Raw genomic sequence first — 131,036 nt, 5'->3', positions numbered from 1 at the left:
TGTGTGTATACATGTGTTTGTATAAATGTGTGTGTATTTGTGTTTATACCTACAGTATGTCTGTCTCATTGACAGGAAGTTTGTGCGACTCGCTTAAGGTTTTTGAAGGTGTTTGAAACAGGAAGTGAGTCGCACTCGTCTCCCTGTGACGCCATCATCAGGACGTTGACCTGGTTTGACTTCCTGTCAATATGGATGATGTCGTGGTGCGTTCAGGAGCGTCAGGAGCGTCAGGAGCTGCTGCTGAGACACCAACAACTTTGTTCACCATTCAGAGGAAAATGTTTTTCCCAGAAGAAGAACCGGAGCCAAGAGTCCGGATCAGAACCGTCTTGATGTTCAGGTCAGTGAAGTCTGAAGGTTCTACAAAGAGTTCTCTCCCCGTCGGACCAGAGACATGATCCAGATCACATGATCCAGGTCACATGGTCCAGATCACATGATCCAGGTCACATGGTCCAGACCACATGATCCAGGTCACGTGATCCAGGTCACATGATCCAGATCACATGATCCAGATCACATGATCCATGTCACATGATCCAGGTCACATGATCAAGATCATATGATCCATGTCACATGATCCAGGTCACGTGATCCAGATCACATGATCCAGATCACGTGATCCAGGTCACATGATCCAGATCACATGATCCATGTCACATGATTCAGGTCACATGATCCAGGTCACGTGATCCAAGTCAAGTGATCCATGTCACATGATCCAAGTCACATGATCCAAGTCACATGATCCCAGTCACATGATCCAGGTCACATGATCCAGATCACATGATTCAGGTCACATGATCCAAGTCACATGATCCAAGTCACATGATCCCAGTCACATGATCCAAGTCACATGATCCAAGTCACATGATCCAGATCACATGATTCAGGTCACATGATCCAAGTCACATGATCCCAGTCACATGATCCAAGTCACATGATCCAGATCACATGATTCAGGTCACATGATCCATGTCACATGATTCAGGTCACATGATCCAGATCACATGATCCATGTCACATGATTCAGGTCACATGACCAACATGACCTGGTTCTGACGGACCAAACGTTCTCGTGTTGTTGTTTAAAAGTTTTTAACAAACACATGTTTTGAGCGAAAAATAAAAAATATAATGAAAAACATGATGAAAAATAACTTAAATCCAACAATAGTGTGTGCGACTCGACACTGTTGTGTTGTTTCTAGATGTCGGTCACGACTTGTGACCTCGTTAAGATTCTTTGTAGCTGCAAATAGAAGTACAGTCCTTTGATGAACACGTGCTAATTAGCTTAGCGCATAAAAAGTAAGTCAAGCAGGGAGAAGCTAATGTGTTAGCGCAGTGACCCGCCGCGGCTCCAGTGCGCCGCGAGCTCCGGCTAATTACGTTCTACGGGTGACACGGCGCCTCATCTGCATATGTAAATGCAGCAGCAGAAGATAAACAAACACAAGAAACAGACGAGAAGGAGGAGAAGCTTCGAGTCCATCAGTGGAACCAGATCCTGGTCATGTGACACGTGTGACAACACTGAGCCGCCAGGTGATCACACCTGAACACACCTGATCACACCTGAACACACCTGATCACACCTGAACACACCTGAGCACACCTGATCACACCTGAACACACCTGATCACACCTGATCACACCTGAACACACCTGATCACACCTGAACACACCTGATCACACCTGAACACACCTGATCACACCTGAACACACCTGAACACATCTGATCACACCTGATCACACCTGAACACACCTGATCACACCTGAAAACACCTGAACACACCTGATCACACCTGAACACACCTGATCACACCTGAAAACACCTGAACACACCTGAGTGAGAAACAACACGACCCTGGTCCTAAAGATCTACACTAGGTTTGATAGTTGTGTTAGCTATGCTAGCTGTGATAGCTCTGTTAGCTACGCTAGCTTTGATAACTCTGTTAGCTATGGTAGCTTTGAAAGCTCCGTTATCTAAACTAGCTTTGATAGCTTGGTAGCTAGGTTAGCTTTGATAGCTTGGTAGCTAGGTTAGCTTTGACAGCTTGGTAGCTAGGTTAGCTTTGATAGCTTGGTAGCTAGGTTAGCTTTTATAGCTTGGTAGCTAGGTTGGCTTTGATAGATGGGTAGCTAGGTTAGCTTTGACAGCTTTGTAGCTAGGTTGGCTTTGATAGATGGGTAGCTAGGTTAGCTTTTACAGCTTTGTAGCTAGGTTGGCTTTGATAGATGGGTAGCTAGGTTAGCTTTTACAGCCTGGTAGCTAGGTTAGCTTTGATAGCTTGGTAGCTAGGTTAGCTTTGATAGCTTGGTAGCTAGGTTAGCTTTTACAGCCTGGTAGCTAGGTTAGCTTTGATAGCTTGGTAGCTAGGTTAGCTTTGATAGCTGGCTAGCTAGGTTAGCTTTGACAGCTTGATAGCTAGGTAAGCTTTGATAGTTGTATTAGCTAAGCTTAGGGTTAGCTGGTGCAATAATGAATTCACATATTTGCTGTGGATTCATACAAAGACTGCAAACACAACACACCTACACACACACAAACACACACTTGTGTTGACAGACTCCTTGTGTTGATCTTCACTCGTCCTCATTCATATCCTCCTGAGAAACATCAAAGTCTCACCTACTGTATCTGTGTGTCTGTGTGTTGATCTGAGTCATGCGTGAACGTGTGTGTTTGGGTGTGTGTGTGCGCAAACATCTTTATCTGTGTGTGCGTGTGTGTGTGCGCGTATGTGTGTAAGCAGGCTTCTTCATCTTGTTTACTTTTTCTGTGCATTGTGCGTGTATATAAAATGTGTGTATATGAACATATGTGTGTATATGAACATATGTGTGTGCATATAAAATATGTGTGTGTATATAAAATATGTGTGTATATGTACATGTGTGTGTATATAAAATATGTGTGTATATGAACATGTGTGTGTATATAAAATATGTGCTTATATGAACATGTGTTTGTGTATTTACACACATGTGTGAGCAGGAGTTGTTCCTCCTCACAGTAGGGGGCAGTGTTTCTCTCTCCTCGACTAGAGAGATGAAGAAGTTAGTATCATCAGGATAGTGTACATACTAACTAGTAACTAATCCTCCACAGATAGTATGTCTCAAATCACACACCTGAAAATACACCTGTAAGTATATATATATACTTACAGGTGTATTTTCAGCAGCCGTAGGAAGATAAACACGTTTTCGCTGCTAATACCGTCGTAAATATCTCCCCAATATTTTCTTTCTCATATTTTTTATTTATTTCTTCTTCCAAACTTGCAAAACTACTGCCAGCAGGTGTCGCTAGTGTTCCTACAGCTGGTTGAAATCATCGTTAAATAGTAGTAGAAGAAGAAGCCGTCGCTATGATTGAGACGTACTATCTGTGGAGGATTAGTTACTAGTTAGTACGTACACTATCCTGATGCATACTTACTTCTAGTATACTAAGAGAAGTGTGTGATTTGAGACATACTATCTGTGGAGGATTAGTTACTAGTTAGTACGTACACTATCCTGATGCATACTTACTTCTAGTATACTAAGAGAAGTGTGTGATTTGAGACATACTATCTGTGGAGGATTAGTTACTAGTTAGTACGTACACTATACTGATGCACACTTACTTCTAGTATACTAAGAGAAGTGTGTGATTTGAGACAAACTATCTGTGGAGGATTAGTTACTAGTTAGTACGTACACTATCCTGATGCATACTTACTTCTAGTATACTAAGGGAAGTGTGTGATTTGAGACACAGGTGGTCATAATAATACGGTCAAAGGTGTGTCTTTGAATCCAGGTGTTGTTTGATTCGTTCACCTGCAGCAGTCGAAGAGAAACATGAAAGTTGTTCATCTTCAAGAGTCAAAGAAGAAGAAGTTGTGACTTAAACAAAGTAGTTTGTGTTTAAACTTAATATTCTGCACGAGTGTGTAGTTATTAATGCTCTGGAGATCAGTGTGTGTGTGTGTGTGTGTGTGTGTGTGTGTGTGTGTGTGTGTGTGTGTGTCAGGATGACTGTTCAGCTACACTGAGCTGGAAGACTTTGTGAGTCCTTGAAGGTTTTCAAAACAGTGTGTGTCGATCAATAGCTCGATGTGTTCAGTCAGTGATACACACGATCAGACGCACACGTGTAGATCCACTTCCTGCCAGAGGCTGTCAATCACTCCAGAGACTGTCAATCACTCCAGATGTTTGTGATTTGTTGTGTATATGTTGTGCTTGTGTATATGGTGTGTGTGTTGTTTATATGTTTTTGTATATGTTGTGTTTTTTTATATGGTGTGTGTGTGTTGTGTATGTTGTAAGTGTCGTGTATATGGTGTTTGAGTTGTATCTATGGTGTGTGTGTGTATATGTTGTAAATTTTGCGTATTTGCGTGTATGTGTTTGTGTATATGTGTGTTGTGTATATCTTGTGTGTGTTGTACAGCGTATGTTGTAAGTGTTGTGTATATGGTGTGTGTGTTGTGTATATGTTGTGTGTGTTGTGTATATGGTGTAGGTTTTGTGTATATGGTGTGTGTGTTGTGCATATGGTGTAGGTTTTGTGTATATGGTGTGTGTGTTGTGTATATGTTGTATGTGTTGTACAGTATATGTTGTAACTGTTGTGTATATGTTGTGTGTGTTGTGTATATGTTGTGTGTGTTGTGTATATGGTGTAGGTTTTGTGTATATGGTGTGGGTGTGTGTTGTGTATATGGTGTGTGTGTGTTGTGTATATGGTGTGTGTGTGTTGTGTATAAGGTGTGTATGTGTTGTGTATATGGTGTAGGTGTAGTGTATATGGTGTGTGTGTGTTGTGTATATGGTGTGTGTGTGTTGTGTATAAGGTGTGTATGTGTTGTGTATAAGGTGTGTAGGTGTAGTGTATGTGGTGTGTGTGTGTCGTGTATATGGTGTGGGTGTTGTGTATAAGGTGTGTTTGTGTTGTGTATATGGTGTGTGTGTGTCGTGTATATGGTGTGGGTGTTGTGTATAAGGTGTGTTTGTGTTGTGTATATGGTGTGTGTGTGTCGTGTATATGGTGTGGGTGTTGTGTATATAGTGTAGGTGTTGTGTATATGGTGTGGGTGTGTTGTTTATAAGGTGGTGTATGTGTTGTGTATATGGTGTGTGTGTTGTTTATATGTGTGTGTGTTTTGCATATAATGTGTGTATATGGTGTGTGTGTTGTGTATAAGGTGTGCGTGTGTTGTTTATAAGGTGTGTGTGTTGTGTATATGATGTATGTGTCTGATTCTTCATCTCTGGTGATGTGTGTGTCTGCGGGATGTTGCGCTCCAGAGTGTGTGTAAGTGTAGCATGTGTCGAGACGTTGTGCGTTCGCACCTTCAACTGTTTCCAGCTCATTTCCCTTCCTGTGAGCGGCGGCGTCACGTACGGTTGCGCGAGCGCCGCGGTCAAAGACGTGTGATTGATCGGGGAAGTGTGCGCCGTTTCCAACTTGTAATTGCAGTTTGTGTTATTTATGAGCTCCTGGCGTCCCACGTCCACATCTCTGTACATGGAGGCGCTTCATTAGGTCTCATGACTCCAACACCGAGTCCTGCGGCGAGTGTGTGGACGGCGTTCATTAGCGCTAATGGCGGCGGACGGATGAAGCTAATACACAAAACAAATCAGTGATGTTTCTGCTCGTGATCAACCCTCGGAACACGACGTCCTCGCGGCCGCCTTCTCTGAGAACATTTGATCTGATCTATGCTACTATGCTAGCCTGTTAGCGCGGGTGAGCGCGTGTGAGCGCATGTTAGCGCGTGTGAGCGCCTGTGAGCGCGTGTGAGCGCGTGTGAGCGCCTGTGAGCGTGTGTTAGCGCGTGTTAGCGCATGTTAGCGCATGTTAGCGCATGTTAGCGCATGTTAGCTCCAGACATCAACAATCGTCTGCAGAGATCAAACTCGTTTATGTAATTCATGTATTTTAAGATTCAGCTGCTCGTCAACCAACACATTAACCTTTGACCTCTTTATACAAATCTTTTAGTCACTGCAAGTTTGTTTTTCAAAATAAAACGTCTTTCAGACTTGACTAATCAATTTATGGAAAAAACATCACATCTTCCAATGTACTCGAAACAGTATGTGTTGTTTATGTTGTGTATGTGTTGTTTATGTGTTGTTTATGGTGTGTATGATGTCTATATATGTGTTGTTTATGTTTTGCATATGTGTTGTTTATGTTGTGTATGATGTCTATGTATGTGATGTTTATGTTTTGTATGTGTCGTTTTTGTTGTGTATGTATTGTTTATGTTGTATAATGTCTATATATATATGTTGTTTATATTTTGTGTATGTGTTGTTTATGTTGTGTATGATGTCTATATATGTGTTTTGTATGTGTTGTTTATGCTTTATGTATGTGTTGTTTTTGTTGTGTATGTGTCGTTTATGTTTTGTGTATGTGTTGTTTTTGTTGTGTACGTGTTGTTTATGTTGTGTATGTGTTGTTTTTGTTGTGCATGTGTTTGTTTCGTATACGTGTAGTACATGTTGTGTATGTGTTGATTATGGTGTGTATAATGTCTATATACAGTATATATGTTGTTTATATTTTGTGTATGTGTTGTGTATGTTGTGTATGATGTCTATATATGTGTTTTGTATGTGTTGTTTATGCTTTATGTATGTGTTGTTTTTGTTGTGTATGTGTCGTTTATGTTTTGTGTATGTGTTGTTTTTGTTGTGTACGTGTTGTTTATGTTGTGTATGTGTTGTTTTTGTTGTGCATGTGTTTGTTTTTTATACGTGTAGTACATGTTGTGTATGTGTTGTTTATGGTGTGTATGATGTCTATATATATGTGTTGTTTATGTTTTGCATATGTGTTGTTTATGGTGTGTATGATGTCTATATATATGTGTTGTTTATGTTTTGCATATGTGTTGTTTATGTTGTGTATGATGTCTATGTATGTGATGTTTATGTTTTGTATGTGTTGTTTTTGTTGTGTATGTGTTGTTTATGTTGTGTATAATGTCTATATATACAGTATATATATATGTTGTTTATGCTTTATGTATGTGTTGTTTTTGTTGTGTATGTGTTTGTTTTGTATACGTGTAGTACATGTTGTGTATGTGTTGTTTATGGTGTGTATGATGTCTATATATATGTGTTGTTTATGTTTTGCATATGTGTTGTTTATGTTGTGTATGATGTCTATGTATGTGATGTTTATGTTTTGTATGTGTTGTTTTTGTTGTGTATGTGTTGTTTATGTTGTGTATAATGTCTATATACAGTATACAGTATATATATATATGTTGTTTATGCTTTATGTATGTGTTGTTTTTGTTGTGTACGTGTTGTTTTTGTTGTGTATGTGTTGTTTTTGTTGTGGATGTGTTGTTTTTGTGTATGTGTTGTTTTTGTTGTGTATGTTTTATGTATGTGTTGTTTATGTTATGTATGCTGTGCTTGATGTGTATTTGTTGTATATATGTTGTATGTAATGTGTACTTTGTGCCTGATGTGTATTGTTGTGTCATTTACATAATTAGGGGCGTGGCTTTACCGACCAATCATAATTCAGATTTGATTGATGTGTTGTTTATGTTGTGATTGTGTTTATGTTTTGTATGTTTTGTATGCATGTCAATTTTCTTTAAAAACTCTACAAAAACTACCAAGATGGCGACAAAAGATGACATCACACATCTTATAGTGTGTAATAATCAACCCGCGAGTCACAAGTCTTGACTCACACGTGTGTATTTATGCTTGTGTGTGTATTTAAACTTTAAGAATATTATTTTTAACTGTTCATTTGTATTTTGTTGTTCATTGGTTAATTCATGTTGTGTTGAGTTTGTGTGAAAACATCAGAAAAGTTTCTCCTTCCCATCGAGCCAGTCTGGAGGTGTGACTCATGGGTTAATAAGTGAGTCGTGGATATTGATGTGGGCGCCACATGAGAGGTCAAAGGTCGTGAGTGCAGCTGACCTCGGAGGCTCATCACTGGACCACGTGTGTGTGTGTGTGCGAGTGCATGTGTGTGTGTCCGGGGCGGGCGGACGACTCATTAGATCCGATAAGAAGCGACTCCTGCTGAGCCTCCACGAAGCTAATGATGTCGTTAAAGATCTTCAAACACGTCGAGGATCAGACGAGCGCCGTCACAAGAACTGTCAATCAAGCTCATAAGCTCCTCCCCCTCCTCCCAGCATGCACTGCTCCCACAGGAGTCTTTATTTGTTACGTTCATAGAAGAAAATAATCTCCAGACACGTTGATGTTTAACTTAAACGCTGCCTCACTCCAGCCTGACTGCAAAGCATCATGGGAGCTCAGAGACGACTACTACTCTAGTACTCACATTGATAGTAGAGACTGTTGTGTTTATGTGTCTAGATTTGGTGTTATTGTGTGTTTGTTGTGTCTAGACTGAGAGTGTTATTGTGTTCTTGTGTCAGGTTGTGTTTGTGCGTGTGTGTGTCAGGTTGTGTGCGTGTGTGTGTGTGTGTGTTGATGTGAGTCAGGTTGTGTGTGTGTTGATGTGAGTCAGGTTGTGTGCGTGTGTTGATGTGAGTCAGGTTGTGTGTGTGTTTTGATGTGAGTCATGTTATGTGTGTGTGTTGATGTGAGTCAGGTTGTGTGTGTGTTTTGATGTGAGTCATGTTGTGTGTGTGTGTTGATGTGAGTCATGTTATGTGTGTGTGTTGATGCGAGTCAGGTTATGTGTGTGTGTTGATGTGAGTCAGGTTGTGTGTGTGTTGATGTGAGTCAGGTTGTGTGTGTGTGTCGATGTGAGTCAGGTTGTGTGTGTGTGTCGATGTGAGTCAGGTTGTGTGTGTTGATGCGAGTCATGTTGTGTGTGTGTCGATGTGAGTCAGGTTGTGTGTGTGTTGATGTGAGTCAGGTTGTGTGTGTGTTGATGCGAGTCATGTTGTGTGTGTGTTGATGCGAGTCATGTTGTGTGTGTGTGTTGATGTGAGTCATGTTGTGTGTGTTTTGATGTGAGTCAGGTTGTGTGCGTGTGTTGATGTGAGTCAGGTTGTGTGTGTGTTGATGCGAGTCATGTTGTGTGTGTGTTGATGTGAGTCAGGTTGTGTGCGTGTGTTGATGTGAGTCAGGTTGTGTGTGTTGATGCGAGTCATGTTGTGTGTGTGTTGATGTGAGTCAGGTTGTGTGCGTGTGTTGATGTGAGTCAGGTTGTGTGTGTTGATGCGAGTCATGTTGTGTGTGTGTTGATGTGAGTCAGGTTGTGTGCGTGTGTTGATGTGAGTCAGGTTGTGTGTGTTGATGTGAGTCAGGCTGTGTGTGTGTTGATGTGAGTCAGGCTGTGTGTGTGTTGATGTGAGTCAGGTTATGTGTGTGTGTTGATGTGAGTCATGTTATGTGTGTGTGTTGATGTGAGTCATGTTATGTGTGTGTGTTGATGTGAGTCAGGTTGTGTGTGTGTTGATGTGAGTCATGTTGTGTGTTTTTCTTGATGTAAAATTGATTCTAAACTTTATTTATTTACACCGTCAAGTGCACGCAGAGTCTTGTTGGCGCCAGAGTGTGTGTGTGTGTGTGTGTGTGTGTCGACGTGTGTGTCGACGTGTGTGTTGACGTGTGTTGTGTCTAATCAGCTGTTGGCACCCGGACGAGAGGGTGGTCTCTCCCGTGGCGCCCCCGGGGCCGGGCCCGGTTTGAAGTCTAATGATGCCAGCTGCCAACCCTGCCAGCCTGCCCAGCTAACGAGCTGGCAGCCGGGCCGGGCCGGGCCGCGGCGGCACCTGGAAGTGGAGCGCGAGGTTCCGAGGGGGCGTGGCTCCGGCGCCTCTTTGAACGTCGGCCCCGTTTTTCCATCCCTCATCCCGTCTCGCTGAGCGACGGCGCCAGATGTTCTATTCCCAGCCATTTAAATCCTGACCCGCAATCCCGGGCGAGAGTAACGACGCCTTGCTCAAGGACGCCGGCGGATGACGGAGCGTCAAACCGGGGACCTTGTTTTTTTACGAGCTCCCGCCGCTAGATGGGCTGCTAAGTGAGTGATGCGTGTTGAACACGGAGCGTGAAGCTCGACCCTGAGATCCCGCCGTGATTCATGCGCGCCGCACTCGGCGTGCTGGTTCAATTCCTCACGCAAACACGGCAACAACCGTGACCTTTTGTGTCGCCGCTAATAAATGACGCTCGAGGCTCCGGGAGAGAAAACTTGACGAACTCGTGATGAAGGAGAAGAAGACGTCGCTGCGGAAACTTATAAACGTGTCTCAGGATTCAAATATAATTGATTCTAATCACAGGAACTTTATTAACTCTATACACGTGTAAATACTCCACCAAGACATTAAATATGATTAATTGTGTTTGATTTATTCACTCAAGGTTGAACACAAGTAGAACTAACGAGCTAATGGTTACATTAAACGGTGTTATGAATATTTCAAGTGTCGATTGAAAAGAATAAATCACTTTAAATCGAACAAAGGTTTGAAGGACTATTGTCGAGCGTGAACGACTGAGCGAGGAGACGTTGACTCGCAGATTAAAGGATGAAGCGTCTCGAGCGTCGCCAGCAGTTTCGAGGCGACGCCTCGCGGTCATGTGACCCAGCGTTTGTGAACGTGTGTCGAGGAGAGACCGGGTTACCTCCTCTTGCTGGTTCCGGCTCTCCGGACCTCTGGAGGGAAGAACCGATGCATCATCATCATCTGCCCTGACCTTTCAGCGGCGAGGTCAAAGGTCAGGGGTGTCCCAGAGGACCCGGCCTGCGGTTTGGACCCGACCGGATCGTTCAAGACGGCACAGAAGCGCCCCGGAACCCCTGGAGACCGGCTCGCGCTCATCCCGGAAGCATCTTCTTCGGCTTCTGTCCCCGGGAACACTTGGACCGCGTCCTGGTTCTGGCTGGCCCGCCTCCCCCGCGGGACAGACGGATCCCCGTGGAGGACCACGAGTCTGGCTCGGAGCTGCAGACACAGAACATCTTTGATCTCCACTGAAGCTACACGTGTCGTCTCCTCTCTGGAGATCGTTCGTCGGCGCCAATCGGACCGCAGACAGGAAGTGAGCGAGGACTCGTCACGCCGGCGAGGGTCGAGATCCAGTCGCGAGCTTCTCTTCAAACAAACGTCTGCTTGACATTTCCCACTCGTTCCAAGCGCCGACGGAACGACGCTGTTGACATTTACCGACTTATCAGGCTTAGAGCAGCTCGCCGGTCTTCCTCCGGTCGTCGCCGCGGTGACCAGCAGAGGGCGCCACCCACGAGTCTTAGGCAAACACTCTCCGTAGACGAGACTCCTGGACTTTATTGACAAACACACCGGTTTTAAATCACACGGATGAGACGGAGGAGGAAAGTCACTTGTGCGGGTTCAGCTTCTCCCAAGTCTTGACCTGCTGAGGTTTAGAACTCTGGGCCGTTCTTCTTCAGCTGGCTGTAGTCGGCGTTGACCGCAAAGAACTGAGGAACAAAGAGCAGATTAATGAGAGGAACAACTTTAAAAAGGTATCAAAATTGAATAATACTTCGCCCAAAATAAACACAGGAGCAAGAAATTGGACCAAGAATTAATAATAATCTCCATTTATATATTAAGTGCTTTATTCTCATTTAACGTGAACTAATGTTTATTGTCGACATATTTATTTTGATTTATTGTATTAAAATAATTGTGTTCAACTGTTGTGAGAAGTCAATGTTGGAAGAATAAAAGCTACATTTTATCCTAAATCTAGTTGAAATGAATAAATGAAAGCAGATCATACTTTGAACGCAAGAAACTTCAAATAGTGAATTTTAAATATAAACATTAATTTAAAAATCAAACTGACAAGAGGTTCGGGTTCACGTCCAAACATCGACCGAAACGCAAGATGTTTTAGTTTTAATTCCATGTTTGTAACGACTCTTAAGTGTTAACCGTGAGACTTGAATGTCATTCTGGATCAACGTGTGACGCGTCCGGCTCGCCCGCACAACAGACACTCGCTGAACGTGACCTACAGTGGCTCGGTGAGTCCAGCGCGAGGCGGCGTCTGGTGACGTGGAGTCGGTTCTGGTTCTTTTGTGCAGAGCTGGACGCAGAGAGAGCGAGTATTGGCCGACGGCCTCGATTGTGTGCGTCTTTGTGTGCGTGTGCGTCTGTGTGTGTGTGCCTGTGTCTGTGTGTGTCCTGCTGCTCCACATCATCATCCGTTCGGTCTGATCAGTGGACGTCCAAGACGTGTCGTGTACAAACACGGATGCTCTCCTGGCAGCTCGACGGCGAGAACACACGAGCCAAACTTGATCAGTAGATTTGTCAGTGGTGTGTGTGTGTGTGTGTGTGTGTGTGTGTGTGTGTGTGTGTCTGCAGTGACGCCGACGGTCCATTGTTCTGGTGGTTCCAACAGTTCCTCAAAAGTTGAGCTCCCTAATGATCATCGGTCCAAGAACGTTGTTTGTATTGTCCCGGCGCACGCAGAAGGTAAACACGAGACTTTGTCAACATTTGCTCGCAGCTGCTCGTCACGACTGCGAAAATGCGCCGTTTGTGAAACGATGAGTTTCTTGGCGTCGACGAGACGACGGCGAGCTTTTAGACGTCTTCAGCGCGACGGCAAACAAGCAGACTCTTCGTTTGATGTTTTTTAAAAACAGGACCAACCTTGTAACGGTCGGTGGGAGCCCTCCTGGTCCAGGGCTCGGGGTTGTTGTGGTGGTCCCAGCTGTCACACACACACACAGTAGAAGAATTATCTTAAAAATGGTGAGAAAAGAACAAACTCTTGACAAAGAGCAACAATAAATAATGATCGATATAAAGCAGAATGTTCTGTTCAGGCTCAGAAATAAAACAGTAATGATTCCACAGAAGTTTTAGTAAACGTGGCAGAAACAAAGAAGCTGGTTCCACACGAGGTGAAGCGAGAAAACATTGATTTGAAGAAAGAAAAATCTTCATTATTTAAAACACTCGACTCTCCAGGCTCTGTTTACTTGAAAGATAATGATAGTAATGTTTCATTTCTACACAAATCTAATAGGATTAAAGTACGAACATGTGTGCAGACAAAAACGTGGTCTGGTCAGAACCGAGTGTCCAGAGACTGAAGCTGAGAATATGTTCAATGACATTAAGACGTTTAAAAACTTCTGAATAAAAATCATTTATTACTGAACTCATGTTGTGCAAACGCGAAAGATACTTTTAAGTGAAGCCGTAAAATCATTAGAGATAATAAGTTTAGTTGTTCAACCAATCGTTGACAGGTGTGACGGCGTCGAATCAGTCGAGGGTCGTCGTTAATTAGTTAGTTAGTTAGTTAAACCTGGTTAAACTGTGTTTGGTGATCGGTTCGAATAAAAACCTGCACCACGACCCTTGAACCGTAGATTTAAATACAATTTAGGATAAAATGGATGTTTGATGAACTAATAATGGTCTCTCTGAACATTTATAGTGAGGGTCTTAGACTGTTGGGGGTCACCAGAGGTCAAATCTTCTCTTTATGTTGCGTTGCTTAATGTTTTTGTGCGTTTTTAAGAATCTTCATCGTCAAAGCTTTACAAATGTTATTTTTCTTATTCCTTCAACAACAAAAAAAACTATGTTTCCCCTGCTAGAAAAAGAATAAAAGGAGGAGCACAGAGTATTAACAATACTGTGGATTCCAAAGGCGACCCCAGAGGAAGGGCCAGGACCTACCTCACATCCGGGTTCTTGAGGGCCAGGCGAGCCAGGTACACCGAGGACATGACGGCGCCCCCGATGGTGAACACGAACAGAGGGATGAGCTGCAAGTTTCAACGAGCGTCACTTTCTCCCAACAACACTTTTATATGAAAGCAAGTCATTTGTATTTTTAGTTATATAGAGCTTTTCCAGACCAGGGTCACAAAGCGCTTAAACAATCAAAACAATACTCAATAAAGTATATATTTTAAAGATCAAGATAAAACTGATAACACAACAGGAGTTCCAGAAAATCGAGGAAAAGCCTGAACAAATAAAAACGTCTTAAGATGGAGTTTTCAGTTTTTTTTAAGTTAAGATGCAAACACTTCTAGAACTTTTGACTCAAAACTCAACGCTCGCGCAGTGAAGTTTGTTCAACCTGTTGCTAAAGCTACATGCTAGGTTAGCATCTATTTTTAGCTCGACTCTCCTCTGACCCACTGAGATACCACAGTATCATCCACAGCATCATCAGCATCACCACAGACATGGAAACACACTTTAAACATTAACCACCAACTTTTTCTTTACTTTTTTTTCCCCAACTTTCTGCGCCTTCAAACCAAAAGCTAACTTTGCTAACTTTGTTAGCTTTGCTAGCTAGCTCGACTAACTCCAGCTCCAGGAGTGAACTTCAGCTCCAGGATGTTCTCCAAGAGTTTCTACTCACGGACGGATGGTGTCTGAGCTGCTTCCTGATCGTGGCCAACATCTCCAAACCTGTGGAAGTCTAGAAGAGTCGCTGAGAAGAGAAGAGACGCGGATTATGTGGAACTGGATCCACTTAATCTGCGGCGGAAGAAGAGGCAGATATAGGTGTCGAGGCAGCGCCTGATCAATTATCCCGCCGGGAATATATCGATTATTGAGATTATTAGATCCACAATAAACTCTTCATGTCTCACACAAACTTCAGTTCAATTGTTTCATCCACGAGGCTCGTCACAGATCAAGAGCTCGCATCAAAAACCGTATTTAAAAATATAGTTTATGTAAATAAAGAAAAAAGTAAACAAAAGCTCTAATATCACAATTTGCTCTTTATTGTCAACTTGTAAAAATAAAAAAATCACAAAATAATTAATAAAGTGGACGCAAGATGTCGAACCGTCAGGACAAAAAAAACAATCATTTGTCCGAGAGAAAATAAAACATTCACTTAAAACATTTTAACAGCACGTTAAATATTTAACAGAACATTTTCACGAGCGAACGGTTCCTTCAGTGTTTCGGCGTCTTCTGGGTTTTGCCAAATTTGGCGTCGAGTCCGAGGCCTGAGGAGAGATAAGAAAACCAGATGATTAACGGTCGCGGACACGAGGAAAGAAACAGTGTCTTCGTCACAACCGTTCGCTCTCATCATATTCAAGTTAATATTCATGATAAATAATCTTAAAGCATCTTAAACACCGGAGGAAACATGTTGTATTAAAGATCATGTTTTTAATGTAAATACATTTAGTGAAACAAATTAATTTTATTTGTTTCTACTTTATGACCAGAGTTGAACTTTTAATTTAAATGAAAATAAATGGATAAATGTTAAAACACTATAAAGATGTTTTCAAAACATTACATTCGTAAACAATTCAATAGAGAAATGTTCAATAAATACTTGATTTAAACATGAATTCAAATAATAAACATGAAAAAATGACAATTATCATAAATAATCATGTTTATTCTAAGTTAATATTATGATATATTTTGTATATTTACTCGCTTCAGTGTGTTTTTAATGAAATAATCCTTCTAAGATCTTGTCGCCGACATTTTGTTTCTTTCCCTTCAATTAGATCTACAGACAGATCTGGTCGGTTACCATGGCGACCGTGTCTACTGGTACAGGACCGGAGACGTCTTACCGAGGAAGACCAGGACGGTCCCGGTCCACTGCATGTTGCTCATGACGTTGCCGAACAGGAGGACCGAGCCCAGGATGGTGAAGAACTTGCGGGTGGTGGTGACGATGGAGCAGGTCAGGGGTCCGAAGTAGACCACGGTCATGAAGATGAAGGTCTGTCACACAGAGTCGCGGTCAACACACCACCGGGACACACAAACACACACACCTGTCTCACCTGGCCCAGGGCGCTGGTCAGGCCGAACAGCAGGATGTCGTAGAAGATGCTCGGGTGACGCTCCGTGAAGCTCAGGAACTCCCAGATCTCTCCGGTCCACAGCACGGCTGCGGCACAGACCATAATACTCTTGACTCACAGTCAAGCACGTTCGACTCGACACACATCTGTACATTAGATCGAACATCAACATCTTTTCTGGACCAAACCAAGAATATCTCATCGAGACAGAATTAATCGACTGACTAACATTAGAAAGTACAGTGAGAAGAATGTTTAATGGGTATGTAGCGCCTCCCAGTGGTGATGAGCAGACACTACATCTTATACACTCGGCGACTATATGATACTATATAATAATATATAATAATAATAATAAATAATAATGAAACATAATATATAATAATAATAATAATAATAATAATAATAATAATAATAATAGTCATAATAATAAATAATAGTAAAACATAATATTAATAATAATATATAATTATAACAATATATAATAATAATAACAATAATAATGATCTTTATTTTATTTGATGATATTTAAGATTTGTTTTATCACCAACTACAGAAGATGTATTATTTAAAAAGTCATCAATCAAGTTGGATTTGATGTATTTAATATAAGTTGATAATAATGAGAAGTTAAAGCGTGTGATTCAGACACAACAACAGTAGAATCTCCTTCAGTTTCTAGTGTTTTATTGACATATTATAGTATAAAGTATAGTATTATATTTATTCTTTACCACACGAGAGAGAAAACACCTCTTTTTTCTCTGAAATCCTTCGACGAATGAGGTTATTATTGTATTTGACTTATACTAGTGTTTATAGGATTGTTAGAATGTTGTGTTGATACGACTTTTATAAATAAACTTTTCACGGCTCAATATTTTAAAGTAAGAAAAAAAAATCAAATATGTTGAAGATTCATCTGAATATTTGACAGAATATATAAATCTTTTCCTAAAATATTGCAACAAAAACATATTTTACAAAGTCTGAAGGAAACAAAATTGGAGAAAATGGAACATTTTTAATAAAAACTTTAACCTATTTTCCATGTTGGAGTTTAAAAGAAGAAAAACCTCATCAATATTATAAATTAGTTGAATATTTACTTATTTATCTTCTTTTTTAATACATTTATTTTATCATTATTTTAACTGTTGTCGTTTATGAGCCGAACTTAAAGTGAAAACAAAGTTTAAAAGAAGAAGAAATGATGCATTTAAACGTTATTATAATGTCGTGTCCATCCAGACTCACCCACGCTCAGCACCAGCGTGGACCACAGGTTGATGTTCAGCATCATGTGGTTGGCGCTGGTCTGGAAGCGAGACCTCATGTGGTCCTGGGCCACGCCGGTCAGACCGTCCAGCGTCAGCGAGGCCAGCTGCGGGAACCAAGCACCAGAGTCACGCGCACGTCTCAGCCGTCAAAACCAAAAAGAGCCAGGGTCACCAGCAGCATCTCGCCGAAGCCGAACACGTGGCCGTCGCTCACGCCCGAGCTCTTGTTGGGCTTGTAGAGGAAGAGCGCCACGCCGCCCACGATCAGCAGCACGCACAGGTACTTGGCCAGAGGGTAGCGCTTCCTCAGGATGGTCACGCCCAGGAGCATGACTGGAGCACGGGTACACAACAGTTACACAACATCACAGGGGTTTAACAACACTTACACAATATCACAGGGGTTTAACAACAGTTACACAACATGTCGTCACACACGTGTATTAATGATCTTTAAATGGATGCTATTCTTACAGAAACAAACATAGACGAATGTTAAACACTAAACACTATCATCAGTTATGATCAGAGTATTATGGTAAATAAAGGTGATACATTAAAAGTATTATGGTAAATAAGGGGTGATACATTAAAAGTATTATGGTAAATAAAGGTGATACATTAAAAGTATTATGGTAAATAAAGGTGATACATTAAAAGTATTATGGTAAATAAAGGTGATACATTAAAAGTATTATGGTAAATAAGGGGTGACAGATTAAAAGTATTATGGTAAATAAAGGTGATACATTAAAAGTATTATGGTAAATAAAGGTGATACATTAAAAGTATTATGGTAAATAAAGGTGATACATTAAAAGTATTATGGTAAATAAAGGTGATACATTAAAAGTATTATGGTAAATAAAGGTGATACATTAAAAGTATTATGGTAAATAAAGGTGATACATTAAAAGTATTATGGTAAATAAAGGTGATACATTAAAAGCATTATGGTAAATAAAGGTGATACATTAAAAGTATTATGGTAAATAAGGGGTGACAGATTAAAAGTATTATGGTAAATAAGGGGTGACAGATTAAAAGTATTATGGTAAATAAAGGTGATACATTAAAAGTATTATGGTAAATAAAGGTGATACATTAAAAGTATTATGGTAAATAAAGGTGATACATTAAAAGTATTATGGTAAATAAAGGTGATACATTAAAAGTATTATGGTAAATAAAGGTGATACATTAAAAGTATTATGGTAAATAAAGGTGATACATTAAAAGTATTATGGTAAATAAAGGTGATACATTAAAAGTATTATGGTAAATAAGGGGTGACAGATTAAAAGTATTATGGTAAATAAGGGGTGACAGATTAAAAGTATTATGGTAAATAAAGGTGATACATTAAAAGTATTATGGTAAATAAAGGTGATACATTAAAAGTATTATGGTAAATAAAGGTGATACATTAAAAGTATTATGGTAAATAAAGGTGATACATTAAAAGCATTATGGTAAATAAAGGTGATACATTAAAAGTATTATGGTAAATAAAGGTGATACATTAAAAGTATTATGGTAAATAAAAGTGATACATTAAAAGCATTATGGTAAATAAAGGTGATACATTAAAAGTATTATGGTAAATAAGGGGTGATAGATTAAAAGTATTATGGTAAATAAAGGTGATACATTAAAAGTATTATGGTAAATAAGGGGTGATACATTAAAAGTATTATGGTAAATAAAGGTGATACATTAAAAGTATTATGGTAAATAAAGGTGATACATTAAAAGTATTATGGTAAATAAGGGGTGATACATTAAAAGCATTATGGTAAATAAAGGTGATACATTAAAAGTATTATGGTAAATAAAGGTGATACATTAAAAGCATTATGGTAAATAAAGGTGATACATTAAAAGTATTATGGTAAATAAAGGTGATACATTAAAAGTATTATGGTAAATAAAGGTGATACATTAAAAGTATTATGGTAAATAAAGGTGATACATTAAAAGTATTATGGTAAATAAGGGGTGATACATTAAAAGTATTATGGTAAATAAAGGTGATACATTAAAAGTATTATGGTAAATAAAGGTGATACATTAAAAGTATTATGGTAAATAAAGGTGATACATTAAAAGTATTATGGTAAATAAAGGTGATACATTAAAAGTATTATGGTAAATAAAGGTGATACATTAAAAGTATTATGGTAAATAAAGGTGATACATTAAAAGCATTATGGTAAATAAAGGTGATACATTAAAAGTATTATGGTAAATAAAGGTGATACATTAAAAGTATTATGGTAAATAAAAGTGATACATTAAAAGCATTATGGTAAATAAAGGTGATACATTAAAAGAATTATGGTAAATAAGGGGTGATAGATTAAAAGTATTATGGTAAATAAAGGTGATACATTAAAAGTATTATGGTAAATAAAGGTGATACATTAAAAGTATTATGGTAAATAAAGGTGATACATTAAAAGTATTATGGTAAATAAGGGGTGATAGATTAAAAGTATTATGGTAAATAAAGGTGATACATTAAAAGCATTATGGTAAATAAAGGTGATACATTAAAAGTATTATGGTAAATAAAGGTGATACATTAAAAGTATTATGGTAAATAAAGGTGATACATTAAAAGTATTATGGTAAATAAAGGTGATACATTAAAAGCATTATGGTAAATAAAGGTGATACATTAAAAGTATTATGGTAAATAAAGGTGATACATTAAAAGCATTATGGTAAATAAAGGTGATACATTAAAAGTATTATGGTAAATAAGGGGTGATACATTAAAAGTATTATGGTAAATAAAGGTGATACATTAAAAGTATAATGGTAAATAAAGGTGATACATTAAAAGTATTATGGTAAATAAAGGTGATACATTAAAAGTATTATGGTAAATAAGGGGTGATAGATTAAAAGTATTATGGTAAATAAAGGTGATACATTAAAAGTATTATGGTAAATAAAGGTGATACATTAAAAGTATTATGGTAAATAAAGGTGATACATTAAAAGCATTATGGTAAATAAAGGTGATACATTAAAAGAATTATGGTAAATAAAGGTGATACATTAAACGTATTATGGTAAATAAAGGTGATACATTAAAAGTATTATGGTAAATAAAGGTGATACATTAAAAGTATTATGGTAAATAAAGGTGATACATTAAAAGTATTATGGTAAATAAAGGTGATACATTAAAAGTATTATGGTAAATAAAGGTGATACATTAAAAGCATTATGGTAAATAAAGGTGATACATTAAAAGTATTATGGTAAATAAAGGTGATACATTAAAAGTATTATGGTAAATAAAGGTGATACATTAAAAGTATTATGGTAAATAAAGGTGATACATTAAAAGTATTATGGTAAATAAAGGTGATACATTAAAAGTATTATGGTAAATAAAGGTGATACATTAAAAGTATTATGGTAAATAAAGGTGATACATTAAACGTATTATGGTAAATAAAGGTGATACATTAAAAGTATTATGGTAAATAAAGGTGATACATTAAAAGTATTATGGTAAATAAAGGTGATACATTAAAAGTATTATGGTAAATAAAGGTGATACATTAAAAGTATTATGGTAAATAAAGGTGATACATTAAAAGTATTATGGTAAATAAAGGTGATACATTAAAAGTATTATGGTAAATAAAGGTGATACATTAAAAGTATTATGGTAAATAAAGGTGATACATTAAAAGTATTATGGTAAATAAAGGTGATACATTAAAAGTATTATGGTAAATAAAGGTGATACATTAAAAGTATTATGGTAAATAAAGGTGATACATTAAAAGTATTATGGTAAATAAAGGTGATACATTAAAAGCATTATGGTAAATAAAGGTGACACATTAAAAGCATTATGGTAAATCAAGGTGATACATTAAAAGTATTATGGTAAATAAAGGTGATACATTAAAATGTGTGATTCACTTGTTATAGTGTACGAACAAAAAACACGTTCAATAATATTGATGATGTTTAAGTTGTGACGAGGATCTGAACCTGTAGGTGATTTGTGTGATTATTTTACCTGGGATGGGTTTACACGACTTTCCGAGCACCTGTGAGGAGAAACAACCTGTTAGAGTCTGTGTAGAGATAATAATAATAATAATAATAATAACAATAATAATAATACCAAATAATATTAATAATAATATATAATAGTAATAGTAATAATACAAATAATAATAATAATGATAATAGTAATAGTAATAATACAAATAATAATAATAATAATGATAATAATAATGATAATGGTAATAATACAAATAATAATAATAATAGTAATGATGATAATAATAATAATATATAATAATAGTGATAATAGTAACAATAATAATACAAATAATAAAAATAATAATATAAATAATAGTAAAAGTAATGATAAAAATAAAAACAATATATAATAAAATAATATTAATAATAACATATAATAATAATAATAATAATATTAACAATAATAATATATAATTATAATAACAATAATAATATATAATTAATATAACAATAATAATGATAGTAATAATAACAATAATTATATATAATAATAATAACAATACTACTAATAATAATAATGATAGTAATAATAACAATAATTATATAATAATATTAACAATAATAATATATAATAATAATAACAATAATAACAATAATAATATATAATTAATATAACAATAATAATGATAGTAATAATAACAATAAGTATATATAATAATACTAACAATAATTATATATAATAATAACGATAATAATATATAATAATAATAACAATAATAATATTAACAATAATAATAATAACAATAATAATAATACTAACAATAATAATGATAATAATACTAACAATAATATTATATGTTCATATTAACAATAATAATATATGATAATATTAACAATAATAATATATAATAATATATATGATAATATTAACAATAATAATATATGATAATATTAACAATAATAATATATAATAATATATATGATAATATTAACAATAATAATATATAATAATATATATGATAATATTAACAATAATAATATATGATAATATTAACAATAATAATATATAATAATATATATGATAATATTAACAATAATAATATAGGTGGTTGGCTGCAGGGACACACCTGTGTAGGGTAGTTGACGTACTGGAGGGCGGAGTTACTGGACACCATGGCGCCGAGGTAGGAGAGCGAGCACAGGCCGTAGAGCCAGTTCTTGGTGTGGTCCGGTTTGGAGCCTTCGAAGAACTGGATCACTGCGGGGACAAGAGTCTGCGAGTCAGACCTGAGGAGCTGGTGAGTCGTGACTCGGTCGACCTGGTACTCACGGATCTTGGCGAAGACACAGTTGAAGATGCACTGGATGAAAACCAACGTTCTGGCGAATCGAAACTTCTCCTTCTGGTCTCCCTCGCCATAGTCGCCGCGAGTGCTGCACCAACAACCGTGTTAATAATTACATGTAAAGCCACATGTAACGACGCATGTAACGACACATGTAACCACGCATGTAAAGACGCATGTAAAGACGCATGTAAAGCCACATGTAACGACGCATGTAACGACACATGTAACCACGCATGTAAAGACGCATGTAAAGACGCATGTAAAGACACATGTAATGACGCATGTAAAGACGCATGTAATGACGCATGTAAAGACGCATGTAAAGACGCATGTAATGACACATGTAATGACGCATGTAAAGACGCATGTAAAGACACATGTAAAGACACATGTAAAGACACATGTAAAGACACATGTAAAGACACATGTAAAGACGCATGTAAAGACACATGTAATGACACATGTAATGACGCATGTAAAGACGCATGTAAAGACACATGTAAAGACACATGTAAAGACACATGTAAAGACACATGTAAAGCCACATGTAACGACGCATGTAACGACACATGTAACCACGCATGTAAAGACGCATGTAAAGACACATGTAATGACGCATGTAAAGACGCATGTAAAGACGCATGTAAAGACACATGTAATGACACATGTAAAGACACATGTAAAGACACATGTAAAGACACATGTAATGACGCATGTAATGACGCATGTAATGACACATGTAAAGACACATGTAAAGACACATGTAAAGACACATGTAAAGACGCATGTAAAGACGCATGTAAAGACGCATGTAAAGACACATGTAAAGACACATGTAATGACACATGTAAAGACACATGTAAAGACACATGTAAAGACACATGTAATGACGCATGTAACGACGCATGTAAAGACACATGTAATGACACATGTAAAGACACATGTAAAGACACATGTAAAGACACATGTAAAGACACATGTAAAGACGCATGTAAAGACGCATGTAAAGACGCATGTAAAGACACATGTAAAGACACATGTAATGACACATGTAAAGACACATGTAATGACACATGTAAAGACACATGTAATGACGCATGTAAAGACACATGTAAAGACACATGTAAGGACGCATGTAAAGACGCATGTAAAGACGCATGTAAAGACGCATGTAATGACACATGTAATGACACATGTAATGACACATGTAATGACACATGTAATGACACATGTAAAGACACATGTAAGGACGCATGTAAAGACGCATGTAAAGACGCATGTAAAGACGCATGTAAAGACGCATGTAATGACACATGTAATGACACATGTAAAGACACATGTAAGGACGCATGTAAAGACGCATGTAAAGACGCATGTAAAGACGCATGTAAAGACGCATGTAAAGACGCATGTAATGACGCATGTAAAGACACATGTAAGGACGCATGTAAAGACGCATGTAAAGACGCATGTAAAGACACATGTAATGACACATGTAAAGACACATGTAAAGACACGTAATGACACATGTAAAGACACATGTAATGACACATGTAAAGACACGTAATGACACATGTAAAGACACATGTAATGACACATGTAAAGACACGTAATGACACATGTAATGACACATGTAAAGACACATGTAAAGACACACGAACGTCAACTGTCATTAAATCCAAACTCTTGTTATTGTGATGTTGAATATGTTCAATGATTTAAACATTGAATAAGTTGAAGTGAACAAGAATGAGACGCGATAAGAAGATTCTTAAAGACCAAGTTAAGACAAACTGACGATAATAAAGATCCATGACCTTTGAAATATGTCCAGGATGTGTAGAAACTGTGTTTAAGGAACATGAAACATCAGTTAATGATCATCAGTAAGTTAGTAATATTTGTAGACATCCTTGAAAATATCATAAACTCTCTTATCTGGAGAACTTTCATGTGAACAGAGATTGTTGCTCCGGTCAAGATAACAATCCGAGATAAAAGTAATTTTGAAAGAAAGTGTTGAAATCTGTGTTTTCAGAGACTCAACAACAAAGTATTTAGATGAACGAAAACACATTTGGATCAAAGTAACACAAAATGACGGAGAAAGTTACTGAATAAAGAAGATTAAAGAGGAAACAAGTGAATAACAATGACTTATGTTGTGTTTTACTTTTCTATGTTTTGTGTTTATACTTCTGTCTGTGCGGAGGTTTATGTGCAGCAGGTGTGTGTGTGTGTGTGTGTGTGTGTGTGTGTGTGTGTGTGTGTGTGTGTGTGTGTGTGTGTGTGTGTGTGTGTGTGTGTGAGTGAGTGGACAAGGATTATAAATATTGGTTATTGTTTGATAATTATTTCAATGATTAATTTATATTTCATGATTAAACTCAACTAGTTTCTTGAAGTATTTCATGTTTAAACTCACATAGTTTCCTGAAGTATTTCATATTTAAACTCACATAGTTTCCTGAAGTATTTCATATTTAAACTCACATAGTTTCCTGAAGTATTTCATGTTTAAACTCACATAGTTTTCTGAATTATTTCATGTTTAAACTCACATAGTTTTCTGAATTATTTCATGTTTAAAGTCACATAGTTTTCTGAATTATTTCATGTTTAAACTCACATAGTTTTCTGAATTATTTCATGTTTAAACTCACATAGTTTCCTGAAGTATTTCATGTTTAAACTCACAGTTTTCTGAAGTATTTCATGTTTAAACTCACATAGTTTCTTGAAGTATTTACTGTTTAAACTCACATAGTTTCCTGAAGTATTTCATGATTAAACTCACATAGTTTCCTGAAGTATTTCATTTTTAAACTCACATAGTTTCCTGAAGTATTTCATGTTTAAACTCACATAGTTTCTTGAAGTATTTACTGTTTAAACTCACATAGTTTCCTTAAGTATTTCATGTTTAAACTCACATGGTTTCCTGAAGTATCTCATGTTTAAACTCAACTAGTTTCCTGAAGTATTTCATGTTTAAACTCACATAGTTTCCTGAAGTATTTCATGTTTAAACTCAACTAGTTTCCTGAAGTATTTAATGTTTAAACTCACATAGTTTCCTGAAGTATTTCATGTTTAAACTCAACTAGTTTCCTGAAGTATTTCATGTTTAAACTCACATAGTTTTCTGAAGTATTTCATGTTTAAACTCACATAGTTTCCTGAAGTATTTCATGTTTAAACTCACATAGTTTCCTGAAGTATTTCATGTTTAAACTCACATAGTTTCCTGAAGTATTTCATGTTTAAACTCACATAGTTTCCTGAAGTATTTCATGTTTAAACTCACATAGTTTCCTGAAGTATTTCATGTTTAAACTCACATAGTTTCCTGAAGTATTTCATGTTTAAACTCACATAGTTTCCTGAAGTATTTCATGTGTAAACTCACATAGTTTCTTGAAGTATTCCGTAGTAGAAGTAACAGACGAAGACACCGAGGAAACACACGATGAATCGGGTCCTCGGATGGTTCCATCTGGACGAGACTTTCGCGGATCCTTTCCCCGCAGCCATGCTGTCGTCCTCGGAGGCAGGAACACTGACCGACACCGACACCGTCCCGGCTCCTCTCACGCCGACGTCTCGCTCCACTATCGCCGCGTGCGGAGCCTGAAGGTGGCGCTGAAGGTTGACGAGCAGGAGAACCTGGAGCTAAGACTCACTTATGACGCCATCGTCGCCGCTTTCTGATCAAAGGGTGACGTGTAGCGAGTCGCGCTTGATCTACGTCACATTAAAGTTGTTGTTAAACAACAGTTTTTTTTTATGTTTTAGCGCAAAAAAACCATCGAGCCGCAGAATTCCAGGTTTTCAGATTTGGCGTCAGGAGTGTTCGTCGTGACGCCTGACTCCCCCGCTGAAGAGAACGTCTCGGTTTATTCTGAAACCTGTTTTTAAATTCTTCTCAAGCGTCCACCGTTATATTGTTGAAATATTCCACCGACATATCGCTGTTAATCTGCGTTTATTTTAAAACTACACACGTGTTTTTGTTAAGGCATATCAACGGGCAGCTAATAAACAGACGCGGACCTCGCGACCATGAGAGCCGCGCTTGGATTTTTCGTCTTAGATGTGGAGTGATCTGATTGGCCGCCTTCATGCCTCTGACACAACCGGTAGCCAATCACGTAACGGGGATGAGGAACGAGGCGGGTTTTGTTGTCAAAAACCGCAAAACCACGTGTCGTGTGGAAACGTCATCAAAACATGACGTTAAAATTGAATGAATGGCTTTAATTTTCACTTCATCGAGTCGATGTTGCGAGTTAATAATATTTAATGTTATATTTAATAATGTGCAGATGATTGTCTTACTAAACACTGAATAAAACACATCTTTGTAATATGTTTTTATTCACCATGTACAAAAAAAAAAACACGCGTCAAACTCTCGTGTTTCCGGTGAACAAACTCATTCAACCTTTTAACTCTATTTGGCGAAAACGTGATGAAAGGAAATGACGTGAGAAACTGATTTCTTGCGTTGATAGAAAAATATAACGTCACTCGAGCTACAAAAATAAACATCTTCCAAATAAAAAAAAACACGTAGAAACACGTTCAAGAAACAAAGAGTTCAGTCCCGAAGATTCTAAAGTTCCGTTTCTTTGATGTTTCAAAATAAAAGCATCTCTCAGACCCAGTTGAAAATAAGAACCAGGGACCCCGTGTGCGTAGACCTACGTGGATTTCCTACTAAAAAACATGCACCTGCACAACAACACACATGTATTTGTATTTCATTTCTAGAATAAAAGTGTTTTCTGTTTAAAACATCACGTGTTGCTGCTTTTAAAGAAATAGTTTCAGTTAAAACACGTTTGATTTAGAATAACGACGTGAGGTGATTCCATCTGTGACTCTTGTAGACTCGCACATAATATTGTTCGATACGTTTTAAAAACAATATTCGACACGTCTTGATCTGAATTGTGTGAAAAACTAAAATAAAAACTATTTGTTTTAAAACGATCATGTCATAACAAACATGTGAATTATTTAATATCCACTCGTGTCACGAACACGTGTGTCTGTGTCAAATACTGATCCATATTGAAGTTAGTGTGTCCGATACACAACTGTGTGACGACACTTGTTCACATGAGGCCCCTGTCCATCAAAACAAAGTCACTTCAGCTGCGTGTGACGTCATGATCCGCTGCCAGCGCCCCCTGGCGTTCAGTCAGTGCAGCAGAAGATTTTCTAAATCGCGTCTCAAGAGTTTTTCCTCTTCTCCTGGTGGAAGCTACTGCAGGTGTCGAGGTGGAGAGGCTGGACCTCCGGTGACCGGGGAGACGGTCAGGCCCCGGAACAGAAGGTCCATGGAGGGCAGGAGGGGCTTCAGGAGGCTGACGGGGCAGAAGGCGGATCCTCCGTGTGGAGTGAAGTTGACCTTGTTCAAGTCGGGACAGGACGACGGGAGGAAGATCTCGTCCGGACCACAAGACCTGCAGGACGGAGACGAACGTTTATGTGAGAAAACGCGTCACAATATTGAAGAAGTAAACATTTATGTCGGTGAAATTGTGAATTTTTCAATTAAAAGGTACATTTATATCGTGTAATTCAACTGTTTTTGAACTATTTAAACATTCAAGTATTAGCATCAAATCATTGGTTTCAACATTTGTGAAATACTTACATCGTCTCCTCGCTCACGCGCACTCGCTCGCAGCCCTCGGGCGGCTGTCGCTGGAAGGTCTTGTTGGGTTCTGGTGACCCAGGTCGCCGTGGCAACAGAATCAGAGGAGGCGACAGAGGAGTCGAGCTGAGAACCTCTGAACACAAACATGATAAATAAGAACCTCTGAACACAAACATGATAGATAAGAACCTCTGAACACAGACATGATGAGTAAGAACCTCTGAACACAAACATGATAGATAAGAACCTCTGAACACAGACATGATGAGTAAGAACCTCTGAACACAAACATGATAGATAAGAACCTCTGAACACAGACATGATGAGTAAGAACCTCTGAACACAAACATGATAGATAAGAACCTCTGAACACAGACATGATAGATAAGAACCTCTGAACACAAACATGATAGATAAGAACCTCTGAACACAAACATGATAGATAAGAACCTCTGAACACAAACATGATAGATAAGAACCTCTGAACACAAACATGATAGATAAGAACCTCTGAACACAAACATGATAGATAAGAACCTCTGAACACAAACATGATAAATAAGAACCTCTGAATACAAACATGATGAGTAAGAACCTCTGAACACAAACATGATAGATAAGAACCTCTGAACACAAACATGATAGATAAGAACCTCTGAACACAAACATGATAGATAAGAACCTCTGAATACAAACATGATAAATAAGAACCTCTGAATACAAACATGATAGATAAGAACCTCTGAACACAAACATGATAGATAAGAACCTCTGAACACAAACATGATAAATAAGAACCTCTGAATACAAACATGATGAGTAAGAACCTCTGAACACAAACATGATAGATAAGAACCTCTGAACACAAACATGATAGATAAGAACCTCTGAACACAAACATGATAGATAAGAACCTCTGAACACAAACATGATAGATAAGAACCTCTGAACACAGACATGATGAGTAAGAACCTCTGAACACAAACATGATAGATAAGAACCTCTGAACACAGACATGATAGATAAGAACCTCTGAACACAGACATGATAGATAAGAACCTCTGAACACAAACATGATAGATAAGAACCTCTGAACACAAACATGATAGATAAGAACCTCTGAACACAAACATGATAAATAAGAACCTCTGAATACAAACATGATGAGTAAGAACCTCTGAACACAAACATGATAGATAAGAACCTCTGAACACAGACATGATAGATAAGAACCTCTGAACACAGACATGATAGATAAGAACCTCTGAACACAGACATGATAGATAAGAACCTCTGAACACAAACATGATAGATAAGAACCTCTGAACACAAACATGATAAATAAGAACCTCTGAATACAAACATGATGAGTAAGAACCTCTGAACACAAACATGATAGATAAGAACCTCTGAACACAAACATGATAGATAAGAACCTCTGAACACAAACATGATAGATAAGAACCTCTGAACACAAACATGATGAGTAAGAACCTCTGAACACAAACATGATGAGTAAGAACCTCTGAACACAAACATGATAGATAAGAACCTCTGAACACAAGCATGATAGATAAGGACCTCTGAACACAAACATGATAGATAAGAACCTCTGAACACAAACATGATAAGTAAGAACCTCTGAACACAAACATGATAGATAAGAACCTCTGAACACAAACATGATAGATAAGAACCTCTGAACACAAACATGATAAATAAGAACCTCTGAATACAAACATGATGAGTAAGAACCTCTGAACACAAACATGATAGATAAGAACCTCTGAACACAGACATGATAGATAAGAACCTCTGAACACAGACATGATAGATAAGAACCTCTGAACACAGACATGATAGATAAGAACCTCTGAACACAAACATGATAGATAAGAACCTCTGAACACAAACATGATAGATAAGAACCTCTGAACACAAACATGATAAATAAGAACCTCTGAATACAAACATGATGAGTAAGAACCTCTGAACACAAACATGATAGATAAGAACCTCTGAACACAAACATGATAAATAAGAACCTCTGAATACAAACATGATGAGTAAGAACCTCTGAACACAAACATGATAGATAAGAACCTCTGAACACAAACATGATAGATAAGAACCTCTGAACACAAACATGATGAGTAAGAACCTCTGAACACAAACATGATGAGTAAGAACCTCTGAACACAAACATGATAGATAAGAACCTCTGAACACAAGCATGATAGATAAGGACCTCTGAACACAAACATGATAGATAAGAACCTCTGAACACAAACATGATAAGTAAGAACCTCTGAACACAAACATGATAGATAAGAACCTCTGAACACAAACATGATAGATAAGAACCTCTGAACACAAACATGATGAGTAAGAACCTCTGAACACAAACATGATAGATAAGAACCTCTGAACACAAACATGATAGATAAGAACCTCTGAACACAGACATGATGAGTAAGAACCTCTGAACACAAACATGATAGATAAGAACCTCTGAACACAAACATGATAGATAAGAACCTCTGAACACAAACATGATAGATAAGAACCTCTGAACACAGACATGATGAGTAAGAACCTCTGAACACAAACATGATAGATAAGAACCTCTGAACACAGACATGATAGATAAGAACCTCTGAACACAAACATGATAGATAAGAACCTCTGAACACAAACATGATAGATAAGAACCTCTGAACACAGACATGATGAGTAAGAACCTCTGAACACAAACATGATAGATAAGAACCTCTGAACACAAACATGATGAGTAAGAACCTCTGAACACAAACATGATAGATAAGAACCTCTGAACACAGACATGATAGATAAGAACCTCTGAACACAGACATGATGAGTAAGAACCTCTGAACACAAACATGATAGATAAGAACCTCTGAACACAAACATGATAGATAAGAACCTCTGAACACAAACATGATAGATAAGAACCTCTGAACACAAACATAAGTAAAGATAAACTCACCAGGCTCCAGCATGCGACAGGGAGACTGAGGGGGCGAGGCTGAGTTCACAGGAGAGTCTGGAGGCGACGGGTCAAGAGGACCCGGTGACGGAGGCGGAGAGAGGAGGGCTGGATCCGGAGTACCTGGAGAAGACTCGCTCTGAGAACCACTGCTGCATCTCTGGACCGGAACTGGAGCTCGGTGTCCGTCTGGGACGTCCAAGATCTGAGAAGGCGTCAACGAGAGTCAGGGTCAGAGTTCAGAGTTCAGAGTCGAGGTCTCAGCTTCTCTCACCTCCAGCTGGTCGTCATGTTTCTCGCACACAAACACTTCCTCCAGCTCCAGGTTCAGACCCTCCACACTGCGCCGCAGTCGTGGAGCGAGTCTGTTCAGAGGGATCCTGGTCTGAGGAGAGACTGGTGTCAGGACGGAGGTCACAGGGGGGTCACAGGGGGGTCACAGGGAGCAGGTCTACCTGAGTGGATCCTGCTGCGTGTCCTGAGGCATGAGGAGCATCAAATCCTGACGGCGGCGCAGTGTGTCGCGACCGCTTCTGCAGCTGCTGCCTCAGTCTGGCCACCTGGGGGCAGTGTTGTCACCGTCAGGAACAAGCTAACGGCTGACATTTAGCCAGCATCATCTCGCTAATGGCTACAGTTGAACTGGTGATTCAAGTCATTAGCAGCCTCTGAGCTTAACACGTATTACAAATGTTTGAACACTGAGAAGCAAGGTCAAAGGTCAAAGGTCACCTCTCTCAGGTGCTCCGCGCTGCCCCACGATGCCGAGCGCTTGTGACCCCCGAGACTTCTTCTTCCTGGACTCTCCTCCGCCCACGAGCTCGGAGTCTGAAAGAAGAAAGTTCATCAAGTTCATCAGAGACTAAACATCCTCGAGAAGAAGCCACGACTCTACACAGAGTCTCAGATGACCGAGCTCAAGGTCGCCACCTATCAGTCGACCTCAGGTACTAATACTGCAAATTATACTATAGATACACACAATACAAGTATATAAGGTGATAGTGTAGTAACAAGTATATATGTGTAGTATTGTCCAGTACTTGACTCTGGTGTTGTGATGGTGTAGTACAAGTATATATGTGTAGTATTGTCCAGTACTTGACTCTGGTGTTGTGATACTGTAGTAACAAATATATATGTGTAGTATTGTCCAGTACTTGACTCTGGTGTTGTGATGGTGTAGTACAAGTATATATGTGTAGTATTGTCCAGTACTTCACTCTGGTGTTGTGATAGTGTAGTAACAAGTATATATGTGTAGTATTGTCCAGTACTTGACTCTGGTGTTGTGATAGTGTAGTAACAAGTATATATGTGTAGTATTGTCCAGTACTTGACTCTGGTGTTGTGATAGTGTAGTAACAAGTATATATGTGTAGTATTGTCCAGTACTTGACTCTGGTGTTGTGATAGTGTAGTACAAGTATATATGTGTAGTATTGTCCAGTACTTGACTCTGGTGTTGTAGTATTTACAGACCACATGACTCTTGACGAAGTCGTAACTACTTTCATTTGTTTTCAAACCAAAATATGTCCAAACATCAGCTTTAAAAGCTCCTGGACTCACTGTATCCTCTCGTTCTCAGTCATCATTCTTACTGTAGCTGCGGAGCACGTAACGACTGCTGCCATCTAGAGGCCGGAGGCTTAATTGCAACACAAACATGAACAAAAATAATAATAATAATAATAAACAGTTAGGTGGAGACCTCGGGTCAAACCCAGACCCACACGGAGGGTCCTGTCTCCACTCTGGCCCGGGAACATCTCAGATCCAACAGAGCCGACGAGCTGTTAAAAGGGAAGTTTGGCAACAGATGCTGAACCTGAAGGTTCCGGCGGTTGCTCGTGGGTCGGGGCGGCACATCTGTCAGAACATCTGCAGAAGCGACGCCCCAGATAACACGAGGAAGCTCACGACCACATCTATAAATGAACACACACTTCCTGACGACGTACCGCTCGCCTCACTCTGGACCTCCTCTGGACACAAGGTTGTGGGTTCATCGCCGCGAGACCGTCCTGCTCATGTCCTGCTCATGACTGTCTCCGGGCGACTTCACGCCAAACCACTTGTGTGAGTCCACGGCAGCTAAATGTGTCTCGACCCAGAGAGTGTAGAGTTACACCAGAGACGACCTCACACACCCCCCCACACACACAGAGGGCATCATGGGAAACTATAAAAAGATCTTTGACTCTGTGAAGTTAATATAAACAAGTCTTCATGAAGTTATTATACAACCCAACTGCTATGATGACAAAGTACTACACACAGAGATGACTGCAAGTGTATCAGTGTCATTGTATTACATTGTTATATAGATTGATATAATAATATAACGTTTTCAATGTTTAAACTTTGTTTATTTTGAATAAAATAATTTAATCTTATCAATATTATTATTTTACACAGCGTTTTTTAATCCAAATAATTCAAAAATACATGTATGACGTTCGATATTTGTTTGAATCTTAGTATTTTTAATGTAATATAAATGTTGGTATAATAGAGTCTCCAGACTAGACCAACAGAGCTCAGAGCTACTGATCAAACTTTCAGCCAATCATGAGACAGAAAGACGGTCATGTGACTCACAGACGATCACGAGACTCACAGACAAAACTATCTTTGAAATGATATTTTATGGTTTATCGTTCAATGAAGTGTGTAGAAAACATGTTTTTAGTAACAATTAAATATTGTAATATTTGTTCATGTTTGTGTTGCAATTAAACCTCCGGCCTCTAGATGGCAGCAGTTACATCCTCCACAGCTACAGTAAGAATGATGACTGAGGACGAGAGGATACAGTGAGTCCAGCAGCTTTTAAAGCTGATGTTTGGACATATTTTGGTTTGAAAACAAATGAAAGTAGTTACGACTTCGTCAAGAGTCATGTGGTCTGTAAATACTACAACACCAGAGTCAAGTACTGGACAATACTACACATATATACTTGTTACTACACTATCACAACACCAGAGTCAAGTACTGGACAATACTACACATATATACTTGTTACTACACTATCACAACACCAGAGTCAAGTACTGGACAATACTACACATATATACTAGTTACTACACTATCACAACACCAGAGTCAAGTACTGGACAATACTACACATATATACTTGTTACTACACTATCACAACACCAGAGTCAAGTACTGGACAATACTACACATATATACTAGTTACTACACTATCACAACACCAGAGTCAAGTACTGGACAATACTACACATATATACTTGTTACTACACTATCACAACACCAGAGTCAAGTACTGGACAATACTACACATATATACTTGTTACTACACTATCACAACACCAGAGTCAAGTACTGGACAATACTACACATATATACTAGTTACTACACTATCACAACACCAGAGTCAAGTACTGGACAATACTACACAATTATACTAGTTACTACACTATCACAACACCAGAGCCAAGTACTGGACAATACTACACAATTATACTAGTTACTACACTATCACAACACCAGAGCCAAGTACTGGACAATACTACACATATATACTAGTTACTACACTATCACAACACCAGAGTCAAGTACTGGACAATACTACACAATTATACTAGTAACTACACTATCACAACACCAGAGTCAAGTACTGGACAATACTACACAATTATACTACTTACTACACCATCACAACACCAGAGTCAAGTACTGGACAATACTACACATATATACTAGTTACTACACTATCACAACACCAGAGTCAAGTACTGGACAATACTACACAATTATACTAGTTACTACACTATCACAACACCTGAGTCAAGTACTGGACAATACTACACATATATACTTGTTACTACACTATCACAACACCAAAGTCAAGTACTGGACAATACTACACATATCTACTTGTTACTTCACTATCACAACACCAGAGTCAAGTACTGGACAATACTACACATATATACTTGTTACTACACTATCACAACACCAGAGCCAAGTACTGGACAATACTACACATATATACTAGTTACTACACTATCACAACACCAGAGTCAAGTACTGGACAATACTACACATATATACTTGTTACTACACTATCACAACACCAGAGTCAAGTACTGGACAATACTACACATATATACTTGTTACTACACTATCACAACACCAGAGTCAAGTACTGGACAATACTACACATATATACTAGTTACTACACTATCACAACACCAGAGTCAAGTACTGGACAATACTACACAATTATACTAGTTACTACACTATCACAACACCAGAGCCAAGTACTGGACAATACTACACAATTATACTAGTTACTACACTATCACAACACCAGAGCCAAGTACTGGACAATACTACACATATATACTAGTTACTACACTATCACAACACCAGAGTCAAGTACTGGACAATACTACACAATTATACTAGTAACTACACTATCACAACACCAGAGTCAAGTACTGGACAATACTACACAATTATACTACTTACTACACTATCACAACACCAGAGTCAAGTACTGGACAATACTACACATATATACTAGTTACTACACTATCACAACACCAGAGTCAAGTACTGGACAATACTACACAATTATACTAGTTACTACACTATCACAACACCTGAGTCAAGTACTGGACAATACTTCACATATATACTTGTTACTACACTATCACAACACCAAAGTCAAGTACTGGACAATACTACACATATCTACTTGTTACTTCACTATCACAACACCAGAGTCAAGTACTGGACAATACTACACATATATACTTGTTACTACACTATCACAACACCAGAGCCAAGTACTGGACAATACTACACATATATACTTGTTACTACACTATCACAACACCACAGTCAAGTACTTGACAATACTACACATATATACTTGTTACTACACTATCACAACACCAGAGTCAAGTACTGGACAATACTACACATATATACTTGTTACTACACTATCACAACACCACAGTCAAGTACTTGACAATACTACACATATATACTTGTTACTACACTATCACAACACCAAAGTCAAGTACTGGACAATACTACACATATATACTTGTTACTACACTATCACAACACCACAGTCAAGTACTTGACAATACTACACATATATACTTGTTACTACACTATCACTAAACATCACTATATATCTTTGTATCATGATACCATCAACACACTTTGCTCCTGGAGTAACATGTTTAGTGTGAGTCGAACAGAAGAATCAGGAGCGAGGTGTGGGGTGAGGGGTGAGGGGTGAGGGGGATGGGGTGTCGTGGTAATGAGGTCAGAGGGTCTGCGCCTCACAATGGAGGAAGAAGGGGGTTCTGGTTCTGTGTCAGCAGCTGCTCCACATCCACTCACACCTGCACACGGTTACCTGCGTGGCCTTGTCGTTGACGCACGTCACACCCGACGCTTCTGCTTCTCGGGGCCACTGACCCTGCAGGTAGGGGCCCACGATGGCGTCCAGGGAGAGGGTCCGGCGGATGGTGGGCTTGGGCGGGCGAGCGGCGCTCCAGGCTACTGCACATGGAACGAATACAACTATTATATCGTTTGTTTCCAGAGAAACTCTCAATAAAACCTTTAATTCAATATATCATTAAAGTTCGATGAAGTTGTTAAAAGTGTTTTAAGTGAATCAATTAAATTAAGAAAACTTTAGTCATTTTTATTGAATAAAATGTATTTTTTTTTTACTTCTGATCTCTTCAATTTTCTGGGGAAGATTTAATAATTAAATAATGAATGAACACTGAAGCATCCTTGTGCTAATGCCTACAGACTATAAACAACTTTGAAAATGATGGTTAAACGATCACTTTGTAGTTCCAGCAGTAAAACTTAATTAATATTAACGTTAATATTTCATTATAATCATGTTATTATTTATATAATTATATTGTAATTATTGCAATCTGACATTTGTTTAACATTTAAATCATTTATCAACGACACAAATGTCCCAATTGTAAACAAATAATAGAACATGTATAAAAATGAAGATTATTGAATAAAATCATACCCTTTTTATTGTGTTGTTTTATTTTTAAACATCTTTTGTTTCTTTTGAACGACTCTCGGTGAAGGTTTAAGTTTTATCAGATTTGTAATTATACGAAAGTGTATATTAGTAAATGTTTTCAAACGTAAGAGTTGACTATTATTAAAGTGATAAATAAATAAATAAGATCCAAGTGATGATCAAATGTTTACAACTTCAGTTGCGTTGAAGCAGGTCTGCGCATGCGTCAGTCCTATGGTGGTCTTGGGCAGAAGTCGTGGTTGAACTAAAACCAGAACCGTGTTCGATACTCGATAATCCGCCTGAAGACTCAACGAATCACCTCCGCGTGGAGACGGTTTATCGCGTTAAATCGTTTGTTGCTCTTGAGTTTGTTGTTGATTCGAAACTACAACTTCTGAAAACGAACTCCATTGCAAAACGGGCCGTTTTAACTTTTAAACTTCATTTTAAAAGTGGTTTGAGACTAAAGTGATGAATGAAAGGTACTGGTGTGTTCGTGTCGATGTCTGCTGTGGTTCGGCGTGTGTTTTACCCGTCCTGAGCTCCCTGCTGAGCAGAACCGAGCCTCTCTGGAGCAGGTAGGGCACGGTGGCTCTGAGGGGCAGCAGGCTGGTGCTGCTCCCCCGGAGAGACGCTCCAGTCCGGGCGGACATGCTTCACTGCTGCGCTCTCGCCTCCATGTTCGTGTCAAGAGTTCCTTCAGTTGACAACAGGTCTTCTTCTGCTCGCCATGATGATGTTTCTCTCCGAGTCACAGAAAAGTGACACTAACTGCTGAGACTTGGGAACAGAAGCCGAGGCTGAAACTCGCCTTTTGATTGGTGGCGCCGGGATACTACTGCGCGCTGATTGGCCGACACGTCTGTCAAACGCGAGGGGAGCGCACCGTGACCCCGCCCACCTTCTTTCCTCGACTTTTGTAAGTAAGTAAGTAAGTAATTTGTGGCTCTTTTCTTACTCCTCCTCCTCGTCCTCTTCCTCCATCCTCACCCTCTCCTCTCCTCTTCCTCCTCCCCCTCTCCCTCCCCCTCTCCCTCCTCCTCCTCCTCTCCCTCTACCCATTCCTCCTCCTCTTCCTCTTTCTCCTCTCCCTCCTTCTCCTCTTCCTCCTCCTCGACCTCCTTCTCGTCTTCCTCTCCCTCCTCCTCCTCCTCTTCCTCCTTCTCCTCCTCCTCCTCCTCCTCCTCTTCCTCCTCCTCCTCCTCCTTTCCCTCTTCCTCCTCCTCCTCCTTCTCCTCTTCCTCCTCTTCCTCTTCTTCCTCCTCCTCCCTCTCCCTCCTCGTCCTCGTCCTCTCCCTCCTTCTCCTCTTCCTCCTCCTCCTCTTCCTCCTCCTCACCCTCCCTCCTCTTCCTCCTCCTCCTCCTCACCCTCCTCTTCCTCCTCCTCCTCTTCCTTTCCCTCTTCCTCCTCCTCCTTCTCCTCTTCTTCCTTCTCCTCTTCCTCCTCTTCCTACTCTTCCTCTTCTTCCTCCTCCTCACCCTCCCTCCTCTTCCTCCTCCTCCTCTTCCTCCTCCTCCTCACCCTCCTCTTCCTCCTCCTCCTCCTCCTTTCCCTCTTCCTCCTCCTTCTCCTCTTCTTCCTTCTCCTCTTCCTCCTCTTCCTCTTCTTCCTCCTCCTCCCTCTCCCTCCTCGTCCTCCTCCTCCTCTTCCTCCTCCTCACCCTCCCTCCTCTTCCTCCTCCTCCTCCTCCTCCTCCTCCTCCTCCTCCTCCTCTCAGTGTGTGTGGCCCTCATATGTGGGTCAAAGACCTCCTGAGGTCACCGTGAGTTTAGGGAGCAGCTCTGACTCTATTATGAGGATCAATGATGATTGACAGATTCATGCTCGATTGTTCTGGTCTGTCACACACTGTTATTGAAATGAGTTCACATGGTGACGTCATCAGCATTTCAACAAGTACTTCAGTACACAGTATTAGTACATGTATTTGTTTAGAGTCACTTTTGTGTGTTCATTGCTGTTGTTAAGTGTTTAATTAAATAATATCATTAAATAATTATTAAAGAATATTTACTTTTATAATTGTACAGCACGACTCATGCTACAGTACTAGTAGTACTGATAGTACTAGTACTACTAGTACTATCAGAAACTAGTACTATCAGTACTAGTAGTACCAGTACTATCTGATAGTACTAGTTCTATCAGTAGTGATACACTCTGTGCTTAATGTGTAATTAATTAAAGTACATTAAGTCATAGTTTGATTAAATTATGGGTCTTTTATACTTGTACTGAATTTTATTTTGAATAACTTACTTTTGTACTGTTTTCAATGTATTGTCATATTTATTGAATCATGTTTTAATTAAAGTTATATGTTTATTATGTATTTATATAAATACTGTTATCATTGTAATCATTAAATACACTGGACTTCAGAAGTAAATAAACTTTGTGTTGAGATAAATAAATATTTACATCACATTATAAAAACTTCCAGTAAAACAAATATTGTTATTTAGTTAATTATAAATGTTTATTTGGAAACATTACTCATGATATCTCTGAATTAAAATGTAATATTATTATCTATTGTTTAAACCTACTACAGGTGACGTCATCAGCATTGTAGTACACACGCTGACCACCAGATGGAGGCAAAGGTTAGTTCAGGAAAACAACAAAGAAGTGCTTCATGGAAAAAAGCTCTTTATCAACAAAACAACAAAAATAAGTTTGTGGTTGAAGACGATGACAAGAGTCTCTCATGGAGGTTGTGTGTCCGTGTGTAGCACATGTGTAGCATGTGTGTAGCACGTGTGTAGCACGTGTGTGTCAGCACTGGAGAGACTCGGGTGGAGGCCCAGGGCGGACGCAGCAGGTGGACCATCTAGCCGGGGGAGAGGGCGGGGCTGATGCTGACCAGAGACATGGACGGAGTCGTGTCTGGACACACAACACATGCTGGGACATGACAGACACACACAGGAAGTGATGTCATGGATACATGATAATAGTCATGATGTCATCAACGTGCACCTGCTGTTGTCCAAACGTGTCCGTTGTATCTCTGGCCCGTCGTCTGAGGCTCAGAGTTGAAACTGTCAGCGGAGAGTTGATCCAAACTGAAGCTCCTCCTGCAGGACATCATCATCATCATCATCATCATCTTCATCATCATCATCTTCATCTTCATCTTCATTTTCATCATCATCATCATCATCATCTTCATCATCTTCATTTTCATCATCATCATCCTCCTCATCCTCATCCTCATCATCTTCATCTTCATCTTCATCATCATCCTCATCCTCATCATCTTCATCATCTTCATTTTCATCCTCATCCTCATCATCTTCATCATCTTCATCTTCATCTTCATCTTCATCATCATCATCATCATCTTTATCATCATCATCTTCATCTTCATTTTCATCCTCATCATCTTCATCATCTTCATCATCATTTTCATCTTCATCCTCATCCTCATCATCTTCATCTTCATTTTCATCCTCATCATCTTCATCATCATTTTCATCATCATCTTCATCATCATCTTTATCATCATCATCTTCATCTTCATTTTCATCCTCATCATCTTCATCATCATTTTCATCATCATCTTCATCATCATCTTTATCATCATCATCTTCATCTTCATTTTCATCCTCATCCTCATCATCTTCATCATCTTCATCTTCATCATCTTCATCTTCATCCTCATTTTCATCTTCATCCTCATCATCTTCATCATCTTCATCATCATTTTCATCTTCATCTTTATCATCATCATCACCATCATCATCTTCATCATCATTGTCATCTTCATCATCATCATCATCATCTTTATCATCATCATCATCATCATCTTCATTTTCATCCTCATCCTCATCATCTTCATCATCTTCATCTTCATCATCATTTTCATCTTCATCCTCATCATCTTCATCATCTTCATCTTCATCATTTTCATCTTCATCTTCATCTTTATCATCTTCATCATCATCATCATCATCATGATCTTCATCATCTTCATCATCTTCATCTTCATCATCACCTGCGGAGCAGCTTCACGTCCCTCTGGTTGTTGCTGAGCGTCCACTGGTTGACCAGAGGGATGGACAGGTGTTTGGACAGGTGGGAGGAGTCAGGTGGCAGGAGGGAGGACCTGAGGACGAATCAAAGGTGTGACGAGGATCAGGAACACCTGGTCTCAGGTGAGGCCTCACAGCTGAGCCTGCAGCTCCAGCACCACGTCCTCCAGCTCCTTCTTCTCCTGCAGGCCCTGCAGCGTCAGCTCCTCCGCCCTCAGCCTCAGACGCTTGTTCTCCACCTCCACGCTCTTCAGCTGAGACTCCCGCAGACGCACCAGCTCCTCCAGGTAACCCTGCGGCGCACAGGTGAGGCCGGGCCACGCCCACACACCTGTCACTCACCTTCTGGGCGTAGACGATCTTGAACCTCTGCTCCATCTTACGACACCTGCTGCTCCAGCTCTCCTCGTCCGTCACCAGAGGAACGTAGGGATGGTCAGGAGGACTCTCATCGCTGGTGCTGCTGTCCAGGCTGTGAGCGTCGTCCTCGTCGCTCTGGTACTCATAGCTGCACATCAGTATACACACAAGTATTTATATACACTTATATACACACTTATATATACACACTTATATGAGGCTTTTCCTTGATTTTCTGGAACTCCTGTTGTGTTATCAGTGTTATCTTGATCTTTAAAGTATATACTGTACTTTATTGAATATTGTTTTGATTGTTTAAGCGCTTTGTGACCCTGGTCTGGAAAAGCTCTATATAAATAAACAATACTTACTTACTTATATACACTTATATACAAACACTAATATACACATATATACACACATTTATACACACTTATATACACACATTTATACACACACTTATATACACATATATACACTTATATACACTTATATATACACACATGTGTACACATTTATACACACACTTGTATACACTTATATATACTTATATATACACACTTATATACACTTATATATACTTATATATACACACTTATATATATATATATACACACATATACACACACACGCACACAAACACATACACATGCACACATGAACAAACTCACTCACACACAGATGAACACACACACATACACACAAACACACACTCACACACACAAACACACATACATACACACGAACACACACACTCACACACACATGAACACACACACACAAACACATACACATACACACACATGAACAAACTCACTCACACACAGATGAACACACACACATACACACAAACACACACACACACACACACACATACATACACATGAACACACTCACTCACACACACATGAACACACACACACAAACACATACACATACACACACATGAACACACACACACACATGAACAAACTCACTCACACACAGATGAACACACACATACACACAAACACACACACACACACACACACATGAACACACACACACACATGAACAAACTCACTCACACACAGATGAACACACACATACACACAAACACACACTCACACACACACACACACACACACACATGAACACACACATACACACCTCTGAGTGAACTTGAGATATGGTGTGTAGTCGATCACCGACGGCGTCTTCCCGTCCAGAACTTCTCCCTTTAGACAGAAACTAAAGAGAAAATGTTGTTGATCCTCGAACATCAAACACTGCCATGATTGACAGGTGTCACCTGAAGTCGATGGCGCTGAGTCCGATCAGCATCCCGGTCAGAACCGTGGCCTCCTCTCGCAGCATGATGGCGCCGTCGTCATAGAACCTCCTTCCTCAGTGAACACAACATGAATGTAAAGACACAACATGAACGTAAAGACACAACATGAACGTAAAGACACAACATGAATGTAAAGACACAACATGAATGTAAAGACACAACATGAACGTAAAGACACAACATGAACGTAAAGACACAACATGAACGTAAAGACACAACATGAACGTAAAGACACAACATGAACGTAAAGACACAACATGAACGTAAAGACACAACATGAACGTAAAGACACAACATGAACGTAAAGACACAACATGAATGTAAAGACACAACATGAACGTAAAGACACAACATGAACGTAAAGACACAACATGAACGTAAAGACACAACATGAACGTAAAGACACAACATGAACGTAAAGACACAACATGAACGTAAAGACACAACATGAACGCGGAGACACAACATGAACGTGGAGACACAACATGAACAAGGAGACACAACATGAACGTGGAGACACAACATGAACAAGGAGACACAACATGAACGTGGAGACACAACATGAACGAGGACACACAACATGAACGTGGAGACACAACAGACGCACAAACCTCACCTGGTCGTCCTGGAGTCTCTCAGAGCCGTCGACACATATTCAGACAAACGCTTCTCCATCAGAGCCACTCGGATCCAGGCCCGACCCTGACCCGGAGCAGAAGAACACATGGTCAGAAGAACACATGGTCAGAAGAACACATGGTCAATAGAACACATTGTCAGAAGAACACATGGTCACTAGAACACATTGTCAGAAGAACACATGGTCAGAAGAACGCATGTTCAGAAGAACACATGGTCAGAAGAACACATGGTCAATTGAACACATTGTCAGAAGAACACATGGTCAATAGAACACATTGTCAGAAGAACACATGGTCACTAGAAAACATGGTCAGAAGAACACATGGTCAGAAGAACACATGTTCAGAAGAACACATGGTCAGAAGAACACATGTTCAGAAGAACACATCGTCAGAAGAACACATGGTCAATAGAACATATGGTCAGAAGAACACATGGTTACTAGAACACATGGTCAGAAGAACACATGTTCAGAAGAACACATGGTCAGAAGAACACATGTTCAGAAGAACACATGGTCAGAAGAACACATGTTCAGAAGAACACATGGTCAGAAGAACACATCGTCAGAAGAACACATGTTCAGAAGAACACATGGTGAGAAGAACACATGTTCAGAAGAACACATTGTGAGAAGAACACATGTTCAGAAGAACACATGTTCAGAAGAACACATGGTCAGAAGAACACATCGTCAGAACAACACACGTTCAGAAGAACACATGTTCAGAAGAACACATGGTCAGAAGAACGCATGTTCAGAAGAACGCATGGTCAGAAGAACACATGTTCAGAAGAACACATGTTCAGAAGAACACATGGTCAGAAGAACACATGGTCAGAAGAACACATGTTCAGAAGAACACATGGTCAGAAGAACACATGTTCAGAAGAACACATGGTCAGAAGAACGCATGTTCAGAAGAACGCATGGTCAGAAGAACACATGTTCAGAAGAACACATGTTCAGAAGAACACATGGTCAGAAGAACACATGGTCAGAAGAACACATGTTCAGAAGAACACATGTTCAGAAGAACACATGTTCAGAAGAACACATGGTCAGAAGAACACATGGTCAGAAGAACACATGTTCAGAAGAACACATGGTCAGAAGAACACATGTTCAGAAGAACACATGTTCAGAAGAACACATGGTCAGAAGAACACATGGTCAGAAGAACACATGGTCAGAAGAACACATGTTCAGAAGAACACATGTTCAGAAGAACACATGGTCAGAAGAACACACTCTTTGCCAGCCTGCAACAAAGGACCAGGACCGGACCCAAGAAGACCCGCCATCGCTGTATCAAGGGCCTTCATTGGTGCTCCTCCTGCTCCTCCTGCTCCTCCTGCTCCTCCTGCTCCTCCTCATCCTTCTCACATCAACCTCCTCCTCATCATCACTCCTTCCTCTCGACGGCGTAAGAAACTGTAACATTGTCACTCTTGCATTGATTGATGTGTTGGGATTTTTCAAATCGATCCGAGGTCGAAAGATTAGCTTAAGATAAATCTTCAAAGCCTTCAAGTCTGTTTCTTCCTGAGTAATTAATATTGTTCCTTCCATTAAATCAAAGCATCATCATCGTTCCATTACTTTGTTCTTAACTGTTCTTCCTTTTCTCTTTGTTTCTTTCAATAAATCCTAGAAAAAGTTACTTTGCAGCTGCTTTTACAATGTTTCATATTTTGTATAATCATTTTAAGAGCCTCTTACTCAGTAAAGAACATTAATCACGACGAGTAGTGACTTCAGTTGATGAGTTTGATTCAAACTAGTGTTTCATAATTAATTAAAAAGGCCAATTAATTCATTATTATCCACATAAATGTAACAGTTTCCTTTGTAAGTAAGTAAGTAAGTAAGTAATTTTTATTTATATAGCGCTTTTCTAGACCAGGGTCACAAAGCGCTTAAACAATCAAAACAATACTCAATAAAGTATATACTTTAAAGGTCAAGATAAAACTGATAACACAACAGGAGTTCCAGAAAATCAAGGAAAAGCCTGAACAAATAAAAACATCTTAAGATGTTTCTTAAAGGAGTCAGTAGATCATCAAGAGCAAAGAGAGAGAAGATCGTTCCAAAGCTTAGGAGCAACAGACTGGAAGGATTTCACTAGAAATCAAAGGTGGTCCTTCCTTCAGGTCATTAACCTCGAGGCAATTTTAAAGTTAAATCTACCAGAACTTAGATGTTCTGAAAGTAAACCTTTTATCGACTACACACACACACACACACACACACACACACACACACACACACGCATACATACACACACACACGCATACATACACACACACACGCATACATACACACACACACGCATACATACACACACACACGCATACATACACACACACACGCATACATACACACACACATACATACACACACACACACATACATACACACACACACGCATACATACACACACACGCACACATACACACACACACGCATACATACACACACACACGCACACATACACACACACACGCATACATACACACACACACCCACACATACACACACACACGCATACATACACACACACACGCATACATACACACACACACGCATACATACACACACACACGCATACATACACACACACACGCATACATACACACACACACGCATACATACACACACACACACATACATACACACACACACGCACACATACACACACACACGCATACATACACACACACACGCACACATACACACACACACGCATACATACACACACACGCACACATACACACACACACGCATACATACACACACACACCCACACATACACACACACACGCATACATACACACACACACGCATACATACACACACACACGCATACATACACACACACGCATACATACACACACACGCATACATACACACACACACACATACATACACACACACACACATACATACACACACACACGCATACATACACACACACACACATACATACACACACACACACATACATACACACACACACACACGCATACATACACACACACACGCATACATACACACACACACACATACATACACACACACACACACACATACATACACACACACACACATACATACACACACACACGCATACATACACACACACACGCATACATACACACACACACACATACATACACACACACACACATACATACACACACACACGCATACATACACACACACACGCATACATACACACACACACACACGCATACATACACACACACGCATACATACACACACACACACATACATACACACACACACACACGCATACATACACACACACACACATACATACACACACACACACATACATACACACACACACGCATACATACACACACACACGCATACATACACACACACACACATACATACACACACACACACACGCATACATACACACACACACACATACATACACACACACACGCATACATACACACACACACACATACATACACACACACACGCATACATACACACACACACGCATACATACACACACACACATACATACACACACACACGCATACATACACACACACACGCATACATACACACACACACGCATACATACACACACACACGCATACATACACACACACACACATACATACACACACACACGCATACATACACACACACACGCATACATACACACACACACGCATACATACACACACACACGCATACATACACACACACACGCATACATACACACACACACGCATACATACACACACACACACATACATACACACACACACGCATACATACACACACACACGCATACATACACACACACGCATACATACACACACACACACACGCATACATACACACACACACACATACATACACACACACACGCATACATACACACACACGCATACATACACACACACACACATACACATACACACTAACACTCATACACACCACACCCACACACATACACACACTAACACTCATAAACACAGACACACATACACATACACACAAACACACATACACACTAACACTAACACTCATAAACACACACACACATACACATACACACTAACACTCATGCACACACACACACACACACTAACACTAATAAACACACACACACATACACACTAACACTCATGCACACACACACACACACACACACTAACACTCATAAACACACACGTACACATACACATACACACTAACACTCATACACACCACACCCACACACATACACACACTCACTCACCTTGGCTCGTGAAGTGCTGATGTTCTCGATGTTCTCGATGCTTGAGATGCAGTTGTTGTGTACTTTGCTGCAGGCCAGTCTGATGTATTCCCAGAAGCTGCGCTGACCATCTGAGCTGAACCAGCTGCCAGAACCTGCACATAGATACCAGGAGCTGACAACAAGTTCACAAGAAAACTAGCACTCAGAGAGCGCATATCTCCACCAAGGAGTAGCTTCTGCTTTAACTTTCTAAGAACATGAATCAAGAATTCAAGAAGTGGGTTTGAACACAGTAAAACTAGTACAGACACACATGGAGTAATACTACATAGACACGTGCAGTAATACTACAGAGACACGTGCAGTAATACTACAGAGACACGTGCACTAATACCACAGAGACACGTGCAGTAATACTACAGAGACATGTGCAGTAATACTTCAGAGACATGTGGAGTAATACTACAGAGACACGTGCAGTAATACTTCAGAGACACGTGCAGTAATACTTCAGAGACACGTGCAGTAATACTACAGAGAAACATGCAGTAATACTTCAGATAAATGTGGAGTAATACTTCAGAGACATGTGGAGTAATACTACAGAGACACGTGCAGTAACATTTCAGACACACGTGGAGTAATACTACAGAGACACGTGCAGTAATACTTCAGACACACGTGGAGTAATTCTGCAGAGAAACGTGCAGTAATATTTCAGAGATATGTGGAGTAATACTACATAAACACGTGCAGTAATACTTCAGAGACACGTGCAGTAATACTTCAGAGACATGTGGAGTAATACTACATAGACACGTGCAGTAATACTACAGACACGTGGAGTAATACTACAGAGACACGTGCAGTAATACTTCAGAGACTCTGGAGTAATACTACAGAGACACGTGCAGTAATACTTCAGAGACATGTGGAGTAATACTACAGGGACACGTGCAGTAATACTTCAGAGACATTTGGAGTAATACTACAGGGACACATGCAGTAATACTTCAGACACACGTGGAGTAATACTATAGAGACACATGCAGTAATACTACAGAGACACGTGCAGTTATACTTCAGAGACATGTGGAGTAATACTACAGAGACACGTGCAGTAATATTGCAGAGACATGTGGAGTAATACAACAGAGACATGTGCAGTAATACTACAGAGACACATGCACTAATACTACAGAGACATGTGGAGTAATATTACAGAGACATGTCCAGTAATACTACAGAGACATGTGCACTAATACTACAGAGACATGTGGAGTAATACTACAGAGATATGTACATAATACTACAGAGACACGTGCACTAATACTACATGTAGAGTAGAGACAGGTGCAGTAATAATGCAGAGCCATGTGGAGTAATACTACAGACACGTGCAGTAATACTGCAGAGACACATGCACTTATACTACAGAGACATGTGGATTAATACTACAGAGACATGTGGAGTAATACTACAGACACGTGCAGTAATACTGCAGAGACACATGCACTTATACTACAGAGACATGTGGAGTAACACTACAGAGACACGTGCACTAATACTACAGAGACATGTGCAGTAATACTGCAGAGACACATGCACTTATACTACAGAGACATGTGGAGTAACACTACAGAGACACGTGCACTAATACTACAGAGACATGTGCAGTAATACTGCAGAGACATGTTTATTTGTCTTTCCTCTGAAATGTTACCTTTGAAGCGATGACTCAGGATGTGCTCGAGAATGGCAGCAAAGTTAATAAACTCCTCGGCCGAGTCATCGATGGGCTCGGCTGTGTACTTCTCCAGGAGCGTCTTCACCGAGAATCTGTGAAAGTACACAAAGACAACACAACGTTCTCACACTGTACTGGAACAGACGCACGACTGTACTTGAACTCTGCCACGATAAAGCATGAAGGAGGTTTTCTTTGTGTTTGGCTCGGCACCATCTCTTATCTCACCTCAATTGTCTTGTGTACAGAACAACGTCGTCCTTTCACGCTTCCTGCAATGCTATCATGGAAACACAATTAACCTCCTGTCCTCGGCGCTGCTGCCAGGCTTCCAGGTCCTTTGTGGCTCTGAGGGACCAGCGGCCATCAAAGGATGATCAAATAATTCCCTCCCACTCGTCCTCTCACGGTGGCCTGATCTATTTAGCTCGGTGATAGATTTGCACCTCACTCTGAGGACCCTGCAGATGCACAGCGATGCAGCCTGGATCTTAAGGGACAGCGTTCTGGCTCCAGGAGACCGACGCCGCCGCTCCGATGGGCAACACTAGCATCACAGAGGGCAAGACTGCCGTGGCAGTGGGGAAGACCTCCATAGCCAGGGGCAAGACCACCGTTTCCATGGGGAACTCCTCCATCTTCAGGGGAGTGACCACCACCTCCATGGGCGACTCCACCATCGAGAGGCAAAAGACCACGCTCTCTCTGGGACGGGCCAGCTTCAGCCGGGGAACCACAACCACCTCCTTCGGCAAAGCCTTGATGTCCAAGCGCAGGAACACCTAGATGGACAGGAGCACTGGCGCTGAAGCAAAGACACACAAAAGCGGCAAGAACAAAGACTCTGACAGTGAGTGGACATCCACATACTTGTCCAGCAAGACCTCCTTCTCCAGAGGCTCGGCTTCATTCTTGAGGACTAAGTACGCCCTCTCCTGGGGTAAATCTGCGATCTCATGGAGCAGAACCACGACGGCTTTGGGAAAAACCAGCGTGGCAGTGGGACAAACATCGGTCACGAGAGGAGAGACTACAAGCTCTCTGACCACCATGACCTTCACCCACGGGACCAAGTCTGTGTCTGTGGTGAAGACCACCCTCACCAGAGGCACAAAGACCCACAGCAACATCTACTGGGATTTTCACACTTGAAAACTGCACACGTTATTAAACCGCCCGAGGAAATGTAAATAAATGTTCACAGGTCAGTGGTAGTCATAGCAACAAGCGTGGCGAGGAGGCACGGTGTGCGCTGGAGAAAAGGGTGTTCAGTAAGTTGTGTAGCTGGAGTAAAGGAGGGCGGAGTGCTACTAGACCGGGATATGTTCGGGGAAGTGCATCAGACGTGTGAAGCATGTAGAGAGTTTGTCTAAGTCATACACTGTCGTCACGGGACGTCACCTGTATTTACGCTGCTTGCAATTCCACTAACTCTGCATCAGTAAACCCAACGTCATTGTAAATGTTGTTGTAACTGCTCATAAAAGTGTCAAAATGCTGCTTTGGCTTCATTTATTTACAAAACACAAAACACTGGTAACACAATCACTGAAGCAAAGAATCGCAATCTCACTGACACAGATGCCGGAAAGGGAGACAGGAAGTGGAACCAAAGTTTCTTTCTATACTTAAGCCTTTGCTTCCCTACGTCCAGCACGTTCGACAGATTGTTCAAACAATTGTAGACAGTCCTCCAGTCAGACGTGCTGAGGAACAATAGCGGAGAAGAAAGTGATGTCACCGCAGATTGTAACCCTCAAAACAATGTGTCCTTCAACCAGCCGGTGGCGTCGTGACGGAGGGACAATCGCCCGACTGTCTCCGTCCGCCCTGATCGGCTGAGGCCACCTACGGCAGCCTCTGTCCATTCACTGGAACACATGGGTGGTATGTGGCCTTCCAGAGCCCACGTCCAGCAGCTCAACGAAGGCATTATGTCACTCGCACTCGGGTTATCCACGCTCAGCATTCTGGTCTCGGAACACAGCAGATGTTACTATCAAGCCGGAGGGTTTGCAGAGACGAGCGTGCATGAGTGTGCGATGCCCGTCGGCGACTGAGCTCCAGAGCCTGCCAGCAGTTGTGGATCAGGGAGCCGTGCTACTCCAAGATGGGCAACACCAGCTTCACCGAAGGGAAGACGGCCATGACGGTGGGCAACACCAGCATCCAGAGAGGCAAGAGCAAGCTCGCCTTGGGGAACTCCACCATCTCCAGGGGCAGGAAGGTCACGTCGCTGGGCAACTCCACCATCACCAGCGGCAAGACCAAGATCTCCCTGGGTGGGGCGTCTTACAGTCGGGGAACTACCACCACCTCCTTTCGAAAAGCCCTCTTACCCAAACGCAAGACCCTCTAGGTGAGGTGGGACCTCGGCTCGAGGACAGGGGACTGGCAAATACTACCACAGGGAAGCGACGGCGAGGCGATGGACTGGACACGAGAACACCTGCAACGGGACTTAAACTAATGACTGGACTGAACTTACTTTGAAAGACTGAGGCCATGTGGGAATTATCAGGGAATCAGGTCAGTCAAGTCACACCTTCAAGACAATGTATCAAATTTGTTCGGTAGATCTAAATACCTGGCGTTAGAGTTAGAACTCTGAGGACAACACACATGTTCTTTGATGGACAGATGTTCACAGATGTTCACAGATGTTCAGACTAAATGTACTACGGATCTATGGATCGCTAACCGATCAGACCTGAGAGAGTTAACCAAGTGCTGACAGATGTTGAGATGCCAAACCGTAGAAATGTTGTGGTGAAACATCAAAGGAGGAAGACCCCGGGGTCCGTAACGGTCTGATCTCATGGGACGCGAGCGCAGCAGCTCATGATCGTACGGATCAGTCGTTTGATCAGCAGAGAACCTCTCATGCTAATGAACGCTACACGCTCTTGGTACAATTTGACACTGAAAAACAAGCCTTTGAAACGATCCTTTTGTGACGCCTCTCACTCCGACTGGACCGGCTCCAAACCCACTCCGGAGTCCTGGTCAAAGACCCTCTTGTTCTGGAGAACATGAGTCCACATTCACTCCTTAAAAACTGCTTTTTCTTGTTGTTCTTTCCAGTCTTGCCATAGCGGGCAGGACCAGAGGAGGTGGAGTGAGGCATGATGGGAGAACTGGACTGATGGAAACAAGACAACAAGACTTTGAAGATGGCGAGAGCCTCGTCATGACTTAGTGTTCGCGGGTCACAGGAAGTGTTTGTTCTTGAAGAACGTTGACGTGAAGTGAAGGGAACCGAGAGTTGATTGACAGTCCTTTGATTAATGTGATAAAAAAAGTTGTAGTTTCTACTTCCTGTCGACACACGAGCAGCTGGAAGTGAAGCAGGCGTGCGAGTCGACAGCAAAACTTTAACGTCTTCCAAACATTCTTCCTTGTTTACAGGAAGCCTCACGCGTCCGACCCGTGTCCTCCTCAGGTGTCCACACTGACAGACTAACTTTGAGGAGCAGCTTCCAAGAGGAAAACCCGTCGCTAACGGCAACGACCCTCAGTGACTTTGTCAACAAATAACACGTTTGTCAACAATAACATGTTCACTGGTCGAGAACAGACCAGCAAAGTATTGATCCATTGATTTATGTTTTGATCGATCATCCATCCTGTTAGTTTAACTCTTTACGACTCATTGATCACAACAGAATCAACAACAAAACCAGAGTTTCTTCTTAAGTCAAGAAAATGACTTTAATCCCCTAAAAATATACAAATATATCAATTATAATGTGTTTTAAATACGCAGCGTCATTTATTTTGTGTTGTTTAAACACTTCGTTTAAAGTTAGACACTCGTTCTTTTACATCCTGGGACACAGCGCCACCTAACGGAACTTAACCAACAATGGATTTGATTTTATTCCTCAATTAAAAAAAGACATTTGTTAATAAAGGTCATTAGTTCCAGTGAGTCCAACACAAACACGACTAGTCAAGTGTTAACCAAGTGATTTAACAGTATCTGTGAAGAAATACTGCAGTTTTGACTCAAACATGTTGTGTGTCACGAAGCAAACACACAACAACGTTTGTGTGTTAACACAGTCTGTTTGTGTCCTTCGTGTCGGTCGATAAAACGCGTGTCGATGTTGTGTAAAGTCTCGTGAAGTTGTGTGTTTTTAAATGTATCACTAAAGATGGAATGTTACGCAATAAAACCTCTTGATCGTGTGTGTTTTTATTTTCAGCTTCACTTTGAAGTTTTAACACAAACGAGTCACGTTTTATCAGAATGAAATGATAATAATAAGAAATAAACTTATTGTCTATTGTTGTCGTTACATTTTTTCTTGTTTGTGTTATTTCTTTAAATATGTGTTTGTTTTGTCAACTTTCTACTGAGATATTTGAAGGAAGGATAAAAGAGTTTAAACATATAATTACAATAATTCAAATAAATTGACGTGAACATGTTGTTTTATATCTTTGTTTTATTCGATTGGAAATGTTTGTAAAGTGTGTGTGTTTAAATCTTCTCTCGTCACAACATCGTGACAAACAAACACGTCACGACACAAACACATTGACATCAAACACGTGACTCTGACCGGATGTCCATCATCTTCAGACACATGTCATGTTGTGTGTTTATGATCGAGATCATGGTTGAGAAGATCTTCAGGCCCAGAGGTGGAGGTGGTGATGGAGGTGGTGATGGAGGTGGTGATGGAGGTGGTGATGGAGGTGGTGATGGAGGTGGTGATGGAGGTGGTGATGGAGGTGGTGATGGAGGTGGTGATGGAGGTGGTGATGGAGGTACCTGCAGACGGTGATCAGGTTCTTCCGCTCCACGCCGACGCTGCGGACTGACGCCCTCTTGGGGGTCACGACCATCGCCATCGCGGTCTGACCGCAGCCGGACTCCGTCAGCCCCGCGGCCTCTGCCGGCTCCGTGCCCAGGATCCACCCGAGAAGGGCTCGGAATCCAACCAGCAGCCGCTGCCCTTCGCAGGACCAGGGATGCTGCGGGCGGAAGTGACGCGAGGAAGCTGGAGGAGGTTTGATCAAGCACTTCCGGTCGAGACCTTGGAAATAAAACCACCCAGAAATAAGGAAATACCGTAGTTATCAGACTATAAAGTGCAATTAAAATCATTCAATGCTCATAAAAAAAACAACATATTTCTAATTATTGTTCAATTTTTGGTTATGTTTTTTTTCATGTTAAACCTCTTGTGAATTTTTGTTTGAAAAGTGCTTCATAAATACAATGATTATTAAAAATTCATTTTCCTAATTTATAGTCTTTTAAATTAAATATATATGCTGAGCTACTTGATCATGTGATTCTACCTCGTCACATGACCCTATGTGTGTCACGTGATTAGCTGAAAGTTACTGACCTCAAACAAATGTTATTTGATAAACAGCTCGAAAATCTGTCGACATGTTTAGGTTCAACTTTGTTAAACTATGAAGCTCCATGGTATTACTCCACATCTGTAGTATTACTCACAGGGCTATTATTCCATGAATCTCCGTAGTAATACTCTGCGAGGGCTTCGTATTATTGCTTCGCAAGTCTTCATTGTATTACGCCTCAAAGCCTCATGGAGTAATACTACAGAGACTCGTGGAGTAATAGTAGAGAGACTCGTGGAGTAATAGTACAGAGACTTGTGGAGTAATTTTACAGAGACTTGTGGAGAAATAGTACAGAGACTCGTGGAGTAATAGTACAGAGACTCATGGAGTAATAGTACAGAGACTCATGGAGTAATAGTACAGAGACTCGTGGAGTAATAGTACAGAGACTCATGGAGTAATAGTACAGAGACTCGTGGAGTAATAGTACAGAGACTCGTGGAGTAATAGTACAGAGACTCATGGAGTAATAGTACAGAGACTCATGGAGTAATAGTACAGAGACTCGTGGAGTAATAGTACAGAGACTCATGGAGTAATAGTACAGAGACTCGTGGAGTAATAGTACAGAGACTCATGGAGTAATAGTACAGAGACTCGTTAAGTAATAGTACACAGACTCGTGGAGTAATAGTACAGAGACTCGTGGAGTAATACTAATAGTACAGAGACTCGTGGAGTAATAGTACAGAGACTCGTGGAGTAATAGTACAGAGACTCATGGAGTAATAGTACAGAGACTAATGGAGTAATAGTACAGAGACTCGTGGAGTAATAGTACAGAGATTCGTGGAGTAATAGTACACAGACTCGTGGAGTAATAGTACAGAGACTCGTGGAGTAATAGTACAGAGACTCGTGGAGTAATAGTACACAGACTCGTGGAGTAATAGTACAGAGACTCGTGGAGTAATAGTACAGAGACTCGTGGAGTAATAGTACAGAGACTCGTGGAGTAATAGTACACAGACTCGTGGAGTAATAGTACAGAGACTCGTGGAGTAATACTAATAGTACAGAGACTCGTGGAGTAATAGTACAGAGACTCGTGGAGTAATAGTACAGAGACTCATGGAGTAATAGTACACAGACTCGTGGAGTAATAGTACAGAGACTCGTGGAGTAATACTAATAGTACAGAGACTCGTGGAGTAATAGTACAGAGACTCATGGAGTAATAGTACACAGACTCGTGGAGTAATAGTACACAGACTCGTGGAGTAATAGTACAGAGACTCGTGGAGTAATACTAATAGTACAGAGACTCGTGGAGTAATAGTACAGAGACTCATGGAGTAATAGTACAGAGACTCGTGGAGTAATAGTACAGAGACTCATGGAGTAATAGTACAGAGATTCGTGGAGTAATAGTACACAGACTCGTGGAGTAATAGTACAGAGACTCGTTGAGTAATAGTACAGAGACTCGTGGAGTAATAGTACACAGACTCGTGGAGTAATAGTACAGAGACTCGTGGAGTAATAGTACAGAGACTCATGGAGTAATAGTACAGAGACTCGTGGAGTAATAGTACAGAGACTCATGGAGTAATAGTACAGAGACTCGTGGAGTAATAGTACAGAGACTCGTGGAGTAATAGTACAGAGACTCATGGAGTAATAGTACAGAGACTCATGGAGTAATAGTACAGAGACTCGTGGAGTAATAGTACAGAGACTCATGGAGTAATAGTACAGAGACTCGTGGAGTAATAGTACAGAGACTCATGGAGTAATAGTACAGAGACTCGTTAAGTAATAGTACACAGACTCGTGGAGTAATAGTACAGAGACTCGTGGAGTAATACTAATAGTACAGAGACTCGTGGAGTAATAGTACAGAGACTCGTGGAGTAATAGTACAGAGACTCATGGAGTAATAGTACAGAGACTAATGGAGTAATAGTACAGAGACTCGTGGAGTAATAGTACAGAGATTCGTGGAGTAATAGTACACAGACTCGTGGAGTAATAGTACAGAGACTCGTGGAGTAATAGTACAGAGACTCGTGGAGTAATAGTACACAGACTCGTGGAGTAATAGTACAGAGACTCGTGGAGTAATAGTACAGAGACTCGTGGAGTAATAGTACAGAGACTCGTGGAGTAATAGTACACAGACTCGTGGAGTAATAGTACAGAGACTCGTGGAGTAATACTAATAGTACAGAGACTCGTGGAGTAATAGTACAGAGACTCGTGGAGTAATAGTACAGAGACTCATGGAGTAATAGTACACAGACTCGTGGAGTAATAGTACAGAGACTCGTGGAGTAATACTAATAGTACAGAGACTCGTGGAGTAATAGTACAGAGACTCATGGAGTAATAGTACACAGACTCGTGGAGTAATAGTACACAGACTCGTGGAGTAATAGTACAGAGACTCGTGGAGTAATACTAATAGTACAGAGACTCGTGGAGTAATAGTACAGAGACTCATGGAGTAATAGTACAGAGACTCGTGGAGTAATAGTACAGAGACTCATGGAGTAATAGTACAGAGATTCGTGGAGTAATAGTACACAGACTCGTGGAGTAATAGTACAGAGACTCGTTGAGTAATAGTACAGAGACTCGTGGAGTAATAGTACACAGACTCGTGGAGTAATAGTACAGAGACTCGTGGAGTAATACTAATAGTACAGAGACTCGTGGAGTAATAGTACACAGACTCGTGGAGTAATAATAATAATAATAATAATAATAATAATGTATATTTATATAGCGCCTTTCTAGATAGTACAGAGACTTGTGGAGTAATAGCACAGATACTTGTTTTTTAATGATTTGTTTTTATATTCGGTTGTTACTTTCATATCATTTGTTACATTTATATAAACTATAATAAAAGTAAAACAACGCCTCACAGGGATTAAAGCGCAGTAACTCTCCGGGACGACAGGCGTCGCTGCGTCTCGACGCGTTATTGTTTATCCTGAGGTTCAAGATGGCGTCAGAAGAAGCGAAACCTTCTTGTACGTTTTTGTTCAAAAAAACCACCAGAAAGTTCGCGGGACGGAAGCGCAAAGTCACGGAGAGCGACAAAGGTACGAGTTCGCGGCTGAACGTGTCGTAGATGGATGTGACGTCACGCGTTAGCATTAGCGGCTAACAGTGACAACAGAGATGTTTGAAGTAAACATTGAATCTTCAGATGAAAGCAGCGACTCAGAAGATCTCAGCTCGGTGGTCCGGAAGGAGAGGAAGGAGACGCGAGTCAACCCCATGATCCAGAAGGTAGAAGGTTAAAGGTTAAAGGTCGAAGGTTCTGATGTTGATGTTGTGTCTCAGTCCAAGAAGGTCGAGCGTAAGGACGCGTCGAGCGACGACGACGACGAGACCAACAAGAACAAGATCACCGTGTCCTACAAGTCCTCTCGCTGTGCGGTGAGACGCCGTCGCTGACCCTCATCCGCACGACCCCTGACCCTCATCCGCACGACCCCTGACCTCTCGTCCTCAGAAACCCACGGGCCCCGACGACATGGGCGCCACCGCCACCTACGAGATGGACACGGAGCGAGACAAGGACGCGCAGGCCATCTTCGAGAAGAGCCAGAAGATCCAGGAGGTGGAGGAACCGTCGGGTCACGTGATGGTGACGTTATGACATCATAACGTCGTAACCTGTTGTCTCTGCTCAGGAGTTGACGGGCAAAGAAGACGACAAGATCTACAGAGGCATCAACAACTACCAGAAGTTCATCAAACCCAAGGACACCACCATGGGGAACGCCTCGTCCGGCATGGTCAGGTGATCAACACACTGAAGGACACACACTGAAGGACACACGCCTAAGGACGCACACTCACCTCACACTGAAGGACGCACACTCGTCGCACACTGTAGGACACACACTCGTCGCATACTGACGGACACACACTCGTCGCATACTGACGGACACACACTTATCACACACTGAAGGATACACACTCGTCGCACACTGTAGGACACACACTCGTCGCATACTGACGGACACACACTTATCACACACTGAAGGATACACACTCGTCGCACACTGTAGGACAGACACTCGTCGCATACTGACGGACACACACTTATCACACACTGAAGGATACACACTCGTCGCACACTGATGGACACACTGAAGGATACACACTCGTCGCACACTGTAGGACAGACACTCGTCGCATACTGACGGACACACACTTATCACACACTGAAGGATACACACTCGTCGCACACTGATGGACACACACTGAAGGATACACACTCGTCGCACACTGTAGGACACACACTCGTCGCATACTGACGGACACACACTTATCACACACTGAAGGATACACACTCATCACACACTGAAGGATACACACTCATCACACACTGAAGGACACAGACTCGTCGCACACTGAAGGACACACACTCATCACACACTGAAGGACACACACTCGTCGCACACTGAAGGACACACACTCGTCGCACACTGACATACACACACTCGTCACACACTGAAGGACACACACTCATCACACACTGAAGGACACACACTCGTCGCACACTGAAGGACACACACTCATCACACACTGAAGGACACACACTCGTCGCATACTGACGGACACACACTCGTCGCATACTGACGGACACGCACTCGTCGCACACTGAAGGACACACACTCATCACACACTGAAGGACACACACTCGTCGCACACTGAAGGACACACACTCATCACACACTGAAGGACACACACTCGTCGCATACTGACGGACACACACTCGTCGCATACTGACGGACACGCACTAATCACACACTGAAGGACACACACTCGTCGCACACTGAAGGACACACACTCATCACACACTGACGGACACACACCCGTCGCATACTGACGGACACACACTAATCACACACTGTAGGTCACACACTCATCACACACTGACGGACACACACTCGTCGCACACTGAAGGACACACACTCATCACACACTGACATACACACACTCGTCACACACTGAAGGACACACACTCATCGCACACTGAAGGACACACACTCATCGCACACTGACGGACACACACCCGTCGCATACTGACGGACACACACTAATCACACACTGTAGGTCACACACTCATCACACACTGACGGACACACACTCGTCGCACACTGAAGGACACACACTCATCACACACTGACATACACAAACTCGTCACACACTGAAGGACACACACTCATCGCACACTGAAGGACACACACTCATCGCACACTGAAGGACACACACTTATCGCACACTCGTCCCTCGAGTGTACTTGATACTAACACTGGTTCTGGTCCAGGAAGGGTCCGATCCGAGCGCCCGAGCACTTGAGGGCCACAGTGAGGTGGGACTATCAGCCCGACATCTGTAAGGACTACAAGGAGACGGGATCCTGTGGCTTCGGAGGTAAAACTGAATACTTATGGTTTTTCAAGTAGTTTAAATAAATGTTATATTAAATAAATACAATTGAATTATTTTTATTCCGATGTCGCCTTTTTTACTCTAAACTACAATAGTTGATGTTTTTAATTTTTTCTTTAATATTTAGTTTTATTATGAAAATAGTTTTATCTTTTTTTATTGTTTTACTTTTGTTGTGTTTTTTAATGTAAAACCTCTTTGTGTGAAAAGTGCTTCATAAATACAATAATTATTTCATTCAAAAATGGATCATGTGATTCTACGTCGTCACATGATCGTCACATGATCGTCTGCTCGTCTCATGATTGGCTGACAGTTTGATCAGCAGCTCTGAGCTCTGTTGGTCGAGTCTGAGACTATTAAAGCAACATGTTTGTAAAAAAGTAAACCAAACGAGTCATAAACGTAAAATCTTTGCTGGAAACTTTAAAAAAAAAGTCTCAAATGTTCAAGAAAATATGAAAATGCTTCACATTTAAACTCTTTGAGTCCAAGTGTATCCTCTTGTCCTCAGACAGCTGCAAGTTCCTCCACGACCGGTCCGACTACAAGCACGGATGGCAGATCGAGAGAGAGATGGAAGAAGGACGCTACGGAGTCGACGGTGAGTTTGACCTTTGAACCTGTTTGTGACGGGTTTTCACCTGAAAACAAGTTTATTTACTTTTTGAATATTATTGAATAATATCTTGAAATATTGAACATCAATTAAAACAAGATTCTCTACCAGTGTCTTATTAAAGTGTTTCATAAAGGGTCAAAGGTCATAGTGTCTTATTAAAGTGGTTTATAAAGGGTCCAAGGTCATAGTGTCTTATTGAAGTGGTTTATAAAGGGTCCAAGGTCATAGTGTCTTATTGAAGTGGTTTATAAAGGGTCCAAGGTCATAGTGTCTTATTGAAGTGGTTTATAAAGGGTCAAAGGTCATAGTTGTATCTTTTGTCTCGTCAGAGGAAGAGAACTTCGAGGTCAGCAGCGACGACGAGGAAATTCCTTTCAAGTGTTTCATCTGCAGAGACTCGTACAAGAATCCCATCATCACCAAGTGAGTCTGAGCGTTACTTCCTGTGTCGCGTCTCAGCTTCCTTTGTCGCGTCTCAACTTCCTGTGTCTCGTCTCGACTTTCTGCGATGCGTCTCGACTTCCTTTGTCGCGTCTCGACTTTCTGTGTCTGGTCTAATCTTCATGCGACGCGTCTCATCTTCCTGTGTCTTGACTTCCTGTGACGAGTCCCGACTTCCTGCGAAGAGTCTCAACTTCCTGCGGCGCGTCTTAACTTCCTCTCTCATTACTACTTTGTCTTGTCTCGACTTCCTGTGACGCGTCTCGACCTCTTGTCTCGTTACAACTTGGTCTTGTCTCAACTTCCTGTGACGCATCTCAACTTCCTGCCTCGTTACAACTTTGTCTTGTCTCGACTTCCTGTGGTGCGTCTCTACTTCCTGTCTCGTTACAACTTTGTCTTGTCTCAATTTCCTTTGACGTGTCTGAACTTCCTGTCTCGTTACAACTTGGTCTTGTCTCAACTTCCTGTGACGCGTCTCTACTTCCTGTCTCGTTACAACTTTGTCTTGTCTCAATTTCCTTTGACGCGTCTCAACTTCCTGTCTCGTTACAACTTGGTCTTGTCTCAACTTCCTGTGACGCGTCTCTACTTCCTGCCTCGTTACAACTTTGTCTTGTCTCGACTTCCTGTGGTGCGTCTCTACTTCCTGTCTCGTTACAACTTTGTCTTGTCTCAATTTCCTTTGACGCGTCTCAACTTCCTGTCTCGTTACAACTTGGTCTTGTCTCAACTTCCTGTGACCCATCTCGACTTCCTCTCTCGTTACAATTTTGTCTCGTCTCGACTTCCTGCGACGCGTCTCGACTTCCTGCGACGCGTCTCGACTTCCTGCGACGCGTCTCGACTTCCTGTGACGCGTCTCAACTTCCTGTCTCGTTACAACTTTGTCTTGTCTCAACTTCCTGTGACCCATCTCGACTTCCTCTCTCGTTAAAATCTCGTCTCGACTTCCTGTGACGCGTCTCGACTTCCTGTCCCACTCAGGTGCCGTCACTACTTCTGCGAGGCGTGTGCGCTGCAGCATTACCGTAAGTCTCAGCGCTGCTACGTGTGCAACACTCAGACCAACGGCGTGTTCAATCCGGCTAAAGGTGAGTCGAGTCTGTCGTTACCTGAACGATCACGTGACGCGTGTTTCTTCTAGAACTGATGGCCAAGATCGAGAAACGTAAAGCAGAAGAAGAAGAAAAAGAAAAATGTTCGTCAGATGAAGATTAGTTTGTCTTGAATAAAGTTTTTTTTAAATAAAGTGAAATAAAGTTTCCTGAGTTTATTCACAAATGTTGACAACAAAGTACTTTTTATTTTTCAAGAGAAACTGAAGTATATTAGAAACTACATTTTTAACGTAAGATAAAATATCAAGTAGAGAAAAACAGTTTTAATGGAGTCTATAATGAAACAATATTTAAACAAGAGTTAACGTCAATAAAACGTTAATAAAGTCACAATAAACAAAATACTTTTGGATCAGAAACTATCAATGATTTTGACTTTTAAGTTTAACAAAACCAGCTTTTCTTGGTCAACATTAAATCAAATTAACTATTTAACGACAGACTTTGATCAATAATTGAAACTTTTAACAAATGAAGCAGGAAATATAATAATAAAACGTTGGCGTTTCTTAATATATTTTCAAGCATTTGCTGTTTTACACAAACTCATGTTTTTAACTAACATTCGTTAATTAAACATTTTAATTCCATCAATAAATTAATAAAGAATATATTTAATTCAATATTTATGATGTTCTTTCTAATGTCATTAAAACAACTCTTGACAATATCAAGTTTTCCACTTGAACAGGATTGATTCTAATGATATTGATTATATTGACGACACGATGATTGACAGGTTTATTTATTAGAAGCAGATTAACGACAGAACCGTCAGTAGACGTCGCAGCAGCAGCAGAGACGACGAGACGAGAGTCTCCGTCTCTAGAAAGTCTTCAACGATGGCGTCAGAAGTCCCAGTCGTCCACGTCCAGCTGAGCCAGACCCGACTCCAGACCCGCCAGAGCCGAGGACGCGTCGTGGGACTTCCTGAAGTGAGTCATGGGAGACACGGGTCTGAGCAGGTCAGGGAGAGCCTCGGACGGACGCCACTTGATCTGAGAAGCAGTTGAACGTTGAATCCTGAACACAGACTAGGACGCGGTGACGACAGTCGTACCTGCTTGAAGAAGGGGTGACTGCTGAGACTGGCGGCCGACGGCCTGTAAGACAAGAGTCATGAGCTGGTTCTGGTCTCGCTGGTCCAGAGTCTCACCTCTTCTCCGGCTCCCTCTGCAGACACAGCTCCACGAAGGCGTGGAAGTGCGAGGAGAAGGTTCGGTTGTACGGGTGACCCGAGGTCGACGCCGCCTCTCCGTTCGAAGGTCGCGCTCCTCCCTCGCAGTCGGCGGCGGAGCGCGGCGCTGACAGTTCCTCCGGAGGGATGGTGGTCGTGTCCAGCAGACATGGAACTGTTCCGTTGAGCTTCTCCAGCAGCATCTGTTCAAACACTCGCTGCTGTTGTTTTTGTTGTCGTCAAGTAACGTTTATCGTGTGATGCTACAGTGTTGTGCGTCTACGACTGTATCGTCTACAACAGTAACATCCACGACTGTATCGTCTACAACAGTAACATCCACGACTGTATCGTCTACAACAGTATCATCCACGACTGTATCGTCTACAACAGTAACATCCACGACTGTATCGTCTACAACAGTAACATCCACGACTGTATCGTCTACAACAGTAACATCCACGACTGTATCGTCTACAACAGTAACATCCACGACTGTATCGTCTACAACAGTAACATCCACGACTGTATCGTCTACAACAGTAACATCCACGACTGTATCGTCTACAACAGTAACATCCACGACTGTATCGTCCACAACAGTAACATCCACGACTGTATCGTCCACAACAGTAACATCCACGACTGTATCGTCCACAACAGTAACATCCACGACTGTATCGTCTACAACAGTAACATCCACGACTGTATCGTCTACAACAGTAACATCCACGACTGTATCGTCTACAACAGTATCATCCACGACTGTATCGTCTACAACAGTATCATCCACGACTGTATCGTCTACAACAGTATCATCCACGACAGTATCGTCTACAACAGTAACATCCACGACTGTATCGTCTACAACAGTATCGTCCACGACTGTATCGTCTACAACAGTAACATCCACGACTGTATCGTCTACAACAGTATCATCCACGACTGTATCGTCTACAACAGTATCATCCACGACAGTATCGTCTACAACAGTAACATCCACGACTGTATCGTCTACAACAGTAACATCCACGACTGTATCGTCTACAACAGTAACATCCACGACTGTATCGTCTACAACAGTAACATCCACGACTGTATCGTCTACAACAGTATCGTCCACGACTGTATCGTCTACAACAGTATCGTCCACGACTGTATCGTCTACAACAGTATCGTCCACGACTGTATCGTCTACAACAGTATCGTCCACGACTGTATCGTCTACAACAGTAACATCCACGACTGTATCGTCTACAACAGTAACATCCACGACTGTATCGTCTACAACAGTAACATCCACGACTGTATCGTCTACAACAGTAACATCCACGACTGTATCGTCTACAACAGTATCATCCACGACTGTATCGTCTACAACAGTAACATCCACGACTGTATCGTCTACAACAGTAACATCCACGACTGTATCGTCTACAACAGTAACATCCACGACTGTATCGTCTACAACAGTAACATCCACGACTGTATCGTCTACAACAGTAACATCCACGACTGTATCGTCTACAACAGTAACATCCACGACTGTATCGTCCACAACAGTAACATCCACGACTGTATCGTCCACAACAGTAACATCCACGACTGTATCGTCCACAACAGTAACATCCACGACTGTATCGTCTACAACAGTAACATCCACGACTGTATCGTCTACAACAGTAACATCCACGACTGTATCGTCTACAACAGTATCATCCACGACTGTATCGTCTACAACAGTATCATCCACGACTGTATCGTCTACAACAGTATCATCCACGACAGTATCGTCTACAACAGTAACATCCACGACTGTATCGTCTACAACAGTATCGTCCACGACTGTATCGTCTACAACAGTAACATCCACGACTGTATCGTCTACAACAGTATCATCCACGACTGTATCGTCTACAACAGTATCATCCACGACAGTATCGTCTACAACAGTAACATCCACGACTGTATCGTCTACAACAGTAACATCCACGACTGTATCGTCTACAACAGTAACATCCACGACTGTATCGTCTACAACAGTAACATCCACGACTGTATCGTCTACAACAGTATCGTCCACGACTGTATCGTCTACAACAGTATCGTCCACGACTGTATCGTCTACAACAGTATCGTCCACGACTGTATCGTCTACAACAGTATCGTCCACGACTGTATCGTCTACAACAGTAACATCCACGACTGTATCGTCTACAACAGTAACATCCACGACTGTATCGTCTACAACAGTAACATCCACGACTGTATCGTCTACAACAGTAACATCCACGACTGTATCGTCTACAACAGTATCATCCACGACTGTATCGTCTACAACAGTATCATCCACGACTGTATCGTCTACAACAGTAACATCCACGACTGTATCGTCTACAACAGTATCATCCACGACTGTATCGTCTACAACAGTAACATCCACGACTGTATCTTCTACAACAGTAACATCCACGACTGTATCGTCTACAACAGTATCATCCACGACTGTATCGTCTACAACAGTATCATCCACGACTGTATCGTCTACAACAGTATCATCCACGACTGTATCGTCTACAACAGTAACATCCACGACTGTATCGTCTACAACAGTATCATCCACGACTATCGTCCACAACAGTATCATCCACGACTGTATCGTCTACAACAGTAACATCCACGACTGTATCGTCTACAACAGTATCATCCACGACTGTATCGTCTACAACAGTATCATCCACGACTGTATCGTCCACGACTGTATCGTCTACAACAGTATCGTCCACGACTGTATCGTCTACAACAGTAACATCCACGACTGTATCGTCTACAACAGTATCATCCACAACTGTATCGTCTACAACAGTATCGTCCACGACTGTATCGTCCACGACTGTATCGTCCACGACTGTATCGTCCACGACTGTATCGTCCACGACTGTATCGTACACGACTGTATCGTCTACAACAGTATCATCCACGACTGTATCTTCCACGACTGTATCGTACACGACTGTATCGTCCACGACAGTATCTTCCACGACTGTATCGTACACGACTGTATCGTCCACGACTGTATCGTCCACAACAGTATCATCCACGACTGTATCGTCCACAACAGTATCATCCACGACTGTATCGTACACGACTGTATCGTCCACGACTGTATCGTACACGACTGTATCGTCCACGATACCGTATCGTCCAAGATACGGTATCGTCCAAGATACGGTATCGTCCACGATACTGTATCGTCCAAGATACTGTATCGTCCAAGATACTGTATCATCTACAACAGTATCGTCTACGACTGTATCATCCACGACAGTTTCCGTGACAACAGTTTTTTACTGAGCATAAATCAGTCTAAAGCAAAGATGCTCACCTGAGTCGCTGGCATGTCTTTGAAGGGAACGTGTCCATTGGCGAGTTCACAGGCGGTGATTCCAAGACTGTAGATGTCTGAGCGAGAATCGTAGCCTTGAAGGTTCTGAGGGAAATAAACACGATATTGTAGTTCCAGACGAGTCATGTGACCATGTTGAGTCGTACCTGCTGCAGCACCTCTGGACTCAGCCAGGGCAGGACCTTGACGGCGTACTGAGGGAAGTCGTGGACCACCCTGGCTCGCTGGCCGTGTCGGATCAGGCTGAAGATGCTGCGGAGGCCGGACATGCAGACCTGCCCGTCGGCCGAGATCAGCACGTGGCTCGCCTTGACGCTCCTGCGCCAGAGGGCGTCAGTGACATCACGAGCACACCTGAGGCGCAGACTCACCTGTGCACGTAGCCCATGTGGTGGATGTACTCCAGCGCCCGCAGCATGCCCAGCAGGATGTAGGCGATGGTCAGCTCGTTCATGCCGTCGGGGAAGTGCGAGCAGATGAGGTCTCTGGCGGAGCCTGCAGGACACACACGGTACTGACCACTGCGCTCCCCTGGTGTCGGCGCGCTCACCGTAAGCCATGAAGGGCGTGACGACCCACAGCTCGTTCTGGGCGATGAAGACCGTCTTGTAGGGCAGGATGCTGTGATGGTAGAACAGCTTGGACGCCTGGAGCTCGGCCTGCGAGGACGAGCGGTGGTGACGCGTGTGACGAGAAGACGCTCAGGTGAGCTCACCTGCAGGTACGACACCATGTCGTTGGTGCACGACTCCAGGTCGATGCGTCTGATGGCCACGTGTTCCCCCGTCAGAGTGTACTGGGCCAGGTTGACCGTCATCAGCCCGTCCAGACCTCGACCTGCAACCATGGACAGAGTCAGAGTCACAAGAGTCACAAGAGTCAGAGTCACAAGAGTCAGTTAGAGTCAGAGTCACAAGAGTCAGAGTCACAAGAGTCAGTCAGAGTCACAAGAGTCAGTCAGAGTCACAAGAGTCAGTTAGAGTCACAAGAGTCAGTTAGAGTCACAAGAGTCAGTTAGAGTCACAAGAGTCAGTTAGAGTCACAAGAGTCAGTTAGAGTCACGAGAGTCAGTCAGAGTCACAAGAGTCAGTTAGAGTCAGAGTCACAAGAGTCAGAGTCACAAGAGTCAGTCAGAGTCACAAGAGTCAGTTAGAGTCACAAGAGTCAGAGTCACAAGAGTCAGTCAGAGTCACAAGAGTCAGTTAGAGTCACAAGAGTCAGTTAGAGTCACAAGAGTCAGTTAGAGTCACAAGAGTCAGTTAGAGTCACAAGAGTCAGTTAGAGTCACGAGAGTCAGTCAGAGTCACAAGAGTCAGTTAGAGTCAGAGTCACAAGAGTCAGTCAGAGTCACAAGAGTCAGTCAGAGTCACAAGAGTCAGTCAGAGTCACAAGAGTCAGTCAGAGTCACAAGAGTCAGTTAGAGTCAGAGTCACAAGAGTCAGTCAGAGTCACAAGAGTCAGTCAGAGTCACAAGAGTCAGTTAGAGTCAGAGTCACAAGAGTCAGTCAGAGTCACAAGAGTCAGTTAGAGTCACAAGAGTCAGTCAGAGTCACAAGAGTCAGTCAGAGTCACAAGAGTCAGTTAGAGTCACAAGAGTCAGTCAGAGTCACAAGAGTCAGTCAGAGTCACAAGAGTCAGTTAGAGTCACAAGAGTCAGTCAGAGTCACAAGAGTCAGTCAGAGTCACAAGAGTCAGTCAGAGTCACAAGAGTCAGTCAGAGTCACAAGAGTCAGTCAGAGTCACAAGAGTCAGTCAGAGTCACAAGAGTCAGTCAGAGTCACAAGAGTCAGTCAGAGTCACAAGAGTCAGTCAGAGTCACAAGAGTCAGTCAGAGTCACAAGAGTCAGTCAGAGTCACAAGAGTCAGTTAGAGTCACAAGAGTCAGAGTCACAAGAGTCAGAGTCACAAGAGTCACAAGAGTCAGAGTCACAAGAGTCAGAGTCACAAGAGTCAGAGTCACAAGAGTCAGAGTCACAAGAGTCAGAGTCACAAGAGTCAGAGTCACAAGAGTCAGAGTCACAAGAGTCAGAGTCACAAGAGTCAGAGTCAAGAATAAACTCACCAATAACGGTGAGCAGCTCATAGACGCTGCTGTCGGGGGAGAAGCTCATGGTGTCTGAACGAGTCAGTGAAGTCAGACTCTCACGACTCTCCTCGTGGACCTGAGGAGGACAAGACCTGGAGATGTGAGACTCTGCGGTTGCTACGGCGACCAAACATCAGGAGCTCAGACATCTTTGTTGGACGAGAATGTGACGAGAATGACGCTGTGAAGAGCCTCAGACGTCGAGAGGAGTGAGAGGAGTAAGAGGAGTGAGAGGAGTGAGGAGAGTGAGGAGAGTGAGAGGAGTGTGAGGAGAGTGAGAGGAGTGAGGAGAGTGAGGAGAGTGAGAGGAGTGAGGAGAGTGAGAGGAGTGAGAGGAGTGAGGAGAGTGAGAGGAGTGAGGAGAGTGAGGAGAGTGAGAGGAGTGAGGAGAGTGAGAGGAGTGAGGAGAGTGAGGAGAGTGAGAGGAGTGAGGAGAGTGAGGAGAGTGAGAGGAGTGTGAGGAGAGTGAGAGGAGTGAGGAGAGTGAGAGGAGTGAGGAGAGTGAGAGGAGTGAGGAGAGTGAGGAGAGTGAGGAGAGTGAGGGGAGTGAGGGGAGTGAGGAGAGTGAGGAGAGTGAGAGGAGTGAGGAGAGTGAGGAGAGTGAGAGGAGTGAGGAGAGTGAGGAGAGTGAGAGGAGTGTGAGGAGAGTGAGAGGAGTGAGGAGAGTGAGAGGAGTGAGGAGAGTGAGAGGAGTGAGGAGAGTGAGGAGAGTGAGAGGAGTGAGGAGAGTGAGGAGAGTGAGAGGAGTGAGGAGAGTGAGGAGAGTGAGAGGAGTGAGGAGAGTGAGAGGAGTGAGAGGAGTGAGAGGAGTGAGGAGAGTGAGGGGAGTGAGGGGAGTGAGGGGAGTGAGAGGAGTGAGGAGAGTGAGGAGAGTGAGGAGAGTGAGGAGAGTGAGAGGAGTGTGAGGAGAGTGAGAGGAGTGAGAGGAGTGAGGAGAGTGAGAGGAGTGAGAGGAGTGAGGAGAGTGAGAGGAGTGAGAGGAGTGAGGAGAGTGAGAGGAGTGAGGAGAACCAGTCCAGAACCGACCAGAACCAGTCCAGCCACGACCGGACCAGAGTCACCACAGGAGTGAGGAGAACCAGTCCAGAGTCACCACAGGAGTGAGGAGAACCGGACCAGAGTCACCACAGGAGTGAGGAGAACCGGACCAGAGTCACCACAGGAGTGAGGAGAACCAGTCCAGAGTCACCACAGGAGTGAGGAGAACCGGACCAGAGTCACCACAGGAGTGAGGAGAACCAGTCCAGAGTCACCACAGGAGTGAGGAGAACCAGTCCAGTCACCACGGACCACGACTCGCTCATGATTGACAACAAAACAAAGTTTCTGAATCCTTTGATTTCTCAACAGTTTCAAACACATGTTATTTTAATACATGTTTTTATAGAAACTATTGTGTTCGTTTGATTCTTTGCTGCAGTTTATGAAGCAGAAAATACTTTTACTCTTTCATCGTCATCGATCTTCTGTTGAAGAAAACATGTTTTTACCTTAAAACTCCAACAATTCAATATAAGAATCATCAGTTAAACAAACAATAAGATGAAAACCTTCATTCACAGCGATTATAAATAACTAACAATACTATTATTTATTGACATTTGACATCATTTTCAAAGATCAATTTTAAACAATCGACTCAACAAAGATAAACGTCACAAACATCTCAGCTTCCTGGCGACACACGTCGGTGACTCATGCGGCAGAACTCACTGCATCGGCTGCGACGACACACACACCTGGCGTCGACACACACACCTGGCGTCGACACACACACCTGGCGTCGACACACAACAGTCTCGGGGGCGAGTTTATGACCTTCGAGCGTCTCCGCGGCGACAGAAGCTGGTGTGCGGACGCTCATGCACACACACATGTGCACAGCCTTGAGGTGTGTGTGTGTGTGTGATACAAACTAGTGCACAGCCCTGAGGTGTGTGTGATACAAACTAGTGCACACACACATGTGCACAGCCCTGAGGTGTGTGTGTGTGTGTGTGTGATACAAACTAGTGCACACACACATGTGCACAGCCCTGAGGTGTGTATGTGTGTGTGTGATACAAACTAGTGCACACACACATGTGCACAGCCCTGAGGTGTGTGTGTGTGTGATACAAACTAGTGCACACACACATGTGCACAGCCCTGAGGTGTGTGTGTGTGTGTGTGTGTGTGTGTGTGTGTGTGTGTGTGTGTGTGTGTGTGTGTGTGTGACACAAACTCGCGCACACGCACATGCATGGTTGCAGCGACAGGTGAGATGAGAGCGACTGGACTTACGTTCGCGGGAGAAAATCCCTGAGCTGGTTCTGGAGCAGAGAGACTCGTCAGTCACATGATCACCAGCTGGTTCGTCAATATTGACTCAAATTTAATTATTTTAATCATTTGTTTCAACCATTTCTTTATTGTTTTTATAATTGTATTTTAAATGTTTCATGTGTTGGATTAACTCATTATTTTTCACACATTTTAATTCTACTCATTAAAAAATATTGAATTTAGAAAATGTATTTTTAATTTTTTGTATTTAAAATATCAAACTCTACGTTAAAAAAATATTCATTATGAAAATAGACTTAAATTTCAATATATAAAAAATATAAAAGGAAAATACAACCTTTTAATAAAGAACATATTTAACTGAATTAAAAAACAATAGATTAATAAAGAAACACTTATTAAATCAATATTCTGGTGACACTGATGTATTTAAACTTCTGCTTCGAAATCTTTGTGTTTGAGAAGAAAGTCAAGAGAAAACTTTAAGTGAAACAAAAGAAAGTAAAAGAGTTTCACGTGGAACACGGAGCAGATGAAGCTGTTTTTCATCAGTTTTGAAATGATTTGCTTTGATGGCAACAGAGACGCAACGATCGACACCTTCAACGACGACGACACTCGCGTCACACAAACAAACAACAAAACCCACAAAGTCGTTCTGCGTCACAAGATAAACTCACGGACACGAGATGGAAACAGTGAGATGTTGACACGAACACGCGACACGAACATGTGACATGTGACACGAACACGTGACACGAACACGTGTCAAATTAAATCAAATTAAATCCAAATCACCTCCAAATAAGTCCAGATCTCGAAGACTCTCCACACTCAGTTTCTCTGAGACCCAGCGCTGGAAGAAAGAAGACAGTTGTTGTATTTAAAATAAATAAAAGATATAAAACATATCAATGTTGAAAAAACTCAATACATAAACAAAAAAAGTATAAATAAAAAAATGTAAATCTAATCTACTCAGATGCGATACATTTTATATTTATTTACACATATATTTATTGATACAGTCTGTTATGATACATGTATTTATTAACTTATAATTATGACGTTTATCTTCCTTCAAATGATCCACAAACAACAAGTCATTGATTTAATTGATAGTTTAAGTTAAAAGACTTACGAGAAAAGACATGGATCCTCGAGATACAAACACTGTCTAATGTATCTGTGGAGAAGGTTTTAACACAATTATTTCCTTTTTAATTCAAAACACAAACAGTATCTTCATGTATTTAAACACAAACACGTTATAAACACGTGAGACAATTAAAGACACTTTTTCATTCACTTATTCTGCGTCGAACACGTTTAATGTCAAGACATTTAAAGGAAGGTTTTCGTGAAATGTTTGAGCATCTTTAAGTAAATATAGTTCATTTTATTTCCATTATTGTCGTTTGTTAACTGAGCGCCATTGTGGAGCATGATGCTAACTCGATTAGCTTCTCCGCTAACACGCCTTCATTTACCTCAATAACGACGGAAAACATCCATTAATAGAAGGTTCAAGTCTCACCTGAGTCTGTGCGGTTCAAACTATTCTCTAACGCGTCGTTAAACTTTGAATTTTCCTCTTTTTAGCGACGCATCATCCGTTTGTTGACAGGTCGCTGCAGCGCATCGCGTCGCATCTGAATGACGTCACGCCGAGTGGCATGTTGATGACGTAGTCGCCAGAAGCGGCGATAAAACGTTTCACTCGCGTCATTCTTATAGATTAAGTTTTAATATTTTTTGTTTTACTAAATAGAAATTACCCATTAAACCAACTTTAAACCTTTATTTTGAAAGTTTAACATTTTATTTTGAAGCTCTGGCTTGTGTTACGATCCTGAGACTCTTTTACACAATGAAGTATATTTAACACAAATGTTATTATTTGTGTTACTCATAAATATGAATAATGTTAATAATAATAATGTAATAACATGAATAAATACACGGAAATATAAATACACGAAACTTTAAAAACACAAATCTACACGAGGACTTAAGTTGACTTTATTCATTTGTTTGTAAATAAGGAAGTTGACGTTTTCAAAATAAACTTTATTGTCAACAGCAGGTTTAATCATCAACATTAAAGGAAATATCATGAGATTCTATCGCGTACCTTCACAATAAGAGTCGTTTTTAAACGCTTTAGAAAGAGTTTGTGATGATTTGCTTGAGTTTAAAACAGTAGAATCCACGGTGAGGAGCTTTATTGTGAAAGGAGGAGAATCTCATGAAACACTCGTTCACATGTTCATCAACAACACAAGTGAAAGTGACGACACAGTTGTGTAGTTTTGTGCGGAAGACACACTCTTGATATCAACACAAACGAAAAACAAAAGGAAAGTAAATATGACGTCATGACTTGGTAGTAACAATGTGTTTGTGTAGAAATAAATTATTTTCTTAATCACTTTATTTCTTTCAATTCATAAACATTTGCTTCAAACAAATCAAGTTAAATCTATTTAAAAAAGTGCGTTAAATAAAATAATGTATTTAATATGAAAAGTATTTTCAGTCAAAGAAGAAGTGGCTTCAAAAAAATACATTTTCTATCAAGAATAAAGTTGTTAAAATCAATAAAACGTTTAAAGAACAAACTATAATGAAAACTTCAACCAGTAAATGTGAATCAAACATATACGTTTCTAATGAATAACAAACAAACAAACACTGGTGAACAAAACAAACGTGTTTATAGATGTTTACAAAAGTGTCAAAACATGTGAGGGGGCACCCGGAGTTGAACCAGGGACCTCTTGATCTGCAGTCAAATGCTCTACCACTGAGCTATACCCCCTGCTGGCTGGGAGCGTCGCTTCAGGCCGAGCAGGACGTGGATTTGTTAGTTTTTCGAATATTTAGGAAGTTTTGACTCAAATGACTTTAAGAATTTAATATAAAATAAATAATAATTGATTAAACAAATGTGTTATTAATACAACATTTATATTTTCTAAATTCATTCATTCATTTTCAACCGCTTTATCCCGGGGGTCGGGGTCGTGGGGAGACTGGAGTCTATCCCAGTATCATAGGGCGAGAGGCAGGGGACACCCTGGACAGGACGCCAGTCTGTCGCAGGGCACACAAAGACAGACCACCATTCACACACACACTCACACTCAAGTTCTCAATCAACCTCTAGTCTTTAAATTCAATATAAATGCTATAATAGAGTCTCCAGACCAAACCAACGGAGCTCAGAGCTACTGGATCGAGAGCTTGTACGTGGTCACATGATCGTCTGTGCGTCACATGATTGGCTGAAAGTCTCGACATGTGACATCATTGAACCCCCCCAGGATGACGAGTCGATGCAGGAGTCTGTGCGAGGATCAGCTGCTCGGGTCTGACACGCGTGTCAGGATCTGGACCTCTGGGCTCTGCAGGGGGTCGGGCAGTGAGACCAGATCCTCCTCAGACGCCACACACACCTGAGGGGGCCGCGGCGTGGAGGGAGGTCCAGGAGCGCCTGGAGACAAGGTGTCGTCCAGATGGATCCCACTGGACTCTCTGGACCTGAAGTCTGGACTCTGACGCAGAAGAACACAAGCAAACACAATCAAACACAATCAAACATAAGCAAACACAAGCAAACACAATCTAACACAATCTAACACATGCAAACACAAGCAAACACAATCAAACACAATCAAACACAAGCCAACACAAGCCAACACAAGCCAACACAATCGAACACAATCGAACACAATCGAACACAAGCCAACACAATCGAACAAAATCTAACACATGCAAACACAAGCAAACACAATCGAACACAATCGAACACAATCGAACACAAGCCAACACAATCAAACAAAATCTAACACATGCAAACACAAGCAAACACAATCGAACACAATCAAACACAATCAAACACAAGCAAACACAATCAAACACAAGCAAACACAAGCCAACACAATCAAACACAAGCAAACACAATCAAACACAATCAAACATAAGCAAACACAATCAAACACAAGCAAACACAATCAAACACAATCAAACACAAGCAAACACAAGCAAACATAAGCAAACACAATCAAACACAAGCAAACACAATCAAACACAATCAAACATAAGCCAACACACAAGCAAACACAATCAAACACAATCAAACACAAGCAAACATAAGCAAAAACAATCAAACACAAGCAAACACAATCAAACACAAGCAAACACAAGCCAACACAATCAAACATAAGCAAACACAATCAAACACAAGCAAACACAATCAAACACAAGCCAACACAATCAAACACAATCAAACACAAGCAAACACAATCAAACACAAGCAAACACAATCAAACACAAGCAAACACAATCAAACACAAGCAAACACAAGCCAACACAATCAAACACAAGCCAACACAATCAAACACAAGCAAACACAATCAAACACAATCAAACACAAGCCAACAAAATCAAACACAAGCAAACACAAGCAAACACAAGCAAACACAAGCAAACACAATCAAACATAAGCAAACACAATCAAACACAAGCAAACACAATCAAACACAAGCAAACACAATCAAACACAATCAAACACAAGCAAACACAATCAAACACAATCAAACACAATCAAACACAATCAAACACAAGCCAACACAATCAAACACAAGCAAACACAATCAAACACAATCAAACACAAGCCAACACAATCAAACACAAGCAAACACAATCAAACACAATCAAACACAATCAAACACAATCAAACACAATCAAACACAAGCCAACACAATCAAACACAATCAAACACAAGCCAACACAATCAAACACAAGCAAACACAATCAAACACAAGCAAACACAATCAAACATAAGCAAACACAATCAAACACAATGTTTTTATACTTTTCATCTTTATTATTGTTATCATTATGTTTTCTATCAGATATTTATGTTTTGAAAAACAATAATTTATAAATGATTATTAAAGTATTAAAGATTGTATTTTTTATCATAAATATATTTTCTTCAAACATGTTTCTCTCTGTGATCAATAAGTTCATGGATCACCTGCAGCTCCACCTGAGGGACGGAGTAGAGGGCGGGGGGGTGAGGCGGGTGAGGCGGGTGAGTCGAGGGGGACACGGCGCTGTAGGCGGGGGGTACAGGGGTCAAAGGTCTCTGCAGCAGCTGCAGGATCACGTTGATGTCTGCCGTCATCCGGGTCTCCAGCCTGCAACGACACAAGCTGCAACCTCAACTCTGACCAGCAGGGGCGCTGACACGACACAAACCGTACAGTCATAGAACAATAGAAGTAAATAAATATACTAGAAAAACTTTATTGATCTATTTATACTATTAAAAATGAGAAGTAGATCAATGTCATATGTTTGAAACATACTTTTAACACATATAACACTTTTGAAAAAAGTTTTCATTTATACTTTGAAAATTAATATTTACTCATAAATATATTTATTTTTTAACTCTACACAAACCATTTTAATGTTTTGACATAAAATAAATATGTTTGAATATTTCATTGTGGTTAAATATTGCAAAAATAAAATACATGAAAATCAATGGGTTTTTAAAAAGATATAAAACATGATAATACATTAATACGCCAATATTTACATTTATTTATGAATACAAAAAACAAAGATTTGAAAATGTCCAAATAATAATACAATATTTTATTTTTTGACGAAGAACATGTATTTATTTATACATTTAAACTTGCATTTATTTGTACATTTATTTATATGTTTTTATCCTTTTTGAATTATTTAGTCCATCATTTATTTTCATATTTTAACATTTAATTACCTGTTAATGTTTATTTATACATCCAAACTTTTATTGTTTCATTTCATTATTCATTCATATTTTCAAACTTTTATTTACGTGTATGTATGATTTATTCATGTTTTTTATATTTGTTCATTTTTTTATACAATTCAACTTTATTTGTAAATTATTTAACGTCTCTTTTATGTCAACATTGAATTATTCATGTATTTAATGATGTTTTATTTACTCGCACATGTTTCAACATCTATAATAAAACCATGTATTTATTTCACGTCATTGATCGTCACGTAATAATAAACAAACACCGGGTCATGTGACCAGGTCATGTGACTCCACTGACACCAGGCTGTGTCGACTCAGAGAGCGAGTGATTGACAGCAGGGGGTATAGCTCAGTGGTAGAGCATTTGACTGCAGATCAAGAGGTCCCTGGTTCAACTCCGGGTGCCCCCTCACATGTTTTGCTTCTCACCGGTTCAGCTGCGACTGCAGCAGCTCCAGACGAGACTCCAGGACGCCAGACGAGCGTCGCCCCGAGACGTGACCGGGTCGGCGCTCGCCCCAGAACCCGTACACGCCCGACTCTGCGGGACGACAACACAGGTTCAGCGTCGGGACCCCCCGAGAGAGGGTGAGCAGCACCTGAGTACAGAGGACCCCCCAGGTCCGCGGGAGGCACCGGTCCGGTCCGAGGCAGCAGGTCCACCACGGAGGGAGGGAAGTCTCGGCTGTCGCCCCCTGCTGGACGCATCTCGGCGCGGCCCAGGTCCTCGTCGCTGGAGCAGACGCTGCTGCCCGGGTCCGGCCAGCGAGACCCCTCCTTGTCCGGGTACGGGTCCTGGCCGTCCTGGCCGTCTGCGGGTCACGAGGTGATGAGTCACGACGGGACGCGGCGCCGCCGCTCACTCACCTGGACGGTTGCGGCGTCTCAGCGAGCTGCGGTGGCGCCGAGGCGTGCAGTAGCTGGAGTCCCGGGTCGGGTCGTGACGACTGGTTCTGTCTGCCTGAGGAAGAACACGTCAGTCGTCGAGACTCAGAACCTCATCAAGGGTTTTTACTGACGTTTGTGTCAAAATGTTGATTTATTTTTGTTTTATTTGTTGAAATAATTGATGTTTATTTGTTTTTATGTCAAATGTTTCTCTGAATTAATGTGAAAATAATGATTTAAAACACATTTTTATTAAATAATTGTTTAAACTGATGCAAAATATAGTTTATTTTTTTGATTGAAGCAGTTTTTAAAAATAAAAAAACTTGTTTTTTTATTGAACAATAAAGAATCAAACGTAGGAAACATTTCAATTGTAAAATAAAAACACCTTCAAGTTTTTATATTACAATTATGATTCAATGTTTATTTAAAAAACTAAACATTTAAGGAATTAAAGCTCATGTCAAAGAAACATTATTTATTATATAATTACTTTTAATACGTTTGATTAAATCAAGTTATTTATTATTTTAAAACAATAACATTTTACAAGAAAATTGATCATTTATGGAATAATTCTAAATTGTTATGATGTAAATCAATATTGAGTCAATGATTTGAGTCTATTATTGGTTATTATAGATTATTATTGTTTATTATTGATTATTATTGTTTATTATTGGTTATTATTGGTTATTATTGATTATTATTGGTTATTATTGGTTATTATTGTTTATTATTGGTTAATATAGATTATTATTGGTTATTATTGGTTAATATAGATTATTATTGATTATTATTGGGTATTATTGATTATTATTGGTTATTATTGGTTATTATTGGTTAATATAGATTATTATTGATTATATTGGTTATTATTGGTTATTATAGATTATTATTGGTTGTTGTTGATTATTATTGGTTATTATTGGTTAATATAGATTATTATCGGTTATTATGGATTATTATTGTTTATTATTGATTATTATAGATTATTATTGGTTATAATTGATTATTATTGATTATTATTGGTTATTATTGTTTATTATTGTTATTATAGAGTATTATTGGTTATTATAGATAACTATTTGTTATTATTGATTATTATAAATTATTATTGTTATTATAGGTTATTATAGATTATTATAGGTAATTATAGATTATTATTGGTTATTATTGATTATTATTGATTAACATTGACTATTATAGATTATTAGTGGTTATTATAGATTATTAATGATTATTATTGGTTTTAATTGGTTATTATTGATTATTATAGATTAATATAGATTATTATTCATTATTATTCATTATTATTGGTTATTATTGACTATTATAGATTATTAATGATTCTTATTGGTTTTTATTGGTTATTATTAATTATTATAGTTTATTTTAGATACATTTAGATTATTATTTATTATTATTTATTATTATAGATTCTTATTGATTATTGATTATGACTCGTGATGCTCCTCACATCTCTCAGGTTGAACGTGACCTCCAAGTTATTCCAGAACTTGTCGGTGAAGTCCGGGTACATGTCCAGAACCTCCAGCAGGTCGTCGCGCAGGATCTTGTGAAGGTCGCAGTAGGTCAGAGCTCGGACGTCTGAGCTGGACTTTCCCGGTCGACCGAACAAACTGAAGGACTCGCCGAAGATGTCGTTCTTCCCTGGAGGGTCAGAGGTCAGACGTGTGTGAAGACGATGTGTCGATTTACACACGTGTGTCATTATTATTATTGTTTCACACGCTGAGGTCCAGAGTCGTATGAAAGTATATTGAATATTACATAGTTTAATTTAATCTTTTAAATGTTTAAACTTGTTTTGTTTGTTGTTGACATGTTTTACATAAAAACTTTTATTTTCTTACTCCAATGATTCAAAATATAAACATTTTTAAAAAGGAATATGAAAATGTTAATAGTGACACAAGTTACATTGAATTAAAAAGTCTTTGAATATTTTCAACATGATTTTTGTTTCTCAGAGTTTGATAATATTTCATTTTAATGATTAAAAACACATTTTTAAACATGTAACATCTTTGATTCAGTCTTTTATATTCAATAATCAAAAACTAAAAGACACATTTTATTTAGCAAAAGATAGATGTGTCTTTTAAAACATGTTAACTTTCAACATAGAAATGATTGAATAAAATAATCAAAGGTTTTAAAACGTTCCTGTAAAAGTGAAATAACTGTAATATTGATCGACTACCATAGAATATACTGTATTGTAGTTACTAACTAATCACCGCCGGACACGAGCGTCACTAACCGGGTCAGCGGTTCTGGATCGATCTGATGATGTCATCAGGCGTCACGTGACTCACCCAGGATGGCGACCACCACGTCGTCGCGCAGGATCTCGATGGAGCCCCTGGAGATGAAGTAGAGGGCGGCCAGGACGTCCCCGCTGTGGACCAGGGTGTCGCCCGGCGGGGCGTGGGCGGTCCTGAAGCGCACGGCCAGAGCCCTCAGGCAGCCCTTGCTGGCGCCGCGGAAGGCCGGGCAGTTCTGCAGCAGCGTGCGGTTGAGGTGCAGACAGATGTCGGCCTGCAGACACTCGGGGAAGCCCTTCAGCACCTGCGTGAGTCCAGCAGCTCGATGAGTATCGACGCGTCCGTCACGATGACGCACGACCACAACATGTTGTGGAAAAACTAGAGGCGTCTGAACCAGAGACAGTGGATCCACTGCTGAGCCTCGACTGCACGAGATGAAGCGACACATGCAGACCATAATATTCTAGATATTAAACCATGTTTGACTCTGTTGTTGACGATCAGTGGATTATTTATACGTGATTGTTATGACGACCAGAAGGTGCTGAAGACTCACGGCGTTCATGTCGATACCGTTGGTGTAGGACCAGGCGTGCTGGAAATACTCCTCCAGCCTCTGCCGTAGACCTCCAGGGATCTGATGGAAACGGATGAACTCTTTGACCCTCAGCATCTGAGTGTGATATCGAGCCGTTCCAGAGTACAGTCTCTGGATGATGGCCGACACGTTCCCGAATATACTGGCGTACATGAGCGCTGCAACAAACCATAGTGAAGTATAGTGACTGTGTAGTAACAAGTATATATAGTGACAGTAAAGTAACAAGTATATATAGTGACAGTAAAGTAACAAGTATATATAGTGACAGTGTAGTAACAAGTATATATAGTGACAGTAAAGTAACAAGTATATATAGTGACAGTAAAGTAACAAGTATATATAGTGACAGTGTAGTAACAAGTATATACAGTGATAGTGTAGTAACAAGTGTATGTAGTGATAGTGTAGTAACAATTATATATAGTGATAGTGTAGTAACACGTTTATATAGTGACAGTAAAGTAACAAGTATATATAGTGACAGTGTAGTAACAAGTATATACAGTGATAGTGTAGTAACAAGTGTATATAGTGATAGTGTAGTAACAATTATATATAGTGATAGTGTAGTAACAAGTTTATATAGTGACAGTCAATTAACAAGTATATATAGTGACAGTGTAGTAACAATTATATATAGTGATAGTGTAGTAACAAGTATATATAGTGACAGTATAGTAACAATTATATATAGTGACAGTGTAGTAACAATTATATATAGTGACAGTGTAGTAACAAGTATATATAGTGATAGTGTTGTAACAATTATATATAGTGACAGTGTAGTAACAAGTATATATAGTGATAGTGTAGTAACAAGTATATACAGTGACAGTGTAGTAACAAGTATATATAGTGACAGTGTAGTAACAAGTATATATAGCGACAGTGTAGTAACAATTATATATAGTGATAGTGTAGTAACAAGTATATATAGTGATAGTGTAGTAACAAGTATATATAGTGATAGTGTAGTAACAATTATATATAGTGATACTGTAGTAACAAGTATATATAGTGATAGTGTAGTAACAAGTATATATAGTGATAGTGTAGTAACAATTATATATAGTGATACTGTAGTAACAAGTGTATATATAGTGATACTGTAGTAACAAGTATATATAGTGATAGTGTAGTAACAAGTATATATAGTGACAGTGTAGTAACAAGTATATATAGTGATAGTGTAGTAACAAGTATATATAGTGATAGTGTAGTAACAATTATATATAGTGATACTGTAGTAACAAGTATATATAGTGATAGTGTAGTAACAAGTATATATAGTGATAGTGTAGTAACAATTATATATAGTGATACTGTAGTAACAAGTGTATATATAGTGATACTGTAGTAACAAGTATATATAGTGATAGTGTAGTAACAAGTATATATAGTGATAGTGTAGTAACAAGTATATATAGTGATAGTGTAGTAACAAGTATATACTGTATGTGTAGTATTGTCCATTACTTGACTCTGGTGTTGTGATACTGATACAAGTATATACAGTGATAGTGTAGTTACAAGTATATATAGTGACAGTGTAGTAACAAGTATATATAGTGACAGTGTAGTAACAAGTATATACAGTGACATTGTAGTAACAAGTATTATGTGTTATACTCACAGCCGATGAGCATGACGCAGATGGAGAAGATCTTCTCCGGGTTGGTGTTTGGCGAGACGTTGCCGAAGCCCACGCTGGTCAGGCTGCTGAAGGTGAAGTACAAGGCCGTCACGTACCTGTCCTTGATGGACGGGCCGGAGCTCGGGTCCGTGTCGTTGTACTGCTTCCCGATCTGCTCGGCCAGGTTGTCCAGCCAGCCGATCTTCATGCCGCTGATGCGCGCCGTGCTGGTGCGCTCCACGTTGCCGATGGCGTACCAGATGCAGGCGAGCCAGTGGGCGATGAGCGCGAAGGTGCACATGAGCAGGAAGAGGATGGCGGCGCCGTACTCAGAGTAGCGGTCCAGCTTACGGGCGACTCGCACCAGTCGCAGCAGCCGAGCCGTCTTCAGTAACCCGATCAGAGTCGTGGTCTGTGGCTGAGGACGGACATGTTGATGCGAGAGTGACCTTTGACCCCGACTCCAAATGTGTGGCGATGATGTCATCGGTTCACTCACATCTGATTGATATTAAACCGTATTCTGTTTTTAAATCATTTACTTTGGACTTTTAATCTCCTTTCTTTAAGTTTTTATTTATATGTTTAACTTTTTTCATTTTTTAAGTTTTTATTCATAATTCTTTTCAACATTTCATGTATTTTTGTACTTTTTGTGATAGTGTAGTAACAAGTATATAAGTGTAGTATTGTCCAGTACTTGACTCTGGTGTTGTGATAGTGTAGTAACAAGTATATAAGTGTAGTATTGTCCAGTACTTGACTCTGGTGTTGTGATAGTGTAGTAACAAGTATATAAGTGTAGTATTGTCCAGTACTTGACTCTGGTGTTGTGATAGTGTAGTAACAAGTATATAAGTGTAGTATTGTCCAGTACTTGACTCTGGTGTTGTGATAGTGTAGTAACAAGTATATAAGTGTAGTATTGTCCAGTACTTGACTCTGGTGTTGTGATGGTGTAGTAACAAGTATATATGTGTAGTAGTGTCCAGTACTTGACTCTGGTGTTGTGATAGTGTAGTAACAAGTATATATGTGTAGTATTGTCCAGTACTTGACTCTGGTGTTGTGATAGTGTAGTAACAAGTATATAAGTGTAGTATTGTCCAGTACTTGACTCTGGTGTTGTGATAGTGTAGTAACAAGTATATAAGTGTAGTATTGTCCAGTACTTGACTCTGGTGTTGTGATAGTGTAGTAACAAGTATATAAGTGTAGTATTGTCCAGTACTTGACTCTGGTGTTGTGATAGTGTAGTAACAAGTATATAAGTGTAGTATTGTCCAGTACTTGACTCTGGTGTTGTGATAGTGTAGTAACAAGTATATAAGTGTAGTATTGTCCAGTACTTGACTCTGGTGTTGTGATAGTGTAGTAACAAGTATATAAGTGTAGTATTGTCCAGTACTTGACTCTGGTGTTGTGATAGTGTAGTAACAAGTATACAAGTGTAGTATTGTCCAGTACTTGACTCTGGTGTTGTGATAGTGTAGTAACAAGTATACAAGTGTAGTATTGTCCAGTACTTGACTCTGGTGTTGTGATAGCGTAGTAACAAGTATATAAGTGTAGTATTGTCCAGTACTTGACTCTGGTGTTGTGATAGTGTAGTAACAAGTATATATGTGTAGTAGTGTCCAGTACTTGACTCTGGTGTTGTGATAGTGTAGTAACAAGTATATAAGTGTAGTATTGTCCAGTACTTGACTCTGGTGTTGTGATAGTGTAGTAACAAGTATACAAGTGTAGTATTGTCCAGTACTTGACTCTGGTGTTGTGATAGTGTAGTAACAAGTATATATGTGTAGTATTGTCCAGTACTTGACTCTGGTGTTGTGATAGTGTAGTAACAAGTATATAAGTGTAGTATTGTCCAGTACTTGACTCTGGTGTTGTGATAGTGTAGTAACAAGTATATAAGTGTAGTATTGTCCAGTACTTGACTCTGGTGTTGTGATAGTGTAGTAACAAGTATATATGTGTAGTATTGTCCAGTACTTGACTCTGGTGTTGTGATAGTGTAGTAACAAGTATACAAGTGTAGTATTGTCCAGTACTTGACTCTGGTGTTGTGATAGTGTAGTAACAAGTATATAAGTGTAGTATTGTCCAGTACTTGACTCTGGTGTTGTGATAGTGTAGTAACAAGTATATATGTGTAGTATTGTCCAGTACTTGACTCTGGTGTTGTGATAGTGTAGTAACAAGTATACAAGTGTAGTATTGTCCAGTACTTGACTCTGGTGTTGTGATAGTGTAGTAACAAGTATATAAGTGTAGTATTGTCCAGTTCTTGACTCAGGTGTTGTGATAGTGTAGTAACAAGTATATAAGTGTAGTATTGTCCAGTACTTGACTCTGGTGTTGTGATAGTGTAGTAACAAGGATATATGTGTAGTATTGTCCAGTACTTGACTCAGGTGTTGTGATAGTGTTGTAACAAGTATATATGTGTAGTATTGTCCAGTACTTGACTCTGGTGTTGTGATAGTGTAGTAACAAGTATATAAGTGTAGTATTGTCCAGTTCTTGACTCAGGTGTTGTGATAGTGTAGTAACAAGTATATAAGTGTAGTATTGTCCAGTACTTGACTCTGGTGTTGTGATAGTGTAGTAACAAGTATATATGTGTAGTATTGTCCAGCACTTGACTCTGGTGTTGTGATAGTGTAGTAACAAGTATATAAGTGTAGTATTGTCCAGTACTTGACTCTGGTGTTGTGATAGTGTAGTAACAAGTATATAAGTGTAGTATTGTCCAGTACTTGACTCTGGTGTTGTGATAGTGTAGTAACAAGTATATATGTGTAGTATTGTCCAGTACTTGACTCTGGTGTTGTGATAGTGTAGTAACAAGTATATATGTGTAGTATTGTCCAGTACTTGACTCTGGTGTTATGATAGTGTAGTAACAAGTATATAAGTGTAGTATTGTCCAGTACTTGACTCTGGTGTTGTGATAGTGTAGTAACAAGTATATAACTGTAGTATTGTCCAGTACTTGACTCTGGTGTTGTGATAGTGTAGTAACAAGTATATAAGTGTAGTATTGTCCAGTACTTGACTCTGGTGTTGTGATAGTGTAGTAACAAGTATATAAGTGTAGTATTGTCCAGTACTTGACTCTGGTGTTGTGATAGTGTAGTAACAAGTATATAAGTGTAGTATTGTCCAGTACTTGACTCTGGTGTTGTGATAGTGTAGTAACAAGTATATAAGTGTAGTATTGTCCAGTACTTGACTCTGGTGTTGTGATAGTGTAGTAACAAGTATATAAGTGTAGTATTGTCCAGTACTTGACTCTGGTGTTGTGATAGTGTAGTAACAAGTATATAAGTGTAGTATTGTCCAGTACTTGACTCTGGTGTTGTGATAGTGTAGTAACAAGTATATATGTGTAGTATTGTCCAGTACTTGACTCTGGTGTTGTGATAGTGTAGTAACAAGTATATATGTGTAGTATTGTCCAGTACTTGACTCTGGTGTTATGATAGTGTAGTAACAAGTATATAAGTGTAGTATTGTCCAGTACTTGACTCTGGTGTTGTGATAGTGTAGTAACAAGTATATAAGTGTAGTATTGTCCAGTACTTGACTCTGGTGTTGTGATAGTGTAGTAACAAGTATATAAGTGTAGTATTGTCCAGTACTTGACTCTGGTGTTGTGATAGTGTAGTAACAAGTATATAAGTGTAGTATTGTCCAGTACTTGACTCTGGTGTTGTGATAGTGTAGTAACAAGTATATAAGTGTAGTATTGTCCAGTACTTGACTCTGGTGTTGTGATAGTGTAGTAACAAGTATATAAGTGTAGTATTGTCCAGTACTTGACTCTGGTGTTGTGATAGTGTAGTAACAAGTATATAAGTGTAGTATTGTCCAGTTCTTGACTCTGGTGTTGTGATAGTGTAGTAACAAGTATATAAGTGTAGTATTGTCCAGTACTTGACTCTGGTGTTGTGATAGTGTAGTAACAAGGATATATGTGTAGTATTGTCCAGTACTTGACTCTGGTGTTGTGATAGTGTAGTAACAAGGATATATGTGTAGTATTGTCCAGTACTTGACTCTGGTGTTGTGATAGTGTAGTAACAAGGATATATGTGTAGTATTGTCCAGTACTTGACTCTGGTGTTGTGATAGTGTAGTAACAAGGATATATGTGTAGTATTGTCCAGTACTTGACTCTGGTGTTGTGATAGTGTAGTAACAAGTATATAAGTGTAGTATTGTCCAGTACTTGACTCTGGTGTTGTGATAGTGTAGTAACAAATATATATGTGTAGTATTGTCCAGTACTTGACTCTGGTGTTGTGATAGTGTAGTAACAAGTATATAAGTGTAGAATTGTCCAGTACTTGACTCTGGTGTTGTGATAGTGTAGTAACAAGTATATATGTGTAGTATTGTCCAGTACTTGACTCTGGTGTTGTGATAGTGTAGTAACAAGTATATATGTGTAGTATTGTCCAGTACTTGACTCTGGTGTTGTGATAGTGTAGTAACAAGTATATAAGTGTAGTATTGTCCAGTTCTTGACTCTGGTGTTGTGATAGTGTAGTAACAAGTATATAAGTGTAGTATTGTCCAGTTCTTGACTCTGGTGTTGTGATAGTGTAGTAACAAGTATATATGTGTAGTATTGTCCAGCACTTGACTCTGGTGTTGTGATAGTGTAGTAACAAGTATATATGTGTAGTATTGTCCAGCACTTGACTCTGGTGTTGTGATAGTGTAGTAACAAGTATATGTGTGTAGTATTGTCCAGTACTTGACTCTGGTGTTGTGATAGTGTAGTAACAAGTATATAAGTGTAGTATTGTCCAGTACTTGACTCTGGTGTTGTGATAGTGTAGTAACAAGTATATATGTGTAGTATTGTCCAGCACTTGACTCTGGTGTTGTGATAGTGTAGTAACAAGTATATGTGTGTAGTATTGTCCAGTACTTGACTCTGGTGTTGTGATAGTGTAGTAACAAGTATATATGTGTAGTATTGTCCAGCACTTGACTCTGGTGTTGTGATAGTGTAGTAACAAGTATATATGTGTAGTATTGTCCAGCACTTGACTCTGGTGTTGTGATAGTGTAGTAACAAGTATATATGTGTAGTATTGTCCAGCACTTGACTCTGGTGTTGTGATAGTGTAGTAACAAGTATATGTGTGTAGTATTGTCCAGTACTTGACTCTGGTGTTGTGATACTGTAGTAACAAGTATATAAGTGTAGCATTGTCCAGTACTTGACTCTGGTGTTGTGATAGTGTAGTAACAAGTATATAAGTGTAGTATTGTCCAGTACTTGACTCTGGTGTTGTGAAAGTGTAGTAACAAGTATATAAGTGTAGTATTGTCCAGTACTTGACTCTGGTGTTGTGAAAGTGTAGTAACAAGTATATATATGTGTAGTATTGTCCAGTACTTGACTCTGGTGTTGTGATAGTGTAGTAACAAGTATATAAGTGTAGTATTGTCCAGTACTTGACTCTGGTGTTGTGATAGTGTTTATATTATAAACTTTTTTAATTTTTTAAAAAGTTTTTATTCATAATTATTTTCAACATTTCATGTATTTTTGTACTTGTTATTCTTATTTGTATTTATTATTTTTACCTTTTGTCTACTTGTATTTAGTTTAGTTTTCCAACTTGAAAAGAAAAATGTTTATAACTTTTTCATCTTGTTTTTACTTTATTTTTAACTTTATATTAACTTTAGTTATTATGACGTTTATTTAATGTAGTTTGTTTCATTTATTTAGTGTAAACTTCTTTCTTTTAAGTCCACGCACAACTTTATCGACACCACACACTCCATCACTTCCTGCCTGAAGCATCCCATCATGAAGACGATAAAACATGTGATGGACGCCGACGGAGGTGAAGAAAAGGGGGAGGACTCACCTCCTCGGTGTCGGAGCGGAAGACGAGCAGGTCGAAGGGAATGGCGGCGACGATGTCGATGAGGAACCAGCCCTTGAAGTAGTGCTGGGCGATGCGCCCGGGGTGACTGACCACCTCGTCGTTGTGGTTGACGTAGGTGGTCCTGAAGTTGATGATGATGTCCACGATGAACATGATGTCCACCACCAGGTCCACCACGTTGAGGGGGTTGCAGGTGTAGCCGCAGGTGCGCCGCTCGTCCTCCGCCTCGTTGAGGAGGAACGCCGCCGAGTACGGCGTGAAGACGGCCGTGTAGATGACCAGCAGCAGGATGATCCAGTCCCAGACCGCCTTGAAGGGGCTGTAGTGGAGGACGGTCCATCTGTGGATCCGAGGAGCTTGGAGTTTGTACTCGGGAAGAACATCAGCACCGAGAGAGAGAACCTGGAGAGACCAGAGTCACAGTATCAACGTGTTTTAGCAGAACGAGACATTCTCATGTCAGAGTGTAAACATGTTGTAACAGAACGAGACATTCTCATGTCAGAGTATAAACATGTTGTAACAGAACGAGACATTCTCATGTCAGAGTATAAACATGTTGTAACAGAACGAGACATTCTCACGTCAGAGTATAAACATGTTGTAACAGAACGAGACATTCTCACGTCAGAGTATAAACATGTTGTAACAGAACGAGACATTCTCATGTCAGAGTATAAACATGTTGTAACAGAACGAGACATTCTCATGTCAGAGTATAAACATGTTGTAACAGAACGAGACATTCTCACGTCAGAGTATAAACATGTTGTAACAGAACGAGACATTCTCACGTCAGAGTATAAACATGTTGTAACAGAACGAGACATTCTCACGTCAGAGTATAAACATGTTGTAACAGAACGAGACATTCTCACGTCAGAGTGTAAACATGTTGTAACAGAACGAGACATTCTCACGTCAGAGTATAAACATGTTGTAACAGAACGAGACATTCTCACGTCAGAGTATAAACATGTTGTAACAGAACGAGACATTCTCACGTCAGAGTGTAAACATGTTGTAACAGAACGAGACATTCTCATGTCAGAGTATAAACATGTTGTAACAGAACGAGACATTCTCATGTCAGAGTATAAACATGTTGTAACAGAACGAGACATTCTCATGTCAGAGTATAAACATGTTGTAACAGAACGAGACATTCTCATGTCAGAGTATAAACATGTTGTAACAGAACGAGACATTCTCATGTCAGAGTATAAACATGTTGTAACAGAACGAGACATCCTCATGTCAGAGTATAAACATGTTGTAACAGAACGAGACATTCTCATGTCAGAGTATAAACATGTTGTAACAGAACGAGACATCCTCATGTCAGAGTATAAACATGTTGTAACAGAACGAGACATTCTCACGTCAGAGTATAAACATGTTGTAACAGAACGAGACATTCTCACGTCAGAGTGTAAACATGTTGTAACAGAACGAGACATTCTCATGTCAGAGTATAAACATGTTGTAACAGAACGAGACATTCTCATGTCAGAGTATAAACATGTTGTAACAGAACGAGACATTCTCATGTCAGAGTATAAACATGTTGTAACAGAACGAGACATTCTCATGTCAGAGTATAAACATGTTGTAACAGAACGAGACATTCTCATGTCAGAGTATAAACATGTTGTAACAGAACGAGACATCCTCATGTCAGAGTATAAACATGTTGTAACAGAACGAGACATTCTCATGTCAGAGTATAAACATGTTGTAACAGAACGAGACATCCTCATGTCAGAGTATAAACATGTTGTAACAGAACGAGACATTCTCACGTCAGAGTATAAACATGTTGTAACAGAACGAGACATTCTCACGTCAGAGTATAAACATGTTGTAACAGAACGAGACATTCTCACGTCAGAGTATAAACATGTTGTAACAGAACGAGACATTCTCACGTCAGAGTGTAAACATGTTGTAACAGAACGAGACATTCTCACGTCAGAGTGTAAACATGTTGTAACAGAACGAGACATTCTCATGTCAGAGTATAAACATGTTGTAACAGAACGAGACATTCTCATGTCAGAGTGTAAACATGTTGTAACAGAACGAGACATTCTCATGTCAGAGTATGAACATGTTGTAACAGAACGAGACATTCTCATGTCAGAGTGTAAACATGTTGTAACAGAACGAGACATTCTCATGTCAGAGTGTAAACATGTTGTAACAGAACGAGACATTCTCATGTCAGAGTGTAAACATGTTGTAACAGAACGAGACATTCTCATGTCAGAGTGTAAACATGTTGTAACAGAACGAGACATTCTCATGTCAGAGTATAAACATGTTGTAACAGAACGAGACATTCTCATGTCAGAGTGTAAACATGTTGTAACAGAACGAGACATTCTCATGTCAGAGTGTAAACATGTTGTAACAGAACGAGACATTCTCATGTCAGAGTATAAACATGATGTAACAGAACGAGACATTCTCATGTCAGAGTATAAACATGATGTAACAGAACGAGACATTCTCACGTCAGAGTATAAACATGTTGTAACAGAACGAGACATTCTCATGTCAGAGTATAAACATGATGTAACAGAACGAGACATTCTCATGTCAGAGTATAAACATGTTGTAACAGAACGAGACATTCTCATGTCAGAGTATAAACATGTTGTAACAGAACGAGACATTCTCACGTCAGAGTATAAACATGTTGTAACAGAACGAGACATTCTCATGTCAGAGTATAAACATGTTGTAACAGAACGAGACATTCTCATGTCAGAGTATAAACATGTTGTAACAGAACGAGACATTCTCATGTCAGAGTATAAACATGTTGTAACAGAACGAGACATTCTCATGTCAGAGTATAAACATGTTGTAACAGAACGAGACATTCTCATGTCAGAGTGTAAACATGTTGTAACAGAACGAGACATTCTCATGTCAGAGTATAAACATGTTGTAACAGAACGAGACATCCTCATGTCAGAGTGTAAACATGTTGTAACAGAACGAGACATTCTCACGTCAGAGTATAAACATGTTGTAACAGAACGAGACATTCTCACGTCAGAGTATAAACATGTTGTAACAGAACGAGACATTCTCACGTCAGAGTATAAACATGTTGTAACAGAACGAGACATTCTCACGTCAGAGTATAAACATGTTGTAACAGAACGAGACATTCTCACGTCAGAGTATAAACATGTTGTAACAGAACGAGACATTCTCATGTCAGAGTGTAAACATGTTGTAACAGAACGAGACATTCTCATGTCAGAGTATAAACATGTTGTAACAGAACGAGACATTCTCATGTCAGAGTGTAAACATGTTGTAACAGAACGAGACATTCTCATGTCAGAGTATAAACATGTTGTAACAGAACGAGACATTCTCATGTCAGAGTATAAACATGTTGTAACAGAACGAGACATTCTCACGTCAGAGTATAAAAATGTTGTAACAGAACGAGACATTCTCACGTCAGAGTATAAACATGTTGTAACAGAACGAGACATTCTCACGTCAGAGTATAAACATGTTGTAACAGAACGAGACATTCTCATGTCAGAGTGTAAACATGTTGTAACAGAACGAGACATTCTCATGTCAGAGTGTAAACATGTTGTAGCAGAACGAGACATTCTCATGTCAGAGTATAAACATGTTGTAACAGAACGAGACATTCTCATGTCAGAGTGTAAACATGTTGTAACAGAACGAGACATTCTCATGTCAGAGTATAAACATGTTGTAACAGAACGAGACATTCTCATGTCAGAGTGTAAACATGTTGTAGCAGAACGAGACATTCTCACGTCAGAGTATAAACATGTTGTAACAGAACGAGACATTCTCACGTCAGAGTATAAACATGTTGTAACAGAACGAGACATCCTCATGTCAGAGTATAAACATGTTGTAACAGAACGAGACATTCTCATGTCAGAGTATAAACATGTTGTAACAGAACGAGACATTCTCATGTCAGAGTATAAACATGTTGTAACAGAACGAGACATTCTCATGTCAGAGTGTAAACATGTTGTAGCAGAACGAGACATTCTCACGTCAGAGTATAAACATGTTGTAACAGAACGAGACATTCTCACGTCAGAGTATAAACATGTTGTAACAGAACGAGACATCCTCATGTCAGAGTATAAACATGTTGTAACAGAACGAGACATTCTCATGTCAGAGTATAAACATGTTGTAACAGAACGAGACATTCTCATGTCAGAGTATAAACATGTTGTAACAGAACGAGACATTCTCATGTCAGAGTATAAACATGTTGTAACAGAACGAGACATCCTCATGTCAGAGTATAAACATGTTGTAACAGAACGAGACATTCTCATGTCAGAGTATAAACATGTTGTAACAGAACGAGACATTCTCATGTCAGAGTATAAACATGTTGTAACAGAACGAGACATTCTCATGTCAGAGTATAAACATGTTGTAACAGAACGAGACATTCTCATGTCAGAGTATAAACATGTTGTAACAGAACGAGACATTCTCATGTCAGAGTATAAACATGTTGTAACAGAACGAGACATTCTCATGTCAGAGTATAAACATGTTGTAACAGAACGAGACATTCTCATGTCAGAGTATAAACATGTTGTAACAGAACGAGACATTCTCATGTCAGAGTATAAACATGTTGTAACAGAACGAGACATCCTCATGTCAGAGTGGAAACATCAGATCAAAGGATCAAAGTACTCACCGGCTGAAGCTTCTGCTTGAGGCTCATGCTGACATCTAACCATCTCTGTCTCTTACTCGTCCTCCTTCACTTAGACCTGATCCTCACCCATCCTGCCATCCACTGTCCTCCCTCCCTCTCACCCCCCACACCTACACGTGGTCAGCTCAGATGACGCTGGACTCTAAACTGTTGATCGATCTGATCACTGACCTCAGTTCAGTTGGAGAGAAGATTTTATCATGAAAGTAAAAACCTTCAACTGAACATAGATAACATCTAAACATGCCTCTGTGACTCCAGAGTGTCGGGATCAGAGCGAGGAGGCAGCACAGTTGAAACAGAAGGCCAGGAACTAGAGCTGTGTATTGTCTTTAGAACCTTGTAAGTCAAGAACCATGATCTGTATCTACTCGTCTGGTCTGATCCTGGTTCACACAAGAGAACAAACAGGTCTGGTGAGTCTTAAGTGAGTCATTCTCAGGTGAGAGCATGAGCTGTGATGGCCGAGTGGTTAAGGCGTTGGACTTGAAATCCAATGGGATCTTCCCGCGCAGGTTCGAACCCTGCTCACAGCGTGAAGTCATGACTTTATATTTATTAGTTTAGAGTCTTCAGATTATTGAATTATTTTACATTTCAAATGTTAAAACTTTGAATGTGTTCATTTAAATGTAGTTGTTGTTGGATTGTTTTTCATATTCTATTCAATAATGTCTTTATTGAAAGATTTTTTTTCTCAATAATAAAGTCAAAGGATATAAAAATTCTCTCCCAAGGTTCAATCTTGAGTTAACAAAATAATGAAAACTCGCCAACAGGGGGCGCCACATCAACATAAACCTGCTGTTACCATGACTCAGTGACGCAGACAAATCAAATACACGATCAATAAAAACCTTAATTTCTCTTCACAGTCGAAATCTAATTACACAAGAGGCTCAAGAACAACTTCAGTTTGAAGTTGATTTTAGTCTCAGTCGTCGGAGGACCATCAGAGTCCAGCTGGACTTCAGGTCCAGACAAGTTCAGCAGGATCAGACCCAGAGAGAGTTTCAGCAGATGACCTCTGCGTCCATTAACGCCACAGACCAAGGTCACCTCAGAGAGACGCTCGATACTATGGCTTTCATAAGAGCAGCAGAACCTCAACCACAGACCTGCGTCCACAAGAGCTGCCAGAACTTCCCCAGAGAAGCTTGTGAACCTGCTCCAGAACCATCTTTTAGGACCTGCTCAGAGGTTCAGGCAGACTGGACATGTTCGGAAAATATTGTTGACATGTTCTAGACATATTCTGGACATGAGGTCATGCTATCAGAGTACATGTTTTAAGAGGACATGTTTTAAGAGTACATTTTATGAGGACATGTTATAAGAGTACATTTTATGAGAGGACATGTTTTAAGAGGACATGTTTCAAGAGGATGTGTTATAAGAGGACATGTTTCAAGAGGACATGTTATAAGAGGACATGTTTTAAGAGGACATGTTAGAAGAGGACATGTTTTAAGAGGACATGTTTTAAGAGGACATGTTTTAAGAGTACATTTTATGAGAGGACATGTTATAAGAGTACATTTTATGAGAGGACATGTTTTAAGAGGACATGTTTCAAGAGGATGTGTTATAAGAGGACATGTTTCAAGAGGACATGTTATAAGAGGACATGTTTTAAGAGGACATGTTATAAGAGGACATGTTTTAAGAGGACATGTTTCAAGAGGATGTGTTTTAAGAGGATGTGTTATAAGAGGACATGTTTTAAGAGGACATGTTTTAAGTGGATGTGTTTTAAGAGGACATGTTTTAAGAGGACATGTTTTAAGAGGACATGTTTTAAGAGGACATGTTAGAAGAGGACATGTTTTAAGAGGACATGTTTTAAGAGGACATGTTTTAAGAGGACATGTTATAAGAGAACATGTTTTAAGAGGACATGTTATGAGAGGACATGTTTTAAGAGGACATGTTATGTACATGTATGGTCACTCTAGTTCAGGAGTGTTTGATCGGTGGAGTGTGTGAAGATTGACAGCTGTCACACCTGAGGTGAGAGTCAACATGGCCACACAGACAAACATGTCTGAGGCGATGAAAGCACGTCATGAAGCGTCGTCTCCTGACACTTGTCGACTTTGATGTGTTTGTAGATTTGATTGATCGTCACAGAACCACTCACCTGCGTGACGTGGGTCACCTTCTCCGTGACGTGCTGCGTCCGGTCTTTGATCTTGCTGGGCGCGATGATCTCGATCTCGGCGGGCGAGGGCGGTCCGGTCCGGTCGGCGCTGAAGTTGAGGGTCACCTGAGGGACGCGCTGGACGGTTCTGAGCCTCATCAGGTCGGAGTCGGAGGTGGAGTTGCTGGGCTTCAGATCTGCGGCACAACCTTTATTGCGAAGGGGTCAGGGGTCAGAGGTCAGAGGCCACACTCACCGCCGTCGTCGTCTCCTCTCGTCCCGTCCACGTCGTCCAGCGAGGACGCCCGGCGGAGGCTGCGAAGACTGTCCCGCGAGCGGCTGCGAGGAGGAGCTCGAGGGTCCAGACGCTCGGGCAGCAGCGAGCGACGCTTCCCAGAATGCACCGGGGGGTCCTGCTCGATCAGGGCCTCGGTCTCCGACTGAAGGCAGCTCTCCTTGGACGGGATACGGAACTCCTTCAACGGGACGTCTTCGGAGCTCGGCTGCAGAGACACCGACGGGTTATTAACTCATGTTCTTATTGTATTAACATTAACTCAAATTTAAATATTGATTCATTGTTTAGGTTTTCCATCATTTATCCTTTTAAGGTTGATTTTTTTAAATTGATTTTTAATCAAATTTAAAAACTATTGTCAAATGAGTTGTTTTTTTTACATATATAGTTTGATTTTTTAATTGAAATCATTCAAAAATAAATGTTCTTAACTCAATATTATTTAATTCCATATAAAAGACTAAACCAACAGATCTCAGAGCTACTGATCAATCTTTCAGGCGAGAAGCTCATGATCAGTAGCTCTGAGATCTGTTGGTTTAGTCTGGAGACTCTATTATACCCACAATTTTAAAGAACTAAAAACATTTGGTTTTAAACTATTTCTGAATCTTTGGAATTAAAGTTTCAAATAGTGAAACATATTAAATTATATTAATTGAAACATTTTTATCTTTATCTTCTTGATATATATATATATATATATATATATATATATATATATATATATATATATTCTTGATCACATTGAGATTCTGATATATACTGCAGTATTTCAGTGAAGGTTTGAGGTTTGACGGTGATAGTCTGGTGTGATTGACAGCAGGGGGTATAGCTCAGTGGTAGAGCATTTGACTGCAGATCAAGAGGTCCCTGGTTCAACTCCGGGTGCCCCCTCACATGTCTTTTATCTGCTCAAACACACATGTTTGATCAAACATGACACGTCAGCGACACACGCTTGTTCAAACACACGCGTGTGTTCAGCTGCTCACCTGCAGGAAGTCCACGACCACGCCTTCAAACTCGTCCTTGGACAGAGAAGCTCTCCTGAGTGAGGGTAGAACCGGCAGCTTCATCTGCATCCTCCGGTTCTGACCTGAGAAGAAATTATTATTATTATCTTCTTTATTATTATTATTATTCATCATTATTATTATTATTATCTTCTTTTATTATTATTATTATTATTCATCATTATTATTATTATCATCTTCATCATCATCATTACTATCATTATTATCTTCTTTATTATTATTATTATTCATCATTATTATTATTATTATTATCATCTTCATCATCATCATTATTATCATTATTATTTTCTTTATTATTATTATTATTCATTATTATTATTATTATTATCATCTTCATCATCATCATTATTATCATTATTATCTTCTTTATTATTATTATTATTCATCATTATTATTATTATTATAATCTTCATCATCATCATTATTATCATTATTATCTTCTTTATTATTATTATTATCTTCATCATTATTATCATTATTATTTTCTTCATTATTATTATTATTATCATCATCTTCATTATTATTATCTTCTTCATCTTCATCATCACCATCGTCATCATCTTCATAATCATCTTCATCATTATTATTATCTTCATCATCTTCATTATTATTATCTTCATCATCTTCATCATTATTATTATCTTCATCATCTTCATTATTATTATCTTCTTCATCTTCATCTTCTTCATCATCTTCATCATCACCATCGTCATCATCTTCATAATCATCTTCATCATTATTATTATCTTCATCATCTTCATTATTATTATCTTCATCATCTTCATCATTATTATTATCTTCATCATCTTCATTATTATTATCTTCATCATCTTCATCATTATTATTATCTTCATCATCTTCATCATTATTATTATCTTCATCATCTTCATTATTATTATCTTCTTCATCTTCATCATCTTCATCATCTTCATCATCTTCATCATCTTCATCATCACCATCGTCATCATCTTCATAATCATCTTCATCATTATTATTATCTTCATCATCTTCATTATTATTATTATCTTCTTCATCATCATCTCCATCTCCATCTTCATCATCATCATCATCATCTTCTTCATTATTATTATTATCTTCTTCATCATCTTCATCATCATCTTCATCATCAGCTTCATCATTATTATTATTATCTTCATCATCTTCATCATCATCATTATTATTATTATAATCTTCTTCATCATCATCATCATCATCATCATCTTCATCATCATCATCATCATCATCATCATCATCATCATCATCTTCATCTTCATCTTCATCTTCATCTTCATCATTATTATTATTATCTTCATCATTATTACTATCTTCTTCATCATCATCATCTCCATCATCTTCATGATTATCTTCATCATCATCATCATCTTCATCACCATCACCTTCATCATCATCATCATCATCATCATCATCATCAGAGATGAAGAATGCTTACAGTAGATCCACCCTTGAGCAACGCGCTGCTTCAGTCCAGACTTCTTCAGTGTTGGATCCATCAACTCCTGGAAGTCCAGGATGAACATGATGACGGATCCTTCTTCGTTCTTGACAGGAACCACGTCCACCAGGCAGGGCCGGCAAGTTCCTGGAGAACCAGAACCGTCATGAGTTCATCAAACCAGTGACGTGTCGTTCACACACAACAACATAATCACAGCAGGGGGTATAGCTCAGTGGTAGAGCATTTGACTGCAGATCAAGAGGTCCCTGGTTCAACTCCGGGTGCCCCCTCACATGTCTTTTATCTGCTCAAACATGACGACACGTCAATGAACATCCAGTTTCTTTTAAGCGTGGGATCTAAAGTATGTTAACCATGACTCTACCTGTCAGGTGAGTGTATGTTAAAACACTGATACAATAATAAACTGTGTTCATATTTAACCATTTTAATACATTTGTATCAATTTTTTTTTTTTATCAACAATTAACATTCAAATATTTTAATGTTCGTTCATGTTTGTGTTGCAGTTAAACCTCCGGCCTCTAGATGGCAGCAGCTGAGGACGAGAGGATAAAGTGACTCCAGCAGCTTTAGAAGCTGATGTTTGGACATATTTTGGTTTGAAAACAAATGAAAGTAGTTACGACTTCGTCAAGAGTCATGTGGTCTGTAAATACTACAACACCAGAGTCAACTACTGGACAATACTACACATATATACTTGTTACTACACTATCACAACACCAGAGTCAAGTACTGGACAATACTACACATATATACTTGTTACTATACTATCACAACACCAGAGTCAAGTACTGGACAATACTACACATATATACTTGTTACTACACTATCACAACACCAGAGTCAAGTACTGGACAATACTACACATATATACTTGTTACTACACTATCACAACACCAGAGTCAAGTACTGGACAATACTACACATATATACTTGTTACTACACTATCACAACACCAGAGTCAAGTACTGGACAATACTACACATATATACTTGTTACTACACTATCACAACACCAAAGTCAAGTACTGGACAATACTACACATATATACTTGTTACTACACTATCACAACACCAGAGTCAAGTACTGGACAATACTACACATATATACTTGTTACTACACTATCACAACACCAGAGTCAAGTACTGGACAATACTACACATATATACTTGTTACTACACTATCACAACACCAGAGTCAAGTACTGGACAATACTACACATATATACTTGTTACTACACTATCACTACACCAGCGTCAAGTACTGGACAATACTACACATATATACTTGTTACTACACTATCACAACACCAGAGTCAAGTACTGGACAATACTACACATATATACTTGTTACTACACTATCACAACACCAGAGTCAAGTACTGGACAATACTACACATATATACTTGTTACTACACTATCACAACACCAGAGTCAAGTACTGGACAATACTACACATATATATACTTGTTACTACACTATCACAACACCAGAGTCAAGTACTGGACAATACTACACATATATACTTGTTACTACACTATCACAACACCAGAGTCAAGTACTTGACAATACTACACATATATACTTGTTACTACACTATCACAACACCAAAGTCAAGTACTGGACAATACTACACATATATACTTGTTACTACACTATCACAACACCAGAGTCAAGTACTGGACAATACTACACATATATACTTGTTACTACACTATCACAACACCAGAGTCAAGTACTGGACAATACTACACATACTGTATATACTTGTTACTACACTATCACAACACCAGAGTCAAGTACTGGACAATACTACACATATATCCTTGTTACTACACTATCACAACACCAGAGTCAAGTACTGGACAATACTACACATATATACTTGTTACTACACTATCACAACACCAGAGTCAAGTACTGGACAATACTACACATATATACTTGTTACTACACTATCACAACACCAGAGTCAAGTACTGGACAATACTACACATATATACTTGTAACTACACTATCACAACACCAGAGTCAAGTACTGGACAATACTACACATATATATACTTGTTACTACACTATCACAACACCAGAGTCAAGTACTGGACAATACTACACATATATACTTGTTACTACACTATCACAACACCAGAGTCAAGTACTGGACAATACTACACATATATACTTGTTACTACACTATCACAACACCAAAGTCAAGTACTGGACAATACTACACATATATACTTGTTACTACACTATCACAACACCAGAGTCAAGTACTGGACAATACTACACATATATACTTGTTACTACACTATCACAACACCAGAGTCAAGTACTGGACAATACTACACATACTGTATATACTTGTTACTACACTATCACAACACCAGAGTCAAGTACTGGACAATACTACACATATATCCTTGTTACTACACTATCACAACACCAGAGTCAAGTACTGGACAATACTACACATATATACTTGTTACTACACTATCACAACACCAGAGTCAAGTACTGGACAATACTACACATATATACTTGTTACTACACTATCACAACACCAGAGTCAAGTACTGAACAATACTACACATATATACTTGTTACTACACTATCACAACACCAGAGTCAAGTACTGGACAATACTACACATACGTATATACTTGTTACTACACTATCACAACACCAGAGTCAAGTACTGGACAATACTACATATATATACCTGTTACTACACTATCACAACAGCAGAGTGAAGTACTGTTACACATATATACTTTATTAGACGTAAAGTATACGTTACTAGAGTCATGTGGTCTGTAAATACTACATATGCTGGTTCAATTTCAGGAACATTTGTAAACAACAGCAAAAGTACAGTGTTAGGATCCAGGGGTCAGAGGTGAGGGGGCACCCGGAGTTGAACCAGAGGCACGTTCCAGACTAGACGCGTTCAAGTCTCAGTCCGGGTCAGCACCGGGACACCCCCCCCCCGTGTGAGCAGGGCATGATGGGTAAACGGGCGTCTAAAAATAGCCGTGAGATCACAACACATCGACACACGTGTGGCAGACGGGCCTGTTGGCATCGTTCACGTTTCCATGACAACAGCACCTGAGGAGCTGGAGCCAGAAGAAGTGAAAGAACTTCAACCAACTTCTGTTTCCTGATGGTGGCTTCCTGGTTTGGTTTCTTCATGTTTGTCCTGATTTTATTTCTGCTCCACTAACAGGATCTTCTCACCTTCTTTGGCGTAGTAAAGTATCTCCACCTTGCGCTCCTCAGAGCCCATGAGAGCCTGGGCCAGCTGAGTCAGGGAGCTCTTCATGGTACCAGGACCGGCCAGGAAGGTGCAGGTGCCGGACTGCTGCATGATCTCAGCTCTGGTGAAGTCGAACATGTGGCAGAACCTTTCATTGCAGTAGATGATGCCGCAGTTCTTCATCAGAGCGTTGACGATGAGGAACTTTCGATCTGTGGGAACATTTGGAAACAGAAAACATGTTTGTCCACGATCTTCTGAGAAGAACTATTATGAACTGGTCCACGATCTTCTGAGAAGAACTATTATGAACTGGTCCATGATCTTCTGAGAATAACTATTATAACTAGTCTATGATCCTCTGTGAAGAACTATTATGAACTGGTCCACGATCTTCTGAGAAGAACTATTATGAACTGGTCCATGATCTTCTGAGAAGAACTATTATAACTAGTCTATGATCCTCTGTGAAGAACTATTATGAACTGGTCCACAATCTTCTGAGAAGAACTATTATGAACTGGTCCACGATCTTCTGAGAATAACTATTATAACTAGTCTATGATCCTCTGTGAAGAACTATTATGAACTGGTCCACGATCTTCTGAGAAGAACTATTATGAACTGGTCCACGATCTTCTGAGAAGAACTATTATAACTAGTCTATGATCCTCTGTGAAGAACTATTATGAACTGGTCCACGATCTTCTGAGAAGAACTATTATGAACTGGTCCATGATCTTCTGAGAAGAACTACTGTATTATGAACTGGTCCACGATCTTCTGAGAAGAACTATTATGAACTGGTCCACGATCTTCTGAGAAGAACTATCATGAACTGGTCCATGATCTTCTGAGAAGAACTATTATGAACTGGTCCATGACCTTCTGAGAAGAACTATTATGAACTGGTCCACAATCTTCTGAGAAGAATTATCATGAACTGGTCCATGATCTTCTGAAGAGAACTATTATGAACTGGTCCATGATCTTCTGAAGAGAACTATTATGAACTGGTCCATGATCTTCTGAGAAGAACTATTATGAACTGGTCCATGATCTTCTGAAGAGAACTATTATGAACTGGTCCACGATCTTCTGAGAAGAACTATTATGAACTGGTCCATGATCTTCTGAGAAGAACTATTATGAACTGGTCCACGATCTTCTGAGAAGAACTATTATGAACTGGTCCACGATCTTCTGAGAAGAACTATCATGAACTGGTCCATGATCTTCTGAGAATAACTATTATGAACTGGTCCATGACCTTCTGAGAATAACTATTATGAACTGGTCCACGATCTTCTGAGAAGAACTATCATGAACTGGTCCATGATCTTCTGAAGAGAACTATTATGAACTGGTCCATGATCTTCTGAAGAGAACTATTATGAACTGGTCCATGATCTTCTGAGAAGAACTATCATGAACTGGTCCATGATCTTCTGAAGAGAACTATTATGAACTGGTCCATGATCTTCTGAAGAGAACTATTATGAACTGGTCCATGATCTTCTGAAGAGAAATATTATGAACTGGTCCATGACCTTCTGAGAATAACTATTATGAACTGGTCCATGATCTTCTGAGAAGAACTATTATGAACTGGTCCATGATCTTCTGATAAGAACTATTATGAACTAGTCCATGATCTTCTGAGAATAACTATTATGAACTAGTCCATGACCTTCTGAGAAGAACTATTATGAACTGGTCCATGATCTTCTGAGAAGAACTACTATGAACTGGTCCATGATCTTCTGAAGAGAACTATTATGAACTGGTCCATGATCTTCTGAAGAGAAATATTATGAACTGGTCCATGACCTTCTGAGAAGAACTATTATGAACTGGTCCATGATCTTCTGAGAAGAACTATTATAACTAGTCTATGATCCTCTGTGAAGAACTATTATGAACTGGTCCACAATCTTCTGAGAAGAACTATTATGAACTGGTCCACGATCTTCTGAGAATAACTATTATAACTAGTCTATGATCCTCTGTGAAGAACTATTATGAACTGGTCCACGATCTTCTGAGAAGAACTATTATGAACTGGTCCACGATCTTCTGAGAAGAACTATTATAACTAGTCTATGATCCTCTGTGAAGAACTATTATGAACTGGTCCACGATCTTCTGAGAAGAACTATTATGAACTGGTCCATGATCTTCTGAGAAGAACTACTGTATTATGAACTGGTCCACGATCTTCTGAGAAGAACTATTATGAACTGGTCCACGATCTTCTGAGAAGAACTATCATGAACTGGTCCATGATCTTCTGAGAAGAACTATTATGAACTGGTCCATGACCTTCTGAGAAGAACTATTATGAACTGGTCCACAATCTTCTGAGAAGAATTATCATGAACTGGTCCATGATCTTCTGAAGAGAACTATTATGAACTGGTCCATGATCTTCTGAAGAGAACTATTATGAACTGGTCCATGATCTTCTGAGAAGAACTATTATGAACTGGTCCATGATCTTCTGAAGAGAACTATTATGAACTGGTCCACGATCTTCTGAGAAGAACTATTATGAACTGGTCCATGATCTTCTGAGAAGAACTATTATGAACTGGTCCACGATCTTCTGAGAAGAACTATTATGAACTGGTCCACGATCTTCTGAGAAGAACTATCATGAACTGGTCCATGATCTTCTGAGAATAACTATTATGAACTGGTCCATGACCTTCTGAGAATAACTATTATGAACTGGTCCACGATCTTCTGAGAAGAACTATCATGAACTGGTCCATGATCTTCTGAAGAGAACTATTATGAACTGGTCCATGATCTTCTGAAGAGAACTATTATGAACTGGTCCATGATCTTCTGAGAAGAACTATCATGAACTGGTCCATGATCTTCTGAAGAGAACTATTATGAACTGGTCCATGATCTTCTGAAGAGAACTATTATGAACTGGTCCATGATCTTCTGAAGAGAAATATTATGAACTGGTCCATGACCTTCTGAGAATAACTATTATGAACTGGTCCATGATCTTCTGAGAAGAACTATTATGAACTGGTCCATGATCTTCTGATAAGAACTATTATGAACTAGTCCATGATCTTCTGAGAATAACTATTATGAACTAGTCCATGACCTTCTGAGAAGAACTATTATGAACTGGTCCATGATCTTCTGAGAAGAACTACTATGAACTGGTCCATGATCTTCTGAAGAGAACTATTATGAACTGGTCCATGATCTTCTGAAGAGAAATATTATGAACTGGTCCATGACCTTCTGAGAAGAACTATTATGAACTGGTCCATGATCTTCTGAGAAGAACTATTATGAACTAGTCCATGACCTTCTGAGAAGAACTATTATGAACTGATCCATGATCTTCTGAGAAGAACTATTATGAACTAGTCCATAATCTTCTGAGAAGAACTATTATGAACTAGTCCATGACCTTCTGAGAAGAACTATTATGAGCTGGTCCATGATCTTCTGAGAAGAACTACTATGAACTGGTCTATGATCTTCTGAGAAGAACTATTATGAACTGGTCCATGATCTTCTGAGAAGAACTACTATAACCTTATCCATGACCTTCTGAGAAGAACTATTATGAACTGGTCCATGATCTTCTGAGAAGAACTATCATGAACTGGTCCATGATCTTCTGATAAGAACTATTATGAACTAGTCCATGATCTTCTGAGAAGAACTATTATGAACTAGTCCATGACCTTCTGAGAAGAACTATTATGAACTGGTCCATGACCTTCTGAGAATAACTATTATGAACTGGTCCACGATCTTCTGAGAAGAACTATTATGAACTGGTCCATGATCTTCTGAGAAGAACTATTATGAACTCGTCCATGATCTTCTGATTTATCATGAGGACATCATTGTTCAAAGTGTAGAAGAGACGGAGATCCTTCACAGCTGCTCGCTCTGATCCCGGAGGATGCGACTGGAGGACAGTTGTGTGTCTGTTATGTCGTCACAATGTGTTGTTGTCCACGAGAGCGAGTGTGAGAACGTTGAGCTTCAGACCAAACATCGTGAGAAAAATAATCTGTTATCATTGATTTAGTCTTTTTACTCTGAAGGGAAACAACACACACACGTACACACTTTAACGCACACGTACACACTTTAACACACACATACAACCTTTAACATACACACTTTAACGCACACATACACACTTTAACACACACATACAACCTTTAACATACACACTTTAACACACACATACACACTTTAACACACAGGTACACACTTTAACACACACACACACTTTAACACACACATACACACTTTAACACACATACACACTTAAACACACATGTACACCCTTTAACACACACATACAAACTTTAACACACACTTTAACACACACACACACGTTAAGACACACGTACACACTTTAAAACACACGTTCACACTTTAACACACACACACTTTAAGACACACGTACACATTTCAACACACACGCACACATGCACTACTTAACACACACGTACATACACACTTTAACACACACACATTCACACTTTAACACACACATACACACTTCAACACACACGCACACATACACAATTAAACACACGTACACACTTTAACACACACACACTTTAAGACACACATACACATTTCAACACACACACACACACATGCACTACTTAACACACACATTCACACTTTAACACACACATACACACTTTAACACACACGCACACATACACAATTAAACACAGGTACACACTTTAACACACACGTACACACTTCAACACACACGCACACATACACAATTAAACACACGTACACACTTTAACACACATGTACACACTTCAACACACACGCACACATACACACTTTAACACACATACACACGCACACTTTAACGCATACACACTTACATTCAACAAACTAGTTTATACACTGTTAGCTAAACTAGCCAAACACAAGCTAACTAATGATAACTTCTTTAAAACACGTTGAAGTAAATTCATGTTAAAGAAAAACAACACAATTATTGTTAATTAATTATAATTAATACTCATTTAAAACGTTTTTAACACAACATTGGATTTTTAATTTCTGCTACGTAACTGTTAGCTTCATGAAAGCTAACGGCTAATATCTGTTGAACACTTTATCTTTAATAAATAAATAAATAAATCTTTGTTCATTAAAACTGTATTAAATTAAAAAAGTTGATCAAACACTCACAACTCTCGTGTAATGACGTCATTCAACAACTAAAGTCATTTCAACAACGAAGTTGATTTTGAAGTCACGTGACTCTCGGACTCACTCTGCTCGTCGAACTTCCGGATGATGGTGTCCAGGTAAGTGTTCTGAAGCGCCACGTGACCTCGTCTCACCGGCATCCTGCCTCGCGCTCAGGTGAGCTCACATGCACCTGTCCAGGTCAAGACTCTGACGTCAGCGGTCGCTGGTTGCCCTGGAGACGGAAGATGCCGCGCGCGCCGTGAAAAAAGCGATGAAAGTTGTTTGTGAGGATGACGTCACACGTCCGTCACCGAGAGCAGGTTCGAGACGGTGATGACGTCACGCGGAGAGAGAGGATCATCCGGTCAAGTTCGTCACGAGCCGCTTCTGACCCCAGAGGAGCGCGAGCCTCGACAGGAGGAGCGACAAGTCCACGCGAACGCACACGGTGCGGAAGTGGCGCTTAATTGGCCTTTCAAAATAAAAGTCAAGTGCACTGATTTAAATATTTTGTTGGTTTATTATGGAAGTAAATCAGAGGCTTCGTAGTTTTGAAAGTACTGTTCAAATGTTACAAGTTTGTGTTTTTTATGCATTTAATGAAATATTTGTTTAAGAATCATTTCTAATTTATTTCATTTGAAAAAAGTTATATAATAATTAATTAGTATTAATTAATTATAAAGTACGTCTAAAAAATAAAACACTGATAAACATAAGAGGATTAATTTTATTTATTACTGAGTTTATTGACTTTTATTATTTACATTTAAATATTCTTTTATAATTCTTTATTATTATTCTATTGATTTGTATTATTTTGTCATTATTTTAAAAACGTGTTGTTAATATAATCTCCATAAAAATACATAAACATCAATCAATGTGTTTTTATCATGTGACTTGATGTTTCTATGATCCTGATCTTAGTGCTAATGGCTACATTCAAAACAAGCGTAAATGATGAAACATCATGGTGTTGTTGTTTACGACACTGACTATAAACATCTTAAGATGATTCAGATGAAATCATTTAATAATCATTTAATATAACATTTTAAAATAATTGAATTCATCTTCTTCAGGTTCTTACGATCCATAGAAACAATTATCTTTCACATCGACGTTGTCCTAGTGTCTTATTTTGAAAGTCTCTCCTGCACCGTGAAGCCACGGCTTGACCAGCGACTGACACTGATGGAGACCAGACTTCATCAGTCTGGAAATAACTGCTCACACTTCACTGCTTTATCTACTGATAACACCTTCAGGAGTGATGATGAAGATGATGATGAAGATGATGAAGATGATGATGAAGATGATGATGAAGATGATGAAGATGATGATGAAGATGACGAAGATGAAGATGATGAAGATGATGAAGATGATAATAATAATGATGATGATGAAGATGATGATGAAGATGATGAAGATGATGATGAAGATGATGATGATGAAGATGATGAAGATGATGATGAAGATGATGATGAAGACGATGAAGATGATGATGAAGATGATGAAGATGATGATGAAGATGAAGATGATAAAGATGAAGATGAAGATGAAGATGAAGATGAAGATGAAGATGAAGATGAAGATGAAGAGGAAGATGATGATGAAGATGATGAAGATGATGATGATGATAAAGAAGATGATGAAGATGATGATAAAGATGATGATGAAGATGATGAAGATGAAGATGAAGATGAAGATTATGAAGATTATGAAGATGATGATGAAGATGATGAAGATGAAGATGAAGATCTAGATGATGATGAAGATGAAGATGTAGATGAAGATGAAGATGAAGATGAAGATGAAGATGAAGATGTAGATGAAGATGATGAAGATGATGAAGATGAAGATGAAGATGAAGATGTAGATGAAGATGATGAAGATGAAGATGAAGATGAAGATGAAGATGAAGATGAAGATGAAGATGTAGATGAAGATGATGAAGATGATGAAGATGAAGATGTAGATGAAGATGTAGATGAAGATGATGAAGATGAAGATGAAGATGAAGATGAAGATGTAGATGAAGATGATGAAGATGATGAAGATGAAGATGAAGATGAAGATGTAGATGAAGATGATGAAGATGAAGATGAAAATGAAGATGAAGATGAAGATGAAGATGTAGATGAAGATGATGAAGATGAAGATGAAGATGTAGATGAAGATGATGAAGATGATGAAGATGAAGATGAAGATGAAGATGTAGATGAAGATGATGAAGATGAAGATGAAGATGAAGATGAAGATGAAGATGAAGATGTAGATGAAGATGATGAAGATGATGAAGATGAAGATGTAGATGAAGATGTAGATGAAGATGATGAAGATGAAGATGAAGATGAAGAGTAGCACGACAGACGAGGTGGTTTCATGTGAACACGAGACATATTAAACCAGTAAACACAAGAACAGCTCGAGACAAACACACAACATTGACCTGCTTCTGTGGAGAACATTCTACTGATTACACTGAGACCCTCAGAGTCCAGGAACATGTTATCACACTTGTTCACGGCTATTCTGGGACCACAGTCCTGCAGTCATGACACACACACACACACACACACACACACACATACACAGACTTAAACATTAACAATAAAGTTTTACCTTACCTTACCTTACACCTATATACACACACATATACACAAACACACATCCACACATATATACACACACACACACACACACACCCGAACATATATACACACACACACATATACACATATATATATACACACACACATCCACATATATACACACACTCACAACCACACACACACACATCTACACATATATGCACACACATATATACACATATATATACACACACACACACATATATACACACACACACATATACACATATATATATACACACACACATCCACATATATACACACACTCACAACCACACACACACACATCTACACATACAGTATATGCAAACACATATATACAGATATATATAAATGCACACATCCACATATATATACACACACACACATGCACACACATCCACACACATCCACACACATCCACATATATACACACACACACATCCACATATACACACACACACACACACATCCACTCATATAAACTCACACACATCCACACATATACACACAGACATATATACACGCACACATACAAACACATATATAGCCAAACACACGCACAAACACACACACATACAAACACACACACACACACACACACACCGTCCTCTTCTGACCTCCACTGGGTTGGGGTCACGAGGGTCAAGAGGGTCACGAGGGTCACATGACGAACAACAACCTCTGATCTGATGAATAATGTCGTGAATCAAACCTTCAGAATCAACACCAGACATGACCAACAGAGCACCGAGCTAGTTGATCATGAGCTTCTACCTCGTCACATGATCGTCTGTGCGTCTCATGATTGGCTGAAAGTAGCTCTGAGCTCTGCTGGTTTAGTCTTGAGACTCTATTTTACCAACATTTATATTGAATTAAAAAAAATATTGAATTAAAATATTGAATTAAAATATTGAATAAAAATATTGAATTAAAAATATTGAACTAAAATTATTGAATTAAAATATTGGATTAAAAAATATTGAATAAAAATATTGAACTAAAATATTAAATTAAAAAATATTGAATTAAAAAATAATGAATTAAAAATATTGAACTAAAAAATATTGAATTAAAATATTGAACTAAAATTATTGCATTAAAAATATTGAATTAAAATATTGGATTAAAAAATATTGAATAAAAATATTGAATCAAAAAAAATTGAACTAAAAAATATTGAACTAAAACATTGAACTAAAATTATTGAATTAAAATATTGGATTAAAAATATTGAATTAAAATATTGGATTAAAAATATTGAATACAAATATTGAACTAAAAATATTGAACTAAAATTATTGAATTAAAATATTGGATTAAAAATATTAAATTAAAATATTGGATTTAAAAATATTGAATAAAAAATATTGAACTAAAAATATTAAGTAAAAAAATATTCAACTAAAAATATTGAATTAAGAATAATGAATTAAAAATATTGAACTACAATTATTGAGCTAAAATATTGAATTAAAAATATTAAACTAAAAATATTGAACTAAAAATATTAAATTAAAAAATATGGAACTAAAAATGTTGAAATAAAAATATTGAACTTAAATTATTGAATTAAAATATTGGATTAAACATATTGAATTGACATTATTGAATTAAAATATTGATTAAGAAATATTGAATAAAAAATATTGAACTAAAAATATTGAATACAAATATTGAACTAAAAATATTGAATAAAATATTGAAATAAAAATATTGAATTAAAAATATTGAACTAGAAATATTGAGCTAAAAATATTGAACTAAAAATATTGAATTAAAATTTTGAACTAAAACTATTGAATTAAAATTTTTGAACTAAAAATATTGAGTTAAAATACTGAATAAGAAATATTGAACTAAAAATATTGAATTATAAATATTGAACTAAAAATATTGAACTAAAAATATTGAATTAAAAATATTGAACCAAAAATATTGAGCTAAAAATATTGAATACAAATATTGAACTAAAAATATTGAGCTAAAAATATTGAAGTAAAATGATTGAACTAAAAAATATTGAATAAAAATATTGAACTAAAAATATTGAATAAAATATTGAGATCAAATGATTGAATTAAAATATTGAATTAAAAAGATTGAACTAAAATATTGAGCTACGAATATTGAATAAAAATATTGAATTAAAAATATTGAACTAAAAATATCGAGCTAAAAATATTGAAGTAAAATTATTGAACTAAAAATATTGAATACAAATATTGAACTAAAAATATTGAATACAAATATTGAATACAATTATTGAACTAAAAATATTGAATAAAATATTGAAATAAATGATTGAAATAAAAATATTGAACTAGAAATATTGAGCTAAAAATATTGAATTAAAAAGATTGAACTAAAATATTGAGCTAAGAATATTGAATAAAAATTATTGAATTAAAAATATTGAACTTAAAATATCGAACTAAAAATATTGAAGTAAAATTATTGAACTAAAAATATTGAATACAATTATTGAACTAAAAATATTGAATAAAATATTGAAATAAAATGATTGAAATAAAAATATTGAACACTTAAACATTAACAATAAAGTTTTACCTTACCTTACCTTACACCTATATACACACACATATACACAAACACACATCCACACATATATACACACACACACACACACACACCCGAACATATATACACACACACACATATACACATATATATATACACACACACATCCACATATATACACACACTCACAACCACACACACACACATCTACACATATATGCACACACATATATACACATATATATACACACACACACACATAACACAACATTAAAAATATTGAACTAAAAATATCGAGCTAAAAATATTGAAGTAAAATTATTGAACTAAAAATATTGAATACAAATATTGAACTAAAAATGTTGAATACAAATATTGAATACAATTATTGAACTAAAAATATTGAATAAAATATTGAAATAAAATGATTGAAATAAAAATATTGAACTAGAAATATTGAGCTAAAAATATTGAATTAAAAAGATTGAACTAAAATATTGAGCTAAGAATATTGAATAAAAATTATTGAATTAAAAATATTGAACTAAAAATATCGAACTAAAAATATTGAAGTAAAATTATTGAACTAAAAATATTGAATACAATTATTGAACTAAAAATATTGAATAAAATATTGAAATAAAATGATTGAAATAAAAATATTGAACACTTAAACATTAACAATAAAGTTTTACCTTACTAGAAATATTGAGCTAAAAATATTGAACTAAAATATTGAACTAAAAATATTGAATTAAAATGTTGAACTAAAAATATTGAATTAAAATATTGAATTAAAATTTTGAACTAAAAATATTGAGTTAAAATATTGAATAAGAAATATTGAACTCAAAAATATTGAATTATAAATATTGAACTAAAAATATTGAATTAAAAATATTGAACTAAAAATATTGAACTAAAATATTGAATTAAAAATATTGAATTAAAAATATTGAACTAAAAATATTGAACTAAAAATATTTGAATACAAATATTGAACTAAAATATTGAGCTAAAAATATTGAATTAAAATATTCAACTAAAATTATTGAATTCAAATATTGAACCAAAAATATTGATAAAAAAATATTGAATTATAAATATTGAACTAAAATTATTGAATTAAAATATTGAATACAAATATTGATTAAAAATATTGAACTAAAATTATTATATTAAAAATATTGAACTCAAAATATTGAACTAAAATGATTAATAAAAATATTGAACTAAAGGTATTGAACTAAAAATATTGAACTTAAAATATTGAATTAAAATATTGGATTAAAAATATTGAACTAAAAATATTCAGCTAAAAAATATTGAACTAAAAATATTGAATTTAAAATATTGAATTAAAAACATTGAATCAAGCAAGCATTATAGTAACATCATTAAATATCAAATATAAACGTCACGTCTCAGCAGCAGAAGATCATCGAGCGACATGAGGAGCAGCAGGAGGTGAAGCAGGAGAATCACAGCGTCGTCATGGCGACTAAAAGCAGCTGATTAGAGACGAGGAGGTTCAGGAGGCGACACTGAGTGTTGTCATGGAAACATGTTTGTTATGTTCAAACACTAGATAGAGACACATGTCAGTCAAACTATTGTACACACATGACACTTAAATAACTTACAAACCAGGTCAAAGGTCAAATTAATCCCCGGAATATTAGTAATGATTAAAACAACAACTATAATCATAATATTAATAATAATAACAATAATAATTATAATAACAATAATAATAATTATAACAAAATAACAATAATAACAAAAACAATAACAATAATAGTGATAATAATAACAATAATAATAATAATAATAGATGATAGATAGAACTTTATTGATCCTCAGTAGGTCTCCTTCGGGAAATAGTTTTTCCAAATAGTAATTCACAGCAATACAGACGATAATTCATAACAATAATAATAATAACAACAATAATAATAAAACAAACAAAATAACACTAAAAATAATAATAATAATAATAATAATAATAATAATAACAACAATAACCATGACAATAATAACAATAATAATAATAACAACAAAATAACACTTAAAATAATAATCATAACAATAATAACAATAATAACAATAATAATAATAACAACACGTCCAGCAGGTAAGGTTTAATCAGAGCAGGTTAAGTCAAATAGCAGCGCCGATATGTGTCAATCAAAGTCTTCTGTCAATCAAACCTTCAAACGTCAACACACACATTTCCTGCTTCGATCTACTTTGACGTCCTCGTGAATCTCTTTTTGCACTTTTCACAAACACACAACAAGCTACCGACCCACACGTACTGACACAAACACAACTCGTCATATTTATAAATGAGTGAAAAGAGTCACATGACTCAGAGTCACATGACTCACATGTTTCACCAGAGTTTATGAATAATTTCCAACAGACACAAAAACAACTTCTCAAGAGTTTACATTTCAAAAAGTCCAATGTTGGTTCATTTAGTATTTTCTTTCACACTATTGTGTTACTTCACAGAGAGTTGTGTTGTTGTTCATTTAAAAACATTGGTTTAAATGTATCAACGTAGCTACATGCTACGATACATGCTAAATAATACAATACATGCTACATGCTACATGCTAAATGCTACGATACATGCTAAATGATACAATACATGCTACATGCTAAATGCTACATGCTACGATACATGCTAAATGATACAATACATGCTAAAATTGATGGATCTACTGACTCCTTTAAGAAACATCTTAAGACGTTTTTATTTGTTCAGGCTTTTCCTTGAATTTCTCGAACTCCTGTGTTGTTCTCAGTATTATCTTGATCTTTAAAGTATATACTTTATTGAATATTGTTTTGATTGTTAAAGCGCTTTGTGACCCTGGTCTCGAAAAGCGCTATATAAATAAAAAATAAAAATATAAAAAAATGCTACATGCTAAATGCTACGATACATGCTACACAAGTCAACTTTCGATCAAAGCTATCAGAATATTGTTGTTTTTCCCTCAAAATATTGTATTTAAATGTTTTTTTAAAATAATTCTTATATATTCATTCAGGTCAATCATTTGAATATTCAAAGGTTTAATTTTCTTTTTGAATACATTTAGAAAATTTAATCTTTTCAAAATGAATTCATTGTTGTTTTTTTTTACTACTAACGAAAAAATAAATGTTGTAAATTCAATATTGTTTCATTTGTTTTCTTTTACATTCGATATAAATGTAATAATTAAATATTGAATGTAAAAGAAAACAAATGAAACAATATTGAATTTACAACATTTATTATTGAATTAATTGAATTATTTAGAGTTAAATAAACAACAATTAATTCGTTTTGAAAACAATCACATTTTTAAATTCAAAGGTCAGTCCGGGGTCATCATGGCAGGTCCAGATGTCAGGAGGTCGAATCCTTGATGACCTGCAGAGGACAGAGACGGTCACTGTGGAACACTGCGCCCTGGTGGCCGCGCGCCGCAGGTGCAGGTGTTTCTAGTCTCTGGTCTCGACGAGAACTCTCTTGACGTGAGCGTCAGGTGAGGGTTAAGGTGAGGGTCCAGGTGAGGGTCCAGGTGAGGGTTCAGGTGAGGGTTCAGGTGAGGGTCCAGGTGAGCGTAAGGTGAGGGTCCAGGTGAGGGTCCAGGTGAGGGTTCAGGTGAGGGTTCAGGTGAGGGTCCAGGTGAGGGTTCAGGTGAGGGTCCAGGTGAGGGTCCAGGTGAGGGTTCAGGTGAGGGTCCAGGTGAGGGTTCAGGTGAGGGTTCAGGTGAGGGTCCAGGTGAGGGTCCAGGTGAGGGTCCAGGTGAGGGTTCAGGTGAGGGTCCAGGTGAAGGTTCAGGTGAGGGTTCAGGTGAGGGTCCAGGTGAGGGTTCAGGTGAGGGTTCAGGTGAGGGTTCAGGTGAGGGTTCAGGTGACGGTTCAGGTGAGGGTTCAGGTGAGGGTCCAGGTGAGGGTCCAGGTGAGGGTTCAGGTGAGGGTCCAGGTGAAGGTTCAGGTGAGGGTCCAGGTGAGGGTTCAGGTGAGGGTTCAGGTGAGGGTCCAGGTGAGGGTTCAGGTGAGGGTCCAGGTGAGGGTCCAGGTGAGGGTTCAGGTGAGGGTCCAGGTGAAGGTTCAGGTGAGGGTTCAGGTGAGGGTCCAGGTGAGGGTTCAGGTGAGGGTTCAGGTGAGGGTTCAGGTGAGGGTTCAGGTGACGGTTCAGGTGAGGGTTCAGGTGAGGGTTCAGGTGAGGGTCCAGGTGAGGGTCCAGGTGAGCGTCTTAACTCAATTAGAAAATAATCTATATTTTAATTAATTTATAAACTAAAGCAAGACAAAGTTTAAGAATCGACGAGGGACAGAAATATCTTCATGTTTATTGACAAAGAGAAGCTGCAGTCGTCTGTGATGATTGACAGATGATTGACAGATGATTGACAGGTCCATGACTCAGGAGAAGCTCTTCACTGGAATGTTGATCCTGGAGAGAGAGGAGACGTGAGTTCCTGGTCTGAGGCGCCGGCGTCCACTCACCTGCTCTCTTCTCCCTCCAGCAGCTTCCTGTAGGTGGCGATCTCCACTTCCAGCACCATCTTGACGTGGAGCAGGTCCTGGTACTCCTGCAGGTGTCGGCCCATCTGCTCCTTCAGGGTCTGGACCTGCTGCTCCAGGCGCTCCACGTGGTCCTGGTAGCGGCTGGTGTCGGCGCTGGATCGTTGGTCCTCCTGGCTCAGCTGAAGCTGCAGGTTCTGGTTCTGAAGGCGACACGTCAACACGTCTGTGGACCATATGTTCACCTGAAGGAACTCACGCTCGCTCGCAGGGAGTCCAGGTCACATGACAACACCTGGACCTGACGCCGGTACTCGTGGACCTCATGCTTGGACTGACGGAGAGCTTCTGCGTTACGATTGGCCGAATCAGTCAGATCGGAAAACTGCAGACACCAGAGATCGTTAGCAATCACCGTTAGCATCATGTTAGCCTCACTGTTAGAATCATCGTTAGCATCATCGTTAGCATCATTGTTTGCATTACTTTTAGCATCATTGCTAGCATCACTGTTAGCATCACCGTTAGCATCACTGTTAGCATCATAGTTAGCATCACTGTTAGCATCAATGTTAGCATTATTGTTTGCATCACTGTTAGCATCATCGTTAGCCTCACTGTTAGCATCACCGTTAGCATCATCGTTTGAATCACTGTTAGCATCATTGTTAGCATCACTGTTAGCATCTTCGTTTGCATCATTGTTAGCATCACTTTTAGCATCACTGTTAGCATCATCGTTAGCATCATTGTTAGAATCACTGTTAGCATCTTGGTTGGATCATTGTTAGCATCACTTTTAGCATCATCGTTAGCATCACTGCTAGCATCATATTTAGCATCATTGTAGGCTTAATCATTAGAATCATTGTTAGCATTATCGTGAGCATCTTTGTTGGCATCATCATTAGCCTAATCATTCGAATTATTGTTAGCATCATTATAGGCATTATTGTTAGCATCATCGTTAGCAGTAAAGTTGACCTCTGACCTTGGAGCGGTACAACTCCTCCGTCTCCTGCATGTTGGATGAAGCCACGTTCTCGTACTGGACCCGGATCTCTCTCAGCGCCGCGGTCAGGTCTGGTCTGGACACGTCCATGTCCATGTGGACCTGCTGGACCTGGACCTGCTCCTGCAGCTCCTGCAGCTCCTGAAGAGAAACACAGTCGGTCTCGTCCTCCCGACTCTCACTCACGGTACCTCCTGGTGGATCCTCTCCAGGAAGTCCAGCTCGTCCTGCAGAACCTCCATCTTCCTCTCCAGTGTCACCCGAGCCAGACACGCCTCGTCCACGTCCTGTTGGACCACAGATCCTCCAGAACCGTCAACGGATTATTGCAGCCGCGGAAACACTTTCAATAAAGAAAATGTTTCAAACCTGTCTGAAGGTCTTCAGGTCGTTCTCTGCTTCCTGTCTTTGTCCCGCCTCTTCCTGCAGCCTGAAGAAAAGACAATCGACGCGTCGTCACCTGTCAATCATCGACTGTAGCTACACTTCAGAAATAAACATGTTGTTACAGTCAACATGCAAATATTCACTTGTCGTTACGTCCTCCGCAGCTAAAGGAACAATATAACTGAGGACGAGAGGATACAGTGAGTCCAGCAGCTTTCAAAAGCTGATGTTTGGACATATTTTGGTTTGAAAACAAATGAAAGCAGTTACGACTGAGGACAAGAGGATACAGTGAGTCTTTTAAAGCTGATGTTTGGACATATTTTGGTTTGAAAACAAATTAAAGTAGTTACGACTGAGGACGAGAGGATACAGTGAGTCTCTTAAGGCTGGTGTTTGGACATATTTTGGTTTGAAAACAAATGAAAGCAGTTGTGACTGAGGACGAGAGGATACAGTGAGTCTTTTAAAGCTGGTGTTTAGACATATTTTGGTTTGAAAACAAATTAAAGTAGTTATGACTGAGGACGAGAGGATACAGTGAGTCTTTTAAAGCTGGTGTTTAGACATATTTTGGTTTGAAAACAAAGGAAAGCAGTTACGACTGAGGACAAGAGGATACAGTGAGTCTTTTAAAGCTGGTGTTTAGACATATTTTGGTTTGAAAACAAATGAAAGCAGTTATGACTGAGGACGAGAGGATACAGTGAGTCTTTTAAAGCTGGTGTTTAGACATATTTTGGTTTGAAAACAAATTAAAGTAGTTACGACTGAGGACGAGAGGATACAGTGAGTCTTTTAAAGCTGGTGTTTAGACATATTTTGGTTCGAAAACAAATGAAAGCAGTTATGACTGAGGACGAGAGGATACAGTGAGTCTTTTAAAGCTGGTGTTTAGACATATTTTGGTTTGAAAACAAATTAAAGTAGTTACGACTGAGGACGAGAGGATACAGTGAGTCTTTTAAAGCTGGTGTTTAGACATATTTTGGTTTGAAAACAAATGAAAGTAGTTACGACTTCGTCAAGAGTCATGTGGTCAATTGTGTTGTTTATGAAATATTAAGTTTCCGAACACATCTTGAAGGTCACGAGTCAAAGAGGTTATGAGTTTGATTCTAGAGTCAGTGATGTGTGTGTGTGAAGATGATGTTGACGTCAACAGACTTTATCTCTGAGTTAAACTCTGATCAAATCATCAGACTCGGTGATGATCTGCACAACATCTGACCATCGTTGCTCCTCAATGACTCACTAACTCAATGACTCACTAACTCAAGGACTCACTAACTCAAGGACTCACTAACTCAAGGACTCACTAACTCACCGACTCACTGACTCACTAAGTAAAGAGGGATGAATGGACTCAAGGAAACATTTCGTCTGCATCAACGACTGTCGACATAAAGTACGACTCACAGTCATTTTTCTGGATCATATTCATTAAATGTTCAACACTTACAGATAAATGTTTTCGTTGAAGAGTAAAAAGTTTAGTGGTTTCGTTAATAAATATCTTCTCAAGTCTCACCTGAGCTTCAGTGACGTGACGTCCGTCGACAGGTTCTTCTTCTGCAGCTCCAGACCAGCCTTGCTGCTGCTCAGCTGGTCCACCTGCCGCCGCAGCTTCTTCAGCTCCTCCTGGTACACGTCGCCCACGCGACTGGACTCCCTCGCCTTCATCTGGTCCAGCTCCAGCACCAGGACCTGGTTCTGCTGCTCCAGCACCCGGACCTTCTCCAGGAAGCCGGCCAGGCGGTCGTTCAGGCCCATCATCTCCACCTTCTCGTTGCCGCGCTTCTCCCTGAACTGGGCCTTCAAGACGGAGTCGGCCGCAAAGTCCAGACGCTCTCCTGAGTCCGTGCTGGTCCGGGTCGCCGGGCCAGGGAGGCCGAAGCTCCGCGGGGGGGCCTGCCAGGAGCTGCTGCCCTGAGGCCCGAAACGTCTCCTGTACGAGGACGGGACTCCGTGGCTCTCCATGGTGTGGATCCTGATACAGACTCAGAACCGGCTTTTATAGCAGCAGAGACTCACCCCTCCTCACCCTCCTCACCCTCCTCACCCTCACCCCGGGGGACACTGGACATTAGCATGAGACTCAATAAGCTGCGCGACAGCAATTGTTCGTGTTCGTCCACTCAACTACAAATGTCTCTCTCCCCCCAACCTCACCCCTTTTCTCTCTGTTCCAACTGAATGAAAGAAGGAATGTGTGTGTGAATGTGTGTGAATGTGTGTGAGATGAACACATGACCACACATGGAACTACACACTTGCATCTGTGGCTCAAACACAACAACAACACAACGTTGTTGCTCAAGATATTCTGATGAACTAACCAAACTAACAAACACAAATTTGGTTGGATTAGTTGGTTTAGTTAAACTAAATCAACGCCAGGAGACCAGGATCTAAATCAAGTCTTTATTAAGGTTAACCTGATGATTCACGATCAAGTCACCTTAGATTTGGGCCAGTCTTTGTTGGGTCCAGATGGATGTTTGTGCCTGAGATCTGGTCTCTGAGGCGACGTGTAGGACTCTGAAAACCTGCAGTCGAGTCGGTCTGTGTTGTAAACATCAATCGAGTCGGTCTGTGTTGTAAACATCAAGAGAGTCGGTCTGTGTTGTAAACATCAAGAGAGTCGGTCTGTGTTGTGAACATCAAGAGAGTCGGTCTGTGTTGTAAACATCAAGAGAGTCGGTCTGTGTTGTGAACATCAAGAGAGTCGGTCTGTGTTGTAAACATCAAGAGAGTCGGTTTGTGTTGTAAACATCAAGAGAGTCGGTCTGTGTTGTAAACATCAAGAGAGTCGGTCTGTGTTGTAAACATCAAGAGAGTCAGTCTGTGTTGTAAACATCAAGAGAGTCGGTCTGTGTTGTAAATATCAAGAGAGTCGGTCTGTGTTGTAAACATCAAGTCAGTCTGTGTTGTAAACATCAAGAGTCGGTCTGTGTTGTAAACATTAAGAGTCAGTCTGTGTTCTCAACATCAAGAGTCAGTCTTGGTTGTGAACATCAAGAGAGTCGGTCTGCGTTGTGAACATCAAGAGAGTCGGTCTGTGTTGTAAACATCAAGAGAGTCGGTCTGTGTTGTAAACATCAAGAGTCAGTCTGTGTTGTAAACATCAAAAGAGTCGGTCTTTGTTTTAAACATCAAGAGATTCGGTCTGTGTTGTAAACATCAAGAGAGTTGGTCTGTGTTGTAAACATCAAGAGTCGGTCTGTGTTGTAAACATCAAGAGAGTCGGTCTGTGTTGTAAACATCAAAAGTCGGTCTGTGTTGTGAATATCAAGAGAGTCGGTCTGTGTTGTAAACATCAAGAGAGTCGGTCTGTGTTGTAAACATCAAGAGAGTCGGTCTGTGTTGTGAACATCAAGAGAGTCGGTCTGTGTTGTGAACATCAAGAGAGTCTGTCTGTGTTGTAAACATCAAGAGAGTCGCTCTGTGTTGTAAACATCAAGAGTCGGTCTGTGTTTTAAACATTAAGAGTCAGTCTGTGTTGTCAACATCAAGAGAGTCAGTCTGTGTTGTAAACATCAAGAGTCAGTCTTGGTTGTAAACATCAAGAGAGTCGGTCTGCGTTGTGAACATCAAGAGAGTCGGTCTGTGTTGTAAACATCAAAAGAGTCGGTCTTTGTTTTGAACATCAAGAGATTCGGTCTGTGTTGTCAACATCAAGAGAGTCAGTCTGTGTTGTAAACATCAAAAGAGTCGGTCTGTGTTGTAAACATCAAGAGATTCGGTCTGTGTTGTAAACATCAAGAGAGTCGGTCTGTGTTGTAAACATCAAGAGAGTCAGTCTGTGTTGTAAACATCAAAAGAGTCGGTCTGTGTTGTAAACATCAAGAGATTCGGTCTGTGTTGTAAACATCAAGAGAGTCGGTCTGTGTTGTAAACATCAAGAGAGTCAGTCTGTGTTGTAAACGTCAAGAGAGTCAGTCTGTGTTGTAAACATCAAGAGAGTCAGTCTGGATGAATCTATGTAGTATATATTTTACAGACCGACTCTTGATGTTCACAACACAGACTGATGTATGAATATAATTAATGTGTTTTTCTCATTTTTTATTCAGTAAAACATGTTTTAAATGTATCAGTATTTTTTTATTTTAATCCATTACTCGCCAAAAACGAATTTTTAATATAGAAATGATTGATTTTTTATCAAGAATTTATTGAAAACATTAACGAAACAAAAGTTCAATCATTAGATCAATAAAGTTCTACCTAAACTAACCTAAACTAACCTAAACTAACCCAGAGGTCAACAGATGATAATGAAGCTGCAGTTCTCGGACGCGCCTCTGGGCGTCAGTGCAGGAGCTCAAGAACGACGCCGCGACTCAAACAAACACCAGCTTTAATGTTTTCTCCAAAAGGATGTAGAAAAACAAAGTGACAATGACGTCATGATGGGGGAACGTAAAAAGTCAAGGCCTCCTCGTCCAGTAAAAACACATTAAGAGTCGACACAGAAGAAACATGACACGACAACAACAACGAGTCTCCGATCGGGCACGACCTTCGACCTAAGGCTTGACTTTCCAAACTCATCCGTGTCGTTCAAGTTCCAGGAAGTGAGTTAAGACTAAGACATGCAACATGCTCCAGTAGGTCCACTTGATCCATTCGCGCGCCGTCGCTAACGCTAGCTCGGAACATTTGAAAAGAGGAAACGTTTTGAGTTTCAAGTGAGAAGAGAAAAGTTTGTCGCTTCAAACTCGCGACGGAATTATCACGCGACGTAAAAACAAAGGAGCGGCCATTTTGAATTTACCGTTTTGGTCCGAAAAGAAAGATTTGATACGAAAGAATGATTGACGTCGTAGAACGGAGGGGAGGGGGGGGCATAGTCACTACTACTGCTACGTACAGGGGGCGGAGTCATGCGGTGCCAGAGAGAGAGAGAGAGAGAGAGAGAGAGAGAGAGAAGGAAGAAGAGGAGGATGAATAAAAGGCTAAAGACAGAAAAGGGGGAACAGTCGGAGGATAAGGCCGTTAAGATCCTGTGAGTCGACCTGAGCGTCTGCTCGTGTGCAGAACACACTGTTGTTGGAACAAGAACTACCTGTTCAGGTGCAGTGATTCAACAGTGTCCGGGGTGAGGGTGGCGGTGAAGTGACGAGTGACGCGACAGTGACGGTGACGCGACAGTGACGGTGACGCGACAGTGACAGGTGTTAGTTGGTCTTGGTCTCCGTCTCCTTGTTGCACCAGAGCTCCTTGTGCTGTCGGCGCCCGAAGCCCTCGTCGTAGTTGCCTTTGCTCTTGAACAGCTGCTGGAAGTGAGGCTTGCAGTAGAACTCCCCCTGCAGGGCGGCGTAGGAACCGAGTCTGCAACACACAGTCAGGAGTCACGGGGAGGGAAGCCGTGAGTCGGAGCGTTTCAACGACTCCTTTCGTCATGTGGCTCTTCTCTCGGCCACTTGGTGGCGCCACTCAACTATCAAGTCGAAGAAATACAACTACACGTAAAAGATCGAAGGATACATAATAACGTGTGAGACTTGTGATTTATTTATGATAGTAACTTATGAGACTTGAATATATATGCATTTATTTATGATAGTAACTTATGAGACTTGAATATATATGCATTTATTTATGATAGTAACTTATGGGACTTGAATATGTATGCATTTATTTACGATAGTAACTTATGAGACTTGAATATATATGCATTAATTTATGTTAGTAAATTATGAGACTTGAATATGTATGCATTTATTTACGATAGTAACTTATGAAACTTGAATATATATGCATTTATTTATGATAGTAACTTATGAGACTTGAATATATATGCATTTATTTACGATAGTAACTTATGAGACTTGAATATATATGCATTTATTTACGATAGTAACTTATGAGACTTGAATATATATGCATTTATTTACGATAGTAACTTATGAGACTTGAATATATATGCGTTTATTTATGATAGTAACTTATGAGACTTGAATATATATGCATTTATTTATGATAGTAACTTATGAGACTTGAATATATATGCATTTATTTATGATAGTAACTTATGAGACTTGAATATATATGCATTTATTTATGATAGTAACTTATGAGACTTGAATATATATGCATTTATTTATGATAGTAACTTATGAAACTTGAATATATATGTATTTATTTATGATAGTAACTTATGAAACTTGAATATATATGCATTTATTTATGATAGTAACTTATGAAACTTGAATATATATGCATTTATTTATGATAGTAACTTATGAGACTTGAATATATATGCATTTATTTATGATAGTAACTTATGAGACTTGAATATATATGCATTTATTTATGATAGTAACTTATGAGACTTGAATATATATGCATTTATTTACGATAGTAACTTATGAGACTTGAATATATATGCATTTATTTATGATAGTAACTTATGAGACTTGAATATATATGCATTTATTTATGATAGTAACTTATGAAACTTATAATATATATATTTATGAAAGTAACGTATTAGACTTGAATATATATATATGATAGTAATAACTTATGAAACTTGAATATATATATATATGATAGTAATAACTTATGAAACTTATATATATATGATAGTAATAACTTATGAAACTTGAATATATATATATTTATTTATGATAGTAACTTATGAGACTTCAATATATATATATATGAGAGTAACTTATGAGACTTGAATATATATATATACATTTATGATAGTAACGTATGAGACTTGAATATATATATATATATATATGATAGTAATAACTTATGAAACTTGAATATATATATATATATATTTATGATAGTAATAACTTGAGACTTGAATATATATATATATATATACATATATATATAAAATAGTAATAACAAATGTTTCCTATAAGTATATTGATGATTCAAAAACAAGTGTGCTAGCGCGTGCTAACGTTGCGCGGCTCACCTGAGCCTAGCTTTGCACTGCTTGCAGCAGAAGCAGGTGTGGTGGAAGACCATCTTGTCGGCCACCAGTCTCTCCATGGGGTAGACCGTCTTCTCACAGGCCGAGCACAGCTCGTTCTGGGTCTTGAAGCTGAACGACTGCAGGAGGGCGAGAGGTCAGGAGGTCAGGAGGTCAGGAGGCGTTTGAACCAATCGTTAGACGAGAACTCACCTTGGATCTCTGGACGGGCTTCTCCTCGGAGGTTCTGGAGTCCTGCAGGACGAGAAGGTTACGTTGACATCTCCATGAAATTATCCATTTCATTTACTTCATTAAATCAATGTTGTTCAAAAAGGACTATTTTCTAAATTTAAACAATGATTTATTTTGTGTTTTCTTTTTTAAACACAGTAGCAACACCTACTGATGGACAGTAGGTGGCGCTACTATTCCAATAATTAAACAATAAATACTTTAAGAATTTTTTTTTTTTTTTTTTAAATGAAAGATATTTTTAGAAAAAGTTTGATATTGTAATATTATTTAGAATTAATTTCTAACAGTTGAATATTTTCTACTTCAATCTAAAAATGTAGGCATGATAGTGACAGACCAAACCAACAGAGCACGAGCTGCTGGATGGATCCGTCACATGACCGGCTCAAACTTTTATTTTTTAATGATTGGAATTAATATTATTAATAACTTGAATGAAACAATGAATTTATTTGGAAAATATTTTGTGATCAAATGATAAAAAACAAAAATCGATATTGAAAATCATCGTTTTTAAATAAAGCTTCAAATATATATATATATATATATATATATATAATCATTCTATTCTTTAGTGTCAACAGCTAAAGATCACATGATCACATGATCTTCACTCCACAGATCGGCTGCTTCTGTCTGTTCGTGTCGAGCCTCAAAACAACAACATTCCAGCAGAATATACTGAAGCATCTTCATCGTGTTTTTAGCATCGAAACTTGTTTTAAGTAAATCATTCAAATAAATCTAGTTTCTAAATTAATCAGCCAATCATGCGACGCCAAGACGATCATGTGACGGCGTAGATCACATGATCCGGGAGCTCGGTTAGTATGGTCTGGTGACAGTTATACCAACACTGTATATCGAATTAAAAAGTACAAAACATTTTTTATAGATAGACTTTTAAAAATAAAGATTTATGTATTTTATTCAGTTATTAAAACACTCATTTAACTTGAAATAAAGAAATGATAGAACAAATGAAAACTCACACGGGTTAGTGAATAAAAGAGTTAATGATGAACTTCTGCTTTTGTTTCCACGGCAACATGTCAATCAATCATCTACATGTCAATCATCTGAACATTTCTCCTCTGATGAACGTGACGGCGACTCTATCAGGAGAGGTTGCGGGTGCGATTCCTGAGAGTCTCAAGCGCTGTTGTGATAACGACGGCCCTGAACCTCCTGCTCCAACACACAGGCTGGCGAGCCGATCCCAGAGACCAGACTCTGACCATATATGTACATGTGCTCGACGATGGTTGAGGCAGGAAGTCGTGAAGACACACTTGGTTTCCTCGACGACACGCTCACAACACTAGTCGAGAGTGAGAGATAAACTGTTGCACGAGTGTGTGTGTGTGTGTGTGTGTGTGTGTGTGTGTGTGTGTGTGCACAAACTTGCAAAACTATAAAAGGTCAAGTTATGAAGTCTTCAAAAGTATTTCTCTTTAAAAGTCTTCAGTGCACACGATAGTTTACTTTTCCTTGTTAAAAATAAACAACTTGTGTTTTTAGTGAATTAAATCACAAGTTTTCTATTTTTAAATAAATTCTATTGATATGTTTTTAAATGGAATCATTGTCTGGAGACGATTGAACCAACGTTTGATGTTGAAACTTTAAGTCGATGAAGAAATATAAATATAAACATTCATTTATTGCAGTTACACTCAAAACTATGTGTAGAAGAAATTAAAAAATATGTTTATCTTCTTTTAAAAAAGTAATAATTGAACCTTTCAATGTAGAAATGATTGAATTAAATGATTTTAAACGTTTGAAATGATGAATTAAATGATTTTAAATGTTTGAAACGATGAATTAAATTATTTTAAACGTTTGAAATGATGAATTAAATGATTTTAAACCCTTGAAACGATGAATTAAATGATTTTAAACCTTTGAAATGATGAATTAAATGATTTTAAACCTTTGAAACGATGAATTAAATTATTTTAAACGTTTGAAACGATGAATTAAATGATTTTAAACCTTTGAAACGATGAATTAAATTATTTTAAACGTTTGAAATGATGAATTAAATGATTTTAAACCTTTGAAACGATGAATTAAATTATTTTAAACGTTTGAAACGATGAATTAAATTATTTTAAACGTTTGAAATGATGAATTAAATGATTTTAAACCTTTGAAACGATGAATTAAATTATTTTAAACGTTTGAAATGATGAATTAAATGATTTTAAACCTTTGAAACGATGAATTAAATTATTTTAAACGTTTGAAACGATGAATTAAATGATTTTAAACCTTTGAAACGATGAATTAAATGATTTTAAACCTTTGAAACGATGAATTAAATGATTTTAAACCTTTGAAACGATGAATTAAATGATTTTAAACCTTTGAAACGATGAATTAAATGATTTTAAACCTTTGAAATGATGAATTAAATCATTTTAAACGTTTGAAATGATGAATTCCTCTGAAATACATAGGTTACACGAACAAACGTCTTCCTGTGTTGCACGTTCTTGTTGTTGTTGAGACGATCAATACTTGAGACCATAAGACACTGTAGACGATCAGGAGGACTCAGAGCTGGAACAACAACACTCTACTCAAGTATTGATCGTGATCATCCGAGCGAGAGCATCTCAACGTTTGTTCTCAAACATTGAGTGACGGTTGGCTCTCGTCAGAGTGATTGACAGCTGCCTGAAGACAGACAGGAACAGACAAGTCTGGCGTGTTTGAGTCGAGGAGGATGTTTGCACATCAACGTCTCTTCTCCATTTTAGTTCCCGAGTGAAGCCGCAGTCAGCTGACGCCCCAGAGGTCCACTTCCTGTCTGAAGTCCACATCACACGTGAAGGTACACGTCACACGAGAAGGTCCACTTCTTGTCTGTCTGAAGTTCACATCACACGTGAAGGTCCACGTCACACGTGAAGGTCCACGTCACACGTGAAGGTCCACGTCACACGTGAAGGTCCACTTCCTGTCTGACTGGAGTTCACGTCACACGTGAAGGTCCACTTCCTGTCTGAAGTCCACGTCACACATGAAGGTCCACTTCCTGTCTGACTGGAGTTCACGTCACACGTGAAGGTCCACTTCCTGTCTGAAGTCCACGTCACACATGAAGGTCCACTTCCTTTCTGTCTGAAGTCCACGTCACACGTGAAGGTCCACTTCCTGTCTGACTGGAGTTCACGTCACACGTGAAGGTCCACGTCACACGTGAAGGTCCACTTCCTGTCTGACTGGAGTCCACGTCACACGTGAAGGTCCACTTCCTGTCTGACTGGAGTTCACGTCACACGTGAAGGTCCACGTCACACGTGAAGGTCCACGTCACACGTGAAGGTCCACTTCACACGTGAAGGTCCACTTCACACGTGAAGGTCCACTTCACACGTGAAGGTCCACTTCCTGTCTGACTGGAGTTCACGTCACACGTGAAGGTCCACGTCACACTTGAAGGTCCACTTCCTGTCTGACTGGAGTCCACGTCACACGTGAAGGTCCACTTCCTGTCTGACTGGAGTTCACGTCACACGTGAAGGTCCACGTCACACGTGAAGGTCCACTTCCTGTCTGACTGAAGTCCACGTCACACGTGAAGGTCCACTTCCTGTCTGACTGGAGTTCACGGATCAGGTCTCAGGCAGGATCAGAATCCATCAGACGTGGATCATGTGACCCGCCTCTACAGGGGAGGACAGAATGATGGACAGATCATGGAGCTGTGAAGGACAAGAGTCAGTTGTTGCGTCTTCACGTCGGAGCAGCTCGACCTGAGGAATGTGGCGAGAGCTTGTGTCGACTGGAGGGAGGTCAGAAGACGCCACTTTAAGACATACTGTGACTAGAACATTGTGAGCGTCCTTTCATCAGCTCAACAGAGGAATGAGGGCGGCGCTGAGGAAAGTGTAGCCTGGAGGTGCCAGAGATGTTATCACCAGATGCTGCTGCAGGAATTCAGAAGAACCTGTTAGGTCCTGAGACAGAAGACCTCGTCAGGTTCAGCAGGAGATGCTACGCTAGCTCGATGCTACGCTAGCTCGATGCTACGCTAGCTCGATGCTACGCTCGATGCTACGCTCGATGCTACGCTCGATGCTACGCTCGATGCTACGCTCGACAGTCTTTGACACCAAGAGTTTGTTTGAGAAAAAAAAAAGAAGTAAAAATTATTTGTTTTGAAATATAAGGATCGAGGTCCAGGCTGACGGAGGCAGCCAAGCAGCATCTCAGCAGCCGGCAAGAATCACCATTTAGTGTAGCCGTGTTCACAACACCAGAGTAAAGTACTGGACAATACTACACATATATACTTGTTACTACACTATCACAACACCAGAGTCAAGTACTGGACAATACTACACATATATACTTGTTACTACACTATCACAACACCAGAGTCAAGTACTCCACAATACTACACATATATACTTGTTACTACACTATCACAACACCAGAGTCAAGTACTCCACAATACTACACATATATACTTGTTACTACACTATCACAATACCAGAGTCAAGTACTCCACAATACTACACATATATACTTGTTACTACACTATCACAACACCAGAGTCAAGTACTCCACAATACTACACATATATACTTGTTACTACACTATCACAACACCAGAGTCAAGTACTCCACAATACTACACATATATACTTGTTACTACACTATCACAACACCAGAGTCAAGTACTCCACAATACTACACATATATACTTGTTACTACACTATCACAACACCAGAGTCAAGTACTCCACAATACTACACATATATACTTGTTACTACACTATCACAACACCAGAGTCAAGTACTCCACAATACTACACATATATACTTGTTACTACACTATCACAACACCAGAGTCAAGTACTCCACAATACTACACATATATACTTGTTACTACACTATCACAACACCAGAGTCAAGTACTCCACAATACTACACATATATACTTGTTACTACACTATCACAACACCAAAGTCAAGTACTCCACATATATACTTGTTACTACACTATCACAACACCAGAGTCAAGTACTCCACAATACTACACATATATACTTGTTACTACACTATCACAACACCAGAGTCAAGTACTCCACAATACTACACATATATACTTGTTACTACACTATCACAACACCAGAGTCAAGTACTCCACAATACTACACATATATACTTGTTACTACACTATCACAACACCAGAGTCAAGTACTCCACAATACTACACATATATACTTGCTACTACACTATCACAACACCAGAGTCAAGTACTCCACAATACTACACATATATACTTGTTACTACACTATCACAACACCAGAGTCAAGTACTCCACAATACTACACATATATACTTGTTACTACACTATCACAACACCAGAGTCAAGTACTCCACAATACTACACATATATACTTGTTACTACACTATCACAACACCAGAGTCAAGTACTCCACAATACTACACATATATACTTGTTACTACACTATCACAACACCAGAGTCAAGTACTCCACAATACTACACATATATACTTGTTACTACACTATCACAACACCAGAGTCAAGTACTCCACAATACTACACATATATACTTGTTACTACACTATCACAACACCAGAGTCAAGTACTCCACATATATACTTGTTACTACACTATCACAACACCAGAGTCAAGTACTCCACAATACTACACATATATACTTGTTACTACACTATCACAACACCAGAGTCAAGTACTCCACAATACTACACATATATACTTGTTACTACACTATCACAACACCAGAGTCAAGTACTCCACAATACTACACATATATACTTGTTACTACACTATCACAACAC

At 39.3% G+C, this 131,036-nt stretch overlaps 9 protein-coding genes, 1 long non-coding RNA gene and 5 other non-coding genes across 18 annotated transcripts in view; 6 read left to right on the top strand and 9 right to left on the bottom strand.

The window, feature by feature from the left end:
* Positions 1 to 11,253: 11,253 nt before the first annotated feature.
* On the bottom strand, positions 11,254 to 14,503 carry LOC148064709 (cytochrome c oxidase subunit FA4-like). Its single transcript, XM_087809604.1, has 4 exons — positions 14,356 to 14,503; positions 13,656 to 13,744; positions 12,615 to 12,675; positions 11,254 to 11,428 (listed from the first exon to the last, which is right to left on the bottom strand). The coding sequence occupies exons 1-4, from the start codon at positions 14,395 to 14,397 to the stop codon at positions 11,372 to 11,374; spliced, it is 249 nt and encodes an 82-aa protein (XP_087665730.1). The 5' UTR covers positions 14,398 to 14,503; the 3' UTR covers positions 11,254 to 11,371.
* Positions 14,504 to 14,705: 202 nt separating this feature from the next.
* On the bottom strand, positions 14,706 to 26,274 carry slc35b1 (solute carrier family 35 member B1). Its single transcript, XM_087809603.1, has 9 exons — positions 25,843 to 26,274; positions 22,415 to 22,518; positions 22,212 to 22,342; positions 21,116 to 21,146; positions 17,240 to 17,400; positions 17,045 to 17,171; positions 15,767 to 15,873; positions 15,551 to 15,704; positions 14,706 to 14,959 (listed from the first exon to the last, which is right to left on the bottom strand). The coding sequence occupies exons 1-9, from the start codon at positions 25,965 to 25,967 to the stop codon at positions 14,907 to 14,909; spliced, it is 993 nt and encodes a 330-aa protein (XP_087665729.1). The 5' UTR covers positions 25,968 to 26,274; the 3' UTR covers positions 14,706 to 14,906.
* Positions 26,275 to 26,809: 535 nt separating this feature from the next.
* Positions 26,810 to 38,813, bottom strand: fam117aa (family with sequence similarity 117 member Aa). The gene is made up of 9 exons (XM_087809083.1): positions 38,692 to 38,813; positions 37,702 to 38,421; positions 36,519 to 36,664; positions 31,841 to 31,936; positions 31,564 to 31,668; positions 31,383 to 31,493; positions 31,109 to 31,313; positions 28,099 to 28,234; positions 26,810 to 27,904 (listed from the first exon to the last, which is right to left on the bottom strand). The coding sequence occupies exons 2-9, from the start codon at positions 37,820 to 37,822 to the stop codon at positions 27,703 to 27,705; spliced, it is 1,122 nt and encodes a 373-aa protein (XP_087665209.1). The 5' UTR covers positions 37,823 to 38,421; positions 38,692 to 38,813; the 3' UTR covers positions 26,810 to 27,702.
* A 1,008-nt stretch (positions 38,814 to 39,821) lies between these two features.
* On the bottom strand, positions 39,822 to 54,543 carry LOC148064705 (RUN domain-containing protein 3A-like). Of its 2 annotated transcripts, none has more exons than XM_087808635.1 (11): positions 54,347 to 54,543; positions 49,543 to 49,658; positions 47,838 to 47,971; positions 43,517 to 43,602; positions 42,859 to 42,948; positions 42,717 to 42,797; positions 41,550 to 41,715; positions 41,343 to 41,500; positions 41,171 to 41,281; positions 40,153 to 40,250; positions 39,822 to 40,077 (listed from the first exon to the last, which is right to left on the bottom strand). In XM_087808635.1, the coding sequence occupies exons 1-11, from the start codon at positions 54,424 to 54,426 to the stop codon at positions 40,004 to 40,006; spliced, it is 1,194 nt and encodes a 397-aa protein (XP_087664761.1). In that variant the 5' UTR covers positions 54,427 to 54,543; the 3' UTR covers positions 39,822 to 40,003. The 2 variants fall into 2 exon arrangements, with proteins under 2 accessions (XP_087664761.1, XP_087664762.1); XM_087808636.1 differs by having other exon boundaries at positions 39,822 to 40,059.
* Positions 51,277 to 54,000, top strand: LOC148064706 (uncharacterized). Of its 2 annotated transcripts, none has more exons than XR_015713389.1 (2): positions 51,277 to 52,095; positions 52,975 to 54,000. It is a non-coding gene; the product is annotated as an uncharacterized LOC148064706 (long non-coding RNA). The 2 variants fall into 2 exon arrangements; XR_015713388.1 differs by having other exon boundaries at positions 52,651 to 54,000.
* A 3,344-nt stretch (positions 54,544 to 57,887) lies between the features above and the next one.
* rnf113a (ring finger protein 113A) lies at positions 57,888 to 62,699 on the top strand. The gene is made up of 10 exons (XM_087808637.1): positions 57,888 to 58,001; positions 58,109 to 58,191; positions 58,246 to 58,341; positions 58,418 to 58,525; positions 58,599 to 58,708; positions 60,245 to 60,351; positions 60,884 to 60,973; positions 61,321 to 61,414; positions 62,420 to 62,526; positions 62,580 to 62,699. The coding sequence occupies exons 1-10, from the start codon at positions 57,902 to 57,904 to the stop codon at positions 62,651 to 62,653; spliced, it is 969 nt and encodes a 322-aa protein (XP_087664763.1). The 5' UTR covers positions 57,888 to 57,901; the 3' UTR covers positions 62,654 to 62,699.
* Positions 62,700 to 63,282: 583 nt separating this feature from the next.
* Positions 63,283 to 73,170, bottom strand: strada (STE20 related adaptor alpha). Of its 2 annotated transcripts, XM_087808725.1 has the most exons (13): positions 73,046 to 73,170; positions 72,650 to 72,694; positions 72,307 to 72,364; positions 71,506 to 71,534; positions 69,199 to 69,298; positions 67,852 to 67,973; positions 67,687 to 67,795; positions 67,508 to 67,631; positions 67,283 to 67,454; positions 67,116 to 67,220; positions 63,710 to 63,933; positions 63,614 to 63,656; positions 63,283 to 63,551 (listed from the first exon to the last, which is right to left on the bottom strand). In XM_087808725.1, exons 2-13 carry the CDS (start codon positions 72,659 to 72,661, stop codon positions 63,402 to 63,404), a joined length of 1,248 nt encoding a protein of 415 aa, XP_087664851.1. In that variant the 5' UTR covers positions 72,662 to 72,694; positions 73,046 to 73,170; the 3' UTR covers positions 63,283 to 63,401. The 2 variants fall into 2 exon arrangements, with proteins under 2 accessions (XP_087664851.1, XP_087664852.1); XM_087808726.1 differs by lacking the exon at positions 71,506 to 71,534 and having other exon boundaries at positions 73,046 to 73,146.
* Positions 73,171 to 73,668: 498 nt separating this feature from the next.
* On the bottom strand, positions 73,669 to 107,060 carry kcnh6a (potassium voltage-gated channel, subfamily H (eag-related), member 6a). The gene is made up of 16 exons (XM_087808724.1): positions 106,965 to 107,060; positions 101,644 to 101,874; positions 98,372 to 98,521; positions 96,880 to 96,983; positions 95,843 to 96,089; positions 95,587 to 95,795; positions 88,664 to 89,086; positions 82,761 to 83,178; positions 81,083 to 81,282; positions 80,575 to 80,827; positions 79,713 to 79,906; positions 78,209 to 78,302; positions 77,917 to 78,153; positions 77,771 to 77,882; positions 76,553 to 76,715; positions 73,669 to 75,065 (listed from the first exon to the last, which is right to left on the bottom strand). Exons 1-16 carry the CDS (start codon positions 107,038 to 107,040, stop codon positions 74,868 to 74,870), a joined length of 3,309 nt encoding a protein of 1,102 aa, XP_087664850.1. The 5' UTR covers positions 107,041 to 107,060; the 3' UTR covers positions 73,669 to 74,867.
* Positions 74,258 to 74,329, bottom strand: trnac-gca (transfer RNA cysteine (anticodon GCA)). Its single transcript has one exon. It is a non-coding gene; the product is annotated as a tRNA-Cys (tRNA).
* trnac-gca (transfer RNA cysteine (anticodon GCA)) lies at positions 77,680 to 77,751 on the top strand. The gene has a single exon. It is a non-coding gene; the product is annotated as a tRNA-Cys (tRNA).
* On the top strand, positions 93,901 to 93,982 carry trnas-uga (transfer RNA serine (anticodon UGA)). The gene has a single exon. It is a non-coding gene; the product is annotated as a tRNA-Ser (tRNA).
* trnac-gca (transfer RNA cysteine (anticodon GCA)) lies at positions 96,710 to 96,781 on the top strand. Its single transcript has one exon. It is a non-coding gene; the product is annotated as a tRNA-Cys (tRNA).
* Positions 98,596 to 98,667, top strand: trnac-gca (transfer RNA cysteine (anticodon GCA)). The gene has a single exon. It is a non-coding gene; the product is annotated as a tRNA-Cys (tRNA).
* Positions 107,061 to 116,402: 9,342 nt separating the features above from the next.
* gfap (glial fibrillary acidic protein) lies at positions 116,403 to 119,974 on the bottom strand. The gene is made up of 7 exons (XM_087809260.1): positions 119,526 to 119,974; positions 117,977 to 118,037; positions 117,799 to 117,894; positions 117,587 to 117,748; positions 116,855 to 116,980; positions 116,578 to 116,798; positions 116,403 to 116,524 (listed from the first exon to the last, which is right to left on the bottom strand). The coding sequence occupies exons 1-7, from the start codon at positions 119,972 to 119,974 to the stop codon at positions 116,494 to 116,496; spliced, it is 1,146 nt and encodes a 381-aa protein (XP_087665386.1). The 3' UTR covers positions 116,403 to 116,493.
* A 2,366-nt stretch (positions 119,975 to 122,340) lies between these two features.
* limd2 (LIM domain containing 2) overlaps positions 122,341 to 131,036 on the bottom strand; it is an 11,817-nt gene continuing 3,121 nt past the window's right edge. The window contains exons 2-4 of the mRNA XM_087808981.1: positions 125,148 to 125,189; positions 124,938 to 125,074; positions 122,341 to 123,331 (exon numbers count right to left, since the gene is read on the bottom strand). Coding sequence (XP_087665107.1) covers positions 123,178 to 123,331; positions 124,938 to 125,074; positions 125,148 to 125,189 — 333 coding nt within the window. The 3' untranslated portion in view covers positions 122,341 to 123,177. The remainder of the gene's footprint in view (positions 123,332 to 124,937; positions 125,075 to 125,147; positions 125,190 to 131,036) is intronic.

The sequence above is a fragment of the Callionymus lyra genome, chromosome 15 (assembly GCF_982586985.1).
Source record: "Callionymus lyra chromosome 15, fCalLyr1.hap1.1, whole genome shotgun sequence".
NCBI classification, from domain to species: domain Eukaryota; kingdom Metazoa; phylum Chordata; class Actinopteri; order Syngnathiformes; family Callionymidae; genus Callionymus; species Callionymus lyra.
This window is presented reverse-complemented; position numbering and strand designations above follow the sequence as displayed.

Excerpts from the sequence above, each read along its gene's own strand:
- strada (XM_087808725.1), bottom strand. Across the intron at positions 71,535-72,306 it reads AGATCTGGACTTATTTGGAG|AACCAGCTCAGGGATTTTCT; the intron begins GTGATTTGGATT and ends TCTCTGCTCCAG. Across the intron at positions 67,632-67,686 it reads CACGCCCTTCATGGCTTACG|GCTCCGCCAGAGACCTCATC; the intron begins GTGAGCGCGCCG and ends TGTGTCCTGCAG.
- LOC148064709 (XM_087809604.1), bottom strand. The coding sequence starts at position 14,397 with ATGTTGGCCACGATCAGGAAGCAGCTCAGACACCATCCGTCC. Across the intron at positions 13,745-14,355 it reads AGCTCAGACACCATCCGTCC|CTCATCCCTCTGTTCGTGTT; the intron begins GTGAGTAGAAAC and ends TGAAACTTGCAG. Across the intron at positions 12,676-13,655 it reads CTCAAGAACCCGGATGTGAG|CTGGGACCACCACAACAACC; the intron begins GTAGGTCCTGGC and ends TGTGTGTGACAG.
- fam117aa (XM_087809083.1), bottom strand. The coding sequence starts at position 37,822 with ATGTCCGCCCGGACTGGAGCGTCTCTCCGGGGGAGCAGCACCAGCCTG. Across the intron at positions 36,665-37,701 it reads CAGCAGGGAGCTCAGGACGG|TAGCCTGGAGCGCCGCTCGC; the intron begins GTAAAACACACG and ends TTCCATGTGCAG. Across the intron at positions 27,905-28,098 it reads CGCGTGAGCGAGGAGACGAT|GTCTTGTGGTCCGGACGAGA; the intron begins GTAAGTATTTCA and ends TCCGTCCTGCAG.
- LOC148064705 (XM_087808635.1), bottom strand. The coding sequence starts at position 54,426 with ATGGCGATGGTCGTGACCCCCAAGAGGGCGTCAGTCCGCAGCGTCGGC. Across the intron at positions 43,603-47,837 it reads TCAGCACTTCACGAGCCAAG|GGTCGGGCCTGGATCCGAGT; the intron begins GTGAGTGAGTGT and ends GCTCCGGGTCAG. Across the intron at positions 42,798-42,858 it reads CTCAGCGCCATCGACTTCAG|TTTCTGTCTAAAGGGAGAAG; the intron begins GTGACACCTGTC and ends TTTTCTCTTTAG.
- gfap (XM_087809260.1), bottom strand. The coding sequence starts at position 119,974 with ATGGAGAGCCACGGAGTCCCGTCCTCGTACAGGAGACGTTTCGGGCCT. Across the intron at positions 118,038-119,525 it reads GTCACGTCACTGAAGCTCAG|GCTGCAGGAAGAGGCGGGAC; the intron begins GTGAGACTTGAG and ends TCTTTTCTTCAG. Across the intron at positions 116,799-116,854 it reads TGGACTCCCTGCGAGCGAGC|AACCAGAACCTGCAGCTTCA; the intron begins GTGAGTTCCTTC and ends TGTCGCCTTCAG.
- rnf113a (XM_087808637.1), top strand. The coding sequence starts at position 57,902 with ATGGCGTCAGAAGAAGCGAAACCTTCTTGTACGTTTTTGTTCAAAAAA. Across the intron at positions 58,526-58,598 it reads AGAGCCAGAAGATCCAGGAG|GAGTTGACGGGCAAAGAAGA; the intron begins GTGGAGGAACCG and ends GTCTCTGCTCAG. Across the intron at positions 60,352-60,883 it reads GGGATCCTGTGGCTTCGGAG|ACAGCTGCAAGTTCCTCCAC; the intron begins GTAAAACTGAAT and ends TCTTGTCCTCAG.
- kcnh6a (XM_087808724.1), bottom strand. The coding sequence starts at position 107,040 with ATGCCGGTGAGACGAGGTCACGTGGCGCTTCAGAACACTTACCTGGAC. Across the intron at positions 101,875-106,964 it reads CCGGAAGTTCGACGAGCAGA|ATCGAAAGTTCCTCATCGTC; the intron begins GTGAGTCCGAGA and ends ATGTTCCCACAG. Across the intron at positions 76,716-77,770 it reads CTGCAGTCGCAGCTGAACCG|GCTGGAGACCCGGATGACGG; the intron begins GTGAGAAGCAAA and ends GTGTCGTTGCAG.
- slc35b1 (XM_087809603.1), bottom strand. The coding sequence starts at position 25,967 with ATGGCTGCGGGGAAAGGATCCGCGAAAGTCTCGTCCAGATGGAACCAT. Across the intron at positions 21,147-22,211 it reads ACGTCAACTACCCTACACAG|GTGCTCGGAAAGTCGTGTAA; the intron begins GTGTGTCCCTGC and ends TTCTCCTCACAG. Across the intron at positions 14,960-15,550 it reads GACCGTCCTGGTCTTCCTCG|GCCTCGGACTCGACGCCAAA; the intron begins GTAAGACGTCTC and ends ATCTCTCCTCAG.